Source organism: Silurus aristotelis, assembly GCF_946808225.1.
Source record: "Silurus aristotelis genome assembly, chromosome: 6".
Lineage (NCBI taxonomy): Eukaryota > Metazoa > Chordata > Actinopteri > Siluriformes > Siluridae > Silurus > Silurus aristotelis.
Window position 1 is genome coordinate 17698269 of NC_139579.1, and position 144179 is coordinate 17842447.

The following is a 144179-nucleotide window of genomic DNA, read 5'->3' on the forward strand; positions in this document are numbered from 1 at the left end:
GTGACTAAAGTAAATATATAAAGCATCTGGTTTTTCTTGTAGGCTCAGGATTATAAGAATCTCTGTATTCCCCTCACACTTTCAGGTAGAACAGCTTACCAAAGACTGGTCGGAGAGTTGGCAGGATAAGCGAGCTCTTCTCGAGCAGTACAATGTAGACATTAACCAGGACAGAGCAGGAGTTCAGATATGTTCTCTCCAACCCCATCTCATCTCCCTGGAACCAGATGTCTTGAGCACAGGAGTCACCATTTACCACCTCTGGGTACTGTCTTTATTGCCACTCAGTAACTCTCCAGTTCAGGCTCATGTCTAACATGTGCATATTTTAAAGTCTGCTTTCGAACTAATATCTCTTTCTTATGTTCAGATTCTTCTATCTAAACTTTTTATTTCTTGCTCTTGCTCTCTCTGCAAAATTCACTGAAACATCTGCAACAGTCAGGTAAAGCAACTCTGCTTGTCTGCAACAGCTAATTTCTTCTTCCAGTTTTCCCTTCACTGTTGTGTGTGATTGACTGATGCTTTATTCTAAAGGTTATATTTCATGAGGTTCAGGGCCACTAAACAACCTGCAGTTGTCAGTGTATAAAAGATCAATTTTCCTTCAGGGAACCATTCAAATCTTCTGCATACAGTTTTATAACATAGTCATTTATGGAAGCTAAGCACATGTAAATTTCCAAGGAACATTTGAAATACTTCTTTAGTGTATTTATATAATGTTTTTTAGGCATTTAATTAATTTAAAGTCTCTTGGTACATGGTACACTTTAAAGCATTTTTGGGAGGTTATTTAAGAGTTCATTAGGATAATTAAGGGTTCTTAGCTTCCTGAACAGTTTTTACTCTGATCTAGAAAACCAGTAAAAGAAAATCCTTCTGCATGCTTTGAAGTCTAGAAAATGTGAACGTGTACCAGGTTGAGTTTAATGGCACCCACTTGTAGTGGGCACAGCCCATCATTTTCTTTGATTAATATTTAATGATGTGCTTAATAACCCTCATCGCTCTGTGTGTTGCAGGAAGGAATCACCAGAATTGGACCTCAGAATCGAAATGAGGAAGAAGCTCATATAGGTGACGATTTTCAGATTTCTATAGATAGATATTTTTGACAAAAATGTATTGTAATAGTATGAAATTATGTAGTGTTAAACATTCTGTTGTGTAATGTTTTAGTCAAGCCTGAGGGTTCTGTGTGTGAAATTGAGAATCAGAATGGAGTTGTTACCATCAAACCGCTACCACACACAACTTGCACAGTCAATGATCGAGAGGTCACTGAACCCTGCCGGCTCGCACAAGGTAAATGCAGAACACTGATACCTGTTTATACACACGTTTTTGGCCTGTTGTAATAAATCGTGAATCACGTGGGGGTGAATTTTCTATATGTAAATAGTAGTGGAGTAGATAAACGCATAGTGGATTGTAATGTATTGCCTCTGCTTGTTTTAGGTGCGGTGATAACGTTAGCAGGACGTCACAAGTTCCGATTTAACCATCCGGCAGAGGCAGCACTTCTGAGAGAAAGGAGACGTGTAGGTTCATATGCTACATTCTGTTTCAGTCTGTTATGAGTATAATACATAGTCCTTCTAAAATCATGTATGTAATGTCTTTAAAACACTTGGATAAGGAAATAGAAAACCAATTAGTTTAGGTGCTTCCTCTAATTATGTAGTACTATCAAAAAAAATATTATGCATAAATCTAAAATCTTGTTGTTTTTTTGTTTGTTTTTTTCAGATCATTGAAGCTGGACCACTTTTCAGATTATCTGAGCTTAAGACTCTCACGCCTAATGCAAGGTGAAAAGTTTTGTCCTGTGGTTTATATTTGTTGTACGACTATCTGGAAATGTTGAGCTGATAATGAGATCTCAAGAGATCTCCATTATCTTGTTGTTGCTGGATTGTCTTCTGGTTACTTGGTTACCGGAAGATGCTAAATGAAGGGAAAGTTTTACAGAGTCGGTTGTCTACTTCTTCTGGTTTACTCCGGTCTTATGTTGAAAATTTAGCTTCTCTTTATATCCCTGTGTGTTCAGGGCAGAGGGAGTAGAAGGTCAGATCGACAGTGGAAGTTTGGCTCCTTGGCAAAAGTTGGAGGAGCATCAACGCTATGTTGAATGTCTGCGTGAAGAGATACTGGTAGAACAGAGGCGGACTGAGAAAGACTTGGAGAGAGAACAGGCCCATCTTCGAAGACAACGCTCTGAGAGTGAGTAATTTGCTTGATACAGTTGCTTGAATATTCTTATTTTATTTTTTTTCCTTTTCAGTTTAAGGTGTAATAATTTCCTGATTTAGTGTCATTTCTTTTTTTAGTTTTTTCTTTTTCATTTTCAGTTTAAGGTGGAATAATTCCTCGATTTAGTGTCATTTCAGGCTTTTGGTTCTTATTGTATATAAACGTTACATAAAAATTATTTTCCATCTTTGCCATTTCTAAAAATTTATTTTTCTTTCCACATACAGTCCTAATTACATACAGTATATGTCTCTTGCCCTCTTTTAAGAGAGATGTTAAAATGCAGCTATTTGATAAAAAAGTATGTATATATATATATATATATATATATATATATATATATATATATATATATATATATATATATATATATATATATAAAGCAAACTTATTTTAATACGCAATAGTGCATAGTTACATTTATTTTACATTTTCAGCATTTGGCAGACGATCTTATCCAGAAACCTACAGAAATGCTTTTGTTAAAACATATGCTCATGCTGGTTCACAAGAATAGGGAATAAGCTGTATTATATGTATATAGGGAATTAAAACTGTGCTTTCTATTTAACTAACAGTCCAGCAGTGGATCTTGCAAGAAAAGCAGCGTCTTGCTGCCATCAGGGAGAAGGGAACACTCGACACAGGAGTGCAGACTGATGTCATTTCTCTGCCTGCACTGGCTGGCATAAATGATAATGAGAGCAGCAGTGAAACAGCCCGTCCATCAATAATTGTGGGAGATAGGAAACGGGTGGTGCAAGAAGAACTCCTCAAACACCACGCACTCCAAAGAAACGAGAATCGTATTCGCCGCAAAAGACTGCGCTACCAACTGGAAAGAATTGCTCGCAAGCGACACCTGCTAGAGGTGAAGCAGGAGCTTCAGAGACTAGAGACTACACTTGCTCTCGGGGCTGATGGATCTCTGGACCTTGAGTCTTCCTCAAAACGCAGAGGACGCCCAAAGGTCATGCGAAGACATTCTTTTTCTGTTGACCTTTTGTCTCGACTTTACCCTCAACATACACCTATTTTCAGGTCAGTAAGAGACACTTAATTTAGTTCTGTTTCGAGATGCTCTATTAAAATAAGCCTAATAATTTAGATGAATAAATCATTCTGAAAGCAAACTCCTAAAATTACATCACTTTTTTTTTTCTTTTAACAGCCAATTTCTTTGGAGGAACAGATTATCTGAGTCAACATCATCTCTCTCTAGGGGTAACTATCCTGAAAGGTGGGAGTCTGATGAATGCCTACAAAGCAAACCTAGAGGACGTTCTAACACATTGCCCTCAAGGTGTAGCCAAAGGACCTCAACTAGATCAGGCTCCTCTGAGAACATGAAAATATTTATGAAGGAAAACATGCCATCTGAAGAAGTGACTGAAAGAAAAGCTTTTGCAACTCCGCTTCATTCATCAGCATGGAATCATAACATATGTGAAAAAGTGAAAACAGATTCAGATGATAGAGATAGTAAGAAGGTTCTTCCAATAATAAAGCAATCAAGATCACAGAAAAACTCCCCTAAGGGAGGAAAGAGTTTGCCCCATGAAGGAAACAAGGGCTTGGAGACAATCCGCAAGTCTCTTTCTCGATCAGTTGGCTTTGGAATTAAGATGGCTTTGTCAAAGGTTTTCCGCAAGCCTCCTTTAGGCTCACGGGGTGGCAAAAGTGCTAAGTCTGCTAGTAAAGTGAAAACTCTATTTGTTGTGGAAGATAAGAAAGACAAAGCTGTAGAAGACTTGGGGACAAATCATCCAAGGTCCCCAATTAAATCAACAGTGTCTTGTGATGGTTTAGATCAGCTTACTTCATTAAATTCAAAGGAGCAGGAACACTGGCATAGTGCAGAGACCCTGTCTAAAAAGACCAGAAGATTGATCAAGACACAGCATGACCTAATTAACTGGGTAGAGAACAATGGCGAGGAAGTGACTGATGACTCTTCAGACTGTGACAGCCTTTTCTCAATGGACTCCCTTTCATCAGCTTATGCCATTGCATTGGCGGAGCAGCTTCAGCAAGAGGACTGTGAGCCGAGTGAAGTAGAGAGTGTGGACAATCATATGTCTAAGGACTCACTTGTCAAAGAAAGTAGTGGGAACACGGATGCAAAGCCAACACTGGAGCCCATTCACTCCATTTGTCATACTTTTCATTCGTTATCAAAGCCAGAATCAATAGTAGATAGACAAAAAATAGATGAATCCAAAGAAATGCTTGAAGAGTTTTTTGGGAGTGTACCTTGTCAAAAGGTAGCAAGACAAGCGATAAAGGAATCTTCACACCTCTCACAAGTAACATCTGATTCTCGGCACTCCAGTGCTGCCACTGTCATAGAAACAGAAGCTTTTCTTATACAAACGGATGCATGGTCATCCATGGATGCCGCAGACAGTCCTAGGATCCTTGGAGCCTCAGAGACCTCGTTGAAACGATGTATACTTTCAGAGACCAGTAGCAGCCAAAGCCAGGCTAGTTTAGATATGTCTGGTTCAACAACTAAATCCGAATGCTGTACATCATGCCATTTTGATTCTGTACAAAGTAAAAATGTGACTGTCAAGGAAAACAGTCACATGGACCCTGAAACAGGAACAGTCTTGGACTATTTTTTGAATGATAAGGACTCCATCACTCAGAAGACAATAAGCAACAACACTTTATGCTCAAAGAAACCTACACCACCAGAAATAATCCCATTAAAATCGAATGATAGTACCCAAGGGGTTAATGCACCTTTCAAAGAGAGTGCTGTTCAGTCCAGCTTGTTGCCACAGAACAACTTTATAGAATCAAAACAACAATCACAGTCTGAAGAAAGTTGCAACTTAGAAACACCCTCCAGTAACAGTAATATTTTCTTACAATGTGATCACCAAACACATCTACAAGTTCAGCATTCTCATAGTACACTTCAACCAGGAGCACCTTTGAAAAGCAATAATACACAATGTTCCAGTAAGGAACTCCATCAATCAGTAATACATACTCTAAAAATAGAGAATGATTTGCCATGTGAGCCACAGGAGGTGATTGATGAAAAGGCCTTGGTGCAGCATCGGGTTCAGCGTACAAAAAAAATATGCTCAGAGAGCTATGATACAGGCAATAAAATAGATGAGACTTCCGAAATTAACTTCAAGTCAGATATTCAAGTGGCTGATTCCTTAAGACACTGTGGTGCTCATCTTGAGCATGAATTCTGTAATGAGCACTCAAGAAAAAGAAGCAAAGACTCTAATGACGATTTAGCAAATATTTTGCAAACCCCAAAGAGAAGCTGTGTGGATTTCCTAGTTCAAGGTGATTCTGCTGTCAGTAATGTGCCGTTCCTGTTTAATGACAGTTCTAACAGCAGCAGAGACTTAACAGGTCAACTGTTACCAACAGAAAAAGAGAGATGTGCCAGTTTGCCTCAAACAGTTCAACACGATTTAAAAACTGCATCTATGGACAATCACACAGACTTGCACCAAGACAACAATAATCAAATTGCCTGCTATACACTTGAACACAGATCTGCAAATACAGCGTCAAAAGATCACAGAATGTCGATCATTCGTATGAATAAAAGTGAAATGCAGGGTTTGCCAGAGGTAAAATGTCCTGATATTCAGGTTGAGGACAAAGGAGTGTTCAAGAGCGATACATTGCACAACCCTGGCCTTACAATAAATGATGAAATATCCGAAGTGGTAAAAGAACATCTGAACACGTCATTGCAAGTGGATGGTGGTGAAAACATTAATGAAGAACCAGAAATAAACAAAACATCCTCACCAACCAACAGTGATGCTCTTAAGAACAGTCAGAGAAAGAATGAAATGATAGCTGAGATCGCACAAGTAAAACTCTGCAGTTCTCACACATCTCAATGTGAATATTCTGTTGATGATCGAGTGAATATTGACAACACAGGTGACTGTGTGAAAAGCAAATATCTAGAAAGACCTCCCACCGAGAACGAAGTTAAATTGGACCAACAAGAATTTGGATTCCTTAGCAATAGTCCGTTTGAGTTGGTGAAGAGCTTCAGTGTAGGAAGAGAAAATTCTGACAATCATACCGGACCTGTGCCACCAGATTTAAAAAAGCTACCAGAAGAAAACAATGTCCTTTTTGCAGTACCAACTAATAATCATCCAGAATTAAGTACCAGTCATTCAAATGGTTTCATCGATGGAGAAAGTGGCAAAAGTAAAGAAACTATACAACTGACATTGATGTCAACTTGTAAACAGAGCCCCGATGTAATTTTGCCTGTCACCGTGGCTGAGGCGCAAAATCAGTTCTTTCCGATGAAAAGCGAGACTATACCAATCACTAAAGCAGTTGACAATCCAACGCAAGCAAATACGTCTGTAAGCACTGATCAGAATGGATTTAATCTTTTATCACACACACAAAAGGAGCTAGGTATCTCGCCTGAAGAAAACAGCATGTCAGGAGTCTCTAAAGATGCTTGCAATGTTAAAGTTTCCAAAAGATGCTCAGTAGCAGTGGTGAACCACATTGGCTCAGACATGCTTATTAAGGAGACGGTGAAGTCTGTGGAAGCAAGTAAAGCAAATATGGCAGCTAAATTTCAGCAGGTGGTGGAGTTAAACACTGTTTTACATTTTGACACTGAGTCCACAGTTCAGATTCGAAAAAACAAGGAATGCTCTTTTAATTCAGACAGAGCTGAAAATGTTCAGGGTACAGATTCTAGTCGAATTAAAACGCTAGCATACCAAGAATGTGCTGGAGAAAAACATGGTTTCATCATACAAGAACATCTTAATAGTGGACATGATACAAAAGAAAAAAACATGGACCTTGAAAGCCATAATTGTCTGGGAAAACTACTTAAAGGTTCTAAACCTTGCCAGACTGTAGCATTCTGCACTTCAGAGCTAGGAAAAGATAGCCAAACACAAATCATCCAAAGTGTCATTATCAGTGAAAAGCCCTCTAACTTTCCCCAGAATGAAGATCAATCACTGTATAAAGAGGACCATACACTGCATAGGACAATTCAGGAACAGCGTGTGAATGTTCAATATGAAAAGAAGCATTCAGACCAACAGCATTCTCAAGACTTATCCATCCTTTCTAAGCCTGTCCAAAGACCAGAGCAGATAGATACAAGAAAGGCAAATAACCCAGACCTTACATTTTCAGCATCTAAGTCATTAAATCCAAAAGAACCTCTTCAAGTTGAAATTGAATCTACTGAAAAGGTCAATGGGGAGAAACAACATACAACAATTAATGGTTCAAGACTTGTATTTTCTAGAACTAATGAAGAGCGGCAGAGAGGAAAGTTAAAGAGATACAGGAAAGCCCACTTCACAGCCCCTTTGAGCTCATCCACAGACTCAACACCTGATATGTCCTTAGATGAGAAAGCTAAATCCAGAGTACATAAAAGCGCTATTGCCACTTCATCTGGCACACCTGCTCCCGGAAGACTAAAAACAGAAAATAGAAAAAACTCAGCTGATGAATCAAATACATCTCTATGTTTAAAAATTATTTCAGTATCAGTAGAATCAAAATCAAAACAGAATCAGTCTTATAGGACTGGCTCTGACAATCCTAACCCTTACATCAGAGATCTAACCACTGATAAAGTGGAGGAATTGAGGGATGAAAAATATAATCTTCCTGCAAAACTATTTCAAATTCCTAGTCTACAAAAGAATGGTGAATCAAGTCACCAGTTAACGGGTGCCAATTCTACTAAACACATATTAAATGAAAATAACCACGAAAAAGCAAAATCATTTGAGAAGGATTCCATCCAAAATAGAGAACCTTTTCTGCATTTTAGTTCAAGTGACATCAACCCCTTTGTTCATACAAGAAAAAAGGATCGGTTACTTAAAACCGCATACAAAAATCAGCCATTTGGAAGTGCAGTCAATATAAATAGTCGATTATCCTCACTTGAAAGTTCTAACAGTGGTATAACAAGATGCTGCAGTATGGATAATGGGCTAAATGTCCAGAATTCTCCTTTTAGTTCTCATCTGAGCACTTATGCGGTTCAAAAGGGGCTTTCTAGCACATTGAGTAGTACTGAAGTTTCCAAAGAGCATATTTCTACAGAGCCCAAGCTGAAAGAATCTTTTCATACCCCAACTATTTGTAAAGAGAAGATCTTAACAGCTTTAGGCAGTGACTCTTGCAATGATACTTTAGAGCTAGCCAGTGGCTCAGGTCAAGTAGATGAAATAGTGCTCGTCTACTCATCTGACCATGAGGAAAGTCAGGACAGTAACCAAGAATCAAGAAAATATGACCAGGGTACACAGACAGTCAAGTGTTATGAAGACTTGGAGAAGAAAACCAGACACAGGAGAAGCAGTACCCAGGTTCCTGTGTCCAAACCATCGACCACATGGACAAGTCTTCAGAATATGTCTGAACATCTTTCTGAGTTAATTGTCAGCACTTCGGATCTTCTGGGGAACATACAGTGTATGAGAACAGGGGAAAGTTCTTTGAAAAATGGGACTCCATTAACAACCTTCAATAAAGTTTCGAAAATACGCTCTACCAAGTCCTGCAAGACTGTTTACTCCACCCAAACTGGCACAGATGTTGGGATCCAAACTGAGGATGTTGCATGTATGAAACAGAACTTTCTCCAGAGCTCCCAACCCATAGAGAAACCCAAATCTCATGAGGTCAGTGTTATTGTAAAAGTTATTGGCTCTGAACTTTGCAGCATACCAAAACAAGATGGTGCCATCAAACCTACTAAAGAGCCTTGTGAAAGCAGACAGACCTTTGGAACTGTTAAAAGTATGCCTGATTTACATCCTACAGGCTCACCTTTTTTTGTGCAGTTTGGTGGAAATTCAGAAACTGAAAATAATCCCTTCCTAGAAACCGTTGCACCAAATCAGGGCTGTTTCAATCCTATCAAAGGAGACCATAAAACTTCCAAATCATTTGCAGTTTGTGCTCAGAGAAAATGCCATTCTCAGACGTCGGCAAGAGACGGCAATCAAAAACATCAGCAAATAAAGCCAAAGAATAACCTTGATGAAAGGGTGTTACTTATAGACCGTGCCTCCTCACCTATTCTCACTGTGGATGTTTCACGTTTAACGAAAAGGAGAATCAAATCTGGGACAATCCAAACCCCTACTGAGGCTCTTTTACAACTTGTCAGAAATACAGCTGAAGGCAAACCAGTGTACACCAGTTATCCCCAATCCCAATATCAAACTGAAAACAAATCAGGGATTTCCGTGTCTCTTGAAAACCTAAGCATCCACAGTTGTACAAATTTAGGTGCACCAGATGCATGCTCTACAGAAGTCTCATCCAGCAGATACATACAAAATGAAAGAAAAAAACACCCTAATGGAGTGCAAAGCGGAGATTCAAGCCAGGCTATTTGGTGCAGTCCCTGGAATTATAATAATGACTCTTCCTCTGTCAAACACGGGCAACCTGCAGACTTGAGCCAAAACAGATTACAATCATCAACACCCATTAATCAAAGCCACATCGCCAGCAGGCAGGAATATAAACACAGAATCTATAAAGATGTGAGCTGCTGTAGGGACCTGAGCAAAGACACTCTCCAATACCAAGACGAAGACAGCGTGTCTTTGGTTCCGAGTGACTGTAATACAGATATCCTGCTCAGCATCAACCCACTCAGTGAAACCAGTCCACTCCAAGAGGACTTTTGGATTCCTGAAAACCTGCCAATGCACAACAAGTTCAACAACTGGTCAGGCATCAGTCAGCAGCCACCAGCCAGGCTTACTAACGAAAACAATACAGCTGTGGAGAAATCTCCAGATATCAAAACACATAATCCACACCTATGTTCAGCAGAGTCAAAGAGTTTCAGGTATAGGCACAGAACAGAGGTCTTAGAATCAGCAGCTATAAGGAGCAAAGAAATTGAAAAACTGAGAAAGGAACGGGAGCAGGTACTTGCCTCTACGCAATTAGATCTCAATCCTCATCTCCTCAGTGTAGAGCTCACAGAGGCCAAGTTGCACTATGGCCTGGGAAAGACAGACACTCTTCTAAAGATGCTGAAGTCCAGTTCGAGAGCACAGTCTCCCGTCTCTACCAAACAGCAGCTATATGACAGGTGAGGGTTTTATGTTTGACTACTACATGCAAAGAACACATATACTATTGTCGATTTGCCAGTATGCTGCATTCTTTTTTTTCAATGTTCTCAGTTGTTTTTTACAGTAGAACAGGTTTCCAGGTTAATAAGATATCTGATCAGTTGTCATGTAATGAGAGCTCAGACAAAGGCATAATAGTATAGACAGTTTAAGGGTCCGGCACACAAAAAACAACATGAACTAGGCAAACTAGAGTATGGACTAAGAGCATAGAGCAAAGTCTTTCAAATAATCGGTCAATAAGACTGTTTTAAATAGCCATTGTAAGTGTGTGTAGTTGGATGCTGGCTCTGGGGAAGGTGAATATCTATAAGTGGGGGGATTTTCTAGGTGCTGTAGCCCGTCGCAGCCACATTTGTAGGCCGCAAGGGTTGCAGGGAGTTGTAATTGGGGACAGGACATTAGAATGACATCATTAGTAACACTTGAAAAACACAAAGAAACTCTTTGCGTTGCATTCGAAAGTACTGTCTAAGCTGTGCTGTGATAGAAATTTAAGTCTGAATGAAGAATTCATGTATTATTGCATATTTTCCTGTAAATATTTTTTTCAGACACAGGAGGAGTATTGATGGTTTGAGAAAGGAAAGAGAAGATCTCCTTCAGACGTCCCGCCGAGCTCGAAGTCTCAGCCCAAGCAAGCATCCAAACCCATCAGATCACACGACAGAGCAGGCTCGGAAAACTGTGGATTCACCCAGCCGGCAGCGGGAGTATCTTCAGCACCTACGCAAGAAAGTAGTGGAGATGAGCAGGTGAATGATTAAACCAGTCCCCTTTCTTTCTATCACTAATTTTCTCCATTTGTGCTATAGAAGTGTATTACAAATCTAGTCATGCTTTCCTAAACTATTCCAATGAATCATTTTCATAGAGTTCCTGATCCACCTAGAAGAGATGGTCAGTATCCCACTGATATTGAACTCCTGCTGCGTGACTACGGTCGTGCACGTGAGGAGGCGAAGACGGAGATTGCCAGAGCGCGAGTGCGGTTACGTGAGAGGATGGAGCAGGAAAAGAGGAGATTAGAGCAACAGGCTCTGGCACAGTGTGTAAAGGTGAGGTGAAGCTGTGACATGTAGACTTCTTAAAGTCTTAAAGTCGCATTTGCTGACCTCATTGTGATTTAAGTGCCACAGATAGCAAATACCACAGTTAGTAATTATTTTATGTTTCATTATTCATGTAGGATTTGAGGCTTTGTACACGTTTCAGTAATAGCACATTGTGCACTGGCTCCAACTTAAGTCTCTCTTCTGGACCTACATCTGGCTACAACAGCAGTAATGCAGCTCTGTTGAAAGATGGCAGCTCACCATCTATACAGGTGAGATTAAACATATGCATATTATATGTTGCATTTAATTCATTATATAGGCTTAAATAAAATGTTTGTACATTTTTAGAGACCTGGCTTTATCAATATTTATAAAGTGTATACATACTACAACACTACATGTGTATTGAGATGCAGTGTATTGAATACTGGTTTACAATTGATTCAATCTTACTGGGCGAATTGGAATAATTCATTGTTGTCAAAAGCAATTGTTATATACAAACAGGTATAATTCGGTATTGAGTAAAGAAAATAAGATAATTGGTTGCCACCAACCCGAGGTATTCATTAAAAGGTTAAAGGATATTTGTATGCCTGTGTTCCACAGATTAATGGAGTCTCAGAGAGGGATTCAAAAGGAAGGTCTCGAACTCCCATGATCTCACCTCAAACTTTAAAGGCTCCTCGTGCATGGCTTTCAGCTCAGGGTACACAATGAACTTTTTTTTTTTAAAGAAGCGTACGAAATGCAAACACAATTTTACTAAACCAGTTCTCCTCATTAGATATTTGCATGGAGAGCTCCTCCTTCTCTCCTGGATATAAGCGTCATTCCTTTTCCTCTCCTTCATCTCCTCCTGGACGACAGCGCACCTGTTCCTTTAGCTCTCCCTCATCAATTTCGGTTTCTTACCAAAACACTGCAGACTGTACTCTCACAAGTGCCATATCAGAGGTAAAAGTGCATAGCTTTCACCATTTTCATCTTTAGAATTCTGTGGTGTAAAACTGGCTGCAGAGTGTTTGACTCAAGTTTGTGATGGAACAGGTTAATTTAGCCTCTGGAGGAAATCTAAGGAATCTGCTGGCAGGGAGTGCAGATGCTGGCTGGAGGTTGGTGCTGGCTGGAGGAAGTGAAAAATAAATTCACTATGTTTCAAATGTTAGTCCCACTCATGTTTAAAACCTACTTTTTCCAGACACCAGGGCTTGGAGAACGGTGTTCAGACCTTCCATCGGCCCTCATCCAGACCTTCTGCTCATGGGTTTTTGGGTGCCATGGAACTGGAGAGACCCAAGGCTAGTCTGTGGAGTTTAATCCGTGATCACTCCAAAATTCATCTCTACAACAAATCTCTAAAGTCTGCCTGGACATGTGTATTAAATGACACTACACAACTAGGTGATTTTTTAATAATATCTATATGTGTGACATTATACAAAATTATCTTCAATTATTTGAATTTTTTTATGAAAAGGAATGATAATTACAGCTGATTTTGACTCTTTCACCAGTGTACCTGCTGACCGATCCTTCCAACTGTCATATGAAGCAGCCACGGGATTTCTGTTGCCTGAGCACTGAATCGAAAAGGGTGTGTGCCTTCATTTGTTTTACTTAAAGAGTTACCTTTGATTGCTACAGAGCACTGACACTGGAGACTCGTTCCAAATACACCGACCAGGCATTACATTATGACAATATAACATTATGAGCAGTGAAGTGAATAACACTGATTATCTCTTCATCATTGAGCCTGTTAGTGGGTGGAAAATGTTAGGCAGCAAGTGGACATTTTGTCCTCAAAGTTAATTTGCAGGTAAAATGGTAAGGATTTGTGTGAGTTTGATGAGGGAAAAATTGTGCCGGATAGACGACTGGGTCAGAGCATCTCCAAAACTGCAGTAGTCAGTATCTATCAAAAGTGGTCCAAGGAAAGAACAGTGGTGATTGTCACCAAGGCTCATTGATGCACGTGGAGGGCGAACGCTCCTGTAGATCAAATTGCTGAAGTTATTGCTGTTAATGTTTGATGGGTCAGAACTGTTTTGGCAGCAAAAGGGAGACCAATACAATATTAGGCAGGTGGTCATATTATTATAACTGATAGGTGGTCATATAGTTATGCCTGGTGTAGAACCTTTTTGTTAGATGTTTATTTACTGTTTTTTGAAAAAAAATCTTAATTTTCAGTCCAAGGTAAAACTTGAGACAGAAAATTATTTAGAACTGTTAGGACTATTTAGAATTATATGTATGTAGAAATTGATAAAATGAATAATGTGCAATTTCATAATAAATAACAAATTGTAATTGTTGACAAATTGCTAAGAGAAACTATAACTTTTCAGGAAGTTCAGTTAATCAACTTCAGGGTTGTAAGCACTAATTATTTAAGACTAAGAGCATATGCTGTTTACTTTTATTTCTTCTTTTATTTTTTTTTGCATGCCTGTTATGTGTTTTCTTTTTTTTAGTTCAAAAAGTTCATACCCTTACATCAAGGTGATTGAAAATTCTTTTTCTTTCTTTCTTTCTTTCTTTCTTTCTTTCTTTCTTTCTTTCTTTCTTTCTTTCTTTCTTTCTTTCTTTCTTTCTTTCTTTCTTTCTTTCTTTCTTTCTTTCTTTCTTTCTTTCTCTCATTCCTTTTGTCTGCTTGGATCTTACTATCCGTCAGGAGGATACGTGGGTGTTAGCCATGCAGTCTGTATTTGAAGAGTCTCTTCCTAGACCAAGTGCGGACACCGTACGTGGAGAGATGTTTCCCAGTGCATGGATTCTTCAGCGCAGCCAGCTGCAGGGTCGAGAGACTGTTATCGTTATCTATCTACTACAGGTAACCTTTCTATCCTTACCCTCAATCATTTGAATTTATATTTAATATGAATGTAAATCAGCGTAGCCTAAATATGCTGGTTGTACAGTGAACATTGTGTCTCTTACAACAGGTTGATTTAGGAACTCCAACCCTACCCCAGAGACTGCTGAATGTAGTCGCCAGGAAGCAAGCAGCTGTAATTGCTGACCTTGATTCTTTTTTATCCTCATGACAGAACAGGTTACTAATGAAAATATATTTAAAAGCTTGTAATTGACGTTTGTGATATTTGCACCTCATTACTCTTTTTCTATGTTCTGTTTTTTTTCTCCTCAGTGCACTGATGTTTTTTTTTATTTGTGAAATGACATTAATATTTTTTTTACATTGTGCATACTATTTATGGTGCTTGTTTTGCCAAAGACTGGACAAAGAATTTATATTGGAATATTTAAGGTTAATTTAAATCACCCATAAGCTCTTTTTGTAGAAGTACTTGGCATTGAAATGGCTCTGCACACATCCCTATATAACATAATCCAGTAAATCAAATCCAGTATTTCTGTGTGTGTAGTGAAGTGAATATTCCAAATCTAAGCTGATTTATTTGAAAAATTTTTACTGAGCATATCAGAATGTATAGTATGCAGCACAGTGCTTCTCTGTGTACATGCACCATACAGTTTATATATATATATATAAGCATGTATGTGTGTGCAACTAAGTATGCACATCTATAGGCATAGCACACGTTTACTTTTCTGCACTACACTAGACTGAAAGTCATAGAATGCATAAAATTTACGAGTTGTCTTTTTTTTTTTTTTAACTGACTATTGCCACTTAGTGGCTTTTGCAGTATTTAATCTAAACGATTCTCTACAATGAACAAATTTCATCACACACACTATCATAGCAAACAGAATGATTTAATACAGATAATTAAGATAGGGCTAGTCTCACAGTAACCCTTTATTTAACATTTGCTTCTGTATGGCTGTTTATGATTTGAGTGGCCACTATAGTGATAAGGCTGTATGAAGTGTCCCTGAGACTGAACTCATCCTTTAGATTGGAGAAATTCAAATCGAAATACTGTATTTATTTTTTAATAGCTGTTGCTGTATGGAGTAAATAATGATAGTCATATCTCACCAGTCTGTATTGCATTAACATACTGCACCTGTAAATTCACTTTATAAATACAAAACAATTGGGACACCTGACTTTTCCAGCCATATGTGGTTCTTCCTCCAAACTGTTACCACGAAGCATTTAGTGGAACATATTCCTAGAAAAAGGGAGCTTTTTTATAACAGCAAACGATGAATAAATGTCTAATGAAATGTCCAAAAAAGCACATTGAAATCTTGTGTCAGGTGTCCACAAACTTTTGTCCATAGACAATATATAGCATTGAATGCAGTCATCAACACTCCTTGTATAGTCAAATTACCTACTGACTGCATAATAAGGATTCAGTCAGGATTTAGTAAAGCAATAGTTTACATTTATGCAAATGTATCTTTTTTAATCAATATATAAGTGAAGGAAAGGACTTAAGATGGAACGTTTCTCAGTTCTCTTTGACAATTTTATTGTATATAGCAATAACAAAAGAAAAATTGCTTTATATAGTCACTTCTATTTAAATGTTAAACAATGTATAAAATGCATTTTCAAAAAAATTTTTGTTATGGCTTGTTTTTTTTATGTAATACATGTTTGTTTTTGCATATTTATGTTTTTATACTTTTGTGAAATATAAACCGTTCATTTTCAAAAAGAGTTGCCATTTGTTTTTGTTCCAACTTGGTAACCCTTTCCCACCCACCTGTCAGCACTCTTCTATCATATTACACCTACCAACTGGGGATGGTGAAGGCTAACAGGGTATGTGTAAAATGAGCTTGAATTATGCTAGCACTTAAATGCTGCAGCTAAATGGTGCAAAACAAATGTATATACCAATAACTACAATAAACCGCTGGTACAGCATTGCACATGGGGTTTGTCCTAACATGCTACAATTTATTTCTGAATATGATAATGTCTTAAAATAGTTTATCTTGTGCGCAAGAAAACTATAATTTAAGCAACATATAAATGCAATAAATTAAATAAGCTATTAATTTGAGCTACAATTTGCAGAACTCACGCCATCTAAAATAATAGCTGTTTCTTATTGAAATGTGCAAGTCTGGAGGTATTCAAACTGAATAAACATTGCACATTCATTCTTTTTCATACACAAAGAGGTACAGAAAAATGCCCTTTCATGATAATGTTCATTATCTGATCCTCCTGTAGTTAAAGCAGCAGTGAATGACTTTTAAGAAGGGGTATGTGGCTGTTGTAAAAAAAAAATAGTGCCCTCTCTGGTAGGAATAGATATTGCAGATAAGTTCCATAGCTAATTTTGTTCTTTCCTTTCCAAATCCACATTCAAGAATAAAAAAAAAACCCATCTAAATTATTTGAGCAAAAAAGAGATTGTGGAATATTTAGCAGTTACAAAGGAGAAAAAAATGTACATACAGTATAATAAGAAGATAGTAGTTATTATTTTAATATATTTTAATATTTATTTCTATATTTCAGTGTCATTCTCACTATAGGTTTTTACAACTCAAATTCTAATTGCAAAAAAATTATGTACCTTCTCTGTATAAGGTACTAGCTGTCAAATCAAATAGGTGCTACCAGGGTTGTACTGTTGTTAACCATGTTATACTGCGAAGGAAAACACGTTTACTCTGTCAAATAGCAGTAGCAGTATAATTTATATAAAAAAAGCAGGTTAATGATATGGTTGTTTGTATAAGACATCATGAATTTGTAGGTAGATATGTGACTATTCCAGGTTAAAAAGTTTCTCACTGCAGTTTTAAACTGTTTTGTTGCTGTAGTACATACTGTATATCCAAATATAGTTTAATTCATTACATTAAAAACAGTGCATATAGATTTTATAGATTGTATATGTTTATTTATATTCAATAAACCTTTCTAGAAGTCATGTAAATAATAACACAATAATAATAACGTTTAGACATGTTTTTAGACATGTTCCCCTAATTGTTTATTTGAGCTGTTTCAACTGTGAAATTGAAAACAATTTTCTTTTACATTATGAAGTTGTATTTTTCACATATTCGTGATAATGTGCAATTCACGTGTAATACACATTTGATGTTTTTTTCCCTTCATGCAATCATATGTTACTCAATCATAATCTAATATTGTTTCAGTTATAAAAATGTGTTGTATTGCTTATATCACATGTGACATTCCCTCAGGGAGATTTTGATATATGTTATTCATATATGTACATGTTATATTTTGCTGTGTGTATGTTATATGTTATTCCCTTAAGGGAATGTCATCCACTAAAAACACCACCGGGATCAAGAGGCATTCGAGGTTCATGGAAACACTTTTGTGCGGACTGTGTGTGTGTGTGTGCGTGTGTGTGTGTGTGTGTGTATGTACGTGTGAAGGCGTAAACACACACTTGGTGGGAGTGAGCAGCTCCTTTCTCAGTGCATGTGCCATTTAAAGGCAGTGGTGTTCAGCAGGAATGTGGGTCCTGCGCTGTGCGCTGCGAGGCGCGCTTTATTTTTAACCGTTAGGGCGGGACGCGCGCGCGGAGCTGCACTCAGTCCCCATGTCGCTGTCCCCGGCCTCAGCGCCTCACCTCGGATTGTAACACACACACACACACACACACACACACACACACACACACACACACAAACTACAGATTCCCTTTCAACTGTACACTGAAGAGGAAATTACCAATAGCATCAACACCTCCATTGGTAAGTTTAATTTTTTTTTTTTAGTGTTTATCATTTGCATTATTAAATATTGTCTCATTCTGAGGTTTATTGTTTGGAATAAAAAGTGTGTTGTGCCATAGTCTGTACAGTGGTTCACTGTTAGACATTTGGTTAAAGTTCACAAAAGTTGACCTTCTGTCTTAAAAAGTGAACAAACTCAACTTGAAAACATATAAGTCAAGAAAATTGACTACTTTAAATTTAATATCCAACACTTCTAATAAAGGCTGGAGAAAGGTCACATAATTTGTTTTTATGAAATGTTACACTATGTACTCTGTATTCTATTTGTAGTTGTTAATAATGCTGATGGTTGAACATGAAGAAGGAGATATTGTTTTCTGTGTGTAATCTGAGAGACAGTGCATAATGGAAAGTCTATTGCAGATGTTATTTGCTGGTTGACAAAGGTTTAGTTGGTCTATTTAACATTATAAGCATCTGATCTTTTTCTACATTTATATTTTAATGAATTTGTAAGTGTAAAGTATAACAGCAGGAGGGCAGAAACGTGCTCAGAAAGCTGTTCTCTTTCTCTTTCTCTCTTCCTCTCTCTCTCTCTCTCTCTCTCTCTCTCTCTCTCTCTCTCTCTCTCTCTCTCTCTCTCTCTCTCTCTCTCTCTCTCTCTCTCTCTCTTTCTCTCTCTCTGTCACTTAAACACATACACACACTGTCTATTAAATAAACAGTGTGGCTTCACGTTATCGGCGAACATAAAACAGCCCTGCTTTATCATCAAGCTTTTAAACGACAAAGAAATTAGTTAAACTGTCCCCATATAAGGACTGTCTTCTGCACACGTCATAGAGCTTCAATCTCCATTTAATTGTATTAACAACCTGTTGACTTCTATTTTGATATACCATGGACATTGGTTCGCTCCATTTCGGGTTCCCACTTCCAACCTTTTTGCAACACACTTTTATTATAAATGATTCATTAGCAATAGCGAAATGAATAAAAAGAAATGCATGTAGCTGCTAAGCCTGTCTTAGGTCCTGAAAGTATTAAAGGTTTTAATCACAATCGCATTGCAAAGTCGTGTTTGGAAAATATTTTTCCATGTATGATATCATTTTTGTTAGCACTCTTTCATAATTTGTTTTATTTCCTAACATCATGGCACTAAGATCAAAATGAGCGACACTTTTTGAAGAAAAAAAAAAACAGAGCACTCATTGCCAGGTTGTACTGTAGTTCTTCATACCACAGCACACGAGGACATCCAAACCACGCCTGTCTCTAGTTTCGCTACTTCATCATCACGCACGTCAGAAATATTCCACTACACCCTCTTGCTTCATAGCTAGTGTACGACAGCTCTCTTGGTATGATCGAAATATCAGCCAGCTCAACTCTCAAGTTTAATATCCAGGGCAGCAAATCAATGAAATCTAAATCAATATCCATTTCGAAGTTAAAATAGCATTACATTTATATTCAATTACTATAACATTTTGTATGTGAGGACATTAGACTGTCTTTCCCTATCTAGATAACAGGAGCTATGTCGCATGCCGTGACCATAAACGTAAGTAGGCGCTGCAGAGAGCAGGCTGATGGAGCATGAGTAGACCCTGTAGGCTGTGATAAGGGGATTCCCACTGAGGGAGGGCACGTTATTCTCTGATAACATCCACTCTGCAACGTCCTGATACAGAGCAGCGAGCGAAAGAAGCGCTCCTCCTTTACCCGGGCCTCTTCTTGTTCACTTTCTTCTTGTTTTATTTGATAGCTACATGATGATTGTGCCATGATTCAATGCGATCATAAGTGGAAGCGATAACCTTACTCTCATTATCATTAAGCATCATTTATTTTGTGATTTTGAAAACTGTTGAAGTGCTTGGCCACATATACTGTGATCCAGAATTTGTCTGAACAGTTTAGCCACACTTTTGGTGTGAACTTTAATAAACTCTGGAATATATTTAAGAAACATTGAACAAGCAAAAATATTCAAGCGAAACATGTCCACAAAAAAGATGTTTGAAATAGAATAAATAATAGAAAGTGACAAAAACATGACATTTACAGCATTTGGCAGATGCCCTTATCCAGAGCAATTATTTTATTCATGCAACTGAGCAGTTGAGAGTTAAGGGCCTTGCCCAAGGGCCCAGTAGTGCTTAATGGTGATGGGATTTGAAATCACAACCCTTTGATCAGAAGGCACACATCTTAACCACTGAGCTATCCCTTTCCCCAAAAACAGAAAAAAATAGTATTTATACACTCAAACATAGGTTACAGTACTTCAGTAATTAGCCATAGCTCTATAGAACTTCTTGCCGATTTCAATTTTTTTAATCAGTTTTTGTAACAGTTAGGGTGACATTTCATCCAAGTCCACACTAGATGATCAACAGTCTCTATAGGCCTCTATAGGGTTTAGGCCACTGTATGACGTACAGTTTTTCTTTGGCAAGATATTCTTTTAAGCACAAGGTCACCATTACAACTATAGATAAAACCAGCTCCAGACTTTTACAACTGTGCTGTAGAGTACACACACTCATCTTCATCTGTACAGTACTAACACTCAATGATCCTTTAATAACTATAGAAAAATGTCGATAGCAATCCATGTATTTATTGTTGGAACAATTTTTTAAGGATTTTCCTGCCCGGGATCCTGTCCAGACGGATGGTGTTCTTGCTGTATGCTGCCTGTGTTTTATTTGAATATTCTTTTACACAGTAATACAGTAGTAACTGTGAAGGAAGGTTTTTTTTTCTCTTATTCAGAATTAGCTATAATGATTTTAGGTCTTTCCCTAAAACTTTCTTCCTTTTTTTTTTTTTTTTTGCTGTTTTTTACTAATAGTTTAAACCTCCTAGTCCCAAGAGTTTTCATAATGGATTTGTGTTGTCGGTTACCTTTTAGTTCACGCAGGTGTCTTGACCAAGGTAAACATATGGTGGAGTTTATCACATCATACCACATTATCACATACGAATTAACTGAAGAGGCTTCAATGATTATGTTTGGGTAAGGTTTTGCTTGAAAGTGTGCTTTTATTTATTTATTTATTTCTATTGATGCCGCTTGGTTTTTCATGTTTTCTAATACAGTGAAATTCATGCATTAATAAGTGTGGCTTAAGTGTCCAAATACTTTTGGGGGCTAAGGCCAGTCTTTGTAGTGTATCTGCCTCAAAAAGACCTAAAGAATGAGTCTGTAATCTGAAGCCACTCTAAGGTTTACAGAAATGACTGAGTCAAGATTTTACACATGGCTGAATCATGAAATATGCACTCTTGTCCATTAGCCATAAACTCATAGTAGCTACTGTATTTGATGAAGATGTCAGTAGAATTCTGTGTTATTTTGCACTTAGAGGGGTTGCCCAGCCCCTGTGTTGGGTGATAAGGGTAGGAAAAAGCAGCATGCCTCTGGAAGATAGAGCTATCTTAGCCCCATACCTTCAGCCATCACGCCACAGAGGTACATGCACGTACTCTAAAAAAGCTTGCCTATTCAAATACCAGTGTTTAACAGTTAATGTGAAACGCACAATTATGTGTTGCTCAGATGCTTTGTTGTTTTTTTTTGCAGTAATTTTAGGAGATTTTACACATTCGGCAGTACTTGAAAAACACAATGGTTTGACTGAATATTAAATATCTTAATAAGTCATAAATTGTTTTATGATTCTGTAGTGGTTTCTTGATTTGTTGCTGAATAAAATGTCAATTATTTATGTGTTTAATAAAAGATATCAGGGTAAGACAATGTAGAGTAATCTTCAGCATGTTATCTGATGGGTATACTCAATGTTTTTAACCCTGCTGGTTGGCAGAAAAAAAATGAATTGGTGTCATCTGTCTTTTTAGGTCATCTGTTACCCCCTTCCACATTGCTCTGAGGTCTTCTGGCCCCTCTGCCCCACCTCCAGCAGCCATGACCTCCACCACAGATTTTGACAATGTCGACATCACGCAGCAGTACAGCCGTATCAACACTCGTTTTGAGTTGTCTGAGGAGGAGCTCGACAATGACCACAGCACTGCTCGCCGCTTCGAGCGTTCACGCATTAAAGCTCTTGCCGGTGAGTTTTGTACAATGTGACCTAAAGTGCCGTTTAATACAATTTATGCCTCTAAGACCAAAAAAGCTAAAAGACAAGCCTGAACCCCGGCAACCGAACTCGTTCCACACATTCTCATTTCCTCCCCCTTCGCTTTTCCACCCAGCGAGCTCAGATCTCTGCTACATGCTCAGCGTTCTTTAGTGTGATAGAGCTGGACAGCTGCCCTGCCTGTCTGTGTCCGAGGCTCAAAGCAATGAGAGCATGTCATTGCTGCTACACCTGTGGCCTTGCTGCTCTGAACCTTAAAATAGCTCTGTGTGAATAGCCAGAGTTTTGGTTCTTGCAAGTGTTCAAGACACACACACACACACACACACACACACACACACACACACACACACACACACACACACGCACACGCACAGAGGAAGAATGTATTATGTATTTTTAATTTGCATTAGCCCATAATTTTGTTTCTGCGTTTCTGCGTCTATTCTTCTCTACTCTATATTCCCATAATGAGCATATTTAATTTGCAGGTGGCAATGTAGGTTGTAATTATAATTCAAATGTCATTTGTTCATACATTTATTCATCTTTAGTAACCGCTTTAACCTGGTTTGATTTGTGGTGAACCCAGTGGTCCCAGTAATAGTCCCCACCTCCCATTTAAATGAAAATTATGCACATTCTTTAATAGAAACTTCTGTAAATTTGTAGGAATTGTATATTGCTCGAATCTCATGACAGTGTAAGAGGTTTTCATGTTTTGGAAGGACAGACTTTTTAAAATGTTTTAATCTTTCCTAGTCTGTGGCTTTAAGGTCCAGATATGCTGCTGCAGTAGAGCGCTGCTGTAATGTACTCAGCATGTGCAGTGATCTTTTTCTAATGCAATTAGAGTTTCCTGACAAAGAGCAAGCTAGACACCACGCAGACAGGCTTAGAGAGAGGTATGTTCTTTAGTGATTGTGATTAGACAACATTTTACAACAAGCCAACAGACGACTGTATTTCAGGTTGTAAATATATTTTGCATTACAAATGTAAATATACATGTGCTTAGTTTGGCATTAGTTATAGCTTTCTAAACATGATGTTTATCTTTCTGCATGCTTGCATACTATTTTTATTGGTTGTGCTTTTAGACATTCCTGCAAACATGTAGTTTGTGCACTTTTTCGTTCGTAAATATGTGTTTTGAGAAACCTATATTAATGAATAATTTCCAAAGTATGCAACCACATACTTCCCTGTATGATGACATCATGTGTTTGTGCAAAGAAGGAAGTGAGCGAAGATGCACTAGATATATATGAGTTGGACTAGCTGCTCCTTTCACTAGCTGAGAGTAACAAAACAGGGGAGGGAAAAAGGGAGGGAGAGAGGGAGGGAAAGAGAAAGGGAGAGGAGGAGGAGGACTCGAAGACAGGAGAGAGGAAGCGATAGACTTTGCATTTGTCAAGCTGACCTGCAGGGGTGTATTCAGTGCTGGCTGATGATGAGCAGCGGTCTGTGTTGCACAATGCCTGTAAGTCAGAGCCAGCTGCCAGAGGTAAAGCTCAGCCTGAAGACCAGCAGGGAGGTCACTTCAATCCGCTCCAGTGCCTATTCCTCAAGAAAAGAACTTCCTATCCGCATCAGCACTCAAGCCACCAGAAGCAGGAGCACGCCGCCTGTGTCCAGAGTTCAAAGTGGCGAGAACAAGGCAGCGCCCAAGACTAACGGACACAACAAGCATGAACCCAAAAAACTGCCTGAGAGGAAGAGCACTTTACGGGGCATTCCACCAACCCAAGCCCCCTTGACTGTCTCTGCCTCCTCCTCCTCTTCCTCCTCCTCTTCCTCATTCTCCTACACTTCGCGACTTTCCCGACCCTCACCTCCGCAGAAACCTTCTTCCTCCTCATCATCTTCTTCGCAGAGTATGAAACGCTCCCGCTGGCTAAGTCACAGCACCTCCAACATCTGCTTCAACTCCGTTTTAGATGGCAGGTTCAGACAGCTTCAAGGTAGAGTTCTCTTTTGGCTGTATCCTCTGACCCTCTCTTCCTTCCTGAAACGGCTGGTACGTCCCCTGCCATGTCCAGCCTCCCCGTGTCCCTTTTACATTCGTTAGTTAAGTGAGTTTGTTTGTGGTGGTTTTTGTAGAGGACAAAATTTGTTGTGCTTGGTAAGTGATTGTTCACATTACTGCGTTTACAAGAAATATTTAATCAAATGGTGGGAGCACAGTGGGCTGGCACACTATGTTTAATTAAGGAAATAGTGATGGTATTTTAATACTATAATATTATTCAATGCTGGTCAAAATTTTTTATTTCTAAATATTACAATATATATTCAAAATAGGGGTTAGATTATACAATATCAAAATAAGAAGAAGAAGAAGAACAAGAAGAAGAACGAGAACACGATATTTTTATAAAGTGACTTACATTTTTCCCAACATTGAATTTCTACATTGTTTTAATAAAATACAGAAGATTTTTGAAAAGTTTATTTTACACCTCAGTTTCTTGTCATTTAATTTAATTGTTTTTGTAGAAAGAGGCTGAGAGTTCAATTGCATCTGTTTAAATGTTTATTATTGCATTTGGATTTAGTGATATTAAACACCCCTAAACAGGTTCTATCACCCAAATTGTTTACTGAAGTAAAAATGCAAAAACTCACTAGTCTGATAAAAGTTGACCAGTACAAGTACAGCTTGTGTGTAAGGTCTTAATCTCAAGTTCAAGTAGTTCAGTAACCTTTTAAATGTACTGTATGAAAGTAAAAGTTAACAAAAGGCATTAATCTTAACTCAGACACTTGTTTTAGCTATTAGGGTATCAGCCAACTAGCATTATTCCTAATCTGTTTAATGCTAGCTTTTAAAATAACTTCAATGTTGCAAGCGAGCTGAGGGCGAATAGATTGCTGTCACAATATTAACTGCCTTGATAAATCGGAAAGTTTTCATAACAGATTACAATGATGGGGAGTTTCGATTTGTTCAGAATTTAGATCCATTTCATGACGATAATTGTAATTTGTTAATTCCCACGTCTACTTACTGCTTAGAAACTATTTCTTGTATTTATGCTGTGTTTAAATCGTGTTAATAATTTCTGATGCATTCCAGACAAGCGTTTTAAAAAAAAAAAAAAAAGAAATTTAGGAAAACCTGTCATTAATTAAAGCTAACGATACCTAACTAGTAGCCAGTACAAGTATGGTTTTGGTAGCTTAGGGTCTTTATTTTATATCTCTAAGTGAATTTATGTATATGGTTGTTGTTCATTCTGCACATAACGATGAGCTAATGATGGCAGTTTCCTTTTTGGACTTGGCATAAAAGGTAGATTGTGTTTCAGCCTTCCTGTTTTTTTCCACTTCTCTATTCAACTTCTCTCCATCCTCAGATCATTTTTGTCGAATGTCGACTATACTGTGACCTCCATTCACCCTGTTGCACATTTTACCATTTCACTCAGTTAACTACGAGTTAGCATTTAGTGATAGGCCCCAATAAATTTTCTGAATGGCCTTACAGCAAACGCTGACTGTAGTGCAAAACACAGGCTTGGTCGGTACAAGGAAAATCCATCAGTATAAATAATTCATTGGCCTGTCGCTAGAGCTCAAGAGGAGATTTGAGCCCGAGCCACGAGAAGCTGAGCAAAATTTAGCCTCCTTCTGATAAGCTGATGGCATCTGATAGTTTGTATCCTCCATGCTAGGATTCAAGCAGGTGAGAACAGCCAGAACAGTGCAATTCGCAGCGGCTGAGCGGTGAAAGAAACAAAAAACAAAACAAACATAAGCCATGTTTACTTAGTTACATGTTTACAGTAAGGTAGTTAGCATTTAAAAATGATACTATTGTTTTTTATCTTGGAGTAAATGTAATTTTAAGGTTTGAAATCCCACGATTTGGACACTGTGGTGTTCATTTCTACATATTGAAGTAAGTAATACCATAATGTTTGCTTTTTTTAAATTGTTGTAACTTGAGGTGTTGGTGATCAGTGTTTGATATGGTTTGTATTCCCCATTGGCTATTAGGATTTTTTCAGTACTATCATTTTATTTGTGTAAAAAGTTTTTTTGTTGTTGTTTTTGGAATAAGAGTGACGTATGGTCCTAATACAGTTAGACAATGTTTGTGCACTGTGCACTACAGAGATAAAAGGGGGTAGGATACTGTCTCATGGGTCTCAGAGAGGATACGCTTAAAAGCGCTGTTTCTTACTCTCAGGCCCTGAACCCTGCTTTAATGTTTTCCATCCAAATGCCATTTTTTCTGCATTAAATGCTCTCTCTCTCTCTCTCTCTCTCTCTCTCTCTCTCTCTCTCTCTCTCTCTCTCTCTCTCTATTTCTCTCTCTCTCTCTCTCTCTCTCTCTCTCTCTATTTCTCTCTCTCTCTCTCTCTCTATTTCTCTCTCTCTCTCTCTCTCTCTCTCTCTCTCTCTCTCTCTCTCTCTCTCTCTCTCTCTCTCTCTCTCTCTATTTCTCTCTCTTTCTCTCGCTCTATCTGCTGCCAGACAGACAGATTTCATGAAACCTAAATCATTTATAAACACTTATTAATGATGCGGTTTCATTTAAGACCTTGTTTGAAAGGACCCAGAGAACCATGGTGCTGAAAAATAAAAAGAGCATTACAAATACTGCAAATTCTAGATTTTAGGTGTCAAACTCATAGTATTTGTAAAAATTTCCATGGTTATTGTATTTGTTTTATGCATTTTATCTCTTGTTCTGTTTGGAAACCCTGTGGTCCACTTATTTCATAAAAGCTAAAACCAGAAAAATGTAATATGTCACATGGGAAGTCAAAACCTACACCTACGTGCACATTCCATTTTAGCGCAAATACATATTCCTCAGCACATAGTATTGGTGTGTACGGTATTGTTAAGGCCGCAAAGTCATAAATCTATGTCAAAAGTAAACATATGGACATAGGGGGAAAAAACTAAGTAAGCACTTTTAGTCTAGCTAAGTTAGCTAAATCATTTCCCCTCACTTTGCCTACCAGATGAGCGAGAAGCTGTGCAAAAGAAGACTTTCACAAAATGGGTGAACTCCATCTTGGCTCGAGTCAGTTGTCGTATCTCAGATCTCTATCTAGATCTGCGGGATGGGAAGATGCTCATCAAACTACTTGAGGTTCTGTCTGGTGAAAGGCTGGTAAGTATTTGCTGATACAACAAGGCTGAAGTGAATAAAAGGTTACTGTGAAGAGATATACACAGTTATCATTCAGCATCCTGTAGCCTCTTTGTGTATTTTTCTAGCCCAAGCCCACTAAAGGTCGAATGAGGATTCACTGCTTGGAGAATGTAGACAAGGCCCTGCAGTTTCTAAGGGAGCAGAGGGTTCATTTGGAGAACATGGGGTCACATGATATTGTAGATGGAAATCATCGTCTTATCCTGGGGCTCATTTGGACTATCATTCTTCGCTTCCAGGTGAGCTAACTAACACAAGTTTTAAATTAAAGTGCTTTTATATCGATGAATAACATGTTGCTTAAAGAATACATTGAAGCAATCTCAAAATGTCTCACCATTTAAACAGCAGTTTGCCAAGACACCTTTTATGCGTTTAAATTTGGTTTCATGGCAACAAAACATTTGCATTTGAACTGATAGATAACAGGGTTGTATTTATTTTTAATCACTACATTTGACAGCCAGTGTATTTTTAGCTCGGCTATTTCAAACAATACGATCTGCTACAAATTTAATCCCTCCACATGGAAGAAAAGGAACATGGAGAACGAGAAGTAGATTACTTTTCCCCCCATGTGTTTAACCTTGCTACAAAAAAAAGGAAATATAAATAAGAGCATGACCATTTTTAGCACCAACGGGAGGAATGTATTAGATAATTGACTAGTTTGATCACTCAGTGTAAATGACAAAAAAATATAAATAGCATGAAATCATTTACATATATGCCAAATGTAATTCCATTTACCAGCTTATACCTATCTGTCTTTCTCGCAGATTCAAGACATTGTAGTAGAGGTAGGACAAGTGGACAAGACGGGGAAGCAGGAGACACGGTCCGCTAAAGACGCCTTGTTGCTTTGGTGTCAAATGAAGACTGCTGGGTAAATGTTATTCATCATGTCGATGCTATCAGGATATCATTTGCCATATACAATATCATATGGGTTTTAATTTGGTTCTTTGTTTGGTTCTTAGGTATCCCAATGTAAATATCACCAACTTCACCACAAGCTGGAAGGATGGCTTAGCTTTCAATGCCCTTATACACAAACACAGGTGCAGGAAAAAAAAAAAAAAAGCAAGCTAATTAAATACTGCCAAAAAAAAAACACGTTCGATTTCTTGAATTTCTTTTATTCTTTAATCTTTTATTTATTTAGGTCAGATCTGGTTGACTACGGCAACTTGCAGAGATCCAATCCAACTCACAATCTTCAGCAAGCTTTCAATGTAGCTGAGAGAAATCTTGGAGTCACCAAGCTCCTGGACCCAGAAGGCAAGAAAATATTTTTATACCATGCACACTTAATGCAAACAAACATTTATTTTACCTTGATTTTGTTGAAAGAGTTCATCTCTGTGTGCTCTGTGAATTGCAGATGTGTTTACCGAGAACCCAGATGAGAAGTCCATTATCACTTATGTTGTTGCTTTCTATCACTACTTTTCCAAGATGAAAGCTCTGGCAGTTGAAGGCAAGCGGGTTGGGAAGGTACAAGTTGTTCTATTTTTCAATTATTTATTTATTTATGTTTGCTTTTCTCTGTATGAAACCTGCACTGAAAAGACATGTTGTTCTCCAGGTGCTGGATAATGCCATCGACATAGAGAAGATGATTAAGATGTATGAGACGCTTTCCTCAGACCTGTTAACATGGATTGAGCAGACCATCATTATCCTGAACAACCGCAAACTTGCAAATTCTCTAAATGGAGTTCAGCAACAATTACAAGCTTTTAACTCATACTATACTGTGGAGAAGCCTCCAAAGTAAAAACAAAAATGAGATTGATTTATAATAATTTTATATATATATATATATATATATATATATATATATATATATATATATATATATATATATATATATATATTACAGTGAACCCCAGAAAATTTGCGGTTCAGAACTTGCGGTTCGGAAAATTAGCGGGTTCTCATTTGGAACCTAACTAACAGCAAGTTGCGGATTATCTACAATTCGCGGGAATCCGCAGCGGGATGAATTTTCAGGAACGTCAGGAATAACATTTTCAACAATGTATTCACTGACAAATTTCATAAATTTTTTTAAAACACATTATTGTTTTAAAGTGACATAATGTCCAGATAAATTCACTAAGGTACCATAGGGGCTGCGGGGTTGCGTCTAAAATACACGGATTTTCAGAACTCGTGGGGGTCTTAGAACGTAACCCCCGCGAGTCCCGGGGGACACTGTTTACTGTATATATATTTATGTTCATAAATTGACCCCAGCAATGAAGTTTAAATATCTTACATTTGATTCCAATATCTATAAAAGATTCCAGGAGAAGGGAAATCTGGAGGTTCACCTTTTCACAATCCAGAGCAGGATGAGGGCCAACAATCAGAAGGTTTACACACCTAAAGAGGGCGCACTGGTGGCAGACATCAACAGGGTGAGACATTTACATTATTTGGCAGACAGTTAGACATTTATACAAGTGAACAGATAAGGGTTAAGGATTATGTATAAAGGGCCAGCAGTGGCAGCTTGGTAATGCTGGAATTTGAATGCACTATTTTCAAAGTCCAACATTTTAACTCCTGGGCTACCATTTTGATCTGAGGAGAATAATGAAATCCACCTCTGTATAAATATTACTATTTCCAATCATTTTAAAGTATATATAATTAACATGAAATATATTATGTTACATTTTGTAATATCTCATCCCAGGCATGGGCGCGATTGGAGCGGGCGGAACATGAGCGAGAGCGGGTGCTTAGAGATGAGCTTATTAGGCAAGAAAAGCTTGAACAAATGGTGCGTCGCTTTGACAGGAAAGCTGCCATGAGAGAGACCTGGTTGCTTGAAAACCAGAAATTGGTAGCACAGGTAAACTGTCTTGCCTTAATGCTTTGGAACAATGTTTTTTATCTATTGTATTCACATGTCACAATCTTATAATAAGTAATATACATGCATTTTTATTTACATTGTAGGATAATTTTGGATATGACCTACCAGCAGTAGAGGCAGCAAAGAAAAAGCATGATGCCATTGAGACAGACATTGCTGCGTATGCGGAGCGTGTACAATCCCTTGTGGCCTTGTCTAAAGAGCTGGAATCAGAGAGGTACCATGATGCTAAACGAATTAATGCAAGGAAAGACAATATCCTGAGGCTCTGGGACTACCTCCAGGAGCTCCTGAGCGCTCGCAGGGGCCGTCTGGAGAAGAATCTCACCTTGCAAAGAATCTTCCAGGAAATGCTTTACATCATTAACTGGATGGACGAGATGAAGGTAGAAGATGGGTTTGATTAGTGTCCTGAAATGTATATGTTGTTTTAGCTTTGTGTAGTTGTTTTTTTTGGCAAAGAATAATTCTGTTCTAAATTTCAAGCTTTAGGTTGTTTTTTTTCGACTTATTTGATATTTATTTTCCAGAATCGTGTCCAGTCTCTTGATTTTGGAAAGCACTTGTTGGAGGTGGAGGACCTTCTACAAAAGCATGCTTTAATTGAGGCAGATATTGCTGTGCAAGCAGAGAGAGTGAACACTGCTAATGCAGCTGCTCTCAAATTTGCAAATGGAGACAGTTAGTAGAACCTTATTTTCCTTTTACACTTCCCATGCTATTAGCATGCATTAGCATTATGGAATTATTGTGCATAATTAGTACCAAAATATTTGTAAATATACATGTTTTCAATTATGATTTTTACTTAATTCTTTTCTGTATTTCTTTAATCAGGCTACAAACCATGTGACCCCCAAGTGATTCGAGACAGAGTACAGCATTTAGACTTATGTTATCAGGAGCTGTGTGCACTTGCAGCACAACGCAAAGCCCGTTTGCAGCAATCTCGTCGTCTCTGGAACTTTTTCTGGGAGATAGCTGAACTTGAGAGCTGGATCCGTGAGAAAGAACACATCTTTTCCTCGCTCGACTATGGCAAGGATCTGACTAGTGTGCTGGTGCTGCAGAGTAAACACAGTGCTTTTGAAGATGAGCTAGATGCTCGGCGTGATCACCTGAAGCAGGTGATGGCCGATGGTGAGAAGATGGTGAAAGCCAAACATTTTGGTGCCCCAAAGGTGCAGCAACGCATGGATGAAGTACAGAGGCAATGGCAGCAACTGGAGGAGCTGGCTGCGTTCCGCAAACAGAACCTCCAGGACACCCAGCGTTTCTTCCAATTCCAGGGTGATGCTGATGATCTTAAGTCCTGGTTGTTGGATGCCATACGGCTGATGAGCACTGAAGATATCGGGCACGAGGAGTACACCACACAAAGGTTGCTCAAGAGGCATCGTGCCCTGAGTGATGAGGCAGTTAAGAATGGAGCAACTATTGATGCTTTGACCAAACAGGCTAATTCACTGCCGAGCGAGCTTAAAAACACACCTGACATCCAACGACGTCTGGAGGACATTAGAGATATGTACATGGAGCTCTTGTCTCTCTCAGACCTGCGAAAGAAGAAACTAGAGGACACTTTGGCACTGTACACCATTTTCAGTGAAACAGATGCCTGTGAGCTCTGGATGGGCCAGAAAGAGACATGGCTTGTTGGGTTAGAGACACCAGAGAAGTTGGAAGATTTGGAGGTTGTTCAGAATAGGTATGTGCATGTTTTGAGCCCACCCTGTTTGGAATGTGTCAAGTATGTCATGGTGGAGTGGTATTTAGTACTTCTTATTTTAAGAACATATGGGCATTACAGACATGCATCCCATTCCATTTCAAATTCCACATTGCTGGAGCCGTGTGATGGCATTTTGGTAAGCAGTTTTCAGTGGTGCAGCTTTCTTACGTTGATCATTTCTTGTGTTGTCAGGTTAAGTATCCTCACCCAAGAAATGGGCAACATGCAAACACGGGTGGATGACATCAACAAAGCAGCCAAGCAACTGGAGGACAGCAGGCACCCACGATCCAAAGAAGTGAAGGATTGTCAGACTCGTCTCAATAGGAGGTAAAAATCATTCTCTCAGTCTTTTAGATATTCAAACCAGACCTGATCTATTTAGTTACCCTATTAAATATCAATTCATTTCACATAACATTATTAACTCTTGTCCTTCCTACACAGGTGGGAGGAGTTTAAGGCTATGGTTCAATATAAGAAGCATAATGTGGATTCAGCCCTCAGCCTTCACAACTATGGGCTTGAGTGTGATGAAACTGGGGCATGGATCAGGGACAAGACACGAGTCATTGAGTCTACGCAGGACCTTGGAAATGATCTTGCTGCTGTCATGACTATTCAAAGGAAACTTTATGGTATTGAAAGAGACCTGGCTGCTATTCAGGATAAGCTGAACTTCCTGCGTGGTGAGGCCCAACAACTTGTCAAGGACCATCCTGAAAATGCAGCTGACATTTTGGCCCGACAAGCAGAGCTAAACAAGGCTTGGGACCTGTTGAAACAAACGCTAAAGGATAGAGAGGACTCGCTTGGTGAAGTAAGCAAGTTACAAAACTTCCTTCAGAACCTGGATGACTTTCAGTCCTGGCTTTTCAAGACACAGAAGGCCACCGCATCTGAAGAGATGCCTACAAGTCTTCCAGATGCTGAGGAACTCCTAGGTCATCACAATTTAATTAAACAAGATATGGATAGGCATGAAGAGGACTATCACAGCATTAGAGACACTGGAGCAGCTGTCACTCGTGACCAAGAGGAAGATGCCCAATACCAGCAGCTGGATCAAAGGCTGAAAGGCCTAGATAAAGGTTGGGATGAGCTGCAAAAAATGTGGGACAGCCGAAAGAACTTTTTGGACCAAGGCATGGGTTTTCAACAATTTTCAAGAGATGCAAAACAAGCTGAAACCATCTTGAACAACCAGGTAAATATACATGAATCCCCATGTTTTACTAGCACATTGCTCAAACCTGTAGCCCAAGTACAACAAACCTTTTGTATATTTGTATTTACACTTACTAGGAGTACACTCTGGCTCACCTGGACCAGCCTGACACACTTGATGGGGCAGAGAAGGCTTTGAAGAAGCATGAGGACTTTGTCACCACTATGAATGCAAACGAGGACAAAATATTAAACACAATAGATGGTGGTCAAAGGCTGGTTGACAGTGGAAACCTTTACTCAACCAAAGTAAAGGACAAAATGAACTCAATTCAAGACAGGTCAGAAAGCTGTAATAATGTTACCATATATTCCGTTTCAGATTCACTGATTGTGTGTATAAGCCTCTTGTGGCTTTTATTTGACCAGTGTTATTTGACCATGTATATTCTGACAATGCACATTTATCTGTTACTATGTTAAGATTCTAACATTCCTACAGCATTCTGAATATTCAGCATTAAAAGCAATGTCAGTGGTTTTTAATTCTAATTTTTACAGTTCTAATTTTTGTTGATTTCTTATTTCCTGATTCTAACACATTAATTAAACTGGTAAAGTATTAAGATATTTATTATTCCGGTGTGCAGAGGAGGATGAGATAACTAACCCAAGTCTGAACTGCTTTGAATGTGCCCATGGGTTCTTCTCCTGGAATCAAGTGTTAGGGATATTTCTCAAACATGCTGTGTAATATCACTGTTCTTGGGTCAGCACTAAGACAAGAGCATTAGGCAGTGGAGAGGAAGTCTATATTTTTCCTATAAGTGGAGGTCGTCTGCTGTAGTGAGAGCTGGGCGCCTGTCCTGATGGGTATTGATCCTGTAATAAAAGTGCTCATCTGGAAAAGCAGCGCTTTGCTCTGAAGATAGTGAGACTTTCTCACTGTAAGTTGTGTGTTTATATGCACTGGTAAGTTGCGTTAATGGGTGTTTGCATGTACCTACAGATATTTGAAGAACAAAGACAAAGCCAATGAGGTATCTGAGAAGCTCAGAGACAATAAAGACCTGCAACACTTTCTTCAGAACACTCAGGATGTAAGGGAATTTTGTATTTGATTTAAATGAATATCGATAACTTTTCTTTAGCCTTCAATTATTTCTTAATCACTTTACTTTACAAACCCATTCTTTCCTATATCTGCCTTATTTCTCAGCTTACTCTGTGGATAAATGAGAAGATGCTGACTGCTCAGGACACATCGTACGATGAGGCTCGCAACCTGCACAGCAAATGGCAGAAGCATCAGGCCTTCATGGCAGAACTGGCTTCAAATAAGGATTGGCTCAACAAAATTGACCAGGTTTATAAACGTCTTAAGCATCCCATAAACCTTGCAAATCTCTTGAAATCTATTAAACTAAATCCAATTGGAATTTCTAAACCTTGTACACCTCTTTAGGAAGGTAAAGAGCTGATGGCCTCCAAACCAGAGTTTGAACCCGTTGTGACTGAACGTCTGACAAAACTTCATGATCTGTGGAACAAGCTGGAAAACACCACACAGGAAAAGGCTCGGCTTCTGTTTGATGCACACCGCTCCGAACTGTTTGAACAGAGCCTGGGTGACTTGAAGAAGTGGTTGTCTAATTTACAGCAGCAGCTCCAGGGTGATGTTGATGAGGAGGTTAACGATCTTACAAGTGCCAATATCTATATCAAGAAGCATCAGGTAAAAATTCTTATTAATTTTGATTAGAGCATGTGCTGTTTGTTTTTTGTCTGCTAGGAAGTTTTAAATTAAACCTTTTAAATTCAAAAGACCAGTCAATTATTACTAACTGCTAACTAATATCACAAACTAAAATTCTAACAGTGTTTTAGCTTGATTGTATCCCTTCACACTCCTTTTGTACTTGCACGACGATATGCGTTTGATGGGGAATAAAAAGTAAAGAATGGTTTTAATTACTGCATGCTGTTACATTCTGTAATTGAAATGTAATATAAAAAGTATAAAAGATAAATAATAAATGCGACTTGTAATAGTGGCTTGTGGTTTGGAATGTCACTTCCAAAATACAACAACATAGGCTCTAATTGGATTACACATTCAGTGAGAACACCAAAAGTACACTTTTCTGTTGAGTTTGCAGTCCAGTCAAAGTGGTTCACTGTTCCATTACGCTTGTCGAGCAACTTACGCATTTGACTCTACAGTTGTCATTGTGGAATGTGGAAGTATCAATACTGTGTTCTGCAGAAAATCCAATCTCATACTCTAGCTAAAAGAAATAAAAAAAATTTAAGATTACATGTCCAGGTGCTCAACAGTGTAAAATTCATCAACATATTCACTATTCATGTCTTCTAATTTATGCATTCATTCAGCTTCAGTAACCAAGGTCTTAGCCTAAATGGAACTTCAGTCTATCACAGTGGCCCACAAACTCACATTCACACACTCATTGACACAACTGACCATTGGATGTAGACAATCCATCTGCTGATATGGTTTTGGGAGGTGGGAGGAAACCAGAGGTACCCATAAAGACATTGGGAGAAGATGTCCATACCGTAGACTAGTGCTATTTTATATATAACAAGCTCAATTTTTAATACCAGAAATTGAAACTGGATAAAAAAATGTTGACAATACTGTAAAAATGCTTGGATTTTGCTTTAGAGGTCTTGAATAACTGGTGTGCCCTGTACTCCTGCAGATGACTGAGAATCAGGTGCGAGATCGAGCTCGGGAGCTAGAAGAGCTACAGCAAGCTGAGCAGCAGCATACTCCGCTAACTGATGAGCAGCCCGAACTGGAACATGAGCTGCAGGCTGTCCATAGAGACTTCCAGCAACTCCTTACCCCTTTGGCTCAACGCAAGGGCAAACTTGAGGCAGCTAAAGCCGTGTACCAGCTCTACAGAGATGTGGCAGACGAAATAGTGAGTGCAAATTCTGCAAGGAGAAGTTCATAGTCATCGAATCAACAGTCATTATATCTTTATTTCGATTTTTCTACAGCTATGGCTTGAAGAGAGATTGCCTATGGCCATGTCACAGGATCATGGGAACAATCTACAGACAGTCCAGCTTCTCCTGAAAAAGAATCAGGTTGGGAAGTCTGATCTTGCAGTGATCACTTTTTACATAAATTATTTATTATCAGTGATTTAACTGCTTCATTTTTTCATTATTGTTTGCATTAACCAAATGTCCCCAAACACAGACCCTCCAGAAGGAGATTGAAGGTCACCAGCCACGTGTGGATGAGGTTCTGCAGCGGGGTCAAGGTATGATGGCAGATGCAGAAGGAAGCCCAGAGGCAGAACATATGTCCGAGGAAATTAAGAGGTTGAAGGAGGTGTGGGCAAGGCTGCAAGATGAGATGGCAAAACGCAGAGCTCGACTACATGCCTCTAATGATGCCCAGCAGTACTACAATGATGCAGATGAGGCAGAAGCATGGATTGGTGAACAGGAACTCTACATCATTGCTGATGATAAAGCAAAGGTAGAGCTTTTAAGGACGAAATAGCAAATAATGTTAGAGCAACTTTGTATGCATTTGTTTGTTATTTGTTGGATTTATTTAAAACCATTGCGACCCGCTTGTTTCTCCTTGTTAGTTATAATCTCCATTCTTTACAGGACGAGCAGAGTGCTGTGATTTTGCTAAAGCGCCACTTGATTCTGAAGCAGGCTGTTGATGACTATGCAGATTCTATCCAGAAGCTTGCTGACCGTGCTCAGAAGATGCTTGCTGAGGAGCATCCTGAAGGGTATGCTGGCGCTACAATTCAGTTGTAAAACAACTTCTAACAAGGGTAGCGTCGTAAATTCACATTTTCCTGCGCAGGGAGGCCATAATTCGGAGGCAGGGTCAGGTAGACAAACAGTACGCAGGCCTGAAGGAGCTTGCTGAGGACCGCAGGAGATATCTTGATCATACTTATCATCACTTCCTTCTGAGCCGGGAGGTGGAGGATCTGGAGCAGTGGATTGCTGAGCGTGATGTGGTGGCTTCTTTACAGGAGATGGGACAAGACCTGGACCATGTCACGGTACTGCTGAACATGCACACCTTCACACACATTGTATTGTAAGTAACTTAGAAGTAAGAAGAAGACATTATTAGGTCACAGCCTGAATTGTTACCATGTTACAATGTTTGAATGTATATTTCTATTATAATAATTAATTCATGTGACTTATTAAATGCCATGTAGATTCTAAGGGATAAGTTCAGGGAGTTTGCAAGGGAGACGGGGACTGTGGGACAGGAGCGGGTCGACACTGTGAATCACACTATTGATGAGCTGATTGAAGCCGGTCATAGCGAATCATCTACTCTGGCTGAATGGAAGGATGGCATTAACGAGAGTTGGGCAGATCTCTTGGAACTCATTGACACCCGCACACAGCTTCTCACTTCTTCTTACGACTTGTTTAAGTAAGTAAAAAAATCGAAACGGTTCAATTTAGTACTTCTTGATGCATTATTATCGACTTTGTTTCTCCAGCAGGCAATAAAGATCTAGAAATAATTAGTATGATTTCATGTGCATTTTATTAAAGAAGTAAAACTTGTCATTCTTCCTGTTGCCCAGATACTTTTATGATGGCAAAGAGTTGGTGGTCCAGATCGAGGAGAAACAGAATGAGCTTCCGGAAGATTTGGGAGAGGATTTCAGCAAGGCAGAGTCTTTCCATCGCATGCATGCTGCATTTGAAAGAGATATCAGCTCCCTTGGAAAGCAGGTAAATCACTATACAGTTATGTCTAACACCTGAAAATCGTACCAATATTAATAGATTTATTTACTTTTTTTTGTGAAATATCAGACTTTCAGGCATTATTTGGTTATATCATCATCAACAGGTTATTAATATTATACATATGTGTATGTATGTATGTATGTATGAATGTATAGGTACAGCAGTGCCAGGACACTGCAGCTCGTCTACATGCGCAGTATGCTGGAATCCAAGCAGATGCCATCAAGGCAACAGAAAAAGAGGTGGTAGATGCCTGGAAGGGTCTTCTGGCTGCCTGTGCGGGAAGACGGAAACAGCTTGAGGAGACGGCAAACAAGTTCCGTTTTTTCACCATGGTTAGGGACCTAATGGCCTGGATGGAAAGCATCATCCAGCAAATCGAAACTCAGGAGAAACCCAGGTGAGCTGTGAACGTTCAGCACAGAAAATAATAGCAATGATATGAACTGTGATCATGTTTCTGAAGGTGTTTGTGTGTTGTGCACAACTTTAGAGATGTTTCATCAGTGGAGTTGCTAATGAAGTATCACCAAGGGATCCGTGCAGAGATTGAGACTCGTGGACCAAAGTTTAATGATTGTGTGGAGCTAGGGCGGACCTTACTAGCACAGAAACACAGGGACTCAGATAAGGTAATCAAATTCATCAGTATTTAAGATTTTATATTTGGGGCTGTTATAGAAGTGAAGAAAATGATTTATTTCTTACTTTTGTAAATTTTTGTTAGTTTTTTTTTTTACTTGCATTATTTGTGTTCTGTAGATTAAAGAGAAGTTGATGCAGCTGATTGAAAAGAGAAAGGAAATGATGCTTAAATGGGATGACAGATGGGACTGGCTGAGACTGTGTACGTGTTTTTGAATGATTCAATTTAACATTCGTTTTAACTTGAAAAATCCATGCACATTTCACTACTTATCTTTCATGTAAATAATCCCGTAAACTATTGCTAATGTCTCCCCCTAGTGTTAGAGGTGTGCCAGTTCTCCCGGGATGCATCTGTAGCAGAAGCCTGGCTGATAGCTCAAGAACCATATGTGGCCAGTAAAGACTTGGGTGGATCTGTGGATGAGGTAGAGAAGTTGCTTAAGAGGCATGAAGCCTTTGAGAAATCCACTGCCACATGGGAAGAGCGATTCTCTGCATTGGAGCGCCTCACAACAGTAAGGGCTTTAAAGCTGCGAGTATGTGCATGTAACAGCAGGTATGCATATAATTAATATGTTTTTTGTTTGTTCGTTCGATTTAGCTTGAGCTGCTTGAAATCAGAAAGCGGCAGCTGGAAATTCAGCAGTACATACAGGAAGAAGAAAAGGACAGCAGGTGAAATGGAATTCACGTTTGGTTCTTTTATGGACAGTTTATCATCTAATTTCATTAACCCTGTATTTTTTTTCTTTTAGGAGAGAAGACACAGGATTCGCTGAAGAATCCTCACGTTTGGACACAATCGAGGAGCAGTCACTTGTGAGTAAATTTAGCTTGTTTGGGAATCGTGCCTATTTTTATCCTACATCTTTGTACATTTTAATGTACATCTTTGAATGCCATTTTTATCAATCCTTTCTTTCGTGTTTAGTCTGGCATGGTGGCAGCAGAACCCGGCTCAGGCCATGGAGAGAGCACTGCAGGAGATTCAGCGGTGCCCATCATGTCAGATATTCAGGAAAGTGGCTCTATGGAGCTGGAACCCTCAACATCTTCCCAGGCTACCAGAGAAGCAGAGCATGCTGCCACCCTTCCCGCCATGCCCACACAGTCTCAGCCAGTTCTGCTGGAAGGAACCCTCACACGTAAACATGAGATGGAGGGACCTAATAAAAAAGCAACCAACAGGTAATGAAGAATATACTGTCCATAGCTGCACTTGTGTTGTCTTGATTTAAAATGTGCTTTTAATTCAAAGGACAAAATGAAGCTGTCTTTCAACATCACATCTTCTTATTTCAGGTCCTGGAACAGCATCTACTTCGTTTTGAAATCTGGCCTGCTTTCAGCCTACAAGGATGCAAAGAGTTTTAGCCATAGTGTTACGTACCATGGCGAAGAACCACTGTCACTCAGCAATGCTGTTTGCGAGGTTCTGACCAATTACAAGAAAAAGAAGCATGTATTTAAACTGCGGTAAGTATAGCTAAAAGTATTGCTTATTTTTAACCCAAAGTAAAGAAGTAATGAGCTACTCTGTGTGTGCTGTATGACGCATGAAAAGTTTACTTATTTGTTATCCTGACTGAAGAAGACAAACCAGAATAAAAAAAAACACAAACATCAGAAAATATTCATTAACTATTAGATATAACTATATAGAAAGAAAGCATAGCAATCTCAGTTCAGTGTTATTTATTCACTATTTTATATTATTTTCTAAAAGCATACCAATGCCTTGTCTGTATAACTGCATCCAACTTCTTCTACGGTCCCTTTTTTATCATTCCAGTCATAACATTCACCTTAAACAACTTCACATTTCTGTTCTCTGACAGACTGAAATGCTCTTTTTTTTTGCCCTGTGTGTAGGACTATTATCTTGCCATATCGTACAATTCATTTATAATATACTGTAGTTTAAATCAGTTGAAAAAATAGATGAACATTGAAATTGTTTTTTTTATTTAAAAACAATGAGGGATGCAAACTTTTAAGGTCAATTATATACAGCTATGTGAATGAATCACTGGTAGCAGAAATGACCTCTGTGCCATGGGATTTCTTCTTTGAAACCTAATCAAACAGAGTCTTTGTTATGCCATCTGAAATAAAACATCAACCAAAACCTCTGTTGTTTTCTGCCCTTTATAGACTTGGAGATGGAAGTGAATACCTGTTCCAGTGTAGAGATGAGGTCAGTTTTAAAGCTTACTCCTAAAGCTTATTTTACAGCAGAAGCGACACATGGAGGAACCTCTCCACAATGTTTTTTAATTCCACTAAATGCAGAGAATATGCATCATGTACACACACATGCATAATGGCCATTTATATCTGTGTTTTCTTGCACTAGATATCTGATCTGTTTGGCAGATTATGCATTGCCACCATCTATCTATCTATCTATCTATCTATCTATCTATCTATCTGTCTGTCTGTCTGTCTGTCTGTCTGTCTGTCTGTCTGTCTGTCTGTCTGTCTGTCTGTCTGTCTGTCTGTCTGTCTGTCTGTCTGTCTGTCTATCTATCTATCTATCTATCTATCTATCTATCTATCTATCTATCTATCTATTTACATTTACATTTGCAGCATTTAGCAGACGCCATTATCCAGAGCGACGTACAATATATATATATATATAGCTTATATGAATTTATACTGTTTATATTAAATACACTTTCATGGTTCTTTTGCCTTTTCACAAAAATCTAATTTGTATGAATATATTTTTTGTAATTACTTACATAAAGCTGCCCATGTCTGGGAATACAACCGAGCAGAATTTTGTGAAAATAACATAAAAAATGTTCATTCTTTAAAGTTCCATCATTGTTAAGGTTATCATGTAATCATATACGAATGACGTGGTTTCGAATATACGGAATGGTTTGGGAACACATGCTGACTTTGTTAGTCAAAATAGAACATTCCAGAAACAACTAAATGATTCACAAAAAATAACTAAAGAAGAACCATTTGCTAACATTAGGGAAATGTACATTGTTTGCTGAGGTACTCTCTTCTTCTCTCCTAAGACAAGTTGAAAAACAGCATACTAAGAGACTCTATATTGGATTTTCAAAAAATAAGCATTGTTTATGTAATAATGTACACTAAAGTTAAATCATGTATCCCAGTGTTCCCATGAATGTCCTGTTTTTATTTCAGATGCTTATGTCTAAATTGTAAATGAGTCATTTATTAATATTACCACTCACATTGTACTTCCACAGGAGGAAGTGAATATCTGGATTCAGGCCCTAGAGAAGGCAGCACAGTATGTGACAGAGGAGCCAGTAGCAACATCTTCAGAATCTCATGCCCAAACCTTGCCCCTTCCATCAACCTCCACTGCCTCAGAAGTTTCCTCTGGCAAGAAGGAAAAGGAGAAGAGGTTTTCGTTATTCACTAAAAAGAAGTGAGATGGACACTTATAGGTCAGGACCTCAGAAAGAGCAATTTAAAAACCACAGAGGACAGACACAGAGGATGGGTTGGTGAAGAAACGAACTGATTTATATTAATATGATACATGCATTTTTTTTATTTTTTTTTTTTACATTATGTTAATTTTTTACAATTGAAAAGAAATTCATGCCTGTATGTATGCCAGAGAGTTGTTACTATAGTCCACTTTTTAGAACCTTTTTTTTTTTTTTTTTTTTTTTAGTTTTGTGTTTTTTTATTTACTTTTTCCCCCATCTAAAGCATACCAGATTTACACCACATCAAATTTAAAAGCACAGTAATGCTGTTTTCACACTCAACCAAAAAGATTGTTTGTTTGTTATATGTGTTACTTGATCTTGTTTTGGGCATAATTTCTTACTATTACATAAAAGAGTTAATAATCACACGTTAAGCATTTTCTCAATTTGCCATACTTCTCAAAATGGTTGTAAAATGTGATACTGTGCTCTTTGTGTTGGAACTTGTCCAATGTGTATACAATTTACAACTGGACAGTACAGAGTTTGTTGTAAAATACCAATGTATCCATACAGAAGTTTACTCAGGAGGTTTGGTTTATACACTGTACACTACTGTATAGAATTAATACAAGGGCAGTATGCACAGTGCTCAACAAACTTTTTTATTGTTAAAGTTCAGCTTTTTTTCCCACATGGAATTAGCATTCATATTCTGCAATGTACTAAGATGGTACCTTGCAAAAAAAACAAGATTGCAAGTGTACTAAGAATTGTCCAAAAACCTCAAATATGCATAATGTTATTATTTTTTTTCTAATGCATGAATAGAAGTGTTTCTTGAATAAGGTGCTATGATATTACATGCCACAGATGTCACAGGCTCTTTACTGACTAATCTAAATTTGTAGCAGCAACCAGAAGCATGTATCATGTCTCTTATTTTAGTCATATTACATAATATCATGTTTTGTAAAGATTTGAGAATATAATGTTGGGTCAATGCTGTTTTCACAATGTACTTGGGAAAAAAAAAAGTGTAATGCCAATTTGAATGTAACATACAGTAGAAGGAAGTGAAGCCATGGGAGAAGAAAAGAAGACAGTAAATACTGGTAGATACTGGTTTTAGTGCAATTGTCAGGGAAAAAGCTATAAAGTTATATGTCTATGCATAAATAATACATAACCAAATCTGAATTTGTTTAAAATGTCTCTTTTTACATGTGTACTCCCATCAGCACTTCTTAATGCAGTGGTATTTTGAGGCATAATCATTATAACACACCTGATCCAAATAATGTTTTGTAAGCAGGAGGAACACTAAAATATGCCCAGTGGTATATACATCTACAGAACACTATCCCTCATAATTCATTTGACTAGTCTTTTAATTCTTGGATAACAGCATAGGAAAGCCTGTCATTCTAAATAAACTGTTACTGCTAACTGCTAACAGCTAACATTAGAGTTTCAGAAGATATATTGTGTGAACCATATCTTCTTCTTCTTTCGGCTTCTCCCATTAGGGGTCGCCACAGCGGATCATCTGTCTCCATACCCCCCTGTCCTCTACATCTGCCTCTTTCACACCAACTACCTGCATGTCTTCCTTCACCACATCCATAAACCTCCTCCCTGGTCTTCCTCTTTTCCTCATTCCTGGTGGCTCCATCCTCAGCAAAAAAAAATTGGTGTGTAAATATGGTGTGTAAAATTTTATAGATAGATAGATAGATAGATAGATAGATAGATAGATAGATAGATAGATAGATAGATAGATAGATAGATAGATAGATAGATAGATAGATAGATAGAGATAAATAAATATGGTGTGAAAATTTACACTCCAGGCCCCATAATGACAAAGCAATTTCCAGATTTGTGCAAAATTATATAAAAAATAGAAAATAAATCACACTGATGTAAGTATTACAAGATCCTTGGTCAAATTCCTAGTGGGCTTTTATGTGTCTTACACGGATGAGACGTTTCTGTCTGGCCTTTCTGCTGTAAAGCTTAGATTGTTAGTGTTTTGCAGTGATGGTTGCTATAAGTTTCTTTTATCTTCACAAATGGTCACGTCTCTTACCAGCTCAGCACTTAGGAAGGGTCCAAATCTCTTTCCTTTATGAATTATAGAGGCGACTGTGCAGTTGAAAATATTTAATGAGCAGAATTGTTTTGTATCTTTCCCAGATTTGTGCTGTCCTGTCTTTGAGCTGTTCCGGCAGTTTCTTTGGCCTTGTTTTTTCTTCTTCTTCTTCTTCTTTTTTTGTTCTGATAGACATTATGCAGACATGCATGTACTGTATCTTTCAAATCATGTCCAATCACTTGAATTTGGCACAGGTGGACTTTGGTCAAAGATGATCCTAGGAAATGTAATGCACTGCAGCATCATTGAAGTGTCATAGTATCAGGTCTGAAAACATCTGTCAATGTGATTTTTTAGTAATAGCTATGCAAAATTATCACAATCTGGCTAGTTGATTTGAAAAAAATTAACTATAAAAATGTATTAAGTTGCTGTTGTGACATTTATCTTTTTTTTTTTTTTTTTTTTTTTTACCTTAGTTATTCACCCCTTGCCTAGAAATGGTTACCTTTAAAACAAACAATTAATAATAATTTAAAAAAAACTATTTTTAATTCAAAATAATTAAGCTACATGATAGCAGATTTACGTACCCTGCTTATGCTAATACCGGTTTATATAAAAGATACATTCACAAAGGCACTTCTGTCACAAGAAATATAATTTTAATAGAATTTTTATTTCTCTTAAAACACATTGATTCAAATTCCTAAAAATGTAAATTGTATGGACAGTTAAATAAAATTGACCACTTTTATTTAATTTTATTTAGTCACTCGATATTTGTGAGCTCCCAGCAAAGGCTGACAGAGGGCGCTATTTCACTATAAGGCGCTTGAGTAACCTGCCTCACCATTCGGTCTGTTAGTTTACGTCATTTTTGAATTAACCCCGCCTCCAGGCGTTCATTCATTGGATGTTTTTCTCCAATCCCAGGCGGTGACTTACTTCTGATTGGCTTTTCGAGATGTCATTGTGTCTCACTATTCACGCTCAGCCCAGGTTGAATGCTCGGCAACAAAGTAACGCAAGTGAAGCGTGTGGGCAGGAGGTGAACTTTATTCCTTTACAACATTGCAGGCCGTAACTTTTTTTTTTTAATATACTTTTTATAATGTTTTAAGTTTCCGCGTTTGGATTATGTATTAGCACGTTTACGCACAAGATATATATATTTTTTTTAATCTCATATATTTGAGTTTATTATCTCACGGTTCGACTGTTGTACGGTTCACTTTGTTGGGATCCTTGTTCATTAATCAGGGGAGGAAATGGTGCCGTGACTCTTTATCAAGCAACATCTAAGAGGGTCGCTTTGCAGTTCCTGGAAAGGAGCTCGGTGTTTTATTTTCTACGCTGCACATTTTTTGTGGTCTTATTTTTTTTCTTTCAAGCATCTTTCCGACTCGTGGGGGACAGAAATGTTTTTTATGTTAAAGTTTGGTTTCGTTTTGCGCCCCTCTCTCTTATCCTGCACTGAGCATCGGAGTGGAGTCTAGACGATGTCCTACTGAACTGAGTTGTACAAACCTTTTTTTCTTTTTGCATTTTATTTCTGATTTCAAAATGGATGTAACTGTGTCTGAGCTGATGGCGAACTTCATGGAGTCTCCGCTGGTGGCTTGGGTAAGTAAATAAGTGAAAAGAAAAGAGTGTGGATCATGTAGGGAGACACGGCACCTGCTGCTGGGGGTCTTCATTTCAACTATTTAATGCAAGAGAAGGACCTAACCTCTCTATTTGATAGACTTTATAATGACATCATTTTAAAGTTAGATTTGTATATTTATAGGCCACTTTTTAAACAATACCATTCTGGATTTGATGGCGTTTTATACTATTTTAACTGTACCCTTACAAAAACGTCAAATTTCTGCTTTTCACGTGGGCTTCACGTGTGCTTATCCCCCAACACCCCCCCCCCCACGATCCTTATTATTTATCATTTATTTGTTTTTACCATTAAAAGATTTCCCCCCTATGTGCGCATGTAATCACACTGATTATATTGATTTTTTTTTAAGTTAAGGAGGGAATATATGCAAAGTACATTTGCTATTGGATCATTATATAATGTGATGTAAAAACATAAAATAAAAGAAACATAAGTTTGACAGTGCAATTTCTTGGAAACTTGTTTATAAACATTTCACGGTTTTTGTTTGTTTCTATGAAGGGAAGATTAAAGCTTTTGTGTTGTGTGTGTGTGGGGAAACACATTTTTTGTTTATTGGGGTTGTGTTGTCAAGTGTATAACTTTTGTACATGGAAGATGTATTTTTTACTAAGTAAGGATGGTATGGTGCCTGTAGAGTATTTTGTGTAGGTGCAGATATTGTACCTCTACACTAGAAAGGAATCTGTTCTCCGATCTTAAAATTGAATGTTCATGTTACAGGTACAATGATTATCACCCCCTTGTTCACTTGAGTACTTGAGAGTGCAGAGAGGAAAGTCTTAAATATCCTAGAGGATAACCACCCATGCTTGTGTTCCACTGAGCAGAACTATAGTGTAAAGATCATGGTGTCTGTGTGTGCATGGGGAGAAAATCACTCGATGAAACCTGCAGTACTTCCCACGACCCCTCACCGTGGCACTGCATCCTGTTTGGCTCTGCGTCTCCTAATGATTTCTTTCTTCAGCCTCCAGCTTTTATGTTTCTGTGTAAAAAAAAAAAAAAAAAAGTTTACAGCAGCAATCTGGTGCACAAGGTCTTGGTTCAAAGAAAATAGGAAACGCTGCTGTTTGAAGGTGTTTATTAACAGCAATAGGCTTTTTCTTCCTGTTAGTTAAGTTCTACTTTTTCTACAGGTGAAGACCTTTGGACCCCTGGCTTCGAATTCTGAGGACAAGCTCTCCATGTTTATGGAGCTGGTGGATGGGGTGTTCCTTCATAAAATCATGACCCATATGTAAGTGGCTCAAACAACAGTACATGCAGATGTGTGTGTGTGTGTGTGTGTGTGTGTGTGTGTGTGTGTGTGGTAGTAGAGTTTAATTTTGCAGCTGTCACATGGCTTCTGTAACCACATCCTTTCGTTAGCTGCCAGAAATCAGACTAGGTAGTTACATTAATTTTCTGCATTTATGTTTCATCACTCTGTCAATGTGTAATTACTACATCTATGCAGTCTTTAGTGACCTTGAGCTACAATAAAAATGGTGTGGGAGATGCCGAAGCCTGTGTTGGTCATTTATACTGTGTTGAGTTTTCATTTGGCGCTTTTTTTTTTTCTTTTCTAAGTTCGAATGCCTCATAAGAAGTTTCGGGTTTTTTTGCTCTGCTGTAACTGCAGGTGTCTTCCATGCTTCCTGTTGAGAACGCATAAAAATGTTCATGATACTGTGGTGAGACTACTATTATATCAGTGAATGTCTGATGTGCCAGAAAGTACATTTTCTTTGGCTTAATTGTGAAGTATTGCAATTCTGAAAATGAGGAAAGGTTTTGGTATATTGGGCCGTTCTGCCCTTCGAAATTGAACACGATTTAGTGTACGCATAAATGTTCAAAAACAGCTAACTCTTCATTTTAAGAACTTTTTGTCCGAACGTGATTCCAGTCATGTAGTTGGTGTTTGTTTCTGCTGGCTACGTGTTCTTGCCACTCTCCTTTTCTTTTTCTGCTCTCAATCAGTGTTTGTGTCTTTTGTGCTTTTCCCAGCTGTGCTATCCAAAGTGCCCCTGGGTGACCCTGCTCCCCCACCCCCTCTCCCAAATGTCCTTTAACCCCCTTTCCATCAAGCTGTTTGGTTTTCTCTGTTATTAATGAACATGACCAATGGTCCTCAGACAAAGACAATATTTTGCTCATAATGGGGGTTTGTAGGGACCGGGGGAATTTAGATTAGAGCATGACGTGTGCTCGGGTTATGCATGAGCTCCTCTCTGACGGTGCCATTCAAGATATCGCATCATGTGTGATATACTTAATCATATGTTTTTCTGTAATACCATGAGGCATACTCTGTATTACAGATATAAGAGACAGAGTTAAAGCTTTTTATAGCTGGAAATCCACTTGACTGAATGTTTTTGTCAGACAACGTTTTTGTTACCATGCTTTTTTGTGTTTGTGTGTTTTACTCGTTGGTATTGACTGCTTGGTTAGTGTTTGTTATAACTGCTGCGTGGGTGTCAATGTTTATTTTGGTTTTATTGCCTGTACCAGAGAAATGTGAATCAATTAGAAGTCCAGCATTACATTAGACACTTACTATCATTATTCTCACAGTGTGAAATGAGGATTCCTTCTTGATCTGTTTGTACAAGCATTGTATGTATGTCTGTTTCTCTGATTCTCATTCACTCAAAAAAAAAAAAAAAAAAAAAACCCCTTTGTGTAATTGTCTTTCAGGTGTATTTCTTGCATTATACACACTCACACAGACTATAGGCAATGATATTCACATGAACTAGTCCTGTCTGCAGATGCCATCTCTCTGTGCACTGTGTCCTTTCTCCAGATTTTTTACCAAACAAGCTTTTTGTTATTCTTCAGACTTTTCCTTTACCTATAGCCTAACACAGCAGTCATTCCAACCTAAAGACTATACAAAGTATTTAAAGACGACAGCAGGATTGGAAAAACTGTAATTGCTTTAACTTTTTTTCTTTTTCTTTTCAAAAACAAGAAAGTAGGAATGGTACCAGACAGGCAGAATTTGCATTCCCTTCTTACAAAGCCAATGTAAATGAGGCTGGGACAAATAAGGTTTGTGTGGAAGCTCAACTAGTGTGTGCCAGAGCCTGGTTACTGGACATTCTGCTCAGAGAACTATAACTCTGTTCACTCTCACTTACCTGAAATGCAGTCTGTATTTACAGGGGTTCATGCACAAAATTCAAATTTGGTACAATATGGTAGAGTCCTGATGTGATATAGGATCGGCTGAATAGGTGCATTAGGTTTCCATTTGCAAGTTGTTTAAAATGCTAATTGTTACTAAAGACTGTTGCACTTAGCAGCATTTAAAAAGGAAAAACAACCACTGTTCATTATGCAGTAGCTCTTTGGCCAAAAGTCTGTGTGTTCTATTATTACACCAATTCAATACAACAACCAAAAATGCACAAAAAATACTCAGGAATTGGAAATTTGAGTAGTCTTCGACCTTCCTGAACCCACGTTATAGAGTCATTCTCTCTCTCTCTCTCTCTCTCTCTCTCTCTCTCTCTCTCTCTCTCTCTCTCTCTCTCTTTCTCTCTCTCTCTCTCTTATTTATATATATATATATATTAGTGAGAGAGAGAGAGAGGGGGTGTGTGTGTGTGTGTATGAATGGATGTCCGATTGCTTGAAGATCATAGAAGAAGATTAAACTGTGTGTATTGTATGGTATTTGCATCACTGCAACTGTTTAACTTTTTTATTCCCCCAACAGAGACCCAAATCCTACAAATCACCGGGTGAACAAACAAGTGAACAGTGATGTCAACCTCCGAATCCAGAACCTCAGCACTGTAACCAGACACGTCAGAAACTACTACCAGGTAAATGTACAGTGGGGGGTGAAGTTTATGCATAGCAGCATTTGACTTCCTACTTTACTAGAATTAGTCTGCTAAAGGTTACCTCAGGTTTTCAAGCTGCTTCTTGGTTCGACGTTGGCACATGGCAGCTGGTTTGCAGGCATCGTGTTGAAGGGCACTTTTAACTTATGGTATTAAAAAAAAAAATGGAAGCTAAAATTGGCCTTTTATTGTTCTTACACTGTGCATGTCTTAACAGTGTGCAGGTACAACATTATTCTTGCTGTCAAAATTGTATATCTAATATACTTAAAAACAAAGTGAATAGTTTTAAAAGACTAGAACATGGATGAAGATCAGGGTGGTCTCTGAGTTTTTGAAAGTTTTACTAGGCTTGTAATGATCTTAATGATAGTCGTTAGAGGAAAAAAAAAATCTTTCAGGAGGTTCAGAAGAAAAGCTATCTTTAGTGCAAGTCCTCCAGTTTCATCCTGCATCCTGAAGTGTGGTTTTAAAAAACACTTTCTAAGGAAGTGGATATAAGTTTGTGGTTATATGGGTGGATTTTATATCCTTCTGGTTGATTCTGGGAGTAGTTTATTTAAATCATTACTCTCAATACATACTCTGGTTTCCGCATTATAGCTACCGTACTCAACTGGTGGAGAAAATGTATGAATCCGCCAGCATACCGTACGGCCTCATCAAAATGTGTTTTCTTTTTCTTTAGTACCCATGCTCACTCTCAACCGTCTTACTATCTCTTTAAATTCATGCTTCTGCTGAAGGTGCTGTTAAAGAGGATCATAAACACAGAATTTGCAAATAAATCAACTATAAATTTAGACATTTGTTGTGGACCTTTTTTTTTTTAGATTCTAACCAAATAACAAACAGAAAATCAAAAAACTACGAATTCCGCTTTTAAAAGCTTGTACTGCATCTTTTTGTTAAACACTGGTCCCCGGAACTCGCGGGGGTTACGTTTCGAGAAGCTCAGAAAATCCGCAAATTTTTTTTATTTTATTTTTTTTTATTTTAGTTTAGAAATTTGAGTTATTCCTAACGTTTTTAAACATTCGGACCTTCTGCAGCAAGTTCGTCGTTCGTGCACCACATTTGACACGATTGAAGATCTGAATCGCAAGTGTGCAACACCTTAAACAGCAAAACGTGAAGGAAGACAATGTAAAGTCTAGCTTGACTCAACAAACATGGTAGATGGCTATTAGTATTCAGATGGTTCTCGTTTGGGCATGATAAAAATCTAACAATAGCTTAGCTGACCTATAAATGGGACAAGTTGCTTTATTTTGAAGAACAGTGGAAAAAAAGTAGAAGAAAAATTGCATGTAAACTTTTGATATCACAAAAATGGTAAAACACACTCGAAATGTGATATTTTTTCCTCAGTCGTACAACCCTACTTCTACTTTACCTCATTTCACATACTAATATAGTCCATGGTGTTGTCTGTTTAAATGATTCACAGGTAAAGTAAGGAGGAAACCTAAAGTATAAATAAAGTGCAGGCTGACTGTTGTCGGGTTTGATCAGACAGCTCTAGTGTGAGCCCGTTTCATTTCTTAGCCCTGCTGTGTGGGCTTTCATAATAAGTAACAGAGCTCTGTGTGTGTGTGTGTGTGTGTGTGTGTGTGTGTGTGTGTGTGTGTGTGTGTGTGTGTGTGTGTGTGTGTGTGTGTGTGTGTGTGTGTGTACGCATGTGCTACTTTAGAGGCACGCTTAACTTGTGGTAAATACACCCTACTGTAAGCCATTAAACCTGCCCTAACACAGCGCTTCTGCATCTAGCTGGTATGCCTAAAGGCCTTCATTGTCAATATGAGCAAAAATAACCACCATAACTATTTCACTGAACATGGAAGCAACACATTTGTGAAACCCCATCCTCTGTCTGCCGTCTCATAATGGCAGTCTAAATAGTGGCCTGCAAAGCCTAAACATGTCCAGTGTGGTTCTTAAGATGTGGGTATGGGGGGCCTTCAAAGCAACAACATCAACAGGTCAGCATTCTCCTGATCAGAAGCAGATGTGTTGTTTTAGCACATGTTAATCACACTCCTATGGACCCTCACTCGCAGGCCGGTGAACGGTTGGTGTGTAGTTTGATAAATAGCTCCTAGGCCCCCTAACTTGTTATTTCAAGTAAATCTGGAAAGTTGTTAACGGAAATGCTTAACTCTTTGTAATACATTACCTCTCATGTTAGATTACAGTCTAGAGTTTCCCTCTGCCAATAAAACCGATTCCGTTTTAGCACTCCACTGCAGTTGTTTAGTCTCCTGCTTTATTTTTCAGCATAATTAAAAAGTTAATCGTTTAAATGTTACATTTTTAAATGTAAAACTCGCTGATGCTCGGAAATATTGAAATAGGTTTTTAAGTTCAATCTATGTGGAATCGTATTACTGACACTAAAAAAAATACTGTTAATCCCGCTTACATCATCAGACAAGCTTGTACTGTAAATTAGGTTGAATAAACATAAACAAACTTTCGCTGTAATATTAGCTATGCAGTGTTTAGAGAAACTGCTTTAGGCAATAAAGAGGAGGTCTGGAAATGTAATATTCAAAATCCAAAAAAGAAAATGTAAAAAAAAAAAAAAAAAAAGTTGGTATTAGTAGTGTCTAATCAGATTTGCATCGTACTATTCCATCCTTTAGTTGGTGGCTTTTAGTTGAGCAGCAATGCCACAGATTTTAATTCATTTCTGACCCAGTCAAAACATTTACGTCTTTAGCCTCAATGGCATTAAAAAAAAAAAAAAAAAGACCTCCGGCACTGATTAGATCTGTTCTATTTTGTAAGTTGACCAAGCTCAACTTGCAACTAAATTTTTTCTTTATTTCCTTTCCCATCTTTTTAATGTGATCCTTTTTACGACCACTAATAATACAGTGAAAGCTTGGCTTCAAGCTGTGTAATTGGCTTTTATATGGATGTGGTGTGAAAATGACTAAACATATTTAAACCATGAAAATAGTGTATACATTATAAAGGCTATGTGACCCACACCAACCCATTCTACTGAATATCAGTACAGTGGCTTAGAATGTATAAACCATGTTGCTGCTGTCTAAAAGAATACCTTAAAATTTAAGCTTAAAAATGATGTTGCTTTTGTTATTAGTTGATTAACTTGCCAGTGTCCAGTGTTGGATGTTATGCATACATAACACACATTACTCATTCATTACGGCGACCGGCATGATGCTGGAGACATGATGAGTGAGTGAACACTACTCTTTTGTCTAACCACTATATTGTCCCGAATATTTATTAAACTCAAAACACAATTAAATGTTCACTTTGATCTGTAATTCATACTGATTCAGCTATTCAGCAGGGTGGTGATACACTTGCATGCTGATGCTCAGCCATCTCATACCGTATGTGTTGGTCACACAGGAAATGTAGCTGATAAATTATAAATAACCTCAGCAGAAAATGATTTTGAGACATATTTAGAGCAACATTACTTACATTCATAAAGTACTATGTAATGCCAAAACTTTGTAAAATTGTAGTTCGTTCATCTTCGGTTCCATCCAGCACTCTGTATGGTTCTTTAGGTTATTTCTCAGGTTTTTCAAGCTTTTCTCTATTTATACAGCTTTGTATAAATAGATTATCATAATTTAGTCCCTATAAGATTGTCCCTAATGATCAAGCCAGTGGCAACAGTGGTAAGGAAAGTCCCTGAGATGGTATGAGGAAGAAACTGAGATGAACCAGGCACACAGGAACCCATCCTCATCTGGGTGAAACAGAATATCTATTCATTATAGTTCCTTCATAGTTGACTGTTCCCTGTTTGGCACTTTAACAGGCCTCAACCATTGTAACAGTTTATATTAGTTTATACTGTTCATATCATATCTGTAACTAATAATTTGTTTTATTATAATCGATTAATCGGATAAAAAAATTTGTATATTTGTTGCTTATTTTATTTTAAGTTTTGCTTATTATAAGTACAATAATCCCACGTTTATCTCAGTGGTTACGTTCCAAAATGTTTATGTATACATTACTGTACTGTATTAACATTTTACTTAATTTTATAATTAATAATTATATTTTTATTAATAAATTTCAGTATTTCAACATAAAACTCCATAAAATACCCCTCTAAACTTCGCTTATACAGTTAATACGGATTACACTTATACGGATTTGCACACACACACACACACACACACACACACACACACACACACACACACACACAGAGTGAGGAAAATAAGTATTTGAACACCCTGCTATTTTGCAAGTTCTCCCACTTAGAAATCATGGAGACATAATTTTTAGATTATGTCTCTCACAGTGGACATGCACCTACGATGACAATTTCAGACCCCTCCATGATTTCTAAGTGGGAGAACTTGCAAAATAGCAGGGTGTTCAAATACTTATTTTCCTCACTCTGTGTGTGTGTGTGTGTGTGTGTGTGTGTGTGTGTGTGTGTGTGTGTGTGTGTGTGTGTGCAAATCCGTGATAAACCAGGGGATTCCTGCATATAAAACTCTAATTTATGGTAACCATGCTTACAAAAACCTATATAAAATATAATACAATGTTATAAGGGGAAGATACAGTATAAGCATCTAGAATATAATTTTTTATATTTTTTTATATTTCATTTTGTATAATAATTAAACGATATATGCATAAATGAATTATGCAAACATTGAAAACAAGCATTTTAACGTTGTAAAACCTGAAAAATGTGCATTGGTGTACAAATGCATAATTATTCGCTGAAAACTATAACAGTAACTAAAAATGCAACCGTTTACTGCTGCTGTTATTTGCTGCTATTAGATTGTGTTTGTACAGTTTTCATTTTAGTCCATCACTGTGTTGCGAGCGAGCTGATTGCACAACCTGATGCTCGCGAGTCACGAAAGAACAGATCCAGTGCGACTGTCCAGAAGTTACAAACAGTTTACACAATGGCACTTCATTAAACTATACCATTTTTACATGATGAGGATTATAGTTTTTTGCTGTATACAGTTTTTGCTCACGTGCTGATGTTTCGCCTTCACCCGTGACACCACTGTGTTTTCTTTTCAAGTGCTCGTGCATCACTGTGGTACTTCAAAGCCACACAAGCTCCGCTTTGCACAACTTGCAGGTACAGTTTTCCTGGCGTTTCAGTTGTGTTTAATATAAAATGCTCGTTTGCTTTGGATGACCTCCTCCACACTTGTTCCTGCTGCCATTTCCCAAGTGCCTGTGTTCAGCCCAACTAATCAAGAACGGCGTTTGTTGACAGCGAATGCCGTTATCGATTATGGATTTTATCAATTAGTTGTTGCAGCCCTAGTTCATATCCTTGCAGTCCAGCTCCATCTTTATCGGTTTTGAGTTTAACCCTCCCACAAAGAGATCATTTTCATGAATATATTTTATAGAATTACCTTAACCATACATTAATGTATTTACCTATAGCTGTTAATAACTGGGTATACGACAACGCAAAATTAGTCTTGCACTCTGTTAGTGTACTTTTTGTGAAAATAACAAACTAGAAGCTCCAGTGCCTTGAAAACCAAAGTGTTTAATTCAAATATATTATATAAATATAAATAAGACTCCGTTTCTGACCTACTGTGAGTAATGGCAGGAATCCTTTCAGTAATTCACAGATCTAACATTTCCGCTAGGTCTGACATTTCAAACGTGCATTTTCCAGCATTCTTAAACGGAAAAAGTATAGCCAGAGCCCCGGCTCAGGATTCACTGTATGAGGCATAGCTTTCGGCATCATAACAGAAGCCTTTCCATGTAACCTGCCTTTTAACCAGATATCTTCAGCAGATTTTGATGATTAGCTCTATCGACCACTGAAAATGTAGGTGTATTGACTGAACAGTGTTAGCATGTTAGTTAGAAACATACTCTTACTCTTATTTTCTCTTACACCTGGTGCAGCATAACTGACACATTTACATTGGTATCTTTTATTTTAGAATACACTATTCTATGCTAAGCAGTTAACATATAGCAATGATGTATTTTAGTTTTGTGAACCATTCAATTCAAAACAAATAATCTTTATACTCTGTGGTCCATAAAATTTAATTTTTTTTTCTTTCTAGCCAAAAGATTGAAATACAACATTTTTGTTTCTTGGCATTGCACTTCGGAGGGAGTATACAAAACTTCTGTCTTCTGTCCAGCTGCATATTTTTATACTTCGCAATTTGTTTTTTTGTTTTTTTGCAATCTTGATTGGACCTGTTGACTCGGTTGGACTAGCCCACTTGCTACACTACGGTTTATACACAGTGATTATCACTTTGCATTCTACCATTTAATTACGCGCACCGCAAAAAAAGAAAGAAAATTAGATTTGCTCCTAAATAATCCCAAGCTCAACCACCAGATAGCATGCCCTTGAGAAATGAGTTGCAGGCAGTAAGGACAATGAGTATCTGAGGGGGAGGGGTGCCTGTTCTCCCTGCCTATTGTCTACAATGAGAGTCTAGTCTTCCGTGTGAGCCGGTGTGCAGTGTAAACTGACTCTGCTCAAACCTGCTATATGAGAGATGTGAGCTTCCCAGTGCCCTTGTTGAGTGTCTGAATGCACTGAAGTGAATCAGACCACAGTGCCTTGCTAACTATGGCCTGTTTGCTAATTAATGCTTTTACTTTATATTATACTGTACTGATTGAGGCCTCCATTTGCTCTTAAAACAGTCTAAATTCTCCATGCCATTAATTCCACAGGATGTTGGAAACATACCTTATAAGAATCGTATTAATTTAATTGCATTGCTGCAAATTATGTGTTCTGCTGCATCGGGCAAGTGATTAATTAGCATTTAGCAGGCCCAAACTGTGCTATGAAATCATTCCTCACACTGTTCCACCACCTCCACCAGCCTGTACTATTGACACAAGGCAGGTTGGGTCCATGATTTTTTTTTTTTTTTCTAATGGCATCAAATTTTGTCCCTATCATCAATACTTAAGATATCTGCTGCTGACTTTACATGACTGTACACTTGCAAGCTATCCAGTGATGTTCACTCCAGGTGTATTTTACCTGGCAGTCTTCAGGCATTTTGCATTGGCGTGCTACAGCTTAACAGAGCATGCTGGTATGAGTTATTATGACATATAAATCTGGCGTGATTCCTTCTTGAACACCTTCTTACCCTCATCTTACATTCTTTTGCTTTCTGTTAAGCAAATGGAGATTTTCATTAATGCTAATGTAATAAATACAATGTAAATACAACTATATTTATTACGGTCGCCACACTGATATTTAGGTCGAAAATTTAACTTTGATGTATTCAGCTAGAAGACCAGGAAAACATTTTTGAATACTTGGGGGGGGACCTAGATTAGATAGATCAGTGAAACACTTGACAAGCGATGTTAATAGTAAAAGGGATTTTGAACTGATCAGCATCCAGATGTACTTTGCACTTTAAGCAGTGGCAGCTTAACAGCTGAATTTGTTAATGAACTGTACGCATATAATATGTTGATATTGTTGATAATAATAAGTCCTCCCATGTTCTTCTTCAACCTACATTGGTTTATGATTAAACTATTTTATTACCATTTGTAAAATAAAAACTCAGGAGTGCAACACAAGCTTAGCACAAAGGACATTTTTGATTTCACCTAGCTTAGTTTTCTAATCATATGTACACAAAACAGAACAAGTCTATGATCAATAAAAAGTTATGGTGCCTGGAAGAGCTACTTGTTCCTCATTGTGTTGGTGGGACACTGTGTTTGTGTGGTGTATATTGTAAGCCGATGTCAGACGGACTTTTGTGTGGTTTCACTCAGCCATTTGATGGACATCTGTTTTCTTGCATGGCATGTACAGCAGATCCATCATGTTTGGGCCACTGGCTAAAGCTCAATCACTCTTTTAAAAGTAAATGATTAAAGTAACACGCTAAACCCGGAAGCTTAAAGAGGCTCAGAGGAGCGCAGGTGACTCAGCACCTCTCTCTGTTCTATGATGATATGATAAACCTCTGAGATATTCATGTGCATAGTCCAGAAGAGTTTGGCACTGAATCTGTTGAGCTTGTCTTTGAGCCTCCATTGTAGAGCTGGGTTAGAATAGACCTCGTTTGCTTAATAGAGGAGGGAGAAAGGGTGTGTCAGATCTCTGGGCACGGGGGTTGCCATGGACCCTGGAATGTCTCTTCCACCACCACCCCCCCCCCTCTCTCTCTTTTCCTCCCTGCTATTTTTTTCTGTCCTGTTATCCTCTGAGTCACTGGGCAGCGAAAGTTAGTGTGTATCCGCCCACAGAACACACTCACTCACAAAGTTTAAGGGTGTGTGGGATTTGTTTGGTCTGCTTTTGCGTAATGTGTGTCCCATGTGTTTACTTCATTTAACTATGGTAGCCATAAAACTGCACTGGCACAAATTAAAATCGTGTCAGATAACCCTCTCATTCTGGTCTTGTTTTCGTGGAAATCGTTACCTGATTGAAACGCTTCTTGACCTGCCGATTTGTGGAGGAAGAGGCCCGCAGAAGTTCTTATGCGGAAATAATGTTAAGAACCTCGGCACGTCCTTAACACAATCCACCCGTTTTTATTGCCGTTTCTGTTTATGGTGCTTTAAAAAAGGGAGCGTCCAAAAGCAGTATTGTCTCCAAAGGAGCCCATGTGACAGGAAGTGGTGGCCTGCTCCATGTTCAGTGTCACCTGGCCTCTTTTTGTGTGTGTTTTGTTTGCGCACTTTGCTTGAGCGTGACGTTTGTTCTTTATGTCGGCTGGTGATGGCGAATCGCTTTATCTTAAATGATTCTCATGGCTCTCGTGTGGTATTTTTCAAAAAGGCAGTGAGTCAACAGTATGGAAACTTTACAGTATCAGCTACATAAAAGGATGTTAAGAGCAGAGCTATGTTGTCATTATTGAATTGGCTTTCCTCATTCTGTTAGAACATTTTTGTAGCTTTTGAACATTATCTGAAACCTCTTTGGTGCAGTATCTGGAGCTCCCTATATTGGCAGTGGGATTTGCTTTCCAGTCTGGTTTTCGTGTGTAAAGTATCGTTACTCTAATAAGCTGTAATGTCCTGCACATTGCCAGCTCAGCAGATTAGTGGATAATATAGAACAGTGTCTGTGAAAGAATTGGGCCACCATTTTTGCTGAAACTGACACTGTTTCATCAGCAGTTATGGGAATTCACTCCACTAACAACCTTATGGTCTGAGACTGGTGATGTGATTATTGATTATACTGGAATGTTTCAATACCCAGTGAAACAGCCCGAGGCTCTGCTGTAATGTAGGTCACAGTGGTATGAAAGCCCTAATTAGCTTGTGCTCCACTGACCACCTTTTTTAAGGACATTCGCTTTCACTTTACATCGTTTTAGTTTTTAGTTTAGTGCATTAGTTACACCTTTTCTTTTCATATGTAGTCTTGAAGTTGCCTAATGACACTGTATGTAATAAGCAAGTGATTTAAGTGGATTAGGATTGTAAATTTCTCAGATGGCACAGGGGTGGAGAGTCAACAGGTATTTAAGCAACAAGAACTAAAAATGTACCGTATTTTTCGGACTATAAGCCGCTACTTTTTCCTACGTTTTGAACCCCGCGGCTTAAACAACGAAGCGGCTTATTTACGAATTTTTCCTGGGTTTTTCCTGGTTTCACAAACTTCAAGCCAAAAAACTGAACCCCATAATATTAGACCAATGAAATTTCCGAACGGAAACGAAAAAACGCACCTCACCTGTGTTCTGAGCTGCACTGCATCGGGAGAAATTTTTTATTTATTTATTTTTTTTTTACGCACAACGATGCCAAGAGATAAACTCCAGAGAGAAATAGTTGTGAACGAAAGGAGGAAGAATGACTTTCTTGGTAGGCTACTGTTTAGATACAAGCCGTTGTAATGCGTTGAGTCTGGGGAAGGGAGAGCTCGCTAACTCCAGTTGCAACAGAAATCACATAAGCACAGACAGGTTTCCAAAACTCGTGCTTTTTAATTTTTCTTGGTAACAGCATTACAGGTTAGTCAAAGAAACTTAGAAATGAGCATCAGAAAATAATAAGGACACAATCCTCGTCTTGAACACACACAGTAATACTGGCAAAAATGCAGTGGCAGGCTATTCCCAAAATACCGCTATGCTCCTAAAGGAAGCGCAACATATTTCACCCGTTACACCGTGTGTAACGTGTCTTTTGTTAAAGCCTGTGTAAAGTTAATCAGTTTCAGTGTAGACACCTGCGGCTTATTTATGTTCAAAATAAATTTTTTTTTGTCAAATTCAGGCTTATATATGGGTGCGCTTTATAGTCCTGAAATTACGGTTCTTTAGTTTCCGTCAAAGCATTAACACTTCCAGAGTAAAACAAATGCATGAAGAGGATAAAAACATTTTTACCAAAGTATATAGAACAGCATACCATGAATACATCATCAGTAAATAATTTTATATGTCGTCCCCTGAGCACTGTGTGATATATAACCAGCTATTATAGTTGGACTTTAAAATAACTTTGTCTTTCATGCAGTTTTTATATTAACTTAAATTATACCTGCATTATATGGCCAAAGGTTTGTGGATACCTGACCATTAAACATTTACATTACATTTGCAGCATTTAGTAGATGCCCCTGTCCTGTTAGAGAAGTGAAGAAAAGTGTGCAGGCAGGGTGGAGTGGGTGGAGAAGAGTGATAGCAGGAGTGATTTGTGATAGATGAGTATCTGCAAGAGTAAAAGGAAAAGTTTATAGGTCTGTGGTGAGACCTGTGATGATGTATGTTTTAGAGACAGTGGCATTGAGTAAAAGACAGGAGGTGGAGCTGGAGGTAGCAGAGCTGAAGATTGGGCATGACGACGATGGACAGGATTAGAAATGAGTTTATTAGAGGGACAGTGCATGTAGGACGTTTTGGAGACAAGGTGAGGGAGGCAAGATCGAGATGGTTTGGACATGTGCAGAGGAGGGACATGGGGTATATCGGTAGGAGAATGCTGAGGATGGAGCCACCAGGAAGGAGGAAAAGAGGAAGACCAAAAAAAGGGAAGACGAATGATCCGCTGTGTCGACCCTAATGGAAGAAGCCGAAAAAAGAAGACGAAGTAGACGCCCCTGTCCAGAGCGACGTACAAAAGTGCTTTGAGTCTCTGTCAATAAATAAATGTACACTGGTACGCTAAATTACAAACTTAAGATAAATCAGCCTACAACTGAGTTTTTTTTTTTTTTTTTTTTTTTTTTTTTTTTTTAAACCCATATATTGTGTTCCTTTGCCAAAAAACATTGCCAAAAAGTTGGTTAACATGCAATTTAATAAATGGGATGGCTTTTATGCTGTAGCATTACAATTTCACTTCACTGAAAGCAAGGAGCCTAAAAAGATTTCAGCATGACACAGTATACAGTGTGGTGTAAGAGAACAAGGTTTGCAAAGGTTGGAATGGAAGGACTTGAGTGGCCTCACCTCAACCACACGGGCATATACTGGGACACTGACTTTGTCCTCCTCTTCTCCAACATCACTACTTAACCTCATTAATGCTCTTGTGGCCGAATAGGCAAATTCCCACAGCTACACTCTAAAATCTAGTGGAAACTCTACTCTGAAGACTGGAAGTTATTATTACTGTGAAAGTGGTATTACAACTGGACTGGGATGTAAAAATGATTCATATGAATGGGATGCTCATGTGTGCACCACCATTTCCAAAAACAACAGTTAAATCAGGAGCTAATCAGGACCAAGGCAGCTGAAGCTTATCTAATAATTTTTTTTAGCCAAAGAATGCCTGTATTCTGTGTGTTTTGCTCTTGTGTATGTGTGTGTGTGTGTCTCTTTTCATTTGCAAAACCCAGACCCTGAGCCCAATTGATTTATTTAATAAAAATACATTAGTGGCTTAATCAGCCTTTTTATGGACATCTCTTGTAAGAGGCATATAATCTAGCTGTAGGCTTTATGAGCTGTGTAACACTTTCAAATCAGTTTATATCAGTTTATATATAGGATTGCTTCAGTGTTTTTATGCTGTTATCATAACGTGGCCTCTATGGTGCACCTCCTTTTGTTAGTGTCCGGGTGCACTGATAAGCTACAATACGGGTTGGTTTACTTTACTATTTAGCATAGTAAAGATTATTTTGTATAACTTAGATGAAACAAGATGCCTAGTCAAAGAAAACTATTATTTACACATGACACAAGAGACATGTGGGCTTATGCTGAGTCATTAGAGCTAGATGCTTATAACATCCTAGTGTGGTACAAAAAATAAGCAGATATGGCAACATTTTTATTTGTATTTTTTAAATAGTAATAATGAATCGTTTTACAGTTTTTCTGCATGAAAGAAATGTGAGGGACTGTTCTCTATTGTGGCTTGGGTTTTAACTTAAAAATGAACAAATACAGTACCAGGCTAGCTAAACATTATATTTCACTTTTGTTGTTAATTTTTGAATTATACTGATCAGAGTCAAAACTCTGAAACATTTTATAATGGTTTTCTTCATGATATAAAAAAGTAAAAAGTAATAAATATGACTAAACAGAGGCAACAGTTACTGTTAAATGCTTATCCATTCATGATTATTTACAGATAAGACAATTATTACATTTGTTTAATATTTATTTTATTTTGTTTGATTTCACACTTCTGCTGCATATTACTCATTTTGACCGATACTAGAGACTTTGAACAAATGACATGTTTCGAGTTTCAAGTAAAAAACAAATACACGTCTATCTAGTTCTCTGAGAACATGCCATTGTCATCGATTTCATAGTCCAATTCAACTAATCCGAATAGACAAATGAAATGACGAATGAAAAAAAATTATCTTTTTCTTGCAGAGTTGCCTTCAGCTAAATAATCTACATGAACGCTTGATTGGTTACAACAGAGCAACTGCTACAGAAACTGTGATAGCTCAAGTTTCGAAAGATGACGTGCTGTGGTTTATTCCAAAAAAGCTTAGCTGGGTCTGCCAGATGATGAATCTTGATTAAATGATTCATTTTCCTATTACTTGTATGACTGTATTGACTGAATGCTTCACAAAAATGCAGCTAGTGTGCAAATCTGTGTAAGATGCATGCAAGACTTCATACAAGAATCTTCTTCTTTCGGGTGCTCCCGTTAGGGGTCGTATCTTTACCCCCTGACCTTCACATCTGCCTCTTTCAAACCAACTACCTGCATGTCTTCCCTCACCACATTCATAAACCTCCTCCTTGGCTTTCTTCTTTTTCTCCTTCCTGGTGGCTTCATCCTCAGCATTCTCCTACCTATATACCACATGTCCAAGACTCCATACAAAAATATATTGTCATATTACAAAAAAGAAAAGTGACCGAGCTTATGGGCTATTACTGTTCTTGTTGGTTTGACAGAGATTTAAATTTCAACTTTGCTAATTAAAGCTTCTAATCATATGATCTTTTATTTTGTGTTCTTGCTTAAGAGTGTGTCACTGGGGCATTTCAGAGTGGAAGTTGGCATGTGCTTGACACTTTGGTGGTTTTTACACTAGACATGTTTGCTGTGGTATGAATCAGAGTGTGATTGTTTCCCCTTGCAGCACTAGTCTCATTTCTAACTCACTTGAATCAACTGACTCCAGGGGCGATTTAATTTCATATTCTAAAACTTGCTTGGAGAACAAAATGTGACACCTTTTTTTCACTATCATTTTTTTTGGTGACATGTAGTATAATAATGCTACATGTATCAATAATATAATTATGCTGACATTGGCTAAAATACATGTGCAAGTTAATTCACTTCTTAAGCAAGTGGCAACGAGTGCCATTAGACTCCGGTTTGGTACTGCGGTACACTTCCTAACCAAATGTTTTATGTGCACAGTGCACAATGTGACATTAATGATCTCCTGCAATAAAGAACCTGAAGGGGGGAATCCAATATTAGCACAAATGCACAGATATTTGTTACTTGGCTAGATTTATTAGCTAAATTGTTAGCATGGGTAGAATCTGCCCTATGCATTCTACCCAAGCCTCTGGAATGTAATTTATCCGGATAGAAATGCGTGATTGACGTTTAAAAGAAGGCGTTTCCCCCATCTTGCATAGAAAATCTTTGGACATCTTCCCAGCTGACCTCTAAGCATGAATAATTGATTTTCAGCAGCACAAGAGCTGCATTAGTTCGTTAAATAGTGCAGTTGAATAAACGAGTGTCGATTTGAATTGCAAATAGGATATAGTCAAATGTTCAGTGGAGAGGAATCTAATCTTTGTGCCCAGTAACGCAAACTATTGTCCAAACACACCGTAATGTCTAGTACATTAGATGGCCGCTGTTTTTATACAAAAAAAGAATCTTGACCCAATCAAATGCCTCTTGAAGGAAAATATCTGAACAATCTACCAGTACTCATTACCCCAAACAGAGGAATAACTAAAGGAAAAAGAGTACCCTGCTAAAGTAGCTGCATTCTGTGGATGCAAGCAAAACTCTCTCAAAGTGGTGTTTGGTGGTTCATAAAACTTTCCATCAGTGTCAGGAAATTGTACAGTAGCACCACAAGCACAAATAATCTCCTCATGGCATTTTATTCCAAGAGTGTCCTATCTGTGTGAGCACTGATTGGGCATATGGGATTGTGGGTAGCTTGGAAAATGTGAAAAGTGCCTTTTAAAGAGCGTGTAAGGTCGTAGATTCTTGCTGCTCAGGATAAAAAACAAAAAGGAAGTGAGGCCAAGCACAACATCTCTCCTGTCTTTCCCTTATTGGGGTTTTTAATAATGAGACAACTGAGTAGACTGCTTAAGTTCCACATACACGTCTCTCGCATTGGGTACCGAAGCTGTGCTATTAATTATTAAGGTGTATGGTCGTAATTGCGTGTATGTATGCGCAGAGGGTTGGGTCCTGCTTACCGACTGTTAGAATAGCAGAGTAAGGGCTCTCTGTTGCTGGCAGTATGGTCTTAGATAAGGGGTGCCATCTGTCTCTCTGTTGATTTATTTAATTTACAGTAATGGAGATCCAGCCATAGAGACGCAAATGGAAGCGGCTAGACTTTTAAATTTTAAAACGCTGTACATATCAGAAGAATTATACTTAAGAAATATATCTGTCGAGAGCTGATCCTCTGCTTTTATCCCCCAATTTAGCGGTTAGCTAAAAGCTGACACCACCTTTTAAAACAGAATATCCTTATGGTATAGCATATTAAGTGGCAATAATAAGACTGCTAAGGGTTTAGAAATATGCATGCGAATGCTCTTATAGTAGCAGGAATACATGGTTAAAGTGCAAGCTCTTAATGATATGGCTGTCGAACCGTTTAATTAGGGGTCCGATGATGTGTTTCTTTTGCTCCTGCACCGAAACCATATTCAAAGCATAAGTCGTCCAGCTGAAATCCTTCATCTTTTATAACGTGAGAATGTTTTATAACGATCATTTCTTTGACTTTTAATGAACAAAAAGGAGCTTTTGACTGTAAAATACATTTACAAGGTCCAGACATTTTAGGCAGAAAAGATTTAGAACTATGTTGTGTACTATGTACAAAATATTTCTCAACTATATTATCATATACCAGGATCATTTCACCAAACACAATATTTGACAATCACATTGCCCCTCATTTACTGAGAGACGTTATTTATTTAGTTATTTATTTATTTATTTTATGGGTGGGGGAAAAGCCTAATCAATTTTGATCATATGTGTACTATCATTATTGATGTATGACAACTCAAATTAGAAAATGATTTATTGAAAGTATCTAATTTAAGACAACAAACCAAAAAGGTTCAGGATTTATTTAGATTTGTGTGTCCACACAACCCTGAAGAAATCAGACCTAGAGGTAGAAATTTATATTTGACTTTTTTTTTTTTGTTGTTGTTGTTCCTTCTTTTTACTAGTCTTTCTCGCTTGGAACAATTTAAAATATAGCTTCTGTAAGGAATTCATCTGGAAGCAGACATATTAAAAGCTTAGCATATAAATAAGTGTTTGAATTTATTTCTATAGCGCTTTTCACAATGGACATTGTCTTAAAAAGCAGCTTTACAGAACTTAAAAATGAAAGTAAACGATGTGTATTTATTCCTGATGAGCAGCCTGGGGCGACTGTGGCAATTATAAACTCCTCTAGATGGAATGAGGAACCAGACTCAAAAGGGGAACCCATCCTCATTTGGGTGATATCGAGAGTGTGATTATAAATCATAATAACAATATAAACACCGGAGAGTAAGTAATACCAGGAGCATTAGTGTAGGATTGTGGGTAATGTCTTTTCTACAGTCTTATACAGTCAGTTGACATTATGGAACCAGGAGCTACTGAGCAAATTATAAAATAGTTCAACATTTTAGATCATTCAATCAGAGATTGTCTCTGATACTCACCACTATTCGGTATATTGTCCCCCATGTTGAAACACAGGCTTTTAGCTAATTGCAAGCTGTGTTTAGTGTGCCAAATAAAGCAATAGTTATTGTATGTGATGTTTGTTTTGTGGAAGAGTTTTGTAGTGAACGGATATGTTCTAACTACGGGTCCTAATTACCAAAAATGGCTCAACATTGTTTTACGATTTGTAGGCGAATGTCAAATGAAGTCAAAATAAAAAAACACATTAACCTATTACTCTACAATTATTATAATTTGTTTTTATTTTTATTTTTTAATTTTTTTTAAACACACTTTGGTATCATCAATCCAGGAAATTGAAAGCGATTTGTATTTAACTGTATACAGTTCAATGTCTGAACATGCACAATTATGTTGCATCAGTACAAATCATCTCAAATGGCCATACAATCTATGAAAAGTTCCAAATATAAATATAAAACCAAATCCAGGACTAGAGCCACCATTGTGACCCAGACAGAACAGATTAGAGATTTCAGCATTGTAATCTAGCCACGGTTTGTGCATGTATATGGTTAATAAAAGCGGAATGTTTTGAAAAGTTTGTCGTGTGTGTGGTATCTGAAGAAAAGAGAAGTTTTCACGTATTACCACCGTAATACATGGGCACAATGATGAATTCAGGCCTGGGCCTCAGTTTAGGAACTTGCATTGTGATCAGAGAGAGTGGTGCTTCAATCAGCCCCCTGTAGACAAAGCCCTCCTGAGGGACTCGTTCATCTCAGGACCAGATTAAGCTGTCAGATGGGGGTAGGCTGGGAGGCTGGAGATTTACAATGATGTCATAGGATATGAGGATGAACCAAAACACTATGGGGTCTCACTATTGACCCAGTAGTTTGCCAAAAAAAACAAATTGTATATCTGGACATTTTGGGTACACCTAAACAATAGGGGTGTTTAAATTAAAAGAATGAAGTGTATATACAGTTGAATCTTTCACTGTATTGATTACTGTATAAATTACAAAATTTAAATGTATGACAAATTTTATTCAAGTCTCATGTATCCTTCAACACGTACAACAATCAATAGGAACAAAAGGATCAAATCCCCTGATTGTTCTTTCTTAGAAATGGATAAGAACTACTAAGGTAAGGAGCTTGATCAGGTAAAAAAAGTAAAGAAAGAGAGCATGGTATTGGATTTTAATTGTTATCATGAAAACGTCAGCAGTGAGGTTATCCTACACCGGGACTAACTGTGAAACCGTGACATTGTAACAAGACTACTTTGACCACAGCAGCGCACTATATGTTTTTACATGGTTTCAGGTGCACATATAATGTAGCTTTGATGTATGAGTTAGGGCTGAAAGTGTTTTTTGTTTGGTTTTAAATGAAAGGTTTTAAAGCATTTTATGACCCTGATTGTTCAGCGTTTATATTGATAGCGTAGTCCTTGGCTGGGTGTGGAAATGTGTCTTATCCAGAGCACAGTGATTTTTAAAGGCCATAACACTTACGTTTTACCTAGCAGATTTATTAGATTATAGGTGTTTTTGCACTGCTAGATCAGAGACACAGACTTGGCGTAATGTGTGACACAACTGCACACCATTAAACCCAAATACCTGTGGGGGAGGGTTTAAACACACCTTAACTGCAGTGCAAATTACATTGCAGGAGTCCAGAGGAGAGTGAAATTCTAGATGGTGAAGTTGGTCAAATGCACTGCTGTGTTCAGTATGTAGTTATTTATCTATGTACTTATAATTATCTAGATTTTTGCATGTACATTTGAGTTAAGCTTGTTCTTTGTGGCATTCAACCACATCCTTGCAGTTTTAATGATATTTCCTGTACTTCCCAATGGTAGAACTGTCCCTACCTGTGTGTGTATATTGAAATAAGGGGTTAGGTTTGATGAACCGGTCAGGTCTTGTCTATTGTGTACCGTGAGTGTTGGGTTCAGTTGCTACGGAGGCCATTGTCCTTGAAGTTGGATCACATGGCATACATGTGTGCACGCAAATGTTATGTGGGGTTGGGATGGGGTTACATGCAATATTCAGATATGAGGGTAATTATAATTGATATAGTCATGAATAATGTAATCCCAATGTAATGATTCATTATATTCTTCTATGTAAAATATGTATGTGTACCATCTATGTATCAGTATACATACTTGCACCACAGTACACATGCTTGTTTAAAGATTTTAAACAGGAAATGAACATAGTGAGATTTTTTTTATTATTATTATTTTGCAATAAAGTCACTTTGCTTTGTTTTGTATATATCTTTTTTTATTTAGACTGTGTTAAGTAAGCAAATTATTATTATATTATTTTTTTTATCTTTTCGAAAGTTCTGCCATGATCTAAAATTTATTTTTTATTTTTTTGTTAAAATCTTCAGATACATTCCCATGAAAGGCACATATTATTCCATGTTTGTGTTGCATAAGAATACAGCCCGGCCTATCCTGTCTCCATCACCCCAAACATGAACTATTGAACTGTATAAATTCCATAGAGTTCCCTTCCCCTAAAACACCCCACATGGTGCGTTAATGTCTGCCATTTCAAACACACTTTTCCATTCCCACCTTACTGTTCTTCCTGGTTTATGACCCCAGTCTGTTTTTCAGTCTGGTTTAGCCATCTGCCCCGCTGATTGTAGCTTAATTTTTTATTTTTTTTTTTGCTACTAGGGTGTCATCTCCATGCCCTAAAATGACCTCCTTGTAGAGTGATAAAACTGTGGTAGCTACTTGAAATCACCTTTTAGTTGTATGTCAAGGCTGTGCATATTGAGACTGTTTTACATTAAGCAGGATGTTCTGAGTTTCATTTCTCTCTCTCAATCTCTCTCTTTTTTTTTTTTTTTTTTTATTATGCAGGAAAATCTCCAACAGCTTGTTCTGATGACCTTACCCAACGTTTTGACTATCGCCAAGGACCCGTTGTCAGGTAGAAAAAACTCTTTGGTATTATATCTTTTTTTTGTTGTTGTTGTTGTTAAAGACCAGACTGATGTTTTTTATGTAAGATTATATTGTAAATGTACAGTGCAGCACATTTGCGGTAATGAAATACAGTGTATGTCATTGTTTTGAAGTGTCTCCTTATATAAAAACTTGTTTGAAAAACAAAACAAAAAGAGAGTGAGGCAGAGAGTGCAATCTCTCATTACTTTTATCAAAGGTCAGTCCTCACTTCTCCATGCATCCTCTCACAGACAGTCCAATCCTCACCTTCACATCAGTGCCACATGTTTTAGGCCTATAAAATCTGAAGGAAAAGGAAAAGACCAGAGGAAGCCGGCTGTGGTGACCTGGTCCAGGCTGTGCTGATTGCGAGTCCTGCTGTTGACAGACCACTTGCTCGAGCAGGACACACAAACTCAGTGGACTTTCCCAGTCACTGTCTTTTGTTATCAGCTGATGACAGCCTTAATGATTCTCAAGTTCATTTTCTCATGCATTTTTTATGCGTCTTTTTAATGACAACATGGTCGTCATGAGAGCCCTTTCTGCACAGCCTGCAGGATTACACAGGGCAGCTTGTCTCTTGGTTTGTGTTTATTCTCTGTTGCTCCTTTTAAGCTTCCTGATAGGCTGCACTTTGACAGGCTGATCTGATGCACACTAGTTTTGCATGTACGTTCCTGCAGGCGATCAAAATAACCAACCCCTCCAGCAACTTCCTTTGCCATCAGCGATTGTTTTACTTGCCACTGTCGAAGCAAGGTCATGTTTGAACCAGCTTGAAAAAGCACATCACCCAGGCCAAAAACTTGCCCACTATACATTTTAGGTGAAACTATGTTCCAGCAAGTAGAACAGAAGATGCCTGTTTTTAGGCGAATGAACAACCCTGTAAATCTTGTACACAAGGGCTGTTACAGTAGACAGATGCAGTGAAAGTGGTTTGGCTTTGTTTCAAGGAGCTCCACCTTTCCTCTCTGAGGATGGGGTACGCTGTTGGGAAGGGCACAGGGACTCCATGACAACTCCTTCCTGTTCTCCCCAGAGTGTAGGTGGAGGACACATCTTTGAGATACACATTCAAGCAATCCATATGTTTTAGCAAATATTGCTGTAATGCTGACCGAATCACACTATTGAAGATGTCTTTGAAACTATTCTATTATTGGAAGCAAGTGGAAGAAGTGACTCAAGAAAACCTAAAATGGGGAAAAAAAACGTGTTTCATATTGAAATGCAATGCAGAATTGGGAGGGGAATAAAAGCCTGATGCAGTATAAACACGTTTCCAAAAAGCCACGTGTGCGTGTAACCACTAATAATAGCTTAGGGCTGGTTAATAGTTATGGTACACACTCTGTGCCTACAGGATAACAGTTGCCTTTTCTAGGCAAACCTATGATTTCAAATAGGTGTTTAGCACACTAGTACTTATTTTTTATTTTTTTTATGGTTTGTAATTAGTGTTAATTAACAAATTATATAAAGAAAAAAAAAGGTTAATTTGGTATAATTTATAGGCAAGAGCATGGAGGAGATGAAGAGGCTTTTGCTGCTGCTCTTGGGTTGTGCCGTTCAGGTAAGCCCAGACTTTGTCTTTAGCTTTCACACCTTCAGTAGCCGTATAATCACCGTGTCTGGACATGCCTGTTCTTTTTAATTCCAAGGAACAAAAAAAATCCTGCTTATCAGAGAGTTTCATAAACCCTGTTAAAGCTTCCGTATCTCAGCTAATGTTTGTCTAAAACCTTCTTTTGCCACCTGCATGCCATGTCTTTCTTTGACTTCCTGCTTACTGTAGTCCTGTCTTTTTATATCTTCTTCCAAACACAAACACTTTTGTTCCCCCACTCCTCCTCTCTCGCTCCCGTTCTGATTCCACAGGTTTTTCCTGTTTTCTGGAGAGAGGGTAAACAGCATGCATATGTGTGATGTACACTTTAGAGCTCATTTTTTTAATTTACTGTGATCTTGCGCTCTGCCTGGCAATTTTGTACAATCAGTGCATCTCTCTGATGAATTATTCCACTCACATACATCACTGTCAATTAATAACAAAATATATATATAAATTTTTTTTTTTTAATTATTAAAAAATGTATTGTTTTCATCAAATCACTGCTGAAAACGCTTGGCTTTTTTTTTTTTTTTTTTTTCAATAAAATATTGAAAAAGGCATGCCTTTCATGCCATTATGATCAGTTCTACTGTTTTTATCTCTTTTTTTTTTTCACTCTCTTTCTTTTTGCAGTGTGAACGTAAAGAGGAAATCATTGAGAGAATTAAGCTGCTAGACATCGAAACCCAGGCAGCTATCGTTTCCCATATTCAGGAGGTGAGTGAAAATGATTAGTCCTCGAAAATATTTTTTGGAATTGGAGCACTTATTGAGCAACTCTGTCTGAGTAAAATGATCTCTCCATGTAGGTGACCCACAACCAGGAAAATGTTCTGGACATGCAGTGGCTGGAGGTGGGGGAGCTGCCCCCCGAGGACCTGGACCCACTGTCTCGTACCATGGCCTTTCATCTACGCAAGCTCATTGACGAGCGTGATGAGTGCTCAGAGGTAAGGGGGCTTACATCCTCGCTGAAACTGCTTTATACTGAAGAATATGGCAAATCGCAATTGATGGACGAAGAGCAACCCTTGCTTGAATCTGAGATCTCTTATGGTATGTGTGCGTTTTTTTTCTTAGCTGATCTTGGAGCTGACTCAAGAGAGAGATTATTTGCAGTCGCAGCAGCTCACTAGCTCCATAGGCTCCTCCAGTGCTGACCAGTCCTCACAGCCCGCTATACTCCCCAAAGAAGAACGGCAGCACCTATCAGTGGAGCTCGCTGACACGAAGGCCAAACTTCGCCGTTCTCGCCAAGAACTGTACGTACTGATAACTTTCAGGCTTCGTTTTTCTGTCTTAAACTTTGGCCTGTAAATGTATTGCCACCAATAGAAACAGGTAAGCACCAGTGTGGTTGGTTTAAAACTGGAGTAGTTGCATATTATTAAGTAAAAAAAAAAAAATTACTGTCACCCCTGATAGTTTCCTTACTGTCTCTTGGTGCACATCTGGAAAAACAAGTATTACTCGATGCCATAGCTGTCGGAATGGAAGCTTCCATCACAAGTCTAGTCTTTCTTGTTACTAATTAGCTCTTAATTATATCAGACATTTAACCTAGGATTGACATTGACTTTGTGTGGATAAAAAAAAAAACAAAGTTGTTTACAATGATAACTTGATAATATCAGAATCTAAGATGGATACACAGACAGGCAACTAGAAATCATCATGTCTTTGATGCTAAGGAATACAAGCATAACTTGTTCACTCTCTGGCTTTTGTATAAAAAAACATATGAAATTTAATTTTGCACAAGATATTATTTGGAAAGTCGACATGTAGTGTCATAGATTGTTAAAATGGTAATCCTAATCTTGTACACAGAGAAGAAAAGACAGAGCAGCTGATTGATGCTAGGAACGAACTGGAACGTCTGGATGCAGAGATGCAAAAGTTGAAACAGGAGGTCAGTGTGTTCTGCTCGTTCCACATTTTCTGCTATCATGTCAGCTTTGTGTACAGTACCTAAAGTCCTGTAGTTTGTACAAAGGTTTGAAGGTGAGAAAGATAGAAGTTTGCTATTTAAGCTATTTTTTTTTTTTACAGCATTAATTATCATATTTCAAAGATACAATAATTGCAAAGATTTGGACTCATTACTTTAATTCAACCTTCTCTTTATTATTTTATCGCTGCAGAAATACAACTGCTGCTTTGAATGTAAATCTGTTTATCCATTTTTCAATTTTGTCATATAAACAGATGTGATTTTGAGTTTAGATCTGCAGGTATAGTGCTGAGGAGGGTATTTGTTTGTGTATTTGCCCACTGTGGACTCTGTTCATGTGCAGAACATGCAGCTTTTGGCAGAGGCACGGTCGGTACGTGCTTATCGTGATGAGGTGGATGCTCTGAGGGAACGTGCAGGCAGAGTGGATAGGCTTGAAACAGAACTTGCCCGCTTCAAAGAGAAACTTCATGATGTCCATTTCTACAAAGTTCGCATGGAGGTAGCCATATTGCACCTTTTTATAAAATCTCTAACTTCTTTAGTTATACTGTACTTCTGTTTTGTTCTGTTCTGCTTGTGTGTTTTTCTTGTCCATTTGCTTTGGTTAAAACCTTCCGGGCTTCACAGCTGTCAGTGGCATGCATTTAATTTTTGATCTGTATTTTCTGTCCATTTTGTTTTTGACTTTTTTTTTTTAAACATCTGTAGGAGCTGAGAGAGGACAATATGACCCTGCTGGAGACAAAAGCTATGCTGGAGGAGCAGCTAGGATCAGCTAGGGGGCGCTGTGACAAACTACACGAGCTGGAGAAGGAGAACCTGCATCTGCGCTCTAAACTGCATGATCTGGAAATTGTAAGCAGAGTTGTGAAGAAATAAGATTTTGGCATATAAGATGAGAATAGGATATAAATTTGATGTCCCCTAAACATCATGGTGATGTTTTGTGCGTGTCTGTCTCCTAGGACCGGGACAGCGATAAGAAGCGCCTAGAGGAGCTGCTTGAGGAGAACATGATGCTGGAAATTTCACAGAAGCAGAGTATGAATGAGTCTGCTCACTTGGGCTGGGAGCTTGAGCAGCTTTCTAAGAACAATGAGGTCAATGATGGTCAGTTTGAGATACAATGTAGATTTTTACAAGTTTTTTTTTTTTTTTTTCACCTAATAATTTTTTCTGAGGTTCTGAGATTTCTCAAATAAATGTTTTGTTGGTTCCTCTATCAATGCATAGTACGCAAGTCATTTGTGGTTGAGATGAACGAGTCTGCATCTAGTCGGCTTCTGAAGCTGGAAAAGGAGAACCAGAGTCTGCAGAGCACTATCCAGAACCTGCGTGAGGCAACACTTATCTATGAAGAGGGTCAGCTTCACACCATGGAGTTGGAGAGGGAGAACCAGGGCCTAAGCAAGAAGGTACACCTCATCTTTCCTGCCTTTACTAGTTCTTTTAATATTAGTGTGTTTTGTCCTAATATAGAGATTTATGGTTTGGTTGTTCTCAGCTTGAGAGACTGCAGACTCAATTGGACCAGGAGAAGCAGACCATAAAGGACACTGAGAACCTCAAGGAAAAGCTCAGTAAGGAAAAGCAGAAACTGGAGAAAGAGTTTGAAACCCTGAAAACAGAAAAGGGTCAACAGGTACAGTCTATTGGCACATGATGTAATAAAGGTGGCAGAATTAACTTCAGCTATTTTGTGCACTAATTGTGATTGTGTACATGTCAGATTACAGAGCTGGAGCGAGAGAAGGAGCACCTGAGCCAGGCTGTGAGCTCCCTGCGAAAACGTGCCCAGGAGGACAGTGAAGCACGTGTGCGTGAGGTGGAAACAGAGAATCGAATCCTCCATCAGAAGATGTCAGACACAGGAAGTCTGCTGGTGCAGCTTGAGAAGGAGAAGCAGCAGATCACCAAGCAGTTAGAGAATGAGTGTGGATCTGCCAAGGAGATGCAGAAGATGGTAAAGCACTTAGAGTGCACGCAGAAGCAACTTCAAGATGAGCTGAGTTCACTTAAAATGGCTGAAGAGCAGCTTGAAATCTTGCAGAGCAAGAACAAAGTTTTAGAGCAGGAAAACATAGGGCTCAAGAAGGATGCAAAAGAGTTGCAGAGTGACAACATGCGTTTACCTTTGCTGGAGAAGGAGCGCAGGAAGTTGGAAAATGAGAACTCAGAGCTTCGGGGTACCGTAGCTGAACTGCGTTCCCAGGCCAAGCGCACCGAAAGACTAGAGATCAACTGCAGCAGCCTTGACAAAGAGAACCAGCAGCTCCAACAGTGCCTGGAAAGTAGCAGCTCTAAAATCGAAGGCCTCAAGAATGAACTGCACGAAGCCGAGGCCCAAAGCGAGGATCTGCGGCATGAACTGGCAGAGCTGAGAAAGGTCGCGAGACGTGCCGAGGAGGCAGAGAAGGAGCGGCGGAAATTGGAGCAGGAGCTAGGCCAATCTGAGAAAGAGAGAAAGCAGCTGGAGAGGGAGGCACGTAGGCTGAGGCAGCAAGTGGACGTGAGGGAATCTGCACTTGAAGATAGCTTGCTTAAACTGAGCAACCTGGAGAAAGAAGGAACAGCCATGAACAGGGAGCTTGCACGGCTCCAGGAGGTTGCCAGTAGAGTCAAGGATATGGAAAAAGAGAAGAAGGACCTGCAGAAACAGGTCACCATTGACAAGAAGACCTTGGCCACACTTCGAGAGGTACTACGTGTGATAACGACTGCTTTTTATCACAAACGCTTTAGTACATCGTGATAACCCCATGCTGTGTATCTGTTAAAGGAGCTGGTAAATGAGAAGCTGAGGGTACAGCAGCAGTGTAACGAGCTAGAGAAGCTCAGTCATGAGTTGGAGAAGATCGGCCTGAACCGAGAGAAACTGCTTCAGGAAGAGCACAGCTGCGAAGACAAGTGAGTGTGCACACCACTGTGATGTTTAGGGCATATTCACACTTGCAATTTTTGCTTGTAAAAGTCACTCAGCGAACATGGGTGTGGTCCAAGGAAACAAGGAACCTGAAAATTGAATCCATGTTAAATGAACTCTGGTGCAGATCATCTGTGAAAGATTGCAAGATTGCTTCTGCTTCCAAGGTTTGCCCTATAATGGGCTGTACATAAAATGAAAATAAAAAAATGCAAGAAGCTGCAGAATAAAAATGGTTAGAATCCGCTGAAAGATTCCATTCACACTTCAAAACACAAACTATGAAGACACTATTTGATCATTTAATTACATCAATAATCATAAGAATAGTAAAGGGAATTTGCCTGTGCTCTGCTGTCATTGTGCAAAGATTTTGTACCTAGCAGAAGTGATGTAGAAAATAGAGCCCAGAGTCAGTCTTAGGTGCAATCTTGATAAATTCAGAGAAGCTCAGTCATATATATATATATATAAGTTTTTTTTTTATTTATTTATATTTTTTTTACATAAATTAATTACATGTTCACAGTGGAACAGTTTGAGTATGCATATTGCTTAATGTGTTTGTTGTTTCTGCTTTAGTAAAATTAAACTACATTTAACCAATCAGACTGATTGTGTTTTCTAGTAGACTATGTGGATGAGATCATAATGGCATGTCTGTTGGGCTCAATTTAAAATGCCCTCTTTTCTTTAGTTGCATAAAGAAAATGCAGTGCATGTCTGCCCTGGCTTTAGGAATGGAGATTATAGCTGTGTCCAAAAAGTGTATATAACATTTCTCATGTGAAAATAGTTGAGACAAACACAGCACATTGGAAACCACACTGCTCTTTTATTAATTTTGTTTGGAATGTACCCTGGAGATTTGTCTCGGGGGAGGAGTTATGGATTATATTTCTTTCTTTCTCTTTCTAACTGTCTCACCCTTTCTCACTGTTTTTCTGTCCCTCGTTATCTCACCTTCCTTCTGTGTGTTTTTTTTTTTTTTTGGTTGCTGTTTTGGAAATTGTGATCAGAAAGGATTAACAAGCCTGGACAGTAAGATTTCTCAACAGTTCCTTAGTGCTTACTGAAATTTAATCTGCCAAGTACGTTCACTATTACCTTTCACATTCCATTAGCTTTTCGTAATGTGTGCATGTGTGCACTGCTTGAGAGCTCTATAGTCTTCGTAGACTCACAGTTAAGCAGAATTGGTTATCGTTAAAACTAATAAAAGTATTATTAATAATATTGGAAGTTTTTAACAAATCATTAGTCAGCATATAGACAGCAAAGCAGAACTTGGTCTTCTCATTGAAATCCTTCCCTCACCCTTTAGTAAATACAGGATCCTGGAGACAAAGATTGAGTCAGCTTTGAAGAATTCCCTTGAACTAAAGGAGGAAAAAATTCAGGGCCTGGAGTCACGTCTTGAGGAGAGCAGCAGCTTGAACCAGCAGCTACGTACTGAGCTCGCATTGGTAAAGTCCACAGTGCACCTTAATGCACAGACACTAACTCTATGTGGTATTCATTATTCATCTCCTCTCTTGTTGCATGCTTGTATGTTTGCTCATCCACTCCAGGTAAAGAAGACATTGGAGGCCTTGAGGCAGAGGCAGGAGGAGGAGACGGCCCACTCTGAAATATCCCAGAAGGCTGTGGAGCAGGGCAGGTCTGGTACCAGCCAAGAGAAATGGGAGACGGAGCAGCGAGAAATCACAGTTGAGCTGCTGAAACTCAAAGACCATCTGATCGATGTGGAAAAGAATGTATGTTACTGTTTTTGTCTAATTGGGTTCGGTTGTTTCTTTTCAGTTGTACTCTACTTGGTGTGGTGACCCCAGCGTTTGTCTGTCTGTTTTTCCCAGAATGCATCCCTACAGACAGAGAAGCATCTATTAAAAGAGCACCTGAAGCAGCTGGACTCGCAGAACACACAGCTGAATGCTCAGACACTGGCGCTGCAAAAACAAGCCACGACACTGCAGGAGCAAAACACTGCACTTCACAAAGACACCGCTAAACTACAGGTATTAAAACCAGCATTACAGCATGGAACTTTAGTATGTAAGTTAAGCCTGCTTTTTAGCATGTGGTGCCAGCAGACTTATGAATGTATTGCCTGCTATACAGTATGAGCTGATATAATACAAACACTTCTGACCTTTTTTAAAATTCTGCATCAGTCCCTGATTAGCTAGACTTGCTCTGAGTGAGTGAGTGAGTGAGTGAGTGAGTGAGTGAGTGAGTGAGTGAGTGAGTGAGTGAGTGAGTGAGTGAGTGAGTGAGTGAGTGAGTGAGTGAGTGAGTGAGTGAGTGAGTGAGTGTGTGTGTGTGTGTGTGTGTGTGTGTGTTCGTTCTCTTTCCTGAAGGCACAGGTAATTTTGCCCTCGTACCCCCAGCCATGGACAATGTCACATCAGATGGCAGTATGTGATGAAAGCTTTTCTGTTGCCCCACCCAGGAGCTACAATGAAATGTTTAGCCATGCTAAACATCTAATAGAGTTGTGAGGTCCCATTTCTTGTGCCTCAGTTTGTCAGTTCTGTTGGGTGCACTTGCAAAAAGCCAGGGTTTTTGTCAGGGGTATGATTAACCAGTAATACCAAGCAGGTGTTAATGATAATCAACTTCACATGTAGGTTGAAACACAGTCATTAACCGTGTAGGAGGCGTAAAAGCAGCTGAGGAACAGTCAAACTCTGCTATTAAGATGAGGGTGTAGAAAAAAAAGTTTCATGTCGCAGGTCATACACCATGGCACGACACAAGGTAGTTATAATGCATTAACAAGGTCTTTCCCAGGCAAAGATTTCAAAGCTGACTGGAGTTTTAAGATGTGCTGTTCAAGTTGTTTTGAAGAAGCCAAAGAAACGGGCAATGTTTACACATTGTAGACGCAGTGTTCAGCCAAGAAAACCTAATGCATCAGACGAAAGACACATCATTCTTACTTTTCTTTGATAACGAAAGATGTCCAGCAATGGCGTCAGTAAAGAACTGTTGGAAACCAGTAAGACCCAAGGAATACCCTTCTACTGTCTGAACGTCCAGAAATGGTCTTTATGGAAAAATTGTGGACCAAATTGTGGCCAAACTCTGATATGGAAACAAGGCTTAGCAACTCAACTATGGATAAAAACATGGGGTGCAGATAAATGGCAGCAGGCGCTCTGGACTAGTGAGTCAAAGTCTGAAATATTTTGAAGTAGCAGGAGGCAAGTTGTTCACCAAAGAGCTGGAGAGAGATACAATAATGAGTGTCTGCAGGCAACAGTGAAGCATGGTGATAGTTCAGGGCTGCATTTCTTCAACTGGAGTTGAAGATTTGGCCAGGATCACTGGTGTCCTCAATGCTGAGAAATACAGACAGATACTTATATATCATGCACAACCATCAGGGAGGTGTCTCAATGGCCACCAAATTTATTCTGCAGTAGGAAAACAACCCCAAACATACTTGTGAAAATTAGCTTATAGGCAAACAAGGAATAATGGAAGTGATGATTTGGAGCACGCAGAGCCCTGATCTCAACTTTGAGTCTGTCTGGGATATGAAGAGAGAAGAAATCAGGGCAGCTACAGAAAAACTGTGGATATTTGATATTTGGAGCAACTACCTGCCAAATTCTTTCAGAAACCGTGATATTTGGTGATCACACCAAATATTGATTTGATTTGGATTTCTTTTCTGTTCATTTACTTTCCATTTTGTTAATTGATAAAAAATAAACTATTAATACTTTCTATTTTCTATTTCCACACCTGCCTAAAACTTGTCTGTCTATATTCCAATTTCTTGTTTACTTTTACAATATCCTTGTTTACTTCAAAATGAACCACCAACTCTATTTTTGTGTCTGTGTTTAGGTTGAGAACTCAACACTGAAATCTCAGAATTCGTCTTTGACTGCTCAGTACACAGCATTGCAGGCTCAGCTGCAGACTCTGGAGGCAGAGGCAGAGGTTCTGCAGAGGCAGCACGAGGAGGCTCGTGCCAGATGTGAAAACATCACTCAGGACCATGAGCGTCTGCTCAGCGTCCATGAGAGACAGGCAGCCGAATATGAGCAGCTCATCAGCCAGCACACTGCATTAAAGAGCAGCCAAAGGGCACTGGAGCATGAACATCGGAGTCTGGAGAGCAAGTCAGTCTCATTTTATTGCTATATTGGTTATGGTTATTCTGATAGCACATAAAATGTTCCCTGTAGTCTCTCTCTCTCTCTCTCTCTCTCTCTCTCTCTCTCTCTCTCTCTCTCTCTCTCTCTCTCTCTCTCTCTCTCTCTCTATTATTTATTTATTTTTTTGTATAAATTATTTAGGCACTTGTGAAAAAATGCTGTAAAGTAAAAATGCTTTCACTAAAATGGAAAGTAAATGAGCAGAAGAAAAATCCAAATCAATATTTGGTGTGGTCAACCTTTGCCTGAAAAACAAAATACATTCTTCTTGGAATTGTTCTACTTCCAGGTCCAGTTTTTGAAGGAAATAAGTAGGTAGGTTATTCTAAACATCTTGGAGAGATAACCACGGATGTTTGTTGGATGTTGGCCTCACATCCTTTTGTCTCTTCATGTAATCTCAGAGAGACTTGATTATGTTGAGAGGACATTGGTGGTATGTTTGGGCTTGTTGTTCTGCTGCAGAATAAATTTGGGGCCAATCAGATGCCTCCCTGATAGTAGTACTTGATGGAAAAGTATCTGCCCGTATTTCTCAGCATGGACACCATAAATCCTGACCAAATCTCCATTTGCAGAAATGCAGCCCCAAACTTGGAGGAAACCTCCACCATGCTTCACTGTTGCCTGTAGACACTTCTCTACAGCCTTTAGGGAAGCAACTTGTTCTTTTTTTACAGCCAAATATTTTAAATTTTGCCATCATTCGTCTGCACCTCATTTCCTATGTTTTTGTTATGCGTAGTTGAGTCACTTAGCATTGTTTCCTTGTTGATGGCACTGCTGGACTGCTTCCAGGTGTCAAAGGGAAGAGAACAGGACACATCTTTCATTCGCTACCTTAAGTTTCCATAGCTGACCACTGCGTCTACGGTCCTCTACATTACCCTTTCAGCTTTTTCAAAATAGCTTGAACAACACATCTTGAAATCCTCAGTCTGCTTTAAAACTTTTGCCTACTAGAGAGCTTGCTGTTGTTGTATAATTAGCTCGTGTTTGGTTGCTGTGCTCAGTCTTGCCATAGTGTATGACCTGTGACATGAAACTTTCTTCTACAACCTCACGTTTAACAGTACATCACTCAGTTTTAAACCTCCTGCACAGATTTGTTTTCTATTTGACTTAATGACTATGGTTTTAACCTACATATGAAGTTAATGATCATTAGCACCTACTTTACTAGAATTGGTTAATCCTACACCTGGCTCTGACCCTGCAAAATCTGTACTATTGACAAGTGTGCAAATTGTACAGATGTAAGAACTGAAAGCCAAAAGGTATTTACACCAAGTATTGGTTTGATTTGGATTTTGCTTGTGTTCATTTACTTTAAATTTTCAACTAATAAAAGTTAATTAAGATTTGTATTATTGAAAGCACACACACACACACACACACACACACACACACACACACACACACACACACACACCCCTTTCCATCTGCCTAAAAGTTTTGCACAATAGTTTCTATATAAATTGATGATCAGGTTCTTGTCTATTAAAAAGGACCTTTGCTGTTCATGGTACAAGGTGAAAATGTGAAAAGAGCTCAGTTATTTCCTGACTGTGGATGTGTTTTGCCAATGTGTAACATGAGAATGTGTGTGTTGGCTATACAGAGACGCCAATGTGGCCGTTAGTCCGGACGTCTGCTTATGGAACAGTAGTAAAGCATTGTCTGGCACACCAAGAAATATAAAATGTAAATTCAAACTTTTTTATTTTTTTTATTTAAATGGTTGTTTTTAAAAATTAGAAATTGGTTACACACGGATCAGCCAAATCAGACAATCACATGGGAGCAGTACAGTCATGCTTCAGTTGACCTTCAGATCATACATAAGCATTGCTGTTGTAACACACCCACTTCAATTGTCAATATTTTGTGCTGAGATGCTCTTCTACTTTCTCCAGTTTGAAAAGAGAAATTATTTGAATTACTCCACTCTTTGTGTCAGAGTCACCATTCTTCTCTTACCTCCATCATCACCATGACAATTTTACCCAAAGAATGACACCCTACTTGATGGTTTTTGTTTTTCATGTCGTTTTGTGAAAGTTCTAGAGATAGTATGTGCATGCATGTTGTGTGAAATTTTTGAAATACCAAAACAGGCCTTTCTGGAGCTAACCTTCATGCCCTTTTGTAGCTTAGATTTGTCACGTGTAGAGTTATCAGTATGAGTAATGGACCACACGTTATGTAGGTGCTTGTTGACCAGCTGTCTCTGTCGGGGCTAAAAGTGATGCCCTGTTGAAACAATGTTCCATATCGCTTCTTATTTGTTACATTCAGATACGCAGTAATCATTAATGAGCATGTGCTGACTCTCCCGTGCCTGTTGTGTTACTTTTTTCATTTGTTCTTCATGGAAAATGTGCATAGACTTGTTGTGAAAAGCAGACCAGTGTTCAGTCAGGCTTAGAAAGACACGCACACATACACTCATGAATAATGCAATAGTGGGCCTCCAGAGGCCTAGGGCTTGAGGTTAAAGCAGACAGCTGTCACGTGCCCAATCAGCTGTAATGCCAACTGTCTAGAAGCATCAAAGACCTAATGGGATACCATTCCTTATTCTATACACCACATGTCACACACACTTAATATTTTATGGATCGTTCAGTCCCCCACTAAAATGTTCCCCGTTGCCTTGCTGTGGAGACGTATGACCAATATGAATGTATTCTTGTGAGATATAGACAGTAAACGTGTTGTTCACTTTTTTTGTGTGTATTTTTGCAGGTATGCTCTGCTTCTAAAACAGAAGGGTGCTGTGGAAGAGCTGGAGGCATCTCTGCAGAGAGAGAAGGAGAGTTTGGAGGAGGAGATTCGTAAGAACACTGAGATTATGGGAGAGAACCGCAGCCTGAGAGAAGAGATGGACAGGTCAGTCTTTACAAATAAGTTCACACGAATACTGGTTCATTTCAATGTGACACAACAAGGCAAAACATTTTTCTGGTGCTTTCTTAGACAGCTGATGCTGCCCTCTGCTGTTAAAACTTCGTAACTCTGCTCATACATATAAATCTGTGATGTTGCAACAGTGCAAACCTAAGAAGATTATTACATATGCTTTTCTGCTCACCACAATTATGTTTAGAGAGATTGTGTGTGATCCAAATCCATGGTGATCAGCAGGTTCTAAAATTCTCAACAAGCCAGTCTAGCATCAACCACCATATCATGGTCAAACTCTGTAATCACTTAAAGTGGCATGTGTACATCACAGGAGTCTTTTGTGAGTGAAACCATTTCACCTAATCCACTGTCCTTCATTTGTATTATTTCCCCCTTTTTATAATATCTGTCTACATATCTATTTGAGCACTAATGTACGCTTTAGTGTCATAACTTTGATAAACTAGATTTATTTGGCATATAAGCAAAGCGAGCTTGTTCTATGGGGTTTTTTGTTTGTTTGTTTGTTTTTTCCCCCCAATTACAAGGACTGAGCTAAGATATGATGTCATGGTTGCATGTATTTCTTCTATATTTGCAAATAGAAACTAGTTGCCAGCAGAAAATACAGTTATAAGAAGTGAGCTGGGAATGGGACCATACACACCACAATACTTTTTAAGTTAAAGGTTAAATCTTTTCCAAGATAGTATGCTAGTTTTTAAATTGATAGAATTTGCAAATTAAGGACTATAAGCTGGCTTTCTGTTTTGCAGGCTGTCACAAAAACACTCATATTTGCGTCAGGAGTATGACGGACTGCAGCTTCAGAGCAAGGAGCTAAAGACCTCTCTGAATGAGTCACAGCTGGAGCTAAACCGCTGGCAGGCACGCTTTGACGAACTCAAAGAGCAGCACCAGGGCATGGACATCTCCATGACCAAGCTGGACAACCACTGTGAGGTGAGAGAGAGTGACGGGATTTTCATGAAATTGCAATGTCCACTTATAAAAGCAACAATCATTATACAAAAAAACTTGTTTTGGTAGAAAGAAATCTGAGTGGTGGACCAACTGATGATGAGCTTTGCATAAACTGCCTTTGCTTGCCTTATTCACATGGGCTTGTTGATCGCGGATAGGAAGAAGTAGCTGAGTGTGAAATTCTGTCTGTTTGTGCAGCTGTTGACTCGGCTGAAAGGGAATCTGGAGGAGGAGAACCACCACCTGCTGAGCCAGATCCAGATCCTGAGCCAGCAGAACCAGACCCTGCTGGAAAGGTCCATGGAGAGCAAGGAGCTCTACCACGAGGAGCAGAAACAGTACATGTGCGTGCGCACAACAGTGGTATGGTGTTAGTGATTGGTTTCTCTATGAGTTGAGATGTATAAATTGAAGCGTGTCTTTATGTGCACTGCAGTGATAAGCTGAATTCGTTACGGAGACAAAAGGAGAAACTGGAAGAGAAGATCATGGATCAGTACAAGTTCTATGACCCGACTCCTAAAAAGTGAGCTTATAATGCAATGCCATGACAAAACAATGTGGAATAAAATTATGTGGAACAATTCATTTAGGCTTAACTTGTGTTCAAAAACTTAATTTCTCTCTGTTGCATTTTCAATGTATCTAACACAGGAGGAGCCACTGGCCAGGAGCTAAAGCTATTGCCAAATTAATCAAGCCCAAGAAAGAGGGGCTACGTGACAGGTTGGACAGCCCTCGTGAACGGCTCCGAAGTGCCCCAGACATCCCTCTTCCAGAGATCCCTCACCCTTTAGATTGTTCCCCCAACAGCCCAACGCATCCTCCACCTTCACTGCCGGGACGCCAGACTTGTCTCAGCCTGGACTCACCAAGCAGTATCTCCGGGGACGAAAACCATATCCAATCCTCCCCTGTCTCATCCATAGCATCAAACAACAGAGGTGTGTATATTCTGCTTTGAAGAATGTGTAGTTTCCTTATAGCAGGATTGTTCACCTAATGCACACTCTGATCATTCAACCATCTGAAATGAAATACAAACCATTATTATTACCACCTTATTCCACAGGATGTCTTACGTGTATGCTGTATACCAGTGTATTACTCCAAACCTCTATTCTTTCTTTAATCTCATTCATTCATTCTTTATGCATCATTTAACATGTCTCTAATACCTTTTAAAAACCTCTTCAAATGAATATGAATATGTTTATAATCTTGCATGCTGTTCATCTAAATGCTGTTATTTCTTCAGAGGGTGTTGGACATTAATCATATCTACAACTTTCTGACTCGTTCCTTTTCTTCCACTGATCTCTTTCTTCTTCTTTGTGTTTGTATGTACAATAAATCCACACACACACACACACACACACACACACAAACACATACACACACTCTCACTTAGCAGGCAAGCGGTTCTTTTTTCGGAGGAGTAAAAGCCAGGATAAAATTCGTGTTACACCGACATCACCTACGCGGCCCACTCTATCCAAACGCTTTCGTTTCTGGGGCTCCACAGATGTCATCATGCCTCCTTCCCCCCCCAAACCGCTCTCACAGATCGGCCATTTTTAGAACATTTGAATATTTCTTTTAACACAGTCATCATCAGGACCATACTATTATATGTTTTAATAGGATCTTTCCTTGTTGAACATAATGATAAAATATTAGATTTAAAAGAACTTATTTATGCAGTTCATTATTTTAATAGATTTGACAACACAGCTATATTTACATATCAATAAACAAACACCAAGAACTATAGTGCTTAGTGACCAAAATTCCATATAGGACACTACTTCCATTTTGAAAATCTGTCCAAGGAACCTCATGTACACATACACACAACCACATGCACATAAACATACACACAACACACACACACACACACACACACACACACACACACACACACACACAGGCTGAACTCTGCAAGAGTGCTCTTATTAGGACTGCTGGTGCCAGACCAAGACACTCAAAGTAGCAGTAAGTAGCATTGTGTTAAAACAGAGTCACCGAATGCATTTGGCTTTTTTGCTCTCGTGCCATTAATAATGTGTGCCCCCGCGCGCGCGTGTTTGTATGGATCAATACTAGCCAAGGGTGAGGAAGATAAATGGGACGCTGTGTGACAGCCATCACAGAAACCTGTGGCCTCTGTGTTAATGAGGCCAGTCGATTATAAATCTGATTGAGCGTGTTGAGTGATAGGGGATAAGTTAATCAGAGGAAGGGTCTCCTGATAGAGATATCAGGATGAGTAATGGCTTATTCCATGTCCCTGAGCTTTGATTTGCTCTGTATACCTGCACTCATCCAACCTTTGCTTTGCCCTGCATCTGCCAGAGTATAGACATGTATATTCACACGCTGATCAGAAACTCAACGCTTGTCTTGCTTTCATTGTTAGAACCCTTTAGTTGACAGTAGGAATTAATAAACTAATTAAAGCTTTGTTATAATCCAAGCCTAACCCTTTTATAGGGGGTAATTGGTACCCATAATATAGAGATGTACAAACATTCTCCCAATCACTAGCTCTAGACTATCTTGTACATACCATAAAGTCACTCGTCCATTCTGCTGCACATCGCTTTGATCGTGTTGTCCCAACAGTCTGCTTTTCTTTTGTAGCAAGTTAGTGCTCTGCCTTTATTTTCATAACTTGACACAAATAAGGTCATCTTTAATTATATTTGATGCTGCAGTATATTCGTCGTCATTTGTTCTGCTCGCTGAGAGATGTACTGGATGTCATGGGAGAATTACCAAGTGTGATTTTGTGTGAAGCAGAAGCCCAGAAAAACTCCAAAACCTGCCCATCCTGCTGGAACCTCTAACTCAGACTCCTCCCTCTTTTTGCACGAGTAACTCTGGTATTTACAGCGTTTCCCATCTGTCCACTGACAACCCATCTGTCTAATGCTCACTGATGTGGACTTTACAATAATGGCAAAGAATTAGTGTTGGGCAAGCAGACAATTCCAGCTATCCAAGTGCCCAAGCACAGTTCACCGATACTTTGATTCGGTGGGAATTGTTGTTACTGTAATTCACATTTACATCATTTTTGCTAATTTATTACTTTGTTTATGGCTGGACTTTTAAAATCGTGCACTGCTTATCTTACTTTACCTCAGGTTTCTGTCATTAGGTTAGATATCAAGCTAAAAAAAATAACATATTTTTTTGGCTAGCAGAATAAACTAACACCTAATGAAACTAGCATATTTTTACTAGATGATTGTGTGTGTGTGTGTGTGTGTGTGTGTGTGTGTGTGTGTGTGTGTGTGTGTTGCTTAAAGCTACATTCTTACATACAGTGACTTGTGTCATGGAACGTCAGCAACCATTGGTGACCAGATGTGGGTGTGCCAATGTATTGAAGTTGGGAAAAGTCTAACTTAATGTGAATTGGTCCATTGATTACCCATGGCAGTGAAGCATGCACATGATCTGTCTCCTGATTAATGGTCAAAAGCGAAAGGCTAGTTGTGCCCCAGCTATTAAGTTACTATGGCAACCAGTAGTAGGAACACCTGCTGGAGTCTTTAATACAGCATCTAATGTGGACGAAACTGAGCTTAGGTCATTTTCTGATCAAATTGCCTCGCAAGCTGAGGCAGAATCATTGTGCTAGAGCTGAATAGATCACACATTTACAGGCCAATATGGGCTGAGTATTTTTTTTCGGAAATATTAGGTTTTGTGATATGCTTTATTTGCAACGAATATATTGCATTTTTTACTAAGTTATGACTGTGCTCTATGAGCATGTACTTGCTGGAAACAGTGCATGTACATAGTCCAGCTGTTGCTATTAAGAGAGGAATTGTCAAGTTGCCAGGTTTTGGCCTGCTTAGCTGCAGAATCCCTCAGCCTATATCTGTTTTAGAATGGTATTTGAAGATGATCCTGCATGCTAAGTGCGCAATGTTTTACACGTTCTCTGCACTAACCTTCACTCAACCCTATGCCCTAACATGCTCTCCAACGCAGCCGCGTTTGTTTTTGCTGTGCTCTTCTGCTTTCTCTTGTAAAGTGTGTAACTTCGCTCCTTTGCTTAGGTCTGAGCTACAACAGTGGCTCCAGAAGTTCAGAAAGCTACCGGCCAGCAGGTGGCAGCACAGAGGACATGAACGGATATGAGGAGCTGGTGCTTAGACAGCGAGGCTTAGAGCCAGGGGCATCCTGCTCTACTCCATTAAACCACATCTCCCACAATGCACCGGGCTTCACCTCCTCTAGCTTGCGGCCAGGGCGCAGACCCAAAGGTACTGATGTCAACGGCAGAAACTGCACATCTGTTCACTAGGCACACTAATTTGTCCAAAAGGGAATACTTTGTGGAGACCAGCACATTTATTAATATTACTCAGATATTGCCTACACTAATCACAAGTGAGAAAGGCATTTGACATTTTTTTGTTTTAACGCTGTGTTCAAAATGATTCATTGCAATTACTTTGCAGTGTGTTTATTTTTAAGTATTTGAATTTGTTCTTTTAAGTAAGCAACCAGAGCTGAAGCTAGGTTGGTAGTATACACATGAACCTATATACATTGGAATATGTATGATGTTTTTTAGTATTTTTATGGTATGTTAGATGAGAAGGTTTTAAAGATTGATTGCTCAGAAAAAAATGTTTAAGTAAAGATGCTGAGAACAATGAGAAAAAAAAATCCTATGTTGAATGACTGAGAAGAACTGAAACTTAAGTTTGACGTCAGTAGATCCAACGTGTAAGACATTATGGTTTTCCCCTCTTAGAGACCTTCACAATAAGTCTGTTGGCATAAGTAAATTGAAATGCGTCTTCACATTTTCTGAGAGGAAACCTCTTGTAAGGAAATGAGTCATGCAGATTACACACACAATCACACCCTTTGCTGTGCTGTACAGGATTAATCTCTGAGGAGGACCTACGTATACACTCCCTTGATGCCGGCTTTGGAAGCGGTGGCCATGGAAACGCAGGTACATGAAGAGCTGAGATCAATAGTTCTGAGCCTGATGCTCAATCTGCTACACTTCTTTGGCATTTGTTTACTTGTGTGTGGACAAATAGGTTTCACACTCCCCCGTCCCTCCTGCCCTGAGTGAATTCCTCTTTTTTCCATTGCACAGGACTTAGGCCCAAGTCTGCTGATTACAGTCGCAACACCTCCAGCAGCAGCTCTCCTGTCAACTCAAAAGGTGTGTGAACATCAAATCCTGTAAAAACAAAAATGCTACTGTTCTTCAGTGAGCCTAAACCTGGCAGCTGCTTGAGTAATTTTGTATTGACTCTCCGTGTTGATGCACAGTGGTCAAGGAAAGATGTATTATCTCTAGGGACAAAAAGGGAAAATGGCTAAAAGGAAAAAAAACAAAAAAACAATTGATGGTTAGTCAGTTAACTGGGCACAAAAGCAGTAATTACACTAATTGGTCATGACCGGTCAGAAGGTATGATGGGTAAAATGTATTTGTCAATACCTCAGGTATAATCCGTCAATACCATGACAATGAAACTATTAAGGTTGGGAAATGTATCCTGAGGTCTCATTAATGTGGAGGACGAGAATACACAATCTGGATGCATTTCTGGCCTGTCACTCAAAAATATTATTTTGGTCCATTTTTATTGTTGGGTTGTATTCCATAATTTCTCTTTTATCTATATATCCCATACGAATTGGCTCACAGAATGCCATCATTGGTATCTGTTGCACCATCCTTTATCTAGTAATAGAATCACGACCACGCATTTTGCTCAATGGAAAATAACAGTTGTCGTCATTTAATATTTCATGCAGTGAGCATGTGGGCTTACTGAGAAAACTGGTGGAAAAGCTTAATCTCTCACAGACCACAGAGATACACTGTTCAGACAGGAACCCATTTCTTTCATCTAATAGTGATAATATATAGCCTTGAGACGGTGTATATAATCGAACCAAAATATGTCATGCAGTATTTCCTTCCCCTCTCTGTTTTTTGTGTAGATTCCCTGGAGCGCCTGCATAGACATTCTGCCAGTCTCTTCAGTAATGATGTGGCTGGATTGAGCCATGAGAATGCCACACTTAGCCAGTCCTCACTGCTACCTCGTAGCTCCACCCTTCCCTACGAAGCCATACCTCAATCACGGTCTACACCACACACCACCTGTCGACGCCCTGGCTCCCCTGGCAGTGAGATGGTCACTCTGGAGGAGTTTCTGCAGGAGAGCAACACCCTGTCACCTCCTACTGTAAGAAATCACAAGAGAATAAATGCCTTTTCACTTACTCTTTACCCTGCATTCTTAAGTTTACTCTGTCATGCTCTCGTTCTCTTTTCTCTCTTAACCCAAATGACACTAAAGCTTTTCTGTTATACATTGAAATTGGTTCCTCAAAGGCTAATCTTGGTTGCCAGACAGAAAGCTGCTGTTGTTGCCAGGATTTGAGGGCATATATATTGAAATGTTTGCAGTTTATGGCTTCTGTAATGTTGAAGTTAATTTACACAGTTAATGTGCATTAGAGATGCCTCAGGAGCCAGGACATGAGACGATGCAATCATAAATATTACTGTCTTTGCGGCCAGCTATAAACAAAAATGTACCCGGTTTAGCGCTGCCTCAGGGCAACTGGAACGAATCAGAATAAAAACATTGTCAGCCTGTCTGCCTACATATCTTACAGTTCCTAATAATTCACGATGCATAAAGTGTTTAATAACTTTTATACTGTATATATTTTTTGTCACAAGTTGTTTTAATTACAAACACATTTGAAGTCAAATGGTACACAAAGCTTTATAAAGGTCAAAAACACTAAGTTAATCATTTAGAATAAATAAACAGGTTACCCAGCAGTGGCTTTGTATAATCGTAGCAATTTATGATTAAAAAATGTGCAAACAATTTTTAACTGGACTCTACAATATCCAGTGATTTAACTGGAAAGGTTGTCTAACTAACGTCAATAGACTTGGAAAATGCCGCAGGTATGCAGTGATGGAAGTGGTATGTCATTCTAGGGTGGGTATTGGAAAGGGTCTGTATTCTTTTGTATTATAACATCACTATGACTTTGTAGAAAAAAATAATAATATTTGTAACTAAAACTAGTGACTAATATTTTTATGCTTTATCAGTACCCAAGCTACCAATTTAGAAAGCTTTTGCAATTTGCTCACAAAACATGCATGTATTTGTCTGCTCATATACTGATCAATTTAAAAAATCCAAATGCCTAAGACCTTGTGGCAATACATTTTGAATGTAGTTAAGGCAAAGAAGTAGCAAGATCATTCAAGATCAATAGCGCCTCCTATTAATGGCTTTAGCGATTGATTTTGGACGATATTTGTGGTTTGGTGCTCTGACGCTTGAGCTGAAATTGCAGTGAGATTTTGTAATTGAGGGCCATTAAACTAGCATTATTTGGTGCTGAAAGATGTATGTTTACAGCACACAGACATTACAGTCAGGCATCACTATGGCAGCAGTCGTTATTAGGTGATTTAGAGCAAAATTTTCATCTGCTTCCGTCTCGTACCACATAAGTCTATATGTCTCTCTCTCTCCAGCTCCTCTCTTTTGCTTGCTTTCCTCTTTTCTCCAGCGCGTCAAACGTTATGAAATATTTAACAAGCTGCCTACATCTTGGCAGGTTTTTATGTTTGTGCACTGAAGCATATTATGGACAATGGATGTACACTGGGTTTATAGCAATCAGACACTGTTTTTGTTTAAATATTTGTATTTGTCTCGTCTAGGTGCACACAGGAAGTCAGGAGGACCTAATGACTGACTATTTCACCAGAGTGTCCAGGCCAACGGCACCAGCTAGAGATGGCGCCAAAACACCCACTAGTTATGTCACGCCCACCATCAAAGCAACAGCATCTGTACCAGATGGGCTAGCCTCGAAACCTGGGCACAGTGTTAAACCAAGCATACGACTCTCGGAAGCTTCCATGACCCTTTCTCAGTCGCAGACACTTCCTAACCGAGGGGGGCGGTCTTTGCATCTGCAGCACTCGGGGCATCGTGGAGGAACCACAGGCAGCAACAGCTTGAATCGCACTTTCAGCCTAGCCTCGGCCGACCTCCTCCAATCAAATGGTCCTGACAGCTACCGGCCCGAGGCGGGTGGCAAAAATCAGGCAGAGGGAATGACTAGGAGGGAACGTCCACTTTTAGCCAGGCTCTCTGGAAGCTCTGGACAGATTTCACTAGACCCCCGCCGCCTTTCTGTAGCTCCTCCCAGAGATGACCCACCCTTCACTTCCTCCTCCACTGCTTTGCATTCAGACCGCTACACTGGAACTGGTGGCCGCTCAGGAAGCTTAAATTCAAACAATTCCCACTATCCTCGAGGTGAGGTGGCGATGGTGACGCCGGTGCGTGCAGTCTCTGCCCTGAGACAAAAGGAGGTGGAGGAGCAGAAGGAGAGCAGGCAGGCTGAGCCATCTCCCTCCTCACTAAAGAAATCAGATAGTTCTGGCCCAGGCTGTTATGTAGAAGAGAGGCCCTTGAGTACACCAGCTTCACCAGACCCCAACAACGACCAGCAAACTGTTTGGTACGAATATGGCTGCGTGTAACCCAAAGTTCACCCTATGGCAGTTCTATTAAATCACAGTTCGCAGTTTTTTTTAAAGCACATCACATTAAGACAGCAAAGATGTTGACTTTTGACTGGAAAAAACACTAAACCACAAAGAACAAGAACTCTGTGTTCATAAGCCCACTTTGTAAAACGTGTACATAGATTGGCAAAGGAATGTGTTTGGGTTTTAATATGGCTTGAGAAGGTTTACCCTTCCGCAATCACACACCAGAGTTTTCCTCCAGCATTCTGTGGACGGCGTTCCTGGCAGCTCAAAGTTCTATTCTGAATGTAAAACTCAAACATTGGTCTTCACTTGAAGGGCCGCTCCCTGGATAATCATAGAGTAATTACAGCATCCATCTTTAGTAGGTGGGGTGAAAGAAGCGAGTTCATCATTCAGACAGTCTCAACGGGACAGGTTACTGGAAACAGCTTCTTATTCTGACATCATACTGACAAGCCAGTGCCTGAACGCTTTCTGCTGCTGTGGGTCACCATCTCTTTGATGCAGGACTGGGTTTTGATCATGTGTGGGACACGAAAACAAAAGATCCGGAACCACAGAATGAATGAGGAAGAGTAAAAGAAAAGTCAAAACAGAGCAGTGGACATGAAGTTGGAAGCGAAGATTAATGCGGAGAGCAGGACTTTCTACACTGAAGTGACACATTGTAACACAAAAGTGTCAAACTCCTCCCCCCCCCCCATTTACATTTGAAGCACTCATTTCAAGTACATTTCTCCAAATTTTGTGTCATTCTGACATATAAGTATCAGTCCTTTAAAACACTGTTTTTTCTTTTTTTCTTTTTTTTAAATATATATATATATGTAAATACATTGTAAGAGCACTATGTAAGTAGGACCAGTTAAGCCTTAACTGAAGTCTTAACACTGGACACATTCCCCAGTTTACTGCAGGAAATTAATCACAAGTAATACTAACAGCCTTTTGCTTTGGTATGAGTTTAGTATTTGGTTAGTTTTACAATTTCCATGTTTGGAGCGCTATTTATTGACTCCCCACAGACACTTGGGACTATTTTCCACAGTTTTGTTGTGTAGTTGCCGGGATTGTGTGTAACTGAGCTGTAAGTGTATGGTTCATTCCGAGAACAATTGCATTAAAATGGAAGTAACAGCAAAGGTTTTTTTTGTTGTTTTGTTTTTTTAGATGTGGTGTGTGCATATGAATAATAGAATCTTATCAATATTTATCCACATTAACATTATATAATTCTGTTATGAATTCTACCATAAATCTAAACGCTAGGGAAACCATACTGTATGGCTATACATTTACACTTAAAAGGTTAAAGTCATTGTATAGGGATCGAGTCTAGTTAATAGTTTGATTTATCAGTGGCATTTATCTTAACGTAGGCTACTTAGTGGAATGCAGCCGTGATGGGTTTTTTTGGTTCTGCACTGGACCATAGCCAAAAAAAACTTGACCATTTGTTATCATTATTCAATCACATGCCTGTAGTAGCTCACTGAACAAAAAGTGTTGGGCTTCTGATTGAAAATAAATGATTTCAAAGTATCATCAAGCTGACGTCGATAATTGTAATTATCGCTCTGGATAAGGGTGCCTGATGAATGCCGTAAATGTGAATGTGTTTTAAACAACTTAATATAATAGTAGCCATTTTGCAAATCGTTATGGCATACAGTGTCAGCAACCACATAGACAATTGAGACTACATACTGACAGTTGGATGATTTCTGCATGCAGTGTTCCATTTAGGTCATAAAATTGTCATAAGGATCCTTTAGCTTGCTCATTATTCACAATTACATTCCATACATATGAGGCAAGTTTACATTTTTAAACATTTCCCCAGAACCTCCTTTTAAAGTGATATAATGTGTCTGTTCTCACGCTTTCAATGAGGCACAGATGCACATCTGGAGCATGTGCTCCAAAGGATGTAGTGTGAACTATTTTTATCTGATTTACTGGCTCTTTTTTACCCACTACTTGCTAATATTCAAATAGATAGTAACATGAAGACTACTAGGTATATAAGGAAGTGCAACCAGGAAACCATGATCAGTCATGTAGAATTAATCTCTTAGAACTGAAAAGCTTTGTCATAGCTAACAAATAGATGCAAACAATACCTAGTTGGAACCTGGATACATGTGAACACATCACTCATCTCTGTTTTATTCCAGATTTTTGCCAGGATTTCAATCTGCACCCTGGCTAGGTCGTTCCAAATTGTTGATCTTGTTGACTTGAATTTGTGCTTTGGGTTGTTATTGTGCTGGAACTTGACATCTTTCTTTTTACTTCAATTGTCTAACAGATGCCTGTAGGTATTGTGCCACAATAGATTGGTTTTTTGGAGCTATCCATAATTCCCACTATCTTGAATAAAGCCCCAGTCCAAGCTGAAAAAATGAGCCCTATAGCAAATACTGCCACCGACAGCTATCTTGTTTTTTGATCAAAATATATTTTTTTTAATTATGCTCACAAAAAAGCTAAATTCTACCCTTTCCTCTTAAAGTGTCCATTTAGTCACCCTAGCCCACAGCTTAGTATGTAAAGAATACGAGAGATTGTTGAAATGCAGGGAGTGACCAGTCCTTGACTGCGGTACACCAATTTTTTTTTTTTCTTCTTCTTCTCTTTTCAGTATTAATAGGATTTCTTGTTTGTTCTACTATGGTGCTCCTTTTTTGTCTCCCACTTGATGTTGGCCTTCACAATCTTTTGGATTTTTTTTGTGTCCCTCTTCTTATACCTCTTGACAGTGAAATATACATACATGCATCACAACCTCTTTCCAACCCATGGCATCAGCAGATGGATGAAACCAAGAAGCTGTCAAGAAATAACTGACCATCATTTCTGAATCAGAATCACTTCAGTTAAAGTGTATGGTATTATTATTTATGTACAGAAAGAACATAATTTAGTAAATTAGTTAAAGCACAGTCACATGTCCAATTATTTAAGCTTGGGCAAGAGTATATTGTGATACTTTTCCCCCTAAAACCTATTTTTCCACTGGGATTTTGTTAGTGTTCTATATCATCAATAGAGGTGGGAAAAGTTTTGAATTTTTTTACTTCACAAAAATCTGCAATTTTACCAGGGCTGTGTAGAGCTTTCTTATCCAGACGTACCTAAGCACATAAGGTAATTGTACATGGTATTGATAAATTACTAAAAAACTTGAACACAATTGCCTGAAGGTTTTAATGTATGCAATTTTGCACATTTGTCTCCTGCTCATTTTTAATTTGTTGTAGTGCCTCTGTTAAGAGAAATAGTATCTCTACTGAAGCAGTTTATTAGAATATATCAACATACTGCTACCTGGAATTAAGTGAAGTACATAATAAAGTACCGATCACTTTTCACATTAGTAACTATTTGGTTATTTTTCAAGGGACATTTTCAAATTCTTAATGTGGAAAAAGCTCAACATTGCATAATGTTTGGAAAATAACACTAAATATCTTTATTAGTTTTAGATTTAGTTTTGGATTATTTTGTTACGTGTCACTGAATTAACGTTACACATTATGCAAAAAAAAAAAAAAATATTCATCACCTGGGAATTATTGTTGTTTAGTTTGTCATGCTGGCAGTATATAGTGTTTATAAGGTGTGTGTGTGTGTGTGTGTGTGTGAGAGAGAGAGAGAGAGATTTCACATCATTTGGTTGCTGTTTCTGAACCTAAATCTTTGTTAACCTTTTATTTACATGTTAGGTGCTTTTAGAATGTCTGCATTCTCAAATTTCTGAGCAGTAATTCATAAATTATACTTCAGAACCAAGCATGGTTACTAGAAATGAGAAAAGTTCATAAACTACTGTATATGACCTAAATATGACTACTGTATATGACCTGTGTCTACACCACAACATCATCTATGTAGTAAACAGGTACGCCTCCAAATCAATTCCTCTTTTGTTGCTGTAATAAACTTCATACCTCAGGGAAGGATTTGCTCATCTGATCACAAAAAAATAATAATAATTTGTGAGATTTATTCAGAGACTCTGAAGTTAGCACTTCATATATTAATTGTCCTTCATTGTCATTCTCCATGGTCATGATTACTTGGTCCCCTTAGTTTACAGTTTGTTGAAAGAATATTTATGATTTAAAGTGATGGTTAGATGTCTGAAAACTTTGCTATATAATGTTATTTTTATCCAAAAACATTCAAGTTTTTTCCGGGTTGTATAAAAAAACTCCAAAAACCTTCTCTTTTTTATATTGTTGCAATAAACATGTTATAGAGGAGTTGCCTCTGTTCGTGACACATGGTGATGCACACCGGAAAAGACTATTTTCCTATATGTGTCAAAGCTACAACAAGCCCCCTCAAGTCACGTTTATTAGACGTTGAAAAGCGTTAAAAGAGTTAGTAATTGGAGCTTCGTTTATTACGAATTGTAGTTAAATGTGAAGAATGTGTGCTGCCTCGACAACTTTCTGAAGCGTGTGTTCGGCTTAGATGTGTTCGTGCTGAAGAGAGCGCATGAACATGCGTAGGAGGGACGGAACCACTTTCATCACTCTATCGGAATTACACACACCGATCAACCGCTTTGCTGCTGGCTGTCATTTTTTTTTTCTTTTTTTTTTTACAACCTGCCTTTTCCGTTACCAGAACGACCACGTGCTTTATTCTCCTCTGTCCTGGTCATTTCAGTAATGTGCCAGTGTGTGAGTGTGTGTTTACTCTTAAGGTGCTCTTCCACACAGCGGCTTGTATTGAGCGCGTCCGACTGCATCCCTATAACGCGACTCGAAGCGTCGAGGAGAAGCCACAATATTGCAAATCAAAGTAAGTACTATTTCCCTTATAGGTCATATTATTTTATTATTGTTTTGGTTTTCAACTGAACTGCATTGTATCAGTGCAGGTGTTTTTAAACTGATTAAGCGAAATGAAACGAAACTGGGCTGCGATCTAATTCGAAGTCAAGTGCACTTGTGTAGAAAGGAGCTGATGGACAAGTTTTTCTATTTTATAATAAAAAAAAAAAAAAAAGAATAATTTCTAAAGAATGTAGACCTTATTATTATTTTTTTTTTTTAAACACGAATCATCTATCAACCGTACTTTTAGGTGCTTTAATAAATAGAAATGCACCTTGGGATAATTTTGTAATTTTTAATTTTAATTAGTAGTTGTAGTGAAATACAATTAGTAAAAAACCTAAAATGAAATATAAATTAAAAAACATGATGATCACTGAAATGATTGCGCAAGAAAGTCAGCATAAAGAGTCATAAAAGAGTCTTATAAAAAAAAAAAAAAAACATGCTCCATACAAAAAGCAGTTACCAGATTAAATCTGAAAGAAAAACCTTCTCTTTAAAGTAATTTGAGCTCATTTCTAAGTAATCATCTGATCTCAAGCGAAATCAATGAACTAATCCCTCTCTCTAATGTCTTAAATGCCTGGTATAAAGATGATCTCAATATGAATACGTCTCTGAGTGAGGTAGGCTAGTTGTGATGAATTGGTGGTTGAAGTGTATCTATTCCTTCCAAGTTTCTTCAGAGAAACCTCACGGCATGCACACGTTTCCTTGTGGCTCTGCAGTGTCTGGAATGTTGGTTTGGCAGCATCCAGGCCGTACCCTTGCGCTGTACGGTCAGTAATGCCACCTACGATCTCCTGTTCTGTGCCAGTCTTCAGAGTTCGCAGTCACAGACTGATGACAATAACCCACAAAATGATTCCCCGTTCCTCGTTTTACCCCTTAATTACGCATCCAGTATCACATTTGAATATACTATCCTGAGCATCATGAACGATGTAGGACTTTTCTTTGACATTTGCATCATTCAGCGAGTGTAAAATTGACATGGGTATTTTTTTGAACGAGAGGTCCTGTGTGTGCGTCGGAGATATGTGCCTATTTTTAATTCACTCTTCAATGACGGTCAAGAACCTGCTTTGTTTACTGAAAGGAAGCAAAGCTACAAAATTGTGTGGTTGCTAGGAGCTTCGAATGGGTTGCGTTGGGAAGGATGCGTTCTTGTGGCTAAAAGACAAAATGTAGTGACAAAATGGATTAAAATCTGTGAAATGAAGTGTTAAAATATTTGCAGAAACCTCTCCTGGTTTCTTAGAAGTGTGAGCTTTATACTAAAGAAGCACAGAGGTGTCAGTTCTCAGTCGCCAGTAAAAAATCATTTCTATGACTTTGTTGTTAGGAAGGTGTGTTTGTGCTTTGAGTAGTGTTTAACAGCCTGAAAGGTTTTAGATTCTAGTACTGCTTTTATAGAAGAACTTGTAGCCCCTCTGCGGATCACAACACCGGTTTCATTAAGAGCAGCTTGTGAACAAATGCAGTTTGTCCTGTTTGAAAGTTTACTTTCCATTCATGTTTAACATGTTTGCCCAGTAAGACCATGTGTTAACACAAAAGACAATAGTGGATTTTGTTATCTGCCTCTGAGGAAAGAAATTACATTTCAGTGTGGAAACTTTCATTGCAGACATAAGCTGATTCCTACTGCTCATCAGTGTCACCCTGCCTCTGTAATGCTTCTGAAAAATCCACATAAACCTTCATAGTGAATGAAACAGGAGCTGGTTTGAGCTGCCTTGGTATGAGCTGTTGTCACAAACATAGATCACATTTACTAGCTTTTCATCAGTTTATCGGCACCTTCTCAATAACTCAAGTCCTGACCTCCACCAAACATTATTTTTCGATTAACTGGACTGATGACTGCACCCCCAAGCCAAGCTGAATGAGCAAATCTCTATAGCTATGCTCCAGAATGTCATGGGAAGTCTTCCCAGCAGAGTAAAAGTTTTTATATAGTAAAGAAGGACTAAATCTGGCATAGGATGTTAAATTGCATTTAGATATTACAGTCAGGTGTCAACAAACCTTTAGCCAAAAGCATTTTTTATGCATCAATATTTGCATTGATGGCATTTGGCATGCAGCCTACTGAGTAGCTAAGGGTTACAGGCCCAGCAGTGGTAAACTGGCAGTGCTGGGATTTGAACTCACAACCTTTCAATCAGAAGTTCGCCAGCTTAACCACTGGGCGACCACTACTTATTCCCCAATCTATTAGCGCAGTCAATAAGATGAAGCTGTTTATTCTCAATCCGATGTTTTAAACCCCTGACCAAACTCAAGTGCTTTAAAAATGAATTGGTCTTTACATATTACTGAGATATTGAAATTAATATTAATATGAACCTGAGCTTAGAAACATGTCAAATTAGAGATGGCTTTAGGAATCTGCTGAAAAACATAAAGAGAATAATAGAAATGTAGAATTATAAAAGCAACGATGTGAAATACATAATTAAACCTACTTACAAATGACACATGTAGTACAGTACAAAATCCTTTCTCTCTCCTGCTCCTATTTTATTTTATAATACTGTACTAACTTCTCCAGCTGTGATTTTATACCGATAGTGCTCTAATTGCTGATCTAGTGAACTAGCATGAGAACGTTGTTAATATTCTGCAAAGCACCTAAGTATTTCTACTGTGTAGAAAGTGACTTTATCTTACATTTTTTCATTTCTTTTTTCAGATTCCATGGAAGGATATGTGTGAGAATGAATCTAGGGGCCTTTGGGTGCATGGTCCATCAGAAAGACTCGTGCTGAATATGTCTGAACAAATGATCAACTGTACAATTAACCACAACATTCACCAAAACATCTTTTCTGGAACCTACATCCTGGTCTTATTGGTAGGATTTCCTATCAATGCCTACTCACTTTACCATGCCTGGCTGCAGCTGAGGGCTCGCAATGAACTTGGGGTCTACCTTCTTAACCTGACTGTGTCTGATCTTCTGTACCTGGCCTCTCTGCCTGTCTGGCTGCAGTACATCTTTAATGGAGATAACTGGATATATAGTGAGTGGGCCTGCAAAATCTGTGGCTTCCTGCTCTATGACAACATATATATCAGCATCGGCTTTCTGTGCTGTATCTCGATAGACCGTTACCTGGCTGTGGTCTACCCCCTCCGCTTCTCTGCACTCCGCACCATGAAAGCAGCAGCATTGGTTAGTGCTGTAGTGTGGTTTAAGGAACTTGCTGTAGGTATTTTCATTTTCCAGCACAAGGAGCTAAGCCTAGACACGACCAACCAGTCGGTGTGCTTCGAGCACTACCCCATGCAGGAATGGGAGAAGCCAATAAACTACTACCGTTTTCTTGTCGGCTTTCTGTTTCCATTATTAATCCTTTCCGTCTCGTACTTCCGGGTCCTACGGGCTGTCGGCAAGAGTGCAGGGACGCAGACGGCCCAGAAAAAACGCATCAGAAGCCTGGTCACCATCACCATCATCATCTTCCTGGTGTGCTTTTCACCATACCACATCTTTCTGCTGGTGCGGACAGTCATGGAAACCGATTGCTCTTTTGTCGTGAAGATTTTCTCCTATTACCACTTCTCGCTCCTGCTCACTAGTTTCAATTGCGTGGCTGATCCAGCACTTTATTGCTTTGTCAGTGAAAGCGTCCAGAACAGCATCCAACAAGCTGTAGAGGCTTGTACCCATGTTTTCTGCTGCTGCTCCAAATGCGGGAGCAGCTACAACACTGACCCTGGCAAAGCAACAACAACCAATGACAATAGCACAATTGCCCTTGTGGTCAAACTGCAGCAAACCAAGGTGGAACTGTGAAGTTATTTATTCGGGTTTGCCCGTTTGCCAAAGTGTGTTATTTCTGTGTTTATTTGTCTTCATTCCATCTGTGTGTATACTTTACTTATGCCTTTTTTTAGGATACATGCTTGAATTTGTCATTGTTTGAACGCTTTTCTATCTGTTTCAATGATGAGTAACTCTCAGGGACCTTTAGTTTTAAGGGAGGAATTAGCCTTTAAAAAGTCAGACCAAGTCAGCTGACTAAGCCTACAGACTTTCCTTAAGGTACGTGAATTTCTTCTTGAAGTTCTTTAACTTAGCAGAAGGAAAATAGATGTTTTCTCAGTTGCAATATGTTTACATTCTAGTACGTACTACCTTTTAATGCATGTTTGAAATGTATGCATTGTATTCTGAGCGCACAAATCTCTAATATTTACTATAAGTTTATAGATCAGGTATACTGTATTTTATATTTCATAATATTTAATGTTTTCTTTGATGCAGAGACATTGGAAAAATATTCGTTCAGTGTGTGTTACCATACAATATCTACACATTTTGAAATCTTAAATACATTTCTTAAGGTAGGCCTCTTAGTATGTGCATGCATGTGCATTAAAGTATGTGCCTCTCCCAATAACCTTGAGTCCTTCCTTTACTTTATTTTATTTAGCTTCTTACTATTAGCTGGAACTTTTCTGCAACTGCATTAAGCAGCATTTTAAATCTGCTATATTTCAATATATTTTGGGGTAGTTGTTTGTGATATTTTTTTCTGCGTTTTATTTATTTATTTTTAATATGTGAAAGAAATGACACACTGAACTACTAGTACTGCAGAAAAGCAGGAGTGGCTCATGACCACAGATTTTGGTGGGGCAGGAAAACCTTTAATAATGCCTCATAGCCTCAAACAAATTGAGTTGAGACGCTATCACGCTTGACACTTGAGACCAAACGTATAATAGGAAGTTGAAAGTCAATAAGACTTAGATGAAATAAAAGAAACTAACACATTTTCAATGAGAGAACAGATTGTCAAAAAGAGAGCACCCAACAATGATGAATAGCAAAAGGTCCAACACCAAACCTCCTTACTTGATCAGACTCTCTGACATAACACTACCATCTAAATGTTGAATTTGCTATTATCTTTATTGAGACCAGACAGGTGCAAGTTGAATAGCTAGCTAGACAAGTAAGATAACAGTGTCGATTAAGCTAATCCATTCTAATCGAGAAAAGAACCGAAAAGCTAAGACTAAAAAGGTAGAAACTTTTTTTAACAGCAGATCTATATATATTTCCTGTTATTGTGCACAGTTTGAAACTAGCACTGGTGTTTCATTTCCTGGCTTTCACACACCAAAGACGTAGACTAGTTTATGAAGCTCACAGTGAGCAAGACAGAAGGCAAGAAGTCTGGGGTTAACACGGATGAGACAGAGGGAGTCAGTGATGTAAACATGACTAAGAACAGAAACATTCCTTATCACCTGATCATCATCATCTTTTATCTGCTTGTGTTCTATATGGTGGATGTTCAGCCTGGATACATTCATTTGGTAACACAATTTGAAATTCTTTTGTATTAATATATTAATTAGGGCTGTCACAATTTACGCGTAAACGCAAATACATTTTAACGGCACTTATTTTATTAACGCGTGATTAATGCAGCGTGCATTTCTGTTTACCCATTTTTATAAAAAATATAAGTAGAAAGAGGCGAAATATAAACGTTTAATTACTACGCCCTTTCTTTACTCAGATATATATTTTGATTTGCCAAGTCTCAAATCAGAAACAAAATCTGCCACGATTCAAACAATTAACCCTCTTGGAGGGACAAACGCGCCGGCGCGTTTTGTGGCATTTTCTGCTCATAACGCCTAAAAGAACTTCAATTACTTTGTCTTTTTTGATTGTGCAGATAAGAGCAATACTCCATTCAAATGTGTAGAGGGTTTAATTTTATTTGTATACACTTACCACAACAAACACTGTGCTTTCGTAAAATTAACTAAACAGACAGAGTGCGCGCTCTGTCGTCTGTCACCTCTCTTCACAGACACGTAAATAAAACAACCTGAATCTCAGTGAATACTTGCCTGGCAGAGATAATAAATATATGAATAGAAAGCTTGAATGTCTACTTTAAAAAAATTTTTTACATGGAAAACAAATATTCTCTGATTATTTAATCTGTATGAAAGTTAGAAAAGTTACAGTTTCTTCAGTATCACCTCATTAACCATCCATGTGGAAACAGAAAAGGTTTCATTTGGTGTCCTTAAGATTTACATAATTTAAAACACCATAATTACTTCAAAACCTTTACAAGAAAATTTTGTCTCCATGCTCTATGTTGAGTCTGGTCTCACTAATAATAAACATAGATTTTTATAAAGCATTCATATTTGTTCATGCACATATTGATTAGAGTATTAAAAACCCGAAAAGGATTAATTGAAGGTACCTTTAGAACAGATCAAAATGTGTGATTAGGTTGTGATTAATTGTGATTTGGCTCATGGCAACCATGTGTTGAATCGTGATTAAATATTTGAATCGATTGACAGCCCTGATATAAATGATGTGAGGTCCAGTTACCGGTATGACTCTAAAACAGGTAGTAGTAATGGCTACTTTTTACTTAAGTACATGTCAGAGCCCAAACTTATTTACTTTAACTTGAGTAAAAAAGTATAGTCACTACTTCAACTTTTACCAGAGTATTTTAAAATATGATTGAATATATTTGCACTTCTACTTAAGTGGAGGATGTGTGTATTTTTTGCACCTCTGTATGTATGTATGTATGTTTGTATGTATGTATGTATGTATGTATGTATGTATGTGTGTGTGTGTGTGTGTGTGTGTGTGTGTGTGTGTATATATATATATATATATATATATATATATATATATATATATATATATATCTGTATATATATATATATATATATATCTGTATATATAAATAAATACACACATACAGAGGTGTCATATTAGTATACTTCATATATATGAAGTACTGAAACTTTTTTCCATATATACAGAATTGGAAAAATGTTTGTGGACAGCTGACTAATATTCTTATGTACTTTTTAAACATCTCATTTCATATTTAATCCCTATTTGCTTTTGTAATAATTGTGTGTTCGTTTAAAAAGATTAATGTGCATTCAAAAAATCTGTTCTGATACTAATGATCTATTTTGTGTGACCACCGATTTAGAAAATGTTGATTTTCAACACAGTGACAATATGGACAAAAGAATTGGGAAGTACTATCTAATCAAAAGTATGTGGTTCTTTCCCAAACATTTACCACAAAGTTGGAATCACACAATTGCAAACTATTGTGTAATATTAAATTTTCCCTTCATTTAAACTCCTGCCACACATCAAAACCTGTTCCAGTATGACAATGGCCCTGGGCACAAAACATGGTTTAGAGTGGAAGATCTTGGGAGGCCTGCTAAAGACTCTGACCTCAACTTTACTGAACACATTTGGGATGAATCGGAGCATTGACTGCACCCCAGGCTTCTTCACTCTACATTAGTACCTGCTTATACCAACGGCTTTGTGGCACAAATTTCCACAACCACACTTCAAAATCTAGTGGACCATCTTCTTAGAAGAGTGGAGATTATAATAACAGCAAATGAGAACTAACTGTGGAATAGGGTGTTTAAAAAGCACTATAGTCAGGGATCCACAAATGTTTAGTGTATTTAAATCATAGTTATATTTAGTGTTAAGTCCCAGTCTAGGGTAAGGCCGCACAGAGTAACTAACTCGGGAAACCAGAAACCAGACACACTCAAAAGGTATATTGAAATTGTTGGTATATTTATAAGACAAGTGGAATTATTTACATATATACACACATCTGTACAATGTCTTGTCTCCAGGGTGGGCCAAGAACAAAATAAATGTCTGAGTTAGAAGCTTCCTTACCTGAAAGAAAATAAACAAAAATACAATGGCAGTGTTGGTAAACTAAGTGAATATGTATGTGGTATCTATATACAGAAACGGTAGCCAAGTCCAAAAAGCCAAACCAAGCTTAGGGTCGAAATACAGGCCAAAGTCAAAAGCCCAAACAACCATATATCATTAAGCCAAGAAAAAGCACTACTACTATACCACACCAAACAACCCTCCTCTGGTGGCTTTTCTTCCTCTTCCTTAAATAGGGCATCAGCCTTGAGGTCATTAATTGGAGGAGGGACCAAGGCAGGCTCCAGCAGTCTGGAAACTCTGGGTGGGGTTGGGACCCAGACAACACAACATACACAACAGAATACAGGCACAGAAACATAAAGGATGTAACATTAGTCACTAAAATATTGTATTTCTTAATAACTTAACATTTGTAATTGTTTTTTTTTTTAATAGCACACTTTAGAGTTGTTTAACATCTAGAAATTGTAACTGTATTGTATTAGCGGTTAAAGTAAAAATAATAATAAACTAATAACAAACTAAAAACTGAGACAAAACTAAATTTTATGTTAAGTGGCAGCTTTAGATTTTTTGACAGAAGATGACAGAAATGATTCATCTTTTCTTAACGTAACCTTCAACCTGTTTCTGATGAGTAAAACATTAATAGTTTGAACATTACCTCAGGTATGCAAACTGTTTTAGTAAGACATGATTCACAGGATATCCCTTTTGTGTAGTCAAACATTCCACTTTAACACAGATAAACCAAATCAAAGCTTCTCTTATTAAGAGCTGTATAAAATAGTTCATAGGCTACAAGGTATCTGACTATTTTGCTTGCTGCCACATTGTTTAGGTAAAAAATGGTCCAAACACCCAGGACTCCAAAGTAAAGTCTATGCAAGGGGGATTTATGTGTTTAAGAAGTTGGAATGTCGCTCTTGTGTCCCGTCTCCTCCCTAGTTTGCGCTTTTCATCTCTCTCTGTACAAGTATCTTGTAAACCAAAATCTGAAAGCTGAATTACACATTGGAAGTGGGTCAATGCTAAGTCGGGTCTTAAGTTGTATATTTAGTTTATTCTAAATTCAAGTGTATTTTTCTGTCTTATGAAGCAGTTTGGAGCAAAATATCCCAGCAAAAATTCCAGTTTAATCACATTATTTTCTAAAAAAGGATAAAAAAAAAAAATCCTAAAATAGCATACTCTAGTTTTAAATAACGTGTCTTTTGAGTCAGCGATTAATGTTGTTAATGACCTCTTCTTCTATTGTCTACTTCCGTTACTAACGGAATATATAACGGAATAAATACTATTTATTTTAATGCTCTCAGAGTAAAGGGCAGGCATTGTTGTGTGTTGTGTATGTACTGTACAGGGGGGATAAGGGGGATAAAAGGGATCCACTCTATGCATTGAAATGCATAGCACAAATGCAGAGCAGCTTGTTTTACTTTTAGAACACAAGCTTTTATTTATGGCCCTGTGCGATCTTGGCATGTGGCACCATTTATCATGAACGGTAATTGTTGATTCAGGTGGCGTGGGTGAATCAATTGTTTGTAAAGTTGTTCAGAAATTTGGCAAAGCAATTCTAATATGTTAGGCAATTACAGCGAGTTACCTAATAGCTACAATTGAATAAATAAAGAACCGTCCCAGGAGCGACATACCATATTGAATAAAATGTCTCTTCGTATCAGCCTCTGGTGAACAGAGGAATTACAAGAACATTTTCATTAATAACTATGATGTATGCGATTTGAAATTACAGTTTTGAAACATTCATGATTACCTAAACTTATTACTGCTTGCATAGTTTTATAACAAATAAATATTTCATAATGTGAGTCAATGAGACTGCTGATGACTCTGGAAAATCTGGTTCATACGGTATATGCATAATTTCAGTGTCAATCTCACTGCTTTTACTTCAAACCATGATTCATGGAAAAATACCGAATACTGAACTGAATTAAATATTAACGTATCTTAAAATCAATCTAATAAAAAAACTAGGTATAGGCAAAAACAAAAGAATTGCACAGTGACTGACTAGTAGAAAGTTCTATGGACAGATGAGTACCAATTTGACATGTTTGTCTTTAACAAAAGAACTTGTAATGTAAGTCATAGAACAGGAAAGATGTTACCAGCCTGCCTCATACCACATATTAATGTATCAATATGTTTAATTGTAATAAAACATCAGATTGAGATCAAACTAAAATACCTCTATTAAGCTTATTTCTACGATTTCTGTTTAACATTAGATTGTTTTAATTAATTAATTAATTTTTTTTTTAAACAAATATTTTATTAATTATTTTCTAGAAAGACGTAAGAACATCTGCTCACTGAACAGGAAAATTTTAAGCTCGAAATAAGCCCTATTTTTAAAGGGTGTCATTTAATCACTAAATTATGTGAACATGAATAGGAACCTACATGAGAACTGCTATGTGGAATATTTCTCTCGCAGCTTTAGGCAATTTATGTGTTTTGAAATATCTTGCAGTTGCAACATTACGTTGCTTTCACTTAATGTTAGAGAATTAATTTAGATCATTTTAACAGAAATTATTTATTAATAGAACCATTCATCTCTGGGGATTGATATTGTTCACTATGGTAGAAAAGTGTTTAATGTATTTTTCGTTCACACACTTGTTGATAGATGATTATGATAAAGGGGAAGTTGAGATATTGTGCAAGATAGCACATTTGCAAACTAATTCTAACTTCAACATTTCCTCTGGTTTTTACCAGAGGAAGTTTAAAACAGACATGAGAGGTCACATATGCAATTGTGACATACTGATACTGTGTCTAGGCCACGTTTTATTATTTTTTTTTAATTTACATTTATTGGTTACTCATCAGATCAACTCTTAGACGGGTCATAATTCAGTGCATAATACAGTGCATTATGTTACAGCATTATTTGCAGCATCTACAGAGATGTTCAAGTCTGGGTGTTGGCTGGCGCACTCAAAGACATTCATGGAGTTGTCCCGTAGCCACTCCTTTGTCATCTTGGCTGTGTGTTTGGTGATGTTGTCCTGTTGGAAAATGAACCGTCCCACCAGTCTGAGGTCCAGTGTGCTCTGGAGCAGGTTTTCATCAAGGATGTCTCTGGGATTTGGTGCATTTATCTTTCCCTCGATCTTGACCAGTCTTCCACTGAAAAAATTCCCTAAAGCATGACGCTGCCACCACCAAGCTTTACTGTAGGGATCGTACTGGCCAGGTGATGAGTGGAGCCTGGTTTCCCCCAGACATGAAGCTTAACTTTTGTTTTATCAGTCCTGAGTATTTAGTTTTTCATTGACTAAGTCTTTCAGGTTCCTTTTGTCAAACTCCAGTTCAGCTGTCATGTGCCTTTTACAGGGGAATGGCTTCTGTCTGGCCACTCTACCATACAGGCCTGATTGGGGAGTTCTGCAGAGATGGTTGTTCTTCTGGAAGGTTCTCCTCTCTCCACAAAGAAATGCTGGAGCTTTTTCAGAATGACTATACGTCGTGTTGACGTAGCTACCTGTGTTTGACTTGTTTGCCACAAGTTCCGTGTTTGTATTTCTGTTGGGGTTTTCAAATTTAAAACTTTAAAATTTATCTTTTTTTTCCCTCCTTTAATAATCCTAAACAAGGCGGTGGAGAAATAGATCTGCGACCTAAATGCAAAGCATGCTCAGCTATGAGAGCGGAAAGCGGCACTGAAAACATTCCGGGAGGACGCTCGCTCGTCCCAGGTAAATTCTTGGGTTGAGCCCAACGCTCCCAGCACCTCAACTCCGCAAGTTTCAATTACACACACAGCCCAATTTATAGAAACCGTGTCTATTTCTCGTCTAGTAAAATTAATAAATAAATACACAAGATCCAGAAATAATCTTATTACAGTTAAAACTGAAAAATGCAAGATAAGCAAACACTAAAAAGTTCTAAAATTTGGTCTTTTAAATATTAGATCACTTGCACCAATAGCACTTATTGTAAATTAGATCACAGATAATAATCTCGATGCACTCTGTCTCACGGAGTCCTGGATTAAACTAGGTGATTATATGGGTCTAAACGAGTCTACACCGTCAGGATATGCTTATAAACATGAGCCCCTCAGACTGGTCGTGGGGGTGGTGTAGCTACCATTTATAGTGCCCTTCTTAATGTTAGTCAGATATTAGGATTCAGGTTTAAATCATTTGAAGTGCTTGTTCTTAAAGTGGTACTTTCAGACACACATAGAAAACCCCTACTATCTCTCGCTCTGGCTACCGTGTACAGACCCCCAGGGCCCTACGTTGATTTTCTTAGAGTTTGCTCATTTTCTTTCAGACTTATTGATCAATTTTGATAAAGTGCTGCTTGTAGGAGATTTTAATATTCATGTAGATGATGCAAATGATGCCCCAGGACTCTCATTTGTAGACTTATTAAACTCTTTTGGGTTAAACAAAATGTCACTAGACCGACTAATCATTTGAGTCACACACACTAGACTTAATAATATCCCACAGAGCAGACGTCACTGATATAAATATTTTACCCCAGAGTAATGACATCACAGACGATTATCTCATACTGCACACACTACCGGTATTAATATTATTAACTCCTCACTATCTTTAGGTCACGTCCCTAAACCCCTCAAGTTGTACAATGTCTCATTAAGAAACCTAATTTGGTTCTGAACACACACACTAACAAATTACAGACCCATTTCAAATTTTCCGATTATGTCTAAGATTTGTCCAAGATTGTGTCTGCCCAGTTCTGTTCCTACTTACAAGAGAACAATATATTTGAAGAGTTTCAGTCAAGTTTTATTCCCCATCATAGCACAAAATCTGCTCTAGTTAAAATCACTAATTACCTTTTTTTAGCTTTAGACTAAGGCTATATCTCTCTGTTAGTTTTGCTAGATCCAAGTACTGCAATCGACACAATAGATCATGATCTTCTCCTAGATTGCTTAGAAAATTACATTGGCATTCAGGGAGAGGCATTAAGCTGGATTAGATCCTACCTGTCTGATTGTTACCATTTTGTAGACTTAAATGAAGAGCTATCCAGGGTAGTGCAAGTAAATAATGGGGTGCCACAAGGTTCAGTTCTAGGACCCCTGCTTTTCACAATATAGATGATTGGGAAATATTATTAGAAGGCATGAGATCAGCTTCCATTGTTATGCTGATGATACCCATCTATATATCTTATCGAAACCAGACGATACAGCTCAATTGGCTCGGATAACTGAGTGTGTCAAAAAATGTAAAGATTGTATGACTCATAACTTTCTATTATTTAATTTTAATAAGACAGATTTTTTTCATTGGCCCAAATACTGTAACTACTAGTTCAACTGAAAAAAAAACCTGTGAATTATTTTAGACAGCAACTTGTTTTTTGACAATCATATCAACCATGTTACAAAAACAGCCTTCTTCCACCTTAGAAATATTTCTAAGCTAAAAAACATGTTGTCTGTATCTGATGCAGAGAAGCTCGTCCATGCTTTCATGACTTCCAGAATAGACTATTGTAATGCATTACTAGGTGGATGTCCTGCATCATTAATTAACAAGCTACAGTTAGTCCAGAATGCAGCAGCCAGAGTTCTCACAAGGTTGAGAAAATATGACCATATAACCCCAATCTTATCATCCCTACACTGGCTTCCTGTTAAGTTTCAAATTGACTACAAATGACAGCTACTTACTCACAAAAACACTAAATGGTTTAGCTCCCATATATCTATACAGTCTTCTAACACGCTACAATCTGTCACGCTTCTTCAGATCTCAAAACTCCTGACTTCTAGTAATTCCTAGTATAGCAAAGTCCACTAAAGGTGGGAGATCATTCTCACATTTAGCTCCTAAACCTTTAAATAGTCTTCCCTACAGTGTTCGGGGCTCAGACACACTCTCCCAGTTTAAGTTCAGATTAAAGACGTATATTTTTAGCAAAGCCTACACATAACACACATCACATCTGTCAGGCGGGAACGGAGGCGGAAGCCAAAGTGAAAGCAAACCGTGTTTTATTCAAAACCAAAATGCAGTGCCAACACAAATACCTGCGTGAGCAGGGATAATCCAGCTTCTGAAGGGGGCGTGGCAGGGGGATTCCTGACACACACCCCCCCAAAGGGGCGGCACCGGACGCCCCCAACCCACCGAACGCCCGGAGGGCCGGGGCACTCGGAGGAGGACCCTCCTGATCATCCAGGGCCTGAAGGGACCCGGCTGGAACCGCCCAGAAGCCGGGGAAAGCCGGGAAGGACCCGAAGCGGAGTGACCACCCCTGAGGAGGGGACCACGGACACAGCTGGACCCAGGACCGGAGCATAGCCCAACGCGGCGGCCAGGAATGGAGTGCAACCCTTGACGTTGACCAGAAGCGGGGAGACGTCACCCACGGAGGCCAGGAGCCGAACAGAGCCCACCACGGAGGTCAGGAGCAGGACGACGCCCTCAGTGGAGACCGGAGGCGGAGAGACCTTCTCAACGGAGGCCGGAGGCGGAGTGACACTCTCAGCAGAGGCCGGAGGTGGAGTGATGCCCTCAGCGGAGACCAAATGTTGGAGGACGTCCACCACGAAGTCCTGGGGCGGACCGACGACACCCCGGAAGGCCGGGAACGGAGCCTTGCCCACCACAGAGACCCGGACCGGTATGACGACCTCGGTGAGGACCGGAGGCTGAGTGACGACCACCCTGATGCCCTGGGACGGAGCGACGTCACTCCGGATGGTCTGGTCAGAAGCCTTCTCTCCCACGGGGACCTGGAAGGGAGAGACAACCCTGGTGACTGCCGGAGGCAGGGTAGAGCAGTTAGCGGGGCTTACCGGCAACGGAGCCCCGTTCTTGACGAAGACCGAAGGCTGGATGAAGCCCCTGGCGGGCCTCCAAGGCGGAGCCACCTCCACGGCGGGGAACCGAGACTGGTCGGCGCCTTCGGCGCCGACTGGAGGTTGGAGGACGTCCCTTTCGTATAGTCCTGGAGCCGGGGTGAGTGCACAGGGAAACCCCTGGGCTGAGAAGAGCTTACGGGGACGTGCTCGGGCTTAACAGATCTCTCCTGTGTGCTTTGGAGCGGATCTGAGCTCCCATGGAGGCCGAGGAGCGGCGAGGAGCTCGCCTGGGGACCCTGGAGCGGAGAGGGGCTCGCCTGGAGATCCACGAGTGGAGAGGGGCTCGCCTGGAGATCCACGAGTGGAGAGGGGCTCGCCTGGAGATCCACGAGTGGAGAGGGGCTCGCCTGGAGATCCACGAGCGGAGCTGAGCTCTCCTCTGGACACAGGGGGCCGAGCGTAGCACACCTGGAGCGGAACGGAGCACACGGGGTCGCTCGGAGGCGGAGAGGAGCTCACGGGGTGGCTCGGAGGCGGAGAGGAGCTCACAGGGTCGCTCGGAAGGCGGAGAGGAGCTCACGGGGTCGCTCGGAGGCGGAGAGGAGCTCACGGGGTCACTCAGAGGCGGAGTGAAGCTCTCTGGAAGAACCTGGAGCTGGGCTATAGTCACTAACGCACCATGAAAACACGCCCCATTCAGCTCTGCTGCCGGAGAAGTGAGCCGGGAATCCCATGACGTCATCGAGTGGGCGTGGCGCTACCGCGCATGACCGAGAGGCGGCCGCGAGCTTCCGGGTTTTCCTGGAGGCGGGGCTTGCCCGCTGCCGAATCGTGGCTGAACGCACCCGACCGCCGAGGTGCGATTCGCGTCGGGGCCACGGCGTCAGTCCGATCATGTCCTTTCTTTTCCCCCAAAGTGAAAGCAAACCGTGTTTTATTCAAAACCAAAAGGTAGTGCCAACACAAATACCTGCGTGAGCAGGGATAATCCAGAAAACAGAGTCCGAGTCCGAGTCAAAAGGCACGTAGCGGAGCTGAGCATACGCGAAGACACCGGCACACACGCGGACGGGCATGAACACGCACGCACGAACATACAATAACGGACCCAAGTTCATGTGAGTGTGAGGCTTTTATAGGTGGTGTGATGGGTGCATGAAACTAGTCCCAGGTGATCGGGATGAGCCCGATTGCAATGAGCCTTGTGCGGGCGGGGCACGCACGAGAGCAAGAGCGAGGTGCATCGGGGAATCCCGGGGTATGACAGCCTCCGAAGGGGGCGTGGCAGGGGGATTCCTGACAACATCATAACCTTGTGCTCCAGAACATCTGATCACATGCACATTATCAACTTGTGCTGTTAATATTATGAACAGCAGCTACACTAATTCCTCTCCACTGCTTCTCTTTCTCTACCCATCCCGAGGCATCCTGAGGTTGCTCCAGCCCCAGTCACGTCCCACCTCATGAGCTCAGGACCTTTAAAGAAGTAGATCCCGACCTTGAAAAAACATCCCGAACCATCTAGAGACTTACCAGAGCCATTCAGATTCCACCTCATGTGGAGTTTGGACATTGGACCTCTTTGAGTGTTTAAAGGCTCTGGTATGGAGAAGCTGGTGTTGGATCTGTGATGATTGCAAATGTTGAGCTATTTTATGAGTTGCACAGTAGCTCCTGGTTCAATAATCTCAATTACTTTATAAAAAAGGTAAGGGCATTACTCATGATCTTACATTCCAGCGCTCATGTTAGTTCTCACTCTCCAGTGTTCTGTATTGTTTAAAGATTTAGAATCACACTCTTGATGTCACCCAAATGAGGATGGGTTCCCCTTTTAAGTCTGGTTCCTTTCAAGGTTTCTTCCTCATAAAATCTAAGGGAGTTTTTCCTTGGCACAGAATTTAACAGTTAAGTTGAACAGTGTGTATTTATAACGATGAGCAGCCGCTCATTTTATAAATACACACTGTTCAACTTAACAGTTAAATTCTGTAAAGCTGCTTTGAGACAATGTCTGTTGTGAAAAGCGCTATAGAAATAGACTTGACTTGACCACCAGGGTTCTTGATCACCTTCCTGACTAAGGCTCTTCTCACTGATCGCTCAGTTTGGCCTGGCGGCCCACTCTAGGAAATGTTCTGGTGGTTCCAAACTTTGTCCATTTACGGATAATTAAGGGCACTGTGCTCATTGGCACCTTCAATGCTGCAGAAGTTTTTCTGTACCCCCTTCCCAGATCTGTGCCTCGATACAATCCTGCCTCGGCGGTCTACAGACAATTCCTTGGACTTCATTGCTTGGTTTCTGACATGCACTGTTAACAGTGGGACCTTCTATAGACAGGTGTGTGCCTTTCCAAGTCATGTCCAATAAACTTAATTTACTTCAGGTGGACTTCAATAAAGTTGTCGAAACCCATGATCAGTGGAAAAAGGATGCACCTGAGCTCAGTTTTGTATGTCATGGCAAAGGCTATGAATACTTATGTGCATGTTCATTTTTTTTCTTTTCTTTTGTTTTGTTTTGTTTTTTTATTTTTAATACATTTGCAAAGATTTTAAACAAACATTTTTCCAGTGTCATTATAGGGTCTTATAGAATTATAAGGAATGAAGAATTATAAGGAAAATAAAATTTAATCAATTTTGTAATAAGGCACTTACATAACAAAATGTGGAAAAAGTGAAGCACTGTGAAAACCTGGGCGAGGTGGAAAATTAAGTAGGTTACTGCCATAAAGGTCATAAGGGTCCCCTGGTGGTCTAGTGGTTAAGATGCAGCGCTCTCACCGCTGCGACCCGGGTTCGATTCCCGGTCAGGGAACCATCCCCAGCCACTCTTAGTGCCGGTCCCAAGCCCGGATAAATTGGGGAGGGTTGCGTTAGGAAGGGCATCCAGCGTAAAACGTGCCAAATCAAACGTGCGGAGGATCCGCTGTGGCGACCCCTAACGGGAGAAGCCGAAAGAAACTTACTGCCATAAAGGTCATACTTAAAAAAAAAAAAATCTACTTCCAATTTATTACAAACACCTATATATTTTTATACTTATATAATGAGCCAATCATGTGACAGCAGCACAATGCTAAAAATCAGTTTAGTTCATCCTTTTTTTTTTTTTTTGCTACAATTCTGTGTAAACACTAGAGGCTGCTGTGTGAATCATCTATTGTGACATCATAATTTCCTGAAATGCTTAAACCAGACAATTTGGTACCAACTACCATGCTTCAATCAAAGTCCCACAATTTTCTCAAATGTGATCATTATATTGATGATTTAAGGGAAGCTCTTGACCTGTATCTCTATGAGTTTATGCATTTTGCTGCTACATTGGGATATTTTACTCCATAAATGAGCAGGTGTATATGTGTTCCTAATAAAGAGGACTGTTAGAGTTATAAGCAATGGTACAGCACAGTGTTTAATCAAGAACGATTTTGTTTTTATATGAATGCTGTTGTGTTTTATAAGAATAATAGGAATAAAAGTGGGCAAAGCATGCAATTAATTTCAATTGAGTTTTATTTTACTATTACTTAACAACATTAAGTCCGTAACATAACATTATATCAAAGCAGCATTGCAGAGATAAAGCAGTTATAAAGTTGTATAAAAGAATGTACAAGTTTTTGTGCCTGCCAGTTTTGTTCCTTATAATTGTTAGTTTGTCCCTAATGAGCAAGCCAGCGGTTACTGTGGCAAGAAATATCTCCCTGAGATAGCACAAGGAAAAAAACCTTTAGAGGAACCAGACTCAAAAGGGAGAACAACTGGGTGTCACCGAATGTCTATTCATTACAGTACTATCATTGTTGAGGTGTGCAGTGATAGGTGATTGAATGCAAAGCATGTGCAAAGAAAGACACAACATGCAGTTAATGCGTAAGAACCGCTGACCACTAAAGTGAAGAAGGCAGAGTGAATAAATGGGAAAAGGGCTGAGTAAAAAAGTAAAAAGTAGGGTTAACATTGTGGTACTTCAAGGCAGAGTTATAGTGGTTTTGTTGATTATATCTTTGCTTGAAGCAGGGTTTGAACTGGTCAACCACAGAAATAAATATGACCTGTTTTTCAGTGCTAGTTTATCCTCTAGAGACGTTAAACCTTTTTTGCTGTGAGCCAGTGGTCAGTGTGGTAGAGAGTAGGGCTGTATGGTACTGAAGAAAAATGTGATAATGCTAGAATGCAAGAAGATGCTATAATATACAGTGACACTGTAATAGTCAGGGCCACAAGGCCTTCTCAGAATCATTAATTTACATTTCAATAATGTTTTGTCCATGAATATGAAATAAAAAACATATTCCCAATATATATAAAACATCTCTTCATTTCATAGCATTTCTCTTGTTAGTGCAGTCCTTATGTTGGATCAGATTTCAGCCGTCACCTTCCAATCCATGTTGCTTGAAGCGGTTGCTTTAACCAATTTCAATGAGCTCTGTGGCTGTCCAGCTGTCATCAAAAAAGTCAACATTTCCACATCCTTTGATTGGATGGTCAGAGAGCATGCTAGTTAGAGCTCACAAAACTAATCTGTATCTACAATAACTGGAAAAGAAGAAAAAATTCATTTAGCAGCAGATATACTTATAAGGACATTTTGAAGACAGACATTTCATGGACATTGTGAGCAAATGTTGAAAACAGTTGCTAAACCTTTTCATGGGCATTTATACTTTTGCATTTTTTCCCCTGTAGAATTTGCACAAAAACACACAACTTGACCTCATTCATTAAAATTGTAACGCACAGAAAAAAAAGATAAGATAACATATACCTTTATTCATCCCACAGTGGGTCAATTTCTAAATGCACAAAAATGCACGGAAAACCCGGGATCATTTTATAAGGTCAGTATAGATGCTTCCGCCAGAGATGATGTATGCAGTCGGTGCAGATGTGGCTGCAGTGAAAGGAGACTTGTTGAATTCTGGCCATTAGGTTTCTTATTTTATTAATACCATTTGTTCACACTGCATGAGATACATGTCTGTGATGCAGCGCTCTGTTATACTGTGCTTCTGTATAATATTGATGGTTTCAAAAGCTGTGGTGTCAGTGATGCTATTAAAAGGTGGATTGATTCAGGTAGGACACCAATGAAGGCCTATGTGTGAAATGTATAGAGTGCATTCAGAACGTATTCAGACCCCCTTCACTTTTTTCAATTTTGTAATGTTGCAGCCTGATACAGATTGATTTTTTTTTCTCATTAATCTACACTCAGTACCCAATAATGACAAAGTGAAAACTGAATTTTAGACATGTCTGTATCTTAAAAAAAACAACCCAAAAAAACTGAAATATAACATGCCAAGTATTCAGACCCTTTGTGTAACAACACTTAAAAATTAGCCCAGATGCCTCCAATTTCTGTTGAACGATGTTGAGATATTTATAGACTGTAACAGAAGTAAAAAGGATTCAACCATTTCTGTCCACACAGGCTGCAAAGGTGCTTGTTACTGCAACTCTCTGCTGGCAGGTCTTCCCCTGAACGCTTCAATCTGCCCAAGTTCTCCCACACCACCCCACTGCTGCGCTCCCTTCACCGGTTTCCAGTAGCTGCACGTATCAGATTCAAAACACTGATGCTTGCCTACAAGGCCAAAAATGACTTACCTCAGAGACTTCATCACATCTTGCACTGCACCACGCTATCTGAGATCCTACAGCACTGCTCGACTGGTACCACCTTCTCTCAGAATGAGAGGTAAGTATACTTTAAGGCTCTTCTCTGTTCTGGCACCGAGGTGGTGGAATGAACCTCCCCTAGATGTCCGTACAGCGGAGTCCCTGGCTATCTTTAAGTGACAATTGAAGACCTACCTCTTCACGAAACACTTAAATTAGCACTTTCCAAGTTTGCTTTGTAGAATTCAAAAGTTATATTTATATTAAGTTTGTAATCTAGCATACCAGTGTAGATTTATTCATTGCTGGAGACTTAAAGCACTTTTGTATGTCGCTCTGGATAAGGGCGTCTGCTAAATGCCGCAAATGAGAATGTAAATGTAAAAAATTGATTGATTAAACATAATTAGGAAAAGCACAGATCGCTCTATAGAAGGTCTCACACCTGACAATGCATTTCAGAGCAAAAACAGTCATGAGGTCAAAAAAGATTCCCTTTTGAAATGCTGTGTCACGCTTTATCTCTCGCTTGTACTATCATGCCATCTAGTGGTCAAATAGTGTTTACAAAAAGTTGTTTAGAAAGTGTATAATATTGGGTGAATTCAGGAAAATCACTACAGCAGCATTTATTTACTTTTCTGATAATATTTTGTTACTATGTCTTTGCATTGTTGCAGCAGGGGATGGAAATATACAGTGCCTTGAAAAGGTATTTGCCCTACTGCTAATTTTTTTGTTGCATATTTGTCAGTTAAATAATTAAGATCATCAATCAAATTGTAATATGGTGATGGACAGGTTGACGGAGGAGGTCAGACAGGAGTCTCCCTGGACTATGATGTTTGTGGATGATATTGTGATTTGTGGTGAGAGCTGGGAGCAGGTTGAGAAGAACCTGGAGAGGTGGAGATATGCGCTGGAGAGAAGGGGAATGAAAGCGGGTAAGACAGAGTACATGTGTGTGAATGAGAGGGAGGGCAGTGGAGTGATGTGGTTGCAGGGAGAAGAGGTGGAGAAGGTGGTGGAGTATTATGATTATTATTATTATTAGTAGGAGTAGTTATTGTTGTTGCTGTTGTTGTAGGAGCAGTAGTAATAGTAGCATACATTTTTTGTAAATGTCTAGTTTGAAATTATGATATAATCTAAAAAAAAAAAAAAAAAAAAAAGGTAATTTGAAATGCCATTAAAATGTAGGCAGAGGGGAAAAATGGGAAAAAACCCACAACTTATTTATTACATAGTGCATCAAATTGTGTTTTTTGAAAACATTGTAATAAGAAGGGGAATAAAGAAGTCTGGAAAATGCATAGTGTTGTTTTGTTCTGTTATTTAGTATGCAAAGATATTTTCTGAATGTTACATAAGATTGATTATGAGTTTGGAAATTTGCTTTAGGTGAAAATGATTCCTCAGGCTAATACATTAATATCTAGTAAATTGTTTTAGGCTACTTTTTATACAAAAATGTGAATATTTTAGTCCATTTTAGTACTATTATATATAGTACAATGTATAATTTTCATTGTAATTGAGTATCAAAGTAAATACCTAATTCATTTAAAATCCATATTACCAATATTCAAACATGCCTATGAAAAAATAACTCAAATCTGTTTTTTTTTCCTTACAGAGTTAATTTAGATGTTCGTCTATATTTAATATTTGTGCTATCTGGTAATACTGTTTTTTTTTACTTTTCAGTTTTTTAATAATTGACAAAAAACTAATATTAACAGATTTTTATGCTTCCAGTCAATGATAAACTTCAGATCCAGGCCCCTTTTATAATAGAAATATACAGCAACCAAACTGACAAAAATAATCTCAAGCAAATACCAATTATTGCTACCATATCTGAACGAAATAGAAATATAGCAATGACATATGTCTAGCCTTTTAAACAAAGATACTCCATTGTGCTGAAATATAAATGTCAAAATGAGAGCAGGTTTGTAGATTGTGTTCATCTACAGTATAAATTAATAATAATAATAATCTCCGTTAAACAATCAGACAAATGTGTATCTGTTTGTTGTACTTGTGGTTGTTGCAATGGTGGTAGTGTCTTGTGTTGTCCTTGCACTAGGTTGCACACATGCACTTTATGTGAATGGAAGAACAGAATTTTATTTGTCACATATACATTACAGCACAGAAATGAAATTTGTTCTTCGCATATCCCAGTTTTTTGCTTGGAAACTGGGTCAGAGCGCAGGGTCAGCCATGATACCGTGCCCCTGGAGCACAGAGGGTTAAGGGCCTTGCTCAAGGGCCCAAGAGTGGCAGCTTGGCGATACCGGGGCTTAAACCCCCGACCTTCCGATCAGTAATCCAGCGCTTTAACCACTGGAGCTACCACTCCCCAGTGACGAGTGGCGAAAACACTTACTATTCCTTGGCCCTGTGTATTCTGTTTCTGTGATTGTTGTTGTATGTAGCATCAGGGTTCTGGAGCAATATTGTTTCATTTCACTGTGTACTGCGTCAGCTACATATGGTTGAAATGACAATAAAAACTTCTTGACTTGAGTAGCAGCTCTGATAGCTGTTGACAGTAATACTGTATGCCTCACCTTTAGCTCAACCTAAGTTCTTTGTATGTTAATTTACAGGTATAGTACCATTTGCAACATATTAAGTCTGATATATAACAGGAGGGCAGAGGTTAACACTTTGGACCAACCTCGCATAAATGTTCACATGTTAGGGTTCATTTTTATCAACTAAATGATAATTAAGTATATTAAGTAAATTGAGATAATTGTAAATTGTTACTGGATAAGGAGATCTGCAAAAACGATTAAAAATGTAAAAGCAAATGCAACACATATTGGCCCATGAGTGCATTACAATGATCAAACACACAAAGGTACTAGAAGAGCACACTGCACACCATCAGCTATTTATAAACTGTAGAAGTTTAATTTGTGTTCATACAATGTTTCTCATGATTCAAATATGAATGATAATATTTTGAATAGTTTATTGCTTCACAATAAAATGCATTGGTTGGATACATCCATTTATAGCAAGACAATACATTCAAGCTAAACACTGTTGTTATACAGTATCTTTTAAGCTTTTAAATCTTTTTAAATTCAGCGGCTTGGAAAACGATCCAGCACAGCTTTTCTTCCTCCACAGTGCAGCAGGTCACAGTCTACTGTGAAATAAGATTGCACATGTATGTGTGAACAAAAGTGAGTGCATGTGTCCTTTATGTGTGCACCAACATGCAGGAAAAATAAATGTACTGTAAAATATCCTCATTCAACTCCAAAGTGTTTTTTCCTGAAAAGGTATACAGTGGGGTTTCCTGTGCATACAGAGCCGCCCCCTGAGTGATCATTACCCCCGAAAGGAAGAAAACACTAATCTGGTCACTCAGGTGGCTGTGCACAGTTTATAAAATACAGCTAAGAGTCAAAAATACTGCTCTTTCTTTTAAAATGTAGTAATAATAACCACTCTCATAATAACAGACATGCCACAGGAACAATTGACTTCAATTTTGATTGTACAAATGTATTATTTACAGTGATTTGGTATGATTTTTCTTAATTAATATGTTATATGTAATATAGTAGCCTACTTGCTGTTACAATAAAATGACCAAAATCTTGGCTCAATAACAAAATAGGAACATTTTTTGCATATATGTCCATAAACAATTAATCCCATAGTAGAAAGTGAAGCAAATCAACAAATAAGTATATTTTTGTAATTCCTTCTCTTCCTTAAAACACTTGAAACAAAGCTTGAAACAATTTCAACACATTATATTGAAAAAAAAATTCAAATAAATCACGTCACACCACCGTACTGCACAGCACACAGCATGTACAAAGAAAGTGCAATTCCTTGTAGCACTAATAATGAAGAGTATGGATATTTGCATGCTTGAGCAACGAGGGTATTCAAATATAACCAGCCCTTCCTTTTACAGCCTACTGGTTACAGTTTTTTTACTTACTGAGATTGCATATGTCCTTATACACTGCAAACATCGACACACACTGCACACGCCTGCCTTTCCACGCGAATAACGGCAACGCCACCACTGAACGACAACACCTGACATTTCCACAACTGACAGACACAGACACAAACACATCTGCCCTTTACACAGGTTACGATCTCCTGAGCCTCTTGGGTTTGGTGCAGAATGGAGTGGTAGCTGCCATATAGGGAGGTTTGCTGCATCGAATTATGCATCACGCACAAACAGTACAGAGCGCCAGAAAGGGGAGATGGAGTGAATGGCCCAGAAAAGAAAAGAAAAGGAGAAAAAAAGTGACCATGCCAGTCATGGATGTGCATCCACTTCTCCTCCCCTGTACCTGGAAGGAAGCACTGGTTCGAATAAGAGATGCCATATTTACATATAAACTATAAATGCAACAGTAATATCTGTGTTTGAGAACTCGTCTGTAAATTCTGATATTTGTCTTTCACACCACCCAGTTTAAATAAATTCGACTGGTTCTTTCTGACTTTATAAAGTCCTTGACTGTGTTGATGTGCAGAAGTCATGAGCAGACAGAAACTCCTACTTATTAAAGAATGGAGATTCCACAACAGGACTCACTGATGAGCTGCATGCGATGTCTCTGTTCACACATGTTGCTGTCACAGTCCTACGGTATTGCACTGCTGCCTTCAAAAAAATAACCCAGAAATCTCTTTCCGCTTCAAAAAAAACCCCAAATCTCTCATGTATCACTGTCATTAAACAATGCTTCTGTCTTTATTGCTCCTTATTGCATTACAGCAGAATAGAGCTGAGGTCTTTCCTTACTGCAATTATAGTGTGACCAAGAGTCTTCACCCTATATGTCTAAAGTGCATGGTTCATTTGAATTTTTCTTCCAGGGAAGACCAGAGAAAAGAGCGTAAATATGATGCATTGCACTGTTGCAGCATTCCTCTTTTTCCTGTGTATATAGACATAGCCCATGAAGGTCCAATTTAGACATGCTATGCTGCTAAGGTGAGAAAGTCCAGTCGGAGTGAGTGCTGCCAAAGACATATAAATATAATTGTCTGAAATCCTGGACAGAGAACTGAACCCTTGTCTCCATGGACTTTGATTGCAACAAACACATGATGTGGGACATGCTGGCTTTCAGCAACAATAAAATGTAAAAAAAAAATGTATCTGTAAATGTGATAAGGGTCTGTGGGCGGTAGGTCCAGTCTGGATGTGATTCAGGAAACAAAACTTTTCAGATCTCCTGACACATGGGCAAATTTACAAAGGTAAAAATGTTGTACTCAATCAAGATGGAGAAGCACAGGAAGACGGCATACAGCAGCAGCACATACACGCCCAGCTTTGAGTCCAGCTTCCATCTGTTGACATGGATCCCCAGGACCTGGACAGAAATGATGTCCCTTTATAAAGGTCATACAGATCACTTAGTTATAGAAAGAAAAGACACTAGTCTTGGGGTATGCTGAAGTGCATGGCATGTTTCTGTTGCTCTGATGAAAGTGTCTGTCTGAATACTGCTATAAAGTCCATATTGTTAGTGTTTTGAAGTGATGTTTGTCTTCTGCAAGTTTTCCCTATCTCCACACATGATGTTTGGGGCTCAACCAGACAATCAGGGTTCTTGGTCGCCTTTCTTAACAAGGCCTTTGCCATTGATTGGTCAGTTTAGCCAAATAGTCAGCTAAATGAAGAGTCCTTGTAGTTCCAAACTTCTATTTCAGCTATTGTGCTCTTGAGAACCTTTAGTGCAGCACAAATGAAAAATGTTTAACCTTCGCCAGATCTGTGCCTCAAAACAATCCTGCTTTAGCTCTGAAGGCAGTTACTTTAACCCCATGGTTTGGCCAAATAAAGAATAAAAACTTCTCAAAGATGATTAGGAGAAATGGGATGGACCTGAGCTACATTTCAAATGTCATATTAACACGTGTGAATGTGATTTCATGAAAATAAATTGCTAATGCAAATTCATTCCAATTCTTTTTTTTCTTTGTCATTATGAGATATGGAGTGTAGAGTGTAATCTAGAGGGAAAAAGGCTTTTAGCATTAGGCTCCAGCATAACAAATCGTGAAAAAATGAAGGGGTCTGAATAGGTTCTGAATGCACTGTATTCTGATTCATCGAATGGCTATATCACTTGTTCATGGTCATCAGAATTCCCTTTGTGGCAAAACATTCTTTACATTATACAAGTTCAGCCACCCTTTTCATTTCATTATGGGGAAAACCAGGAAAGCTGTGAAGGTTGAAGAGGTTTTGGGACTTTAAATACCAAATGAGTCATTTGCAACTTAGTAAATAAGTTAATATTACCTCTGTTATGATAAATAGTTTGGTCTGCTACATTTTTCTAGTAAGATCCTTCACACTTTTGTGGCAAAAAGTGACCCTTTGGCTACTAGCTAACTTATTAAGAGAGTTCTTTTAAAATGATTTCTTCCATGTTTTACAATTAAACTTACAGTCAAAGCCACTGAGCCAAGAAGCAGCACCACAGAATACACCAATCCTCTACTGTTGATTTTCACCTGAAACAAAAGTAGAGAAATCAAATTTACCATCGCAGTGCTTTTTTGATAACAAGTAATGTGCAGTGTATATAAATGATCATTTATAAAGTAACTATCCTGTGTTCCATCCAGTTCTATATCTAACTGAATGTGTGTGGGTGGGAGTATATTCGTAAGGGAGTAAGAGAGTGACAGATACCACAGATCCATAGTTGACAGCCATCGTCATGATGCCCCAGGGAACACCGAGCCCAACCAGGATATCAAAGACGTTACTGCCGATTGTATTGGAGACAGCCATATCTCCCAAGCCTGTGGATGTACACACATATCATAGATAAATACAAAAACCTGGAAAAAGAAGTTGTCAAAATTGGTCAGCTCCTTTATTTTAGAATGTACACCAATGATACCTTGTCGAGCAACTATAAGGCTCGCTATACAGTCTGGAACACTAGTGCCGGCTGCAAGAAAAGTGATACCCATGATAACATCAGGTATTCCCAATGTGTATCCAATAATGGTCACCTGCACATTATAATAAACAAACACTAGTAAATAAACATTATTATCTTTTTACATTGCACAGTGGATACATACTTTGGCAAAGAAAATGTAAATTAATACTGTCTGTTCCTTGCTTCAGAGACAATTAAACAGACAAAACTCAAACATGCTCACCATCCAGACCATGAAGTAGGAAAAGACAGCGATCCACAGAGTTGAAAGAAAAAAGGAGAGCATAAAGAAATTCTCCCAGCGTGGCTTCCCACAGTTCGGCACGGTGAAGTACAGTAACACCAGTATAGGCCATGAAAAGATGAACTTCACTCTGTTCATTGTGCCCCCTGCAGGTACAAGGAAAAGGAATAGCAACTCATTCACGCGTCATTATACTGTAGTAGTTGGCTCAATCTTCATTTGAATAGCAATTTTAACATTGGCAGAAAAAAGCATTATGTAAATACATCAATTTATTACAGTAAATGTTTCGCTTTTACAAGCACTCACAGGTAAATCTTTTTTGCACAGAAATACTGTTGATCATATTTTATACAGGCCATGTGGACTGTGCAGTAGCTTAATACTGAATGCCTGGCTCATAAGAAAACATGTGCAATGACTGTATTAAATATGGCTGCCATTTCCAGAAGATCTATTAATGTTAAGCTGATAATCTTTAAACAATAAGTGCTGAGTTTCTTTTCTAAATCTTTTTTTTTTTCTAAATCTTTTCAAAGAAAGATCAAACAGTTATTACCTTCGTGTGTAATCTTTTTTCAAAGAATCCTTTTGTGACTACCTCTTATCTGGCTTACACAAAAGCGTTAATACAAATTTACACATGAATTCAAATGTTTTTATTGTAAAATTATTGTATAGAACTGTTAATGGATGTCCATATCTTTTTAGATCTTTTGGTCTGTTACAGTCTCTTTATATTGTAAGCCAGATATAGTTAGACTTATGTATAATGTAAAATAGAATTATATTCACACAAAAGAGAATATTTTGTCTGACATTGCAACCAACCCACCACACGCTTTTTCATAACCAGTTGGCAAACTTGTAATTACCACCAAATGCTGTCATGACACTACAATGTTTAGAGAATTCATGGAGTAGCATTGTTTGTTTACTTTTTGGAAGCTATTGGATGTATGTGTGCTTATACAAAACTGCGGATAGCCAGAGTGCCACTGAAGCGTGTTGCCCGTAAAGTGTGCAATATGCATTGACCTTCTTTCTAAGCAAAACTCTAGTAAGATCATAAAAACCAATTGCTAGTCATAGTAAAGACCTGTAGAGGTAGAGACAGTTTATTTCGAAATGTGGAATTTGCTTATGCTATATAACATTTTACTGAATAAGGAATAGTGTGCATTTGTGGGTGACTTTCTAACCAGGCATGGTGAAGGGTGAGAACAGCTCAGTATCCTCATCCTCTGATAATTTGTCCTCTGGTATGCAGCCGTTCTCCATCGTTTCTGCCCTCCCATCAGCCACAAGTGTGCTTTCTAGTCCATTAGAGGCCTGCATTAGCCGCTGTTGCTACAACAAACCAAAATAAAACTTTAGTAAATGAAGAAAAAAAAAACGGATAGAAACCAGATTCATCGTAAAAACTGCACCATAAAAGTAAGCATGATACTGTTTTCTTAACAATATGGTTTTAAGATTGACTGTTTGTCAAATTTACTGCCCTTATATTTATATATAAATGTACCAGTATTATCATATATATTCAGTCATAAGGGCACTTATGTCAGGTAAGGAAGCATGGAGCACAGTTAGCTTTTCTGTTTATCTCATAGGTGTTCAGTGGAGTGGAGGTTAGGGCTCTGTGCAGGCAACTCAGGATCATACACTCCAACCTTGGCACACCATTTCTCCATGGAGAAATTCCAACTTCTAGCCATGTGGCCCACACATTGGAATGATGGTTAGTTGTCTACAAACATTTGGTTTTATAGGGCTTACTTCTGTAATAACATTAAGTACTGAAGTATTATTCACAACTGGCTAGTCTTTCACTCATTCAGGAGTTGGTCTTAGTTAAACCATGGAAAATACTAAAAGAGCTCAGTTTGCTTCATTTAGGAAGCCTTAACAGGTGATTTCTAAATCCCAGTGGAAAATCCCCAGTGAATGGAAACTCTATTGTATTGTACTCTACTTCTGCTGTTTCTGCGTCACCCTTAAATTCCATTCTATTAGTTTCAGTCAGTGGAAAATCACAGCAACCTGCTAAATCCCTTTTTATCTCATTCTTAGGATTCCTGCTGGCAACATTTGGCAGTTACACTTCTTAACACTGACGTGCCTGAATTTAAGGCTGTGCACCTCATTAATGATGAGTCGGCTTGCCATTCGCAGACGGGTTTTAGGCCCAAAATGGTTAGTGATCATGACTCTGAGGCCGGCCTCGGGAAAGCGGTAGTTTGGAGGACTGGAGTTCATCATTTCATCCACCATCACAACTGAGCCACGAGTGTACATCTTATTGGGTTTTACTGTAAACAGAGAAAGATGTAACTATGCATAAAATTAAAAAATACATACAAGTCTTTCATATTAGTTTGTCGAAAACAAAAAATCATAGAACTCTGAACAAGAGTTTTCTGAAATTCTGTGTGAATGGCTTCCTTTTGACGCCAGAATACTCACCACTGCTACCATTTAGACATACTGTATTCAATTTTAATAGAGGGAGAAAAAGCTTACTATTGGATCATAGCATATGTTCCATTCTAGCTCTGTTTGCTGTCTCTCCATAAAATAAAACAAAACTTTATATCATGCCACAACAGCTTTAATCATGCAGAGAGCATGTGGTCATTTTGCAAACCCCAAAGTGTCACACTGTCCTATCTCAACTGACTTCTCTAAAGCACTTATCTTACGTTCAAAGACGTGATGCAATGCAATCTGCAAATGTGAAATCAAAATAACACAGTTTTGATTTGAACCACTTTGGGAATATACACAGTGGCACACACTCTTAGAAGAAACAATAGAAGGTTTTGGCCTACTAATGAGAGATTTTGAGAGTCCTTGAGCAACCCTCAAGTGCTCAGCAACCTGTGTTTATAATATAGTTAATAAAGTTGCAGTTGTCTCTAAAGAATCATGTCTTTCCCTTTCAAATTGTAATCACATAGAAACATAAATAAATATATACATCCTCAATCCCCAAAAAGTTAGGATGTAAAATCTAAATAAAACCAGAATGCAATGATTTGCGAACAACTAGTAAAAAAATTCAACAAATACAATTCAAGTAAAAAAAAAAGGGGGAAATTTGATGTGAATTTAAAATATAATTCAGCTAATTGCCATTAGGTGAGTCATTGAGTGTAAAAAAGAGCATCTAAGAGAGGCAGATTCTCTTAGAAGTAAAAATAGGTGGAGGTTCACCAATCTGCAAAAATCTGTGTTAACAAATTGTATAAACATTTCGAAATCAAGTTTCTCAACATCAAAGAACAGCAAAGATTTTGAATATCTCATAATCTACAGTACATGATAAAAAAAAATCCAAAGAATCTGGAGAAATTGCTGTGCAGAAGGGACGAGGGCAAAAAATAAAATAATGGACGCCCATGATATTTCAGGTGTTCAGGCGCCACTGCATTTGAAACAGGTATGTTGGAAAGTAAAAAGACAGTTTTTTGGTCAGATTTGTGGTCAGAATAAAATTTTTTGGGAAATCAAATCCTCTGGACTAAAGAGGAGGTGGCTTGTTATAAGCACTCAGTTCAAAAGCTTTCATCTCTGATGGTATGAGGGTGAATTAATGCTAAATGGGCAGCTTGCACATAGGGAAAGGCACCATCAATGTTGAAAGGTATATACAAATTTTAAAGTGTCATTTTTAGGGATTGCCTCACATATTTCAGCAAGACAATGCTAACCGCATACTGCATCTATTAAAACAGCAAGTCTTAACAATAGAAGAGTCCAGGTACTGTAATGGCCTACCTGCATTCAAAAGCTTTCACCATTTGAAAACAGTTCTTGCATAATGAAACAAAAAACATGACAAAGAAGACCCAGGACGGTTAAGCAGCCTCTTGCATTCTGTTTTCATTTACATTTTGCACAGTGTCCAAACTTTTTGGAATTTAGGTAACATCTTTAAACAGCATGCTAAGGACAGTGTGAAACCAAAGTGCCCTACTTAATGTAACAAAAACACCCATGACATACCCTGACATTAGGTGCACCACCCACACCAGTTTAGCACAGTAGGTCATGAACATCACCAACTGATAGTTAGACCTTATTATTCAAACATACACACTCATAGTCACATACTGTATGCACATAATACAAAGCAAACCATGCAAATACAAACTTTACACTCTTCCATTAAAAAACAAAACAGGACTCTGGAGAGGAAAGTAGAAGTATTTAGCAAGGCTAAGCAGACAGGCTTCAGAGTAAATGTTAGAGGGTCACTAATGACACAATTTGAAATACAGAGTACACAGAATCTACACAGAAGGCAAGCAGTGACTCTTTCTTTACAGTATACACTATTAGCATTTACATCTAGTGTGCACATCTACTAAGCAGACAAGCTCCAGACTGGCAAGAAAGAGGCAAGAACATGTTGTTAGTCCCAGCTGTAATTTTTGTGAGTGTTTGTTGATTTGAGTAGAGACAGAGCAGAAGGCAGGAGCTACTGTAGGTAGAAGCCTGTCTAATTACCCTTACCTGAGCTGAGTAATGGCCAAGAGGGATCATCCCAATACTGCTCATAATATGTATTACCGTCCTCCAGCTCACTGATCCCTGCATTACCGTTGACAACACCCTTATCGTCTTGCCCAGAAAAGTAATTCTGAATACTGGTGTTAAACCTGAGACAAAAAGAAATTTCCAACTGAGTCTTTCAGTTTATACACATTCAGTATTTATCAGAATTTGCTGCAGATCTATTAATTTTAATAGATCTGCATGTATTGCAGATCTGCATGTAACTGTATATATTGCTTATTGCTGCCATGATACATCTTTACTTGCTTTAACAATTTTTCCATGCTTAAAAATAATGTGCTCAAATTAAATCATGTTGAATTTTCTTAAACATTTAAGATTTGTATTTATCAATTAATGGCTTACCTTCACACGCTGTCAGAAATAACATTGGGGTAGGAGCCATTTTAATAAACAACCCAAGCTTAGTGTGTTAGCTTTGTGTGTATATGACAGGTTTCATTTAATCTCCCTTTTTTTGTAGAGATGTGTGTAAAAGTATGTGCAAGCCAAACCATACTAAAACTTTCCACCACGTTTTTCTAATGTTTTGGGACCTCTGGCTTTTATATTTAAATATTCATTTATATATAACAGCATTAAATGCGGTGAAAAAATATAAAGATATCTAACTTTTTTGGTAACTCTTGACAAAAAAAATCCCTTGCACAACCTCCAGTGTTGAGAAAAAAAAAAAAAAATGGAAATAAGCAATTGGTTTGAAGCACACTAGAGACTGCAGGCAACACATTGCAGCTTGAGACCACAGCAGTCACATATTGCTGGTTGTAATAAAGTGTCACAGAGCATTACATTCCATTAAAAACAAAACCGCCTTATATGCACCCTGAGCCAGTACCTATGGCCTTTCTAATCGCATTAATTGTTTATTTGTCTTAATTCTAGAATATTTTGTCTTGCTTTCTTAACTTTTGAATATTTCTTTATAGCATTATGTCAGTTATTAATAATACTAATATTGTTAGATATTTTACTTGACTATTCGTTGGGTAATGCATTCCATATGAAAAGACTTGGCGACAGATTTTAATTAACATTCATATGTAATCATATGTAATATTCATAGGTTCATATTTATATGCATAAATATCCTAATGGACATGAGCGTATTATATTAAGTTTTCAATCAGATAACAGCTGTCAAAATGTCAGCAACTTCACAGAATCAAATTGTGTCACATTTTCATTATTGTCTTTGTTCTTGGTACTTCTCCTGACAGGTCATTTCTGGTTTTGTTAACATTATATGTTAATAATATTTGTATATGCGCTAAAGATACAATGAACATGCCTGGGCTAACTGCCTGTAATGCCTTAATAACCAGAGAATTATAAAACAATCCAGAACTCACTTCATAATGATTATGTAGCCAGCATACATGACCATGAGCACCAGACTCTCCCACCTGTAGACAAGAAGAAATAAACACTCATGATCTATTCTGCAACTGAAAACAAGCCATGAACCCAGATTTTATAGTACTGAGACACTTACCACATAATCTGCCCATCATAGATGAACTAAAAAAAAAGGGACACAATTAAGTAAACAATCATCAAATAAGCGCATTTTCTGAAAAATACATAATTAGAATGACTATCTTTTTAAAGCAGATTGTGTCAAATTTGTTAATATTATACAGAAGAACATGCGTGCAAAAATAACAGACTTGTACCTGTTTGCTCACAATGTTACAAGTCCGTTTTTTTTTTTCAAATATATAAGCATATCTTACATATATAATACAAATTTACTTGATTCTACAGCTGACAATAAACCCAATTGACTGAAATATCATACTTACCACTATAAGTGCTACAACAGACAGTGTGTAGTAAATAGAGTCCCGAAACACAGAATACTTGGTAAGAAAGACAACCTTCACGGGACAGAAAAGAGGAAAAAGTAATTGTTTCTCACTATAGATGTTATATTTATTTAATAATTAATAAAAATGTTATTTTCCTGTAATATGGTCATCTGACTGGTTATAACAGGCAGGTAATCCTTCTCATCCAACAGCTACCAAATAGGGAGGGTGGCCTATCCTATATATACCTGTCCAGCAAAGATTCCACAAACACCAATAATGCAGAGAATGTTGAAGACAGCTGAGCCCACGATCGTTCCCACTCCCACATCTCCATGTGTGATAAACACACCTGCAGAAATATTGTACAAAATATTTAGCCCATAAAGCAAACATTACATCGATGTTAATGTGTGCGTATACAGTATGTGTGTTTGTGTGTGTGTGTGTGTGTGTGTGTGTGTGTGTGTGTGTGTGTGTGTGTGTGTGTGTGTGTGTGTGTGTTGTCTCACCAATGATGGAGGCAAAAAGCTCAGGAGCTGAGCTTCCAGCAGCCATAAATGTTGCACCAGCTACATCCTCACTTAGATGCAGTTTCTGGCAGATGAAAAGAGACGAATACAAAGATCATAGCACAGCTTTTACTGAACTGTCTGAGTAGAGGTATGGCAGTGAAGTGATTCTAAGTGTATACTGGTTTTAGAGCAAGGCTTCTCACACGGCTTGTGAGCTCATTTTAAAATGCCCAAGTCAAAATGGTCTACCTACATTAAAAATGCTAAATATATATTTATTTGAAGTATAGTACGTATATATACTCTAATGGCTTGCACTGAATAGAGTCTCAGACTTTTTTCAATGGCATACTATCTACCCATACTACCTTTGAGATCTACCGGTCGTTCGTGATCGACGTATAGTTTTTCTAGCTTTTCTTGCAATTTTTTGGCTTTGGGATGAATTTATAGGGATCGGGATGAATCTATCATTAGGAATGAATTTATAGGGATTGAAATTTTTTATCTATTTATTTCTGTACTGCTGCTTTGTTACAATGTCAACTATTAACATAAAACAACTCTATTAACATAAAGCCTCTATAATCCCACTTACTTCACAAATCTTCTCCAGCGATGTAACAAAGTAGTCATCACACACAATTGCTAGAGCCAGGAACATGTAGACAGCCTAAAGCCAACAAAAAAAAGGGAGAAAGATGGTTTAATTAATGTATAAAAACCAATGAAAAAAATGGCTAATAATAAATAACACTATATATACTGTATATAAGCAAGTGCTTGTGTCTGTCTATATATACAATGGAGTGAAAAATTTTTAAAACCACACTTAAAATATGGGCTTTTTTCTTTTAAAACTGGAATTGAATTTATTTTTAATATAAAAAAGAATAAGGAAATGTAAATCAGTGTGATTATTCAGCTACGGTTTTTATGGAATTTCTAGGTCACTAAATAAATCTAAGCAAATTTGTAATATTGATAGTTCTTTTGTACAAATCCTATATCCCTTCTATTAATTTACTTGTTTGGATGACACTCTGATAGATTTGGTATAACAAGGCTCATTGGGTCATACTACCAATAAAGATTTGGAGGTAATATCAAATGTTAAACCATTTTATATGTAATTTAGCAGAATTGTGCCAATTTGAAATGTAATGTGCATAAAGGACCTCCAAAGTCACTGAATGCTTCTTTGTGTTTTCATTCATCAATATCTCAAGGCTCTGCTGCGGTTTTCCAGGATGACCGGTTACATGGCAAAATGAACATCTGACATGCAATTTATGATGATCATAAAGTTGTCAGAGCGGCTCCATGTATTCTGGATCACAGGGTCAAGTGTGGCTTGATTACGCTTTGACACCACAGTCACAGACAATGAGTTTACCTACAGCAAATATGTGTAGAAAGACAGCTCCTCGTGTTCTTTCGTAGTTTGTGAAAATATCCTGAGGGAACTCATGGATGCCTGAAATGAAAATATATGTTAAATTCAACATTTATGCATTTCCATGGGATTAAAGGACAACTGCCATCTTTTTATGAAATAAGAAAAGTGAATAAAAAAAAGTCAATAATATACATAATGTAAGTTATTACTGATAATTAGAGTTTACAATTTATATACACAAGAAGGTATGCAACTGGTATGGATTTTTTACTTTTGGTTTCAACACGCACTGTTGTGTGGTACAAACCCAACCCAACCCAACTTTTTCTTGTTGGTGCTCTCGCTCTCTAATGCAAGACATTTTCAGTTCCTCTGTGTTTTGCCAAATTTCTGCTTTGGGTCTTGTTTTTTTTATTATTTTTTTATTTGTAAAGCACTAATTTAGGGTGAGGTTAAATAATTAACTGTGGCAGTTGACATTGGTGAACATTCAACTTTTGGCTTTTAAAAACCCGATGTCTATTTCAGGTTTTAATAAATTCATTTAAACACCTTTACACAATTAAAAATGCTCTTTAAATTGATATTCCTGATCTGCTGTCAGTCACCATGAATACAACATATGCTAGCTCAGATGCAACAAATATTGTACACACCTGAATTTCAAGCATGAGCTAGTAAGCAATCAAAGGAGAGAGAGAGAGAGAGAGAGAGAGAGAGAGAGAGAGAGAGAGAGAGAGAGAGAGAGAGAGAGAGAGAGAGAGTTCCTTATAAAAAATTAGTCTGAGAGTGGGAGACAAACAGCAGCACATGTGCAATTGTCTAAATCAACACTAGATAGATTCTTATCTCTCTTGTGCAATGATGTGCAAAGGCACAGCTGGCTAGGAACCACCTGAGCATATACTGTATCCGAGCAATTACTTTTGGTCTCTTGAAATGAGGTCATTGTAAAAGAGAGAACAAGAATTCTACACGGTTTACACTTTTATGGCACCTCATAGGCTTAAAATAAAGCACAAAGTGTGCACTTTAGTATCACTGCTATTTTTATTTTTGCCAAAAAATGTCATCTGTATTGCAGAAATCAATGCACCATTCTTTCATTCATTGGGATGCCAGTTCTTCACAGGACACTATCTAAACACACTTACACACAGGGAGACAACTAAAGCATGGCCAATCCACCCACATGAACATGGAGAGAATATGCAAAACGGCATAGACAGTAACTCGGGAGCTGTCACGCTGCAATACTTTCTGTTGTGCTGTCAAAATCAAATGAAAAGTACCCATCAATACAGTTTTACACACAGAAAATTACAGATCATTGTGATGAAACAGCATTTACAGATTCAAGGTTTACAAAGCTTTGACTGTAAGGAAGCAACACGACTGCATCATGGTCATTTGTTCAGTTTTATGACTGTTAAACAAACGTTTTAATACAGATAAAGATAAAACATAGCTAATACAATACACATTTATGAGATTTTTGAGTTAATAACAGAAACTAACTGATGCAGAAATAAATCAGTCTCAGGAGGAAGCTTTTTAGATGTAACTCCAGCCTGAGGTTGTCCCTATTGGCCCCTGACAAACTGAATTGCACTGAACCGAGTTTGGATGCCTCCGCTGTCCATCTGTCACCCATGGCTCTGGCCCTCTGAGGTCTGGAACCCCATGTGACACTGTGCCTATCTGCATCATCCCTTTCTGACAAAGACCCCACTGACTCCAGTAGTTCTGCAGTGTACAAGTAACATTATTCACAGCCTCTGATGTCTTTCTATAACTACTAATATCCTGTTGTTTTTTTTTTTTTTTTTACAAACAATAGTCTTAAGAGATTACTTAAAAATTGTGCAGTTCAGTAAAAAATCTCCAGTTAGCAGTGATTCTATCGATGGAAATGCTTTGTTGAGAAAAGAGATCAACTTCAAATGATCAGACTGGTTCAAACTGACAAAAAGGCTATTGTAACTCTGAAGAATCCATTGATTTTTTTTAGCCTGCCAAGTGTCAACAGTCCAGACTGGTGGATGTGGTGTAACAGTATGAAGAACACTTTGTGCCTATTAATACTAATCAGGCATTACTTGAATGCCACAACCTATTTGAATATTTTTGTTGATCATGTGTGTCAACATCAACTTCTAATGGCTACATTTAACATAATAATGCAACATGTCACAAAGCAAAAGTCATCTCAAACTGGTTTCTTCAATATGACAGTGAGAGCAATGTTCTTCATTCTGCCTTTCTACTCAGTAGATCTAAATCCAATACCAGTATCTCAAAGGAATGTTTCCAGCTTCCTGTTTGAATCCATGCTCTAAAGAATTGAGGCTGTTTTGAGACCAAATGAACGCTCTACCCAGTAATATATTGTGTAATAAAAAAAAAAGGTTCCTAATAAAGTGCTCGGTGAGTGTATGCAGTCCAATGCCAAATGACCTTTTACATTTCAGCGAGTCCCACACTTAACACATATCATAACCTTGTGCTCCAGTACATCTGATCAAATGCTTGTGCTTGTTAATATTATGAACCGCAGCTACGCTTATTCCTCTCCACTGCATCTCTTTCGCTACCCATCCCTTCTGCCTCTTTCTGACTGGAAAGAGCAACAGGGTGAAGTACAAGACATCGATCACATGCTCCGATCATATTTCTCTATACAAAGACAGCCCCACCTTATTATAGTGAGGGAAGAGGAGAGGATGTGGCTCGGAGGACACCCTCAAGGTCATAGCAGGGAAAGAGGATCTCATACATCCACATATCATTTAAATGTGCACAAAATGTAAGGTTTTAGATATTTGCATGTTCACAGCAATTAGAAACACTCTTATGGAGCTGGAATGTTTTCCTGCCTGTAAATAGATGTCATCAAGTTCAGTAATCTTGGCTGGTTGATTGGTTTTTATGCTAATTTCCTCTTTATAGCATGTATACATTAGAACAGAATGTAATTTTGGTAACATGGTGCAATACAGTACAGTACGCTACATTACAAAAAGGTGCAATACACAACAATGGGAGGTGTGTGACAATAAACAGAACAGTGGGTGCACTGGACAACAATACATAAACAATAAGATATGTATTGTATACATATAACAATACAGAACATGTCAACTGTATACTACTGTGTAGTGTAGCAGCTATACATTTAGTTACTGATTATAGTTACTGTTAATTATTATTCTGTAAAAAAAATAATAAATGAAAAAAAGGTTTCAAATATAGCATTTTAAAATGTCCTTGGATATATAATAACAAAAAGTATATCACTTGAGCATTTGCAGTCAGAGCTCCCTAAATGCTCTGCATCATTCAAGACATGTCAATTAGACCTTTAAGATAAATGTCAGGAGCTGACAAGAGCAACCTTGCCACTGAGCCTTGGCTTTCAGTCTCTGATATTTATGACTATTGTAATTACCTCCCTCCACACTAATGAAATTACTCAATCTTCAGTTGTACGATTGTCACAAGTGTTCATAAGCGCTAGCATTCAAGTTTAATCGTTATCATACAACTGAGCAGGGGAGGGTTGGGGGCCTTGCTCAAGGGCCCAGCAGTGGTGGTGGTGGTGGTGGGATTTAAACTTGTGACCTTCCGATCCAAAGTACAATGCCTTAACCACTAACCACTGAGCTCCAACCTCCCCCTATCAATGACCAGCATGTTCCAATGCTTCAAACTGTGCCATAGGTCACTATTGTATATCTTCATTAATCAAGATAACTTAACACCTAGTGGAAATGTGGGTTTCTCCAAAAGCAAAAACCTATAAACAAAACACAGATTATAACTGGATAGTGTGAAAAATGCTGTGGTCTATAATATGGAATACTATGGACAAAACTATAGAAGAAACTCTACACAATCTGTTTTACAGTGGCTAGCATAATGAATGCACACACACACACACACACACACACACACACACACACACACACACACACACACACACACACACACACACACACACACAATCACATGATTATACCAGCATTTTTCCTAAGTACAGTAGGTCTTAGAGCTCTATAACCTAAGCCTGACAGTGCATGACTGATATCTTGACAGCTACAATTTATAGCATAACACACATCTATATTTTTACAAACACACAAAATCCTCAAAGATGGTCACAACAAATAGACTGACTGCCCTTCACTCCCCAGATTTCAAGCACAGAGCATGGGAACACTGGGCAGCAAAACTACTTATGTCACCTCACTTATGACAAGGTCTTTCTTTTTTTTTTTTTTTTTTACAAATAATCTGCAATTTTTGACTCCACATATATACTGCTAAATATTATAATGCACATCACAAAAACAACCTTCCATTAAACTGTGTAATGACTCTTCTTTGAAAAACCTTCAGGGCTTTTCTTTTTCTCTCTTTTTGATGAGCAAGTGAGAAACAGTTATTCGATACAGTTAAGGTCACTGCCGAGATGGAAGACACAGCTAAAAATAGCTTTCAATACCTCCAATTATACTATGCATAAGGCACTTTCAGCTCCAGAACATTTCTTTGCCCCATGACTGCAAATCTTTCATAATTACATTCACAGCACACTGGATCATTAGGGAATAAGTCATAGGGTAATGTACGACAGGCACTGGCTTTATTTTGCCAAGGAAATGGTATAATGGACATAAAGTTAATCCTATTTATAATCTAACGGACATCAGACATACGTTACTTTAATTTAAGTAAATTTGGTAAAATTTCAATATTTTTTCTTCTCATTGCGTGCCGTTTTCAGCGCAACAACCTATTTCCTGTCATTGCACGGCTTTTACAGTCTACCTACTCATCATTTCCTGGTTATCGCACACCACAAACATAGGCTAGTTTACGAAGCTAACAATGATTCAAGACAGAAGGCAACAAGAAGTATGAGGCTAACATGAATGAGACAGAGGGAGTCAGCGATATAAACATGACATGACAATAATTTTTAATCAGTAAACATTTGTTTTACTGATGCGGCAATATCAAATCAGCAACAAAATCCGCTATGATGCACAATCCGGCATTGAACCCGCTGAGGTCTACAAACGCAGTGACGTGCTTTGTGGCATTTCTTCCTCATAACGCAGAAACAAACTTAAATTACTGTCTTTTTTCAACATACAGATAAGTGCAATACATCATTCAAATCTGTAAAGGGTCTACTTTACTTATTTGTATACACTTATAATAACAAACACTGTGCTTTTGTAAAATAAAGAAAGGCTCTCTGCTGTCTCTCTCACTGTCATCTCTCTTCACAGAAATAAATAGCAGCCTGAATCTTAATCTCAGAATACTTGCCTCACAGGCATAATAAATATATACATAGCTCGAAATATCTACCTTCAAATAAACCAATTCACATCGAAAACAAATATTCTTTAAACACGTAATCTAGATAAAAGTTAGAAGAGGAAAAGTGTACCCGGTATAACTTCATTAACTGTCCGTTTGGAAGCAGCAAAAGTTTCGTTTGGTGTCCTGATGATTTATTCGTTTAAAACACTATAAGCACTTTATGACATTTACAAGAATATATTGAATATCTTCATGCTCTATGTTGCGGCACGATTACCGAAACAAATCTTGACTGATGAGAGCTACAGAAAAGTACAATTCATGTCCAAGTTTACCTGGTTCAGAACAGTTCTTCTCTATGGTCTCATTGTCTTCTTCAGTGGCCATTAGTCTACGGCCCAGATGGTCTTTTGGCCCAGCAAAGTGCTCCTGCACCATAATTCCATGACCTGACACACACATACAGAGACACAAACACAGGTAATATATAACTTAAAATCCCAGTTCTGATGATAAATACATTCATTCATTCTCAAATATTGATTATTGGAAGTTTTTGCATTGAGGGACATATCATGTTACATGGTTCCTAAACATTATTCAAATGTAAATTCTTTGAACATTTATTAAGAACTCCTTTTGACCTACTTATATATGCAATTATCTAAACAAACAATAATGTGGCTGTCTCCTTATTGGTAAGAAAGGCCTGACTGGTTTGAAATGACTGAAAGGTCACAGTAATTTAGAGAACCACTATATAAACTTGTGCTGATCAGAAAGGTATCACACTATGCACATAATTCTGAATCTTTAATGCAGATGGACTACAACAACAGAAGACCACAATGGATTCCACTTCTGTAAGCCAAGAATAGAAAGCTGAGGCTGCAGTGGCACAGGCTCATCAAAACTAGAAAGTTGAGAAATGTAGCTTCGATCTCAATTTCTGCTGACGCACGCAAATGGCAGGTTCAAAATTCTGTGGCAACAGCATGAAACCATGGGACTGTGGTGTATTGGTTGATGTATGAAAGGAATTTTTTGTTGGCACACCTTGAGCCTGTTAATACCATTCAATCATTACTTAAATGCCACAGCATTTCTAAGTATGATCATGATCATGGTCATCTTCGTGAATGCAATTTACCATTTTTTTATGCCTAATTCCAGCATTACAATGCACCGTCACAAAGCAAAAGTCAACTCAAACTGGGTCATTATCAATTAGTTCAATGTTCTTCAGTAGCCTTTTGAGTCACTGGACCTGACTCCAGTTAAACATCTTTGGGATGTGGCAGAATAGAAGGATGTAGAAACCAAATTTAAATTTTTTGTCTGCCTATATATAAACATTGGTATTTCGTAGATCCAGGACATATCCTGTATATAGGTCATTGCCAGTACAGAGTTTGTGTGCATGATTTTTTCTGTGTTCATATAAGTTTGTCCCAGATTTTAAATACCTTCCCAAAGAATGAAAGGTGGATTGACTAAACTGTTATTAAAAATTTGTGATTTTTGAATAAGTAACAGAAAATTTACTGTATACTGACGAGCATCATGTTAGAGAGTAAGTGAAGAAAGTCTGTTGAAGTTCTTGCATGAAAACTTCAAGATTAAAAATTCAAGAATAATAATGATTCAATTTACTAATCCAAATGCCACTGAGATGTTTAGGTTCACTTACCAACATGGAATGAAACAGCCTTATTTTATTGAGAATTTAATTTCATATTTGAACTGCAGAAACAGAAATTGCTTATACAGACGGTCTGGAGGAGGAATGGGTATTTCCAAGAAATGTAAGCTCTAAGTAAGTACCCGACTTTTGCAAAACTCAATAAAGCTGCAATGTACAGTACAATATGCCAATTACTTGGAAAAAGAAAATGACAGTGTGCAGAACGAAGAGTACAAAATGTTTTGCCAGTAATGTTTTGGTGTTTTTATTTCTTCCACTCCATTAGGAAAATTCTATTTGTACTATATAATATTTCAGCACAAATCATTAATGCTTGTTTTTTTTTTCTTTCTTTCATTATACACTGATCTTTTTCATATTGAACAAATAAGGCATATTAAGAAGATGCATCTTAAGCAAACATGGACCTAAAAGCATTCCATCGCTTAATCAACTTTCTGAGAGAATCCTTCTATAGTAGGAGATCTGCTTACAGGCATACTTTTTAAATTACCCCAGTAGAACCTCACTGGCAGGGTTCCTTGAGAGCATGTGCAGTTTTTTAGGCTTTGACTCAGCTGGTTTAAAAATGTCAGCTGTCTCAGGAAATCGAACAAACCTTTACATATTAAGGCCTTGTCCACCTTCAGGCCACGAACACTGGCAGAAACATCTACACTGTTTCTAACTTAGCTGGATCAACTGTCAACCTTGTTATAATGATTTAATACCTCATGTGATCATTACATCATTTTTTTCAGTTTAATTAAGTGTTAATAGCATACCAAAACAACTAACCATTACCCACTGAAAACACAGCATAGACCTGATTCCTCTTTTATTGACAAGAACTGAAAATTTTATTCTTTCAGTTCAGTTTTCAGTTCTTTTACGAAAAGCAGTTCTGTATTGGTGTCAAATAGAATTCTGTTGAAATACAAATGGTATTTTAATGTGTAACACAATAAGTGAGATTAGAAATGTGTTGAACTTCTTGCTTTGTTGCTATCCTTACCTTCCTCCTGCTCCCTACAAACACGTATTTGTATGTTGAAATTCCTGTATACTGTAGGCCCCTCACCCACTTTGTACAAATAGTTGATTAATTATTTTGGTTTCACTTGTTTCTTAAAAGGTTGGCTCAATGAAAATCAATACAAAGTGTTCTACTGATCACCGACCTTTATCCTATCAGGAAACATTTTTAATCATGGTGGGAATGGTTTCTTTCAATCTGACAATACCCCCATTCATAGGGCACAATGGCTTACTGAATGGGGTGATCTATATGAAAATACTGTCAATCGTATGCTATTGCCTTTGTATTAATAACGTTATATTTCTAAATAATGAAAAAAAAAATGATATTAAAAAAATATATATATAAATAAATACTGTCAATCGTGTTTTATTTCTATTGAGCTTTTAACAATTGACTGTCTCAATGTACATTTAACAATGGATATCTATTTAGACACTTTTTGGTGTTTGATTTAAAGTGTGAATGGACCCCTCATGTGTTTACCTGTACTAGGTTACTGCAAATCAAATGTTTCATGTTGTATATAAAATGTACATATATTAAGTTGTTTCTATGAAGCCATTATGTACAAAACAATATTTTGCAAATTCGTATGCATTTAAGGGACATGCTCAGAGCTATCTCAGTCTTAACAGTCCATTTCGGCACTTATTGCAAAAAAAACAACAAAAAAAACCATGAAGAAAAACAACAAAAACACTGATGAATGCACAGATAGTCTGGGAACAGTGTGTAATATGTCCTATAGGGGGTTAAAGCAGATCTGCTTTGTACACACTGCGGCACAGGTCAGAAAGGCACGCGCAGGCAGCCAACGTGCAATCTAATGTACACATATGATAATGAATTATGCAAAACAGCCGGAAAAGCCGGAAACAGGGCTAAATAAATAATCATTGCTCTAATCTCAGCAACAAAAATCTTGTGTCAGGATTTGCATTCAGTCAAAACCCTGCTCAATGGGATGAGCGTCCCGTAGACTTACACACCAGTACTAATAACAGGACGCTTGTCTGTGCATTAATTTGTCAATTAAAAATCGGATTTTTGCCTCAACACTAGAACTCTACAGACATGTGTAAAATGTAGCAGCTTCAACATTCCCATCCCCATGACAGTAATACTGTAGGTAAGGATGTCGCACATCCCCATGCAACTCACCTGTTTTGCTGAGGAGCGCTGACATGCACCAGGCCGCCAGCAGCACTCCGCACACAACACACACTTGCGCCAGGAGCATCTCCCTCCTCTTGCGTACTCGGAAATGCTCGGTGATCATAGTCTTCTTGGACACGGAGCTGCTCCGCTCCAGGTCCGACATGGCTGCCGCCGTCCGCGCGCCTTCAGCTCCAAAAAAGCCGCAGATGGCCGCGATCAGTGGGGATGCCGGCTGATAACGCGGTGTCACGCCGCGCAGGATCGGTGTGTGCGACTCATTTCGCGTCTAGTCAAACCCTGCCGTGAGCGGTGTGTGTCTATTTGTGTGTGCGTCCGCGTGCGCGCGCGCGCGTGATCGTGATCGTGCGGTCCCAGGCGCTTCTATAATGCAGCGTTATAGCCCAGAAGGAAGGACCATTAATCAGCCTGTGAGTACGATGTTCCAGGGCAATACAACCAGTTCAAATGTTCAATTACGATTTGAGTGCGAATCCCCTTGCCCAGTATGCACCAGCGCCCCAGGCTACCCAGACCGAAAGCCTCCTATGTTCCTCCTATAATTTATACAATGTTAAAAATCAATGCTGCAATGCCCACAAAAGTACGTCCATACATTCCTATGAAAGCTGCACGCCAAAGCCTATTACAGGAGGCACAGATGAACATGCACGCGCATCACTAACAGGAAGCTTTTCTCACAGCGCTCGCTCTCCGATCCTCCAGGTGATTGGCTGTTCTGATTGAACACGTGACCGGAGCGAGAAGCTCGTCTTCAGTGCTTTAAAAGCAGGCGCGCGTTCGACCTTATTGAACATTTATACGCCATTTAGACTACTAACGTAATCATTTAGTACACTATGGAGTAAACACTTCAAACATTGTGTGTGAACCGTTAATCAAAATAGTCGTTTTCAGTTTACATGACAACAGAAAAAGTGTCTACAGCTACACCATTCCTGTACTTTTCAGATTAATTAGTATTTTTTGTACCATTACTATGTGATAATAACTGCTCAAATATTTTTAATTACAGTGGAAAAGTAGTGTTTTTATACTGAGTAAAATCTATCTATCTATCTATCTATCTATCTATCTATCTATCTATCTATCTATCTATCTATCTATCTATCTATCTATCTATCTATCTATCTATCTATCTATCTATCTATCTATCTATCATTATACATTTTCTTCTGATCCAATTCTTTCAGCAATAAGGCATTTGTCTGACAATATGTTATTTATTTGAATTTGACCTTTATGCAGAGCTATTGTTGCCTCCTAATAATGTCAAAGCTTATGCACCTCTTTTAGAGTCAAAGCATGCCTAGTCAGCAGTCTGGAGCTGATTCCAGTAAATCATAGCAGTGGAAAGTGCTTTTCATCCTAATGATTTTTTGTTGAAAAATCTTTCTTTTCGAAGAGGCAATTCAATGTAATGAATTGAATAAAACCAACCTGGCATAAAAAAATTAAAAACAGAGAAGCAACACTATATTCATGTAGTAAGAAATCCCTATACATCAGGAAAATCATGTGAGATAGAAGCAGTGAAGAGGTCAAGTGCTGTTGTAAACCTGAGAGCAGAACAGAGGTTACTTCTTGTTCCAATTGAAAAATGCTCTACATCACCTCAGATATAAGGATTGAACGTTTTTATGCTCACACTGTGTAATGTACAGTATATGGACTCATTACAGTTTTAAATAAGAAAACACTTACTGAGGCAAATTTAATATTTTGAAGAAAAGCTAAATAATACAGCTAAACTCTCTCTCTCTCTCTCTCTCTCTCTCTCTCTCTCTCTCTCTCTCTATATATATATATATATATATATATATATTATACAAATCATTTTTATTATTATTATTTTTAAAAAATCTGTAAACTAAATTAATTTATGTTTGAGTTCATGTATACATTTTACAATACACTTGATAAAGGATCAATACTTTTAAATTTTGTCTGTGAATAATTTCAATTAACTACATGTGAGTTAGGTGTAAATCCCTCTCTCTTATCTTTTGCTCTGTATCTCACAGGATGACAGTCATGTGTTGGTCAGCCACATACTGAGACCGAAGCTCAGATGTTTTGTCTTTCCTTGCAATTCTCAGTAAATATTCCTATTATCCACCGATTCTAGAGAAAAGTTTATGTTGCATTTGACTTGAGGGTTGCAACTTGTTAATTC

General features: G+C 38.4%; 5 protein-coding genes across 10 annotated transcripts in view; 4 read left to right on the forward strand and 1 right to left on the reverse strand.

The window, feature by feature from the left end:
• The window catches only part of stard9 (StAR-related lipid transfer (START) domain containing 9), a 37182-nt gene extending 21099 nt beyond the window's left edge, over window positions 1–16083 (forward strand). Inside the window, exons 15-32 of the mRNA XM_083543540.1 lie at window positions 86–265; window positions 1026–1080; window positions 1183–1308; window positions 1462–1544; window positions 1753–1814; window positions 2054–2226; window positions 2835–3297; window positions 3428–10375; window positions 10973–11173; window positions 11293–11476; window positions 11608–11745; window positions 12086–12185; window positions 12264–12433; window positions 12527–12591; window positions 12678–12880; window positions 12994–13073; window positions 14157–14315; window positions 14428–16083. Of these exons, the coding sequence (XP_083399666.1) occupies window positions 86–265; window positions 1026–1080; window positions 1183–1308; window positions 1462–1544; window positions 1753–1814; window positions 2054–2226; window positions 2835–3297; window positions 3428–10375; window positions 10973–11173; window positions 11293–11476; window positions 11608–11745; window positions 12086–12185; window positions 12264–12433; window positions 12527–12591; window positions 12678–12880; window positions 12994–13073; window positions 14157–14315; window positions 14428–14529 (9492 nt within the window). The 3' untranslated portion in view covers window positions 14530–16083. The remainder of the gene's footprint in view (window positions 1–85; window positions 266–1025; window positions 1081–1182; window positions 1309–1461; window positions 1545–1752; window positions 1815–2053; window positions 2227–2834; window positions 3298–3427; window positions 10376–10972; window positions 11174–11292; window positions 11477–11607; window positions 11746–12085; window positions 12186–12263; window positions 12434–12526; window positions 12592–12677; window positions 12881–12993; window positions 13074–14156; window positions 14316–14427) is intronic.
• A 1744-nt stretch (window positions 16084–17827) lies between these two features.
• On the forward strand, window positions 17828–43247 carry sptb (spectrin, beta, erythrocytic). 2 transcript variants are annotated; one of them, XM_083543543.1, is made up of 37 exons: window positions 17828–18118; window positions 21977–22191; window positions 27201–27352; window positions 27460–27633; window positions 28174–28280; window positions 28375–28455; window positions 28560–28675; window positions 28779–28891; window positions 28983–29170; window positions 29703–29820; window positions 30102–30260; window positions 30368–30670; window positions 30815–30965; window positions 31122–31992; window positions 32209–32346; window positions 32464–33223; window positions 33322–33524; window positions 34193–34283; window positions 34403–34549; window positions 34649–34918; window positions 35910–36134; window positions 36214–36303; window positions 36419–36703; window positions 36841–36971; window positions 37049–37253; window positions 37419–37642; window positions 37800–37950; window positions 38124–38368; window positions 38462–38600; window positions 38731–38815; window positions 38935–39131; window positions 39218–39291; window positions 39372–39435; window positions 39548–39804; window positions 39919–40092; window positions 40771–40813; window positions 41853–43247. In XM_083543543.1, exons 2-37 carry the CDS (start codon window positions 22044–22046, stop codon window positions 42039–42041), a joined length of 7068 nt encoding a protein of 2355 aa, XP_083399669.1. In that variant the 5' UTR covers window positions 17828–18118; window positions 21977–22043; the 3' UTR covers window positions 42042–43247. The 2 variants fall into 2 exon arrangements, with proteins under 2 accessions (XP_083399669.1, XP_083399670.1); XM_083543544.1 differs by lacking the exons at window positions 17828–18118; window positions 21977–22191 and adding an exon at window positions 23615–24185.
• A 1875-nt stretch (window positions 43248–45122) lies between these two features.
• Window positions 45123–93302, forward strand: ccdc88c (coiled-coil domain containing 88C). 3 transcript variants are annotated; one of them, XM_083543549.1, is made up of 30 exons: window positions 45124–45771; window positions 46960–47060; window positions 49533–49641; window positions 68911–68980; window positions 70518–70576; window positions 71249–71332; window positions 71425–71565; window positions 71696–71877; window positions 72446–72527; window positions 72913–73071; window positions 73281–73427; window positions 73538–73682; window positions 73806–73987; window positions 74077–74214; window positions 74302–75270; window positions 75352–75479; window positions 76820–76961; window positions 77067–77252; window positions 77352–77513; window positions 79354–79631; window positions 82416–82559; window positions 83351–83537; window positions 83757–83902; window positions 83995–84084; window positions 84213–84502; window positions 87635–87841; window positions 88471–88545; window positions 88696–88764; window positions 89556–89803; window positions 91318–93302. In XM_083543549.1, exons 1-30 carry the CDS (start codon window positions 45712–45714, stop codon window positions 92146–92148), a joined length of 5811 nt encoding a protein of 1936 aa, XP_083399675.1. In that variant the 5' UTR covers window positions 45124–45711; the 3' UTR covers window positions 92149–93302. The 3 variants fall into 3 exon arrangements, with proteins under 3 accessions (XP_083399676.1, XP_083399677.1, XP_083399675.1); XM_083543550.1 differs by lacking the exons at window positions 87635–87841; window positions 88471–88545; window positions 88696–88764; window positions 89556–89803; window positions 91318–93302 and adding an exon at window positions 84970–87144 and having other exon boundaries at window positions 45123–45771; XM_083543551.1 differs by lacking the exons at window positions 87635–87841; window positions 88471–88545; window positions 88696–88764; window positions 89556–89803; window positions 91318–93302 and adding an exon at window positions 84973–87144 and having other exon boundaries at window positions 45123–45771.
• A 3168-nt stretch (window positions 93303–96470) lies between these two features.
• Window positions 96471–101425, forward strand: gpr68 (G protein-coupled receptor 68). The gene is made up of 2 exons (XM_083543752.1): window positions 96471–96975; window positions 99712–101425. Exon 2 carries the CDS (start codon window positions 99727–99729, stop codon window positions 100816–100818), a length of 1092 nt encoding a protein of 363 aa, XP_083399878.1. The 5' UTR covers window positions 96471–96975; window positions 99712–99726; the 3' UTR covers window positions 100819–101425.
• Window positions 101426–120154: 18729 nt separating this feature from the next.
• Window positions 120155–142706, reverse strand: slc24a4a (solute carrier family 24 member 4a). Of its 3 annotated transcripts, none has more exons than XM_083543679.1 (17): window positions 141989–142706; window positions 138437–138550; window positions 132769–132845; window positions 131967–132041; window positions 131366–131450; window positions 131102–131205; window positions 130848–130922; window positions 130538–130563; window positions 130395–130448; window positions 129037–129125; window positions 126604–126773; window positions 125664–125811; window positions 124441–124607; window positions 124173–124287; window positions 123959–124071; window positions 123712–123777; window positions 120155–122627 (listed from the first exon to the last, which is right to left on the reverse strand). In XM_083543679.1, the coding sequence occupies exons 1-17, from the start codon at window positions 142146–142148 to the stop codon at window positions 122478–122480; spliced, it is 1788 nt and encodes a 595-aa protein (XP_083399805.1). In that variant the 5' UTR covers window positions 142149–142706; the 3' UTR covers window positions 120155–122477. The 3 variants fall into 3 exon arrangements, with proteins under 3 accessions (XP_083399805.1, XP_083399804.1, XP_083399803.1); XM_083543678.1 differs by having other exon boundaries at window positions 125664–125805; window positions 128980–129125; XM_083543677.1 differs by having other exon boundaries at window positions 128980–129125.
• Between the last annotated feature and the right edge of the window lie 1473 nt (window positions 142707–144179).

Excerpts from the sequence above, each read along its gene's own strand:
- sptb (XM_083543544.1), top strand. The coding sequence starts at position 23,672 with ATGATGAGCAGCGGTCTGTGTTGCACAATGCCTGTAAGTCAGAGCCAG. Across the intron at positions 29,821-30,101 it reads TGGTGGCAGACATCAACAGG|GCATGGGCGCGATTGGAGCG; the intron begins GTGAGACATTTA and ends ATCTCATCCCAG. Across the intron at positions 36,135-36,213 it reads GAGATGTGGCAGACGAAATA|CTATGGCTTGAAGAGAGATT; the intron begins GTGAGTGCAAAT and ends ATTTTTCTACAG.
- ccdc88c (XM_083543549.1), top strand. The coding sequence starts at position 45,712 with ATGGATGTAACTGTGTCTGAGCTGATGGCGAACTTCATGGAGTCTCCG. Across the intron at positions 71,566-71,695 it reads AGCGTGATGAGTGCTCAGAG|CTGATCTTGGAGCTGACTCA; the intron begins GTAAGGGGGCTT and ends TTTTTTTCTTAG. Across the intron at positions 82,560-83,350 it reads CTGAGAGAAGAGATGGACAG|GCTGTCACAAAAACACTCAT; the intron begins GTCAGTCTTTAC and ends TCTGTTTTGCAG.
- gpr68 (XM_083543752.1), top strand. The coding sequence starts at position 99,727 with ATGTGTGAGAATGAATCTAGGGGCCTTTGGGTGCATGGTCCATCAGAA.
- slc24a4a (XM_083543677.1), bottom strand. The coding sequence starts at position 142,148 with ATGTCGGACCTGGAGCGGAGCAGCTCCGTGTCCAAGAAGACTATGATC. Across the intron at positions 131,206-131,365 it reads GCTTTTTGCCTCCATCATTG|GTGTGTTTATCACACATGGA; the intron begins GTGAGACAACAC and ends ATATTTCTGCAG. Across the intron at positions 124,072-124,172 it reads CCTTATAGTTGCTCGACAAG|GCTTGGGAGATATGGCTGTC; the intron begins GTATCATTGGTG and ends GTACATCCACAG.